Genomic DNA, 144,179 nt, shown 5'->3' with positions numbered 1-144,179 from the left:
AAGGTTCTTCAACACACTGAAACACTGCTAAGATCTTAAGTCTACAAATCATAATCTTTCCAAACAGATCCTTTGTTCTGAGGCTTTGCATTGGTAATCAGTGGTATCAGTGCCTGTTATACATCAGCTTGCTCATTTAGGGTGGTGCTTCTCTCCTGCAAATAAAAATACACTTAGATATAATAAATGTATAATATATATAGTATAGTATATAATATATAATATATATTTTATATATTTAAATATTTTAATCTAATTTTATGTTTATATATCTCTATATATTATATATGCTTATATATTTATATAATATGTTTATATATATATAATATATATATTTTATATCTATTATAGATGCCTGAGTGCATCACAGCAGATTGTATATAATAAATATACAACATATAATATATATTATATAGGATATACTATATAGTATATAGTATATATTATCATAAACATATAACGCATTATATATATCAATATATTATATATCAATATAATATACATTATATTATATAGTTAATATACATTTAGATATATAATATAATATAATGTAATGTAATATAATATAATGTAATATAATATAATGCAATGTAATGCAATATAATGTAATATAGTATAATATAGTATAATATAGCATATTGGAAAATAGATTATGTATAATTAATATTTATTTTATTGACATTATATATAGTTATATTATTAATATTTAATATTTTATATTAAGCAGATAAAATAGATAATATAATTATATAATAATATAATGTATAATATATACATAGATATATATACCTAATATATAGATAATATATATAATGTAGTTATATAATTATATAAATGTGTTTGAGTAGCTATCAGAAGGTTTTAAGAAATTTAGCAATAGAAGCAGATGTGGTGAAATGGAGAAGGTTCCTGAGGCAGAAAAAAAAAAAAAAAGTGAATCCTTACCAACTGTAAAAGTTTCCCAAGAGAGCAGAGGTTTATTACTGCAATAATTTCATTATTAACTCTTTGATAGATACTTTACATATGATTATAACAGAAGATAACCTGGATTCAAACTATTCACAGAGCATGGAAACATTATTTCAGGTTCCTGACTGCATCTGTCAGAATATCCTTTGATCCTGATTTGTAACATGTCTTCTGTTTCAGTTCGTGGTTTCTGGGTCTTTCCTCTGCAGAGTCTTTGGACTCCAACTTTGTACTTCAAAATACATGGTAGCTTTGTGATGTGAACAAATATCCACTGAGAACCGATTCTATAAGTTTTATATGAATAGTAAATTAGGTAGAAGGAACTCTTGTATGCTGCACATCCCTCAGCAGGGGAGTTTTCTCTACATTAGAAAGCAAATCACAATCAAAGAGCCTTGCATGGATTTTAGATTTTGACCTTGGGCAAGTTGCTGAGGCCCTCTGTGTTTTAGTTTAAAGCTCAGATTCTTGCATGTGCAAAATGGTAATAATATTCTGTGCATCAAGGTGTACATATTTTCCTCTGTGTAGGAACAAGAATCCTAGAGGTGACTAGTGACTATTTTAATTTTTTAAACTTTTTTTCTTTTTTTTTTTTTTCCTTTCTCTTGGCCAGTGCTACACACACACACTCCATATGTATTTCTAATCCCTGTCTGGATGTTTTGCTCCTATCTGCTAGTTTAGTAGAAGAAGTCACTCAGTTTGCAGAACAGAGGTCCTGAGTTTTGCCTCTCTGTTTAAGCAGAATTTTTCTTTAGTTTAAATCTTGGCTGCTGCAGCTTTTGCAGCCCCAGAGCTCACAGCCTGCCTCTCCTTTGGCTGTGAACGTGTCTCTTTCTCCCATGGGAGGAACAGTACACTTTCTTTTCCCCCTGGAAAATTACAGTATGACCTGAGAGGCTCTTTTTTTATAGCAACTTTCTCACTCCTAAACCTATAGCTGAGGATTTCTTGCACAGTTTTGCACCTCTTGTGATATTATGAGGACATTCATCCACTGAACTACTGCCCATTTCATGGTCCCCCAGAGTCTCCCACTCCAGGCCCCTGTAGGATTTGTTGACTTTACAAAGTGCTCTTCTTTATCTTTCCTTCAGTCTTCCCTCCCCCTGCTCACCCTGCCAAGCGTTTCTAATAGCAGTTTTTTATTCTTTTTTTTTTTTTTCAAATATGATTTTAGGTATAACAAAATTCTTTCTCTGCTGAAAGGATAAAGGCAGAGTTGTTTTCAGGCTCTGCTCGTCTGGCACCACCAGTCTGAGAGCCTGGCCAGCCTTCTGCCAATGACCCCAAGACTTGAAGGAGCTCAAAGAGAAGCACCCAAAAGGAGAACAGAAATCTGCTATTCTTGACATCTCTGTCAGCAAGCAGCAGAAGCACATGGCTGTTTCTCACCAGGATGTGGAGGAGAAGGCAAATAGTTTGGGCATGACAAAACGATGAGATCGCAAAGCTGCTCAGCAGCTCCTGAGGAGAGCCATGTGGCTGATGAAAGACCTTATCCTTTTCAGATTTTGCCTCAGAGCATTCACAGGAATAAGAATGTTTCATCCCTCCCCCAAGAGATGATGCTGGTTGCCTAAAGAGCCCACTGGTTATGAATTCCAAGTTTGGCAGAGGTCAGAAGTTGTCTCTGAATATCCTCTTTCCACCATTGAAGGAGGAAAGGTAACTGCTGTTTATTTGGTTTCTTTTGCTACAGTTCTTACCTTTTCCTAAATTTAAAGCAACCTGGGAGAAGAGAGATGTTTTTTTTATTTATTTATAAAGTTATGTATAGGGTTAATGACGAATCCTTGTTAAAGAAGTGCATCCTTTTCCTTCCTTGTCTGGACAGGCTTCCTGGAATTTCTGGGTTTGCATCTTGAGCTTCTGCCGTGGATTTTAATCTTTCCAAATATTATTCTATGGTTTGGGGACAGTTTTTAACATTTGTCATGGACTTGTCTCAGCTGTGTCCATGCATGAGGGAGCTAATCCTCAGTTTTTCTGGAGAGCCTATCCCAGCTAAGAAGATAAGTTGTGTCTGGGATCAAGAGTTCAGACTACAGCTGTCCAGAGGAGCTGATTGGTGGCATCATGTCTTCTCTCAAAGCTTGTTTTATGTAGTCATGTCTTTCCTTATCAGCTCCTTTTAATTCCTCTGATTCTCAGCACTGTTGCCTTTATGTTGACTTTTCAGATAGTTCTTTTAGGTTGTTTCTGAATCCAGGGATGGATTCTAATTTGAGCAAGACAGCTTCTTTTTTCTTTTCGTATTTGCTCTAGGTCTCTGAAACACAATTTTTATTGAAGGAAAAAAGTAAGGGAAAAAATAAATTATATGACATTGTGCTCTCCTTTGATGTCCTAAAACCAGTGGGTGATGAACAGATACATTTGCTTGTATTGTATTTTATTTATATTGTATTTATTTTATATTTATTTATATTACATTTGTTATATTGTATTTTTATCGTGTTTTATTTCTTTCTATTCTTTCAGTAGGCAGTGCATACTGATATGATTTAAAAAGCAGAAAAATACACATTATCCCATGAAATAATACTGTTTTGCATCTAGGAGAAGTTGGCTTAGCTGTTTGTAGTTTCCTGAGTAAATACAGGTCTTTCTTATGCTTTTTGTATTGAATGGAAAATTTATTTTAATTATTCTACCTTCGCTTGGGTTGTCAGTTTAAATTGACCTGCTGGGTACTATCAACTGGTGTTGGCATCTGTATTCATGCTTGAAGATGTCCATATTCATTACTGGACTTTTTTTAGCTTAACAAAGCTTGGAATTAAATGCAGCCCACAAAGTGAGCATTTATCATTCTGTGATGCACTGAGAGCTGGTGCTGCTAAAGGAAAGGATTGTTTCAGGCATTAAGTGTCCAGTCTGATTATGAAACTCCAACCAATCCTGGTGGAACCACTGCAAGAACAACACCATTGCCATCTGTGTCCTCGTCAGAGGCTTCAGAGCTGGGTGTTTAGCATTTCAAAAATCCTACAGATGTTGATGCTGCATTATTCATTTAGTTAGAAACTGCCACAGCTGTGTGCTTTCCTGTGAATTCTTTCAAGCAATCTGGCAGCAGACCCTAGTTTGAGCAGGGCAGGGCACAGACTCCACTTTTGATGGGCATGACTCTGGTACACGTGATTTTTGTGCCTAGCCGGCAAACTTGCAACCTCTGAAGAAGCAAAATGGAATAATGTGAAATTACTAGTGAAACTATTGTGAAATTCTTCACAATGATTATGAAATTATTGAATTTTGTGCTAGTGAAATCATTCAGCAGTTTCAGTTTCCCAATGTCAATGTAATGGCTTGGAAATGAACATGCCTTGTGTACACCTGAATGTTCCCGTGGTACTGAAATTATTTTAGTATCAAATCAAGACATCAACCTGTCCATTGAAAGATTGATGGGGGGGAAAGAGTGAAGGATCAGCTCCAAGAGAAATAGTGGTGGGAAAGGATTGGAGGAAAACAATAGGACAAAAAAGAAGCAAAGAAGATGGAAGAAATGTAAAAGGATGTGAAATGCACCATATGTTGAAAAGAAGGAAGCAAAATGAGGCACATTAAAGAACAAAAAGGAAGAAATATTAAGTTATAAGGAAGAAATGAAAAACACAAAAAGGTTCATGACAAATAGTTTGTGAGATGTGAGACATCTGCATTGTAAAGGAATCAGATTAAAAATCATAATTTCTAAAATGTTTCTAGTGAGTAACTGGTAAAAAATACTCTGCTTTTCCTGTGAGAGCAAAGCAGGAAAAAAAGGAGATTGGAATCCCAACTGCCAAATATCCACTGAATAAGATTCTTCCCCAGGAATCAGTACAAAGCTCTGTTTGTTTATTTCTACTCTGAGAATCTGATATTAGAATTCATTCAATTGCTTGAAAGCAAATTTTTTTATAACTTGTGACTGGAAAGCTAAATCCCAAGAAGCTCTGCAAACTTTACCGAAAATAGTTTAAATATATTATAATCATAACAAAAGTGAAAGGTGAACTTAACTCAATGATGTCTCCCAGAAAGGGGGTTGGTGCTTTGTGAATTTTTAGGGAGCCTGCTTATGGTGGTTTTCTTATGGGTTTGTTTTTTTTTTTTTTTTTTCACTAGTTAATCTCAGTTATGGAAAATAACAAATGCACACATGAACAGTGTATGATTCTCTATTCCAAGAAAAAAGGTAATGGGAAAGACCTATCATTCCTTCTGTCTTCTGTGTTCTTCCCTTTCCTTTCCTTTCCTTTCCTTTCCTTTCCTTTCCTTTCCTTTCCTTTCCTTTCCTTTCCTTTCCTTTCCTTTCCTTTCCTTTTCCTTTTCCTTTTCCTTTTCCTTTTTCCTTTCCTTTCCTTTTCCTTTTCCTTTTTCCTTTCCTTTTCCTTTTTCTTTCCTTTCCTTTCCTTTCCTTTCCTTTCCTTTCCTTTCCTTTCCTTTCCTTTCCTTTCCTTTCCTTTCCTTTCCTTTCCTTTCCTTTCCTTTCCTTTCCTTTCCTTTCCTTTCCTTTCCTTTCCTTTCCTTTCCTTTCCTTTCCTTTCCTTTCCTTTCCTTTCCTTTCCTTTCCTTTCCTTTCCTTTCCTTTCCTTTCCTTTCCTTTCCTTTCCTTTCCTTTCCTTTCCTTTCCTTTCCTTTCCTTTCCTTTCCTTTCCTTTCCTTTCCTTTCCTTTCCTTTCCTTTCCTTTCCTTTCCTTTCCTTTCCTTTCCCCTTCCCCCTTTCTTTCTTCCTCTCTCTCTTTCTTTCTCTCTTTCTCCTTCCTTCCTTCCTTCCACCACTTCCTTCCTTTCATCATTTATGAGTTTAATTGGGTTACAGCAATTGAAATCTATGTGCAAAATGCAGTCAAAGACTAAAAATAGCCACCTGTCCCACTGCCCATCTAAACCAACTGTCTCAATTTAGAAAACACTTAACAGTGTCAACATGGCAAAGTAGTAGGTAGTGGCATTTCCTCACATCTCCTTTGCTCTTATTCTCCTTTTCTTAGGGAAAGACTGGTTTTCTGGAATATTCCAGACTCTGACCTTTTTCCTAGGTCAGAAGAAATGAATTTTTCACTGGACAAGGCATATTTTTTGTTCAGCTCCCACACAGCAGCTGGAGCCGTTTGAGAGGCAAGGGTGAGGTTGTGTGTGGGTTTAAATTTCCCTCACTCCGGGTGAATGCCTCTGCCTTTCTCATTCCTCTTCTGAAGAGGTGAAGCCCCCTGGGCACTCAGTGCCCCTGAATCCTGGTCCCAGTGCTCTGCAGGGGAAGCTCAGTGCCATCACCCTACACTGGTGTGCAAATCCTCTAATCTGACTGCACTGGACAATTTAAATAACACTCTGTGATCACACTGTTCTTCGTCTCTCTCATTTTCCTGTGGGGCTGGTTTAATAAAGCTCCCACCTGTCAGGTAAAATCTATTTCACTTTTCAGTGTCTTGCTTACCAAGAGAAAAAATTGCCATCTTTTGGGAGAAGTGTAATGAAACACCTGTTCAGGTGCCCAGTAACAGCCAGGCCAGGTAAGGTTTGGTTTGCATGAAGGACTGGAGGGAGCACAGTCAGTCAATAGTGAAATAGGACAACTTTATAAAATCAGCAGGGTTTTCACCTTGAACTCCCTGTCCTATTTGGATTACTCGTATGGAGGAGTGACTGGAAGTATTTGTAGCATTCTCTATTATTGCAGAGGCAGATAGAAGTTTTTGATTATATTTCTCTAAATAATTTGTAAGGAAAAACATGGAAGAGTAACCCAAGTACTCATCTACACACTCAAATTAAGGATGGCTGTTCAAACATGTAGGAGAAACCTTACACAACCAAGTTTTCTAAATAAAATGCAAAGAAAGTATTTTAAATAAAAATTTATAGCTAAAGTTCTTGTCCTGGAAAAGGAGACTGTAGTTTTTCTGTATTTTATGAGTAATTTAACTATGTAGTAAAATAGTACTACTACTAACTATGTAGTCTTATGACATCAAATTTAAATATTCTCCATTCATTCAGAAGATATGCTCATAAGTCACTGCCAATATTATTAATCTACAGAATTTAAGATCTGCTTTCTGATACTTTATCTGAAAACCAATGTAAAAATGAAAGTATGAAATTTGATAATGATGTGTAACATCTTTCCCTGCTGCCTTGCTAAAACCAAATTTTTCTTCCTTCCTCTGTTTTTTAAGCAATATTTCTACCCTGATTTTTAATGTTTCCCCTCAATCCTCCACCATCCATGATTCTTTGATGAAGTCTAATTTTGCCAGCATTTTGAGCAGTAATTTTTGCTGAGTTTTATTAACCAGAAGTGTTCTTTGATCTTTTCTTTACATGTCCATACTTCTCAACATCAAACAGCAAAAAAATCCTGGAAGCACTAGCGGTTAAAAGAAAAAAAATTAGTTTTAAACAATCATTAAAATTCATGGGACAAGTTCAGTTTTTGCTCGTGACATTATGAGAAATCAGAAGTTTCAGAGCCTAAAGACAGCTGAGGTAGGGTAGGAGGGAGTATCAGTGATACCTATTGTGGTTATTGGGAGACAGGGAAAAGCATCAGATGCTACATAAACAAGAATCCCCTGGAAAAAAATGGTGAAACAAAACTGAAGAGAGGTCTGTAGGAAATTAGAGCATCTCCACCCATTCTGATCCTTACTCTACCAAAGTCTGTTTTTTAATAAAGATAATGAGAAAGGACACAGCTGAATAAAAGGTTTGCGTGGGGATCTAGCCACATAAATGCAAATAATAAATAAAAAGTTGCGTTCAAGTTGTCCCATCTCACTCAGTTTTATCTATTTTCAAACTATTACTTTGTCAAAACCTCCGTTGCTTCTCTGTGAATTATACTAACTGGAAAGTTGAAGGTGGCAACTGTGAGGGGAAAAAAGGCATTTTTAACTTTCTGGGAGCATTATTAATTTAACATTGGTGACTAGATGGCATGAGCACTGTGCTGAATTTTCTGCAGAAGGCTGGTTCCTTCTCTAAAATAATTTGTCTCACTCATATTTCTGCCTCTGTTAGGAGTGCTCTGTGCACAACTTCTCATCTCTGCATGACTAGCAGCATCAAAAGCAGCTTTGAGGGAAGCAAAAGAGGTCTTCATTTCCCTCCCTGCCCCTTGTTTAGAAAGAGATCACTTTTACACTTAAATTCTGCCCTGTTTTGAGATTTTATGTGTAAAAGTGGGCTGATTCCTCTATGGAGGCCATGCAGCATCTGTCTATATACAACATTTTTAGGAGCAGCTATGAATTCTTCAGCTTACTCAGGTAAGTTCGTCCCTCCTTCTTTTAGTGTTCCCTAAGCCTGTGGAGAAATTTCCATGCATTAAGAAAAGTGAGGAGGTCACAGAATCATGGAATGGTTTGGGTTGAAAGAGACATTTACAGGTTTTCTGGTCCAAAATATTCTACCATGGGCAGGGGCACCTTCCATTGGACCTGGTTTCTCTAAGCTCCATCCAACCTGGCCTTGGATGTTTCCAGGGAAGGGACACCCACCACCACTTTGAGCAGCCTGCTCCAGTGTTTCACCACCCTTATCATAACAAAATATCTTTCCTATACCTTTGGGACTTCATATGATGGTCTTGAAAATAAATTTTGGGTTTGTGTATAGCTTTTGGGGCTTCTGCCTGCCTTAATACCTTTCCTCATTCTCTCTCTATTGCTGAAAGTGGGAGATATTCCCTTTCAGTTTTCATTTTCCTCGAGCATATTTGCTGTTATAGATGACCGAAACATTCTGGGAATGAAAAAAATATTACAAAACATTCTGGGAATGTTTTGGTCATCTGTAATTTTTTTGGAAATTTTTTTCCCAGTGTATTAAAAAGTAAATCTACGAGTACTAAGTGAAATTTCTTGAGCTCTGTAATGTTTAGTTTACAAAATTCAAATTATGCAAATGATTTCCTTTTTTTAGGATTATGAAGTAAAGAAAAATTATAAAGAAATGCATTATTATATTAAAAGAAAAAAGTTGCCATAGGTGAGAAAAACTTCATGCTAATAACACTGGTCGCCATGTCAGACAACACGTGGTTGTTCCTACAGTCAGTGCTTCAGAATCTTTGTGGCTCCACATCCCCAGCATCCCATTAGGTTTTTTCATGCATTATGGATTCTTTACTTGTAGAAAACATCCCTGCTTTGATGTGTCAGATGTTATTTTCTTCCCCAATTGTTTTTAAAATTGTCGTATCTTCTTGGCTCAAATACTGACTTTAAACATTTTTTTCCTTAACTTCATGAAAGTTGCAGTAGAGAGAAGAATTTTCTGTTAATGGACCAGACCTATGACCTCTAAGGCATGAGAAGTAAATTAAAATGCAGCTAATGACTTCGTTATCATGTGTGTGAGCAGGTCAACGTGAAAAATAGCAAGGATGGTAAAATAGATGGCAAGGTAGGGAGAGGAATATTTATACAGCTTTTTCTCAAACTCTGAAAGATGTTTTCTTAATTCTAGACTCTGACAAAGAACCTGTGTGGAAGTTTACCTCAGAAAAAGTCATCATTTTCTATTTGAAGTATGTGGGCACAGAGACCTTGCCTTCACTAAATTTCTCCAAGATTTTTGTTTTAAAATTAAAATTTAAAAAAATTACATCAGTGAAATATTCAACCCAGAATCTCCTTGCTGTAGTTTCACTACATAATAAATGTGGCTTTAATAAAGATAGTAAAGCTTTTGTAGGTCCATAAAAGTTCAACTATAAATTAGTGTTAAATGGAATGCTGAAGTTTGAGCAGGTTATATCCTTTGAACTTAATGGCCCAGATCCTTGGCTGCTGGTAAGAAACACACAAGGCAACTCAGGTGAAGGGCATCCAAGGGTGTATTTCAGCATTTCTTACCAAACTGCTTCTCCATCTAGGACAGGGAGCTTAGAAAAATCTAAATTCTGGCTGCTGCTAATTGCAGTTGCAACCATTGCAGCTGAAAGGTGGATGGTAGACTTCATGGGTTTTTCTGCCTTTATTTTAACATGATTGCACCTCTTTTTGGGAGTAACTTCAAAAATTACTGCTAGGAGATACCCATGATCTCCAGAAATCATGAAGCTATTTAACACCCATGCTATTCTGGCTATTTCGTGCTATTGAGTGATTTTTTTTAATTTTATGCTGCTTCTAAAACTGTCTTGCATGAGTTTTCACAGGTAGTCAGCTTCAGATCATCTTTATGGCAGCACGAGGTTGTGAATGATTGGGTCACACAGCTTTTTAGAGGAGCAGCACATCATGAGACCCTGATCATTACCAGAATTACATAAAAGGAAATCAATATTTAGCTTCCCCACTTATTTTCATTTATTTTCTCATATATCCTATGTTTAATGCGCCAATGGTAGGCTTTGTTACTAACTTAAAAAAAAAAAAAAGTTAATTAGAACACTACTGCTGTGTTATACCACATCAAAAAATGTATCCCCTAACTCCCACTTCTTCCCACTTTTCCATCTCCTGAGTGGTTTGGTAGTTGATTTGTTCAAAAGGGAGCTCACAGGAGCCAGCAAAATTGCATGCATGTGGTATTTCACAGGTGGATGCCCTAAAGTCAGAACTATTTCCATTCCTCTTAATGCAATTTGCTGTAAGCCTGCAGTTATCAGCATTTGTAAAATTCACCTTTTCCAGACCAAAAAAATCCCATCTACCTATGCTGGTAAATGTATATTTAGTTGCTAATGACAACTCAATTCTCACCTTTTGCTTTCAAAATCTGGGAGAGCAAATGGCTCTGTTAAACCCTCAGTCTGGACTATTTCTTTGAACATTTTGCCTGGATATCCTTGTGGTGGGCAGGAGGTGGATGGGGCCAGAGGGCTGGAAACCTGTGTAGTATTTTTCTTGTAAAAAACACATGTTTTATGAAGGGACTTTTCCACCTGGAAATATCCATGTGCCCTTGCATTCCACCTGAAGTATAGGTTGATTGCATCAATATTACCAAATACTTGGTTCTTACAATGCTGAAAACAGGTACTCCCCCTGAAATTTTTACCAATGCTTCTCTGAGGGCTCAATCCCCTCACTCTGCACAAGCCTTATTATTTTCCTAGCCTTGATGCTAAATTAGACTGCAAAAGAACTGCAGCACTTGGGAGAGTCCAGTTCAATGAAGCTGAAACTCTTTTTCCTGTAAATGTTACAAACATGGGGTGCTTGCTCCACTTGCTTTGAGGTCTGTGTTCAGGCTCCTCCTAGCCCTATCTCCTGTGTGTGACTACTGGCTAGGTTGGGAAAAGAGAGCAACAGTTGCTTTTTCAGGGTTTTAATACATCAGTCTTTATGTGAAATCCAAATTTCAGCAGGTAAAACTCAGTGCAGCGAAGCCTTGGTGTCCTGGGACAGGCGTAAAGGCTTCAGGAAATAACTCCTTGTGCACTTGAGTGACAAAGCATAACCAGTGCCTCAAGACTTGTGGGCTGAAATGAGACCTCTGGGTAGATGTTAGACCTTCCCCAACAACTAATTATTGCCATTAATCAAATTATTGCCAGTAGTCACATTCACAATCTCTGGAAGAATCCCTTCGCCCAGGATTTTTCTCCTGGGAAGCTGAGAAGCCTCAGAGAAAAAAGAAAACAATGATTATCTCATTTGCTTCTGCTGTGTTGTGCTGTTGTGCTCATGTGGAATGTGTTTGGAGATTGTTTACCCACAGGTGATTGTTCTATTGCATTCTGCTGTGGGTTGTTTTCACTCTTTGGCCAATTGGGGCCAAGCTGTGCTGGGACTCTGGAGAGAGTCAGGAGTTTTCATTATTATCTTTTTAGCCTTCTGTAAGTATCCTTTCTGTATTCTTTAGTATAGTATAATATTCTTTAATGTAATATAGTATCATAAAACAATAAATAAGACTTCTGAGAACATGGAGTCAGATTCGTCATTCTTTCCTTTCATGGGGCACCTGGCAAATACAATAGCCAACCAAGCAATCAAATTATTATCAATATGACTGCTTGAAACATGGCATTTTTAAAGCAGTACGTGGAAATTTGAAGTGTGTTCCCCAAAGGAGAGATACTGCCATCTGTGTAGGTTCAAACACCTTGCTGAATCCCAGAGTCAGAAGCAGATTTTAAGGAGATAGATTTCACACTCTCTCTTTTCATTCACAATCAAAGTTCCCATTCAGCATCATATCCTCTGGCTATTGATTTTCTTTTTTGATCTGCTTAGCTGATGGAATTAGGGCTGTGTCACGTAAATAGGACAAACAACAAGCTTTAACCTTCTGGAACTTGGCTGCACCTTTTTCATAGATAAATAAAAAGAGAGGTTTTGATAAGGCTGAAATAACACCTAAATAAAAGCAGTGGTTTATTTACTAACAGAGCATGTAGTGCTACAGGCATCATTGAATGTTTTACATGGAGAGTGATTCTGGTGGTTATGTGAATTTTAATATCCTTCATAGACTGTTGAAAACTGCTAAATGTTTTTCAAGTTGGAGATCAAATTGTTTTATGCAGATTATAACAATCATTTGAATATTCTTGCAGGCAAAGTTATACATACTGTCATCTTCCAAATATTTGCATTTTAATTTTTATTTTGATTGATGGAACAATGAGAGATTAGAGAATTGTTTTTGCTCAATGACAGTCTTTCAAAGCTAATATCTGGATATTAAATGGCTTATAACTCATTTTTGTATTCTTAGTATCCTAAACAGTTACTGAAGCTTTCTAGAACCACTGCATGCATCATAGACATATTTAGCATTTTAAAGCTAGTGGCTCTGTAAATGAATGATGTTATAATTTGCAACTTTCCCTATTCAGTTTTAAAATACTTTCAGAATTTCTTTAAAGGCTAGCTCACCCAGCTTGATAAAACTTTTCTGTTGAGACCAGTGGATGTAGGATCCAGCCATTAAATGTCTATCTACTAGAGGTAATTCAAATACAGTATCCCATTATTATTAGTTATTGATGAGCCAAAAATATTTTTCCTCTTACTTTCTCCCTCATGCCTCTCAATCCATGTGTGTCATTAAACCAAAGAGTCTTATATACAAGGAAAAATCAAACATATAATAAATGGGGGTAGGGCGCAGGGGGATGTGTTATATGTATTATTAAATTTTGTATCCCGTCTTTTACCTTAAAAAATAATAATTTTGCTCTTGCCCTAATTCAAATTTTCTGTGGCTTATGAAAATAGTTATAAATACTGAGTCTTTTGAATCATTAGTAAGTTTGGGTTTAGTGCTTGTCAATCTAGTTAAAAGACTAATGTCAAATTGTCTTCTTTTTTTGTGCTATGCTTGTTTTCCATAAATTGACACAAAACAATTTATTCAGTCTTTCTTCCAGTAATTGATTATGCAGATATTATTTATCGTGCTCTGCAAGCACATCTTTGCATAAATTGGATGTGCTTTATCACTCTGAGTTACATTGTATTTACAAATGCCCTATTTTCTGCTCATCATTGACGACTTTATTCCATGGTAAACTCATCTTCATTAGAAGGGCTTAAGCACTACTGTTCATTTATTAGCAAGGGAATTTGCTGAAAATCCCCACCATGTTTTCTATCTTTAGCAAATAATTTTCCCAACAAATACGCTTTCAAATCCTACATCTGTTTTTCTCCATGAAAATACAGTAAATAGGAAGAATGATTTTCTCTTAGCACCTCACCCTCAAGGTATTTTTTTTTTAGCTGCTATTAAAGTTTACAACTGATTTCAGTTTTACTGTTTAACTAAAGGAGACAATGAAACTAAAGAGGTGCAGCATCCCTGGTATTTTCTAGAGTGTTAATGGGTGTGTTGAGGTCATCCCAGTTAAGAATGATAAGTTTCCAGACTAGCAATTTACTTGGTTAAAGAAAGGGTTGTCTGGGTCTCTTTCCTAGTCATGGATATTGCCCACACATGTTTCAGAATTTGACTGAGTCCAGGGAATTTATTCACAAGTATGATTCATTTTCAGGTACAGAAAAACCTTTTCTCTTCATAGCTTTTTTCCTTCCTAGTTAAGAAAGTATTTTGTCATTGCTCCAGTGAGATGTAATTACAGTAATTCATCTGCAGTCGAAAAAATTTCTGGCTTGAAAATCTCCTCTGTGATTGCACAGGCATAAATGTTATGTTAAAACATGAAAACTAACATTAGTGTAAATAAAAGCTCAGTGTCCTGTGGTGTACGAGGCATTGCCCACTTCCACGTGAATTAGCAGTACTCTCACAGGTTAGCAAAAAGAGAAATAAAAGGAAGGTTTACTGCCTTATAATTTTTTTATTTTCTTTATTATTTTCTATGATTTTTCTTTGAGAATAAGAATCAGTGTCTGATGAGTGTCTAAAGGAAATAGGCATTACTCTGCAGCAAGTGCTTATGTGTCTTATCTACCTTGGAATAATGAGGTTGGAGCTATGGTGTCTCCTCTGAAATTTTCTGCATTCAGTTGAGTCACCCCTTTGTTTGCTGGTTTGTGAAGTTACCTTTGGGGGTTTAATTCCACATCTGCATTGAACAGAGAATTATTTAAACATCTTTACAGGCCCCTATACTCACCTGGACAATCTTGCTTGCGTATGTGTACAACTGCTGGTTAATACTGGCTTTAAATTGAAGCAGGTTTCAAAAACCCACCATCATTTTGAAATCCTCTTTTTAAGGAGAAAAAGCCTCCAGAAACCAAACAAGCAAACAGTTATAGGTCACCTTTAAAATTGCAGGGAGAATTTCAGAAAGTATCTGTTATTTATACAGCTTTTTTGGTTTCCTCAATGTCACATAGGATGGTTACACCCATGCTTCTCTCACACATGAATAATAGAATGGTGGGTGCTCAGCTTCTCCTCTTGCAGGGCCCTGATAAGGTTTTACTGGCACATTCCCCCTCCTACCCCTTGCCATTTAAATTAGCTTCCCACTCCATAGAAAAAATATACCTTGTGTGATATGAATATGGAACCTGTGTAGTTAAATTTTTATTTCTACAAGCAATGACTGCTTGCTTCAGCGTTCACAGAAAGAGGTTCTAAAAGAGGCCCAAGCGTAGCTGGAATGAATTAAGATTTGAATTTCAACAGGCATTCATTGAAAGGCTTTTTCTTTAAAGCCATTGAGTTCTTCTGATGGCAAAGCATTCACCTAGCTCCTGATTTTAAAGGACTGTCTGGACTTTATTGCTAATTGTAAGTCACTGTGCAGGCTCACCAGTACAAGGAAAAATCAAGTCCCTACCCATAGATCTTCTCTTTGTATCCCCTTCCTCGGGGCTTGCTTTATGTCCAAACCCACAAACTCTAAACCAGAACAAATCAGCTCAAATTGCTCAGTAATAATCACCTGAGGCCCTGCCAGTCTCAGCCAGCTGGGAGGTGACAGCAAACAACCTCATCTCATGAAATTTTCTTTTGTCCCAGCCTTGTCAGTGCTTTCATGACTCCATCAGAAACACCATCACCAGCCCAAAAACCTCTAAGGTGCCAAACTGGATTTGGCCAATGACTGTCTCCTCTGCTCTTTTGTGGGGGTTTCTAATTGATGCTGATTTACCACATCTTCATACAGGTAACTCACATTCCCCACAAAAATGAGATTACTTTAAAAAGAATCAATGCTTCAAAGACAGAGCCTTTCGTAACTTGAAACTGTGAGGACTAATGCTGAAGGGAATTCAGGGAATTTCTGGGAAATAAGGACACCTGCATTAATTTGGAGTAGTTTTGCCTTGATTAATTTACAGAGATAGTGGTTTTTAATGGCAAGAAGTTTTTGGTTTTGAATTGCCAGAAGTTTTTGCTTTTGTTGTTAAGGCTCTCCAGTATTTAATATCATCTGTGTGCATCTTATGAAGCTAAAATTTTCTAGGAGGAAAATTAACTTAAGACAAGATACAAGAGAAGATGATGTAAATAAATGTGTTTACATATATAAATACATTTATTTATAGATGTGAAACTTTCAGGATACGCAGAATATTCACATACAAGCACATGTGTAGACATGTGAATCATTAATGGTGCATTTTTCACTGATCCACAGGGGAGCTTTTTCTTTTCCTGAAGCTCTCCTTTTTTTCCTAGAAAGGTAAATGTTCTGCAGTGTTTTAAGAACACTTGAAGGATCGCATGAGTTGTTCTGGAAAAGAGAGCTATCGTGTCTGTCAGATGGCAATTTATAGCCTTCACAAACCAAATTGATTTGGCTTTTATTTGCCTCTGTAGCAGCTGAGCAAATATTCCTTGTACTTCTATAGCTGGTAGTCTAATTTCTTCCAGCAGACCAGATCCAGCAGGTCAGTGCAAAGCATTGTTTGTGACAGTGTGCTATGAGTATATTGCAAGTAAAAGCCAATAGTTTTTCCTTAAAATAGCTGTGAAGGATTTGGGGATGCTCTACTGCCAGTACAGCTTGTAAAACCTGACACCATTCTGCTTAGCAGCAGTTTAATTGTTACCTGTAAGGTAATTTTAAGAGGTAACAAAATACAGACTAAAAAGCTCCTCTTAAATAAAAACCCTCTGAAAAATGAAACTCTAAGGAAAGATTAATGTCAGACAGAAAATTTAAAGCTGAATAAAAACCATTAAGGCAATGAATAAAATTAAGCTGTACTTGAAAATTGATTAAGTCTTGCTAAGTAGCCAAAAGGGAGCTACCAAACGATCCCTACTGGCATAAACTATTAACTCTTACACTCAGGGTCCAAATCCTACTCTCTGAATTGGGTTTTTCTTTTCAGTCTGGAAGCTGGAAGGTGTTCAGTCCTCTTGCCTTCTCACTCTGCTCACCTTCTTTGTCTTCATCTGTAAGGGTGATTGTTGGCTGCTGCTGGGAATTGCTTTCTGCAGTGTTTAACAGCAGAGGAGCTGGGGATGATGCATGTTGTCCTGTGCCTCCCAAAGTGAAGGTGAGAGCAAAGAGAAGAAATGCAGTTGGCACCACTCACTGCAACCTTCCATCTCCTTGATTGCTCAGGAAAAAAAAAATAAAAATATGGCCCTGCCCCTCTTTCCACCACTTTGCTTGGGGGAAGGAAAAGGGTTGTGTGCCATGGGACAGGAGACAGAATTTGGAGCAGGAGTAATGCCACATGTTATATAACTGCATGATGGTGCTAATCCTAGCTGCAACATTTCCTATAACCAGGTTTCCAAGGGTACCAGGCTAATTTTATAAGCATAATATCTTTTCATGGCGTTCCATATAAAGTAGCAGAAGAAATAGAGTTAATGGCTGATATTGTGCCTTAGCGGGAGCTTAGAGGCCAGTATGGTCATTGTCACTAAATTTAACCTCTTTTGGAGATCTTGTGAAAGCAAAGCAATTGGAATTAAGTGTTTTGAGCACTGAATGTGATCACTTAAGTGTAGGTGCCCCTTTGATTTAAACAGGAACATCTTTAGGTACTGATGGCAGATTAAGGATGTATTTCGACAAGGCAAGAAGAAAGGAAGGTAAGAAAAAGAGAAAAACGTAGTAAAATAAGTCATAAAACAGATTTTTATCCATTGTACTATTTCACTAAGAGCATTTTCCCCATGTTCCTTGTGGCAAAATGAGTGTAATTAAAAGCACAGGTTTTAAAATCAAGAGAGGGGTGAGTACAGGGTACAGGACAGCAGGACCTTGCGCTGCCCCTTTGCAGGGTCTGTGGCAGATGTTGGAAGTCAGCAGAGCCAGGAGGAGCAGTTTTTCCAAATTTCTGAACAGCAAGGAGTGCTCACATGGGTTTGCATGGCAGAGACTGTCTCACTGCTGAACAACTTGCTGAAGTTAAAATTTTAATGAAAATTGAAAGTTTAAGTGCCACCATTTTCCATATCATTTTTTCCCTAACATGATTTATTGACCACTTATACATGATACATTCTCCTGTCATGAGTAGCACTCTATATATTTATTTTCATGAATAATGGCTATCATTTTAATTGATAGTTTCAAACAGAGGAGCAGATTTATTTCTACCATGAATGAAACTGCCCTCAATATAGAGCCTGTATAAATTATTTTACGTATTTCAGTTTTCCTCTTGCAACACAGTATGCTCCTAATCCTAACAGAAATAAATCAAATAAGATCTAATACATCACTGAACACTAGCTTCTCTAAAATATACTAGGACATTTTTCTATAATGCTTGTAAAATTTGTCTTAAGCAGTATTGCCAGAAGCTTTTGACTTGGCTGTAAGATGTCTGTTTCATTCCCTGGTACCTTATTTGTCAGCCTTTTTGGCACTCTACCTATATTCTTATAACATAATTACTTTACTGAAACACATCTCAATTATGCTATCCCTTTTCACTAAAAAATTTAAATTCAATGTTGTTAATAATTAAATATTGATTCCAGCAGTGCAGGAGCTCATGTGGGCAGATGATGTATTATGCATTCACTTCTGAGTGTGACACCTAGAAGTCAAGTCTACAAAGGATTCTTACCTAAAGAGATCACAGTTCATGACTGAAACCCACATTACTTGCAAATGATCTCATTCTGATGTAGAAGTCCAAGCCAGCAAATTCTCTGTGCTCAAAAGTGCTCAAATCATATGCTGCTGAACTATTGAAGGAACAAGGCTGCATACATTCCGGTGTCTAGTGTACAACACTGCTGTGAATCATCTCAAAATAGAATTAAAATGTTACAGAGCATGCACTGGCTGCCTTCTTTAAAAACAAGCAAACAAAGCCCCAAACAAACAGAAGTTCCTGAACAAATTGCATTGCAAAGCATTGACCCAAATATCTTTCTAATATACCCAGTAACTAGTAATTTTAGAGAGCTATCATTTATTCTTCAAAGTCAGGATCATTCCTGGAGTTCTATCTTCCTCTTTAATAAGGATTTCCTTCTTGTAGCCTGACTAGAGTTTTCTAAGGCATTACTCCAATCCCTCTGTAAACATTTGCATAAGGGATTTTACCTCCATTCAGAAATCCCACATCCATGCACCAGTACTGGAAAGTTTTGACAGTGGCATTTTAATATTTGTCAGTATTTTAAGAGATTGGGGATGGGAACACTGTCAGATATGATGAGTAAAGGGCAGAGGACAGAGTTAGTGAATGTACTATATATGAAGTGACCCAAATGTGAGCATCCAAAAGTGAATTTCAAAAGGTAACAATAGGTTTTGGCAAAGGCAGAGAGGTAGAATCCACAGAAGAGAAAAATATGTTTGGGCAGGTGCCTTGCCTTCAGTAAGACACTTTACCACCTGCTACTTTAGTTAACTGTGATCTAAATGGCAACACTTGGAGCCAGGTTCCACTCCTATTTCTGTTCATAAAGCACTCTGTATTTATTTTTTTAGTTGAGAGATGATGTTCTGTGGTAAAATGTTAGTAACATAATGTATCAAGATGTTTTAATCATAAGAGGTATTGCTTACAGATCTGGCATTCATGCCAGATGTGCTGTATAATGGATGCACAGCAATTTAGCATTTGCTGTACCTCGTGTGTAATGTTGTCTTTGCTTTCACACGTATTGCCCTAGCTACAGCTATGGTGTTTGAAAGAAAATGTAACTACAGGACTGTAGAGGAATTTGAATAGCTTTAATCTACATCTGCATTAACATGCAATTCCTTTTCTCCCTCTAAAGCAAGCCATTTTCTTGAGAAAACAGAGGCATGATTGCTGGAAACCGTAGTTTTGTATTCTGTTATTTGAGCTATGGAATCAAAATAAGTTTTAATAAATTGCTGCATCAATACATTCAGCTGTTAAGCTAAAGCAAAGACATAAAAGTCGATCAAAAGACGCCGCTCACTGCAGGGAGGCAAGTGAAGCAGTAAAGAATTAAACCTAAAGCTACATAGCTCTTTTCCTTTGGTAGCAGCAAAGTAATTTGCATTATTCATTTCACCCTGGGAAGACAAAAAACCCCCCGCAAAACCCCCCAAATCCAACAACATGAATGGATTGAAAGGACCAGATGGAATCTAGCTGGCAAACAAAGCAGAGGTAAAGCAAGAGAAGCAAAGAAAGCTAAATCAAACGTAACAAGGCTGCAAAAGGGTTCTGGAAATATCTAGAGAGAATAGAAGGAGACCACTGAAAAGTAACAAAGGGACCATGTAATTGAAGGCCTACAAGATGGATGGAAAAATGTTCAAAAGTACCTTTTCTTGGTTTTCAGTATAAAGGAAAATGATGAAAGTGGAGAATATTATGTAGGAAGACAGAAAACTATTACAAGCAGTGGGCCAGAATTGAGCTTAACTCGAACACAAGTTTTCTGCCTTCTTTCTTTTCTTTTCTTTTCTTTTCTTTTCTTTTCTTTTCTTTTCTTTTCTTTTCTTTTCTTTTCTTTTCTTTTCTTTTCTTTTCTTTTCTTTTCTTTTCTTTTCTTTTCTTTTCTTTTCTTTTCTTTTCTTTTCTTTTCTTTTCTTTTCTTTTCTGCCTTCTCATTTTCTGTGTCCTTTCCAAATCAACACACTCTGTGATTCTGTGATATGTTGAATAATGCTTATATTGCAAGCAGCCCCCTCTTGAAAAGAAGGGAAAAAAGGGAAGTGCTGGGTGGTATAAAGATGAAATACTGAGTTACAAAGTGTAATGCAAGTGCACTGCTCTGAGAGCATTCTACTTTCTCTCTCACTAAAATCTCTCACTAAAACAGTGTGAAAAATGTACCAGAAATGAGTAGGTGTTCAAAATAAATTGTGTTTTTTCTCAGTTCAGGGGTGTTGTGATTGAAGTGGGAAGCCATGGTAGTGTACTGTATTTGCTGGGTGCCCTGATGAAGGAAGGAATGATGCATCTGACTCCATGTTCTCACAAGGCTAATTTATTACTTTATGATACTATATTATATTAAAGAACAATATACTAAACTATACTAAAGAATACAGAAAGGATACTTACAGAAGGCTAAAAGGATAATAATCAAAACTGATGATTCTTCCATAGTCTCGACACAGCTTGGCCCTGATTGGCCAATGAGTGAAAATAACCCACACCAGAAACCAATGAAACAATCACCTGTGGGTAAACAATCTCCATACACATTCCACATGAACACAACACAGGAGAAGCAAATGAGATAATTATTGCTTTCCTTTTTCTCTGAGGCTTCTCAGCTTCCCAGGAGAAAAATCCTTGACGAAGGGATTTTATCAGAGAATTTGAATGCCACAGTAGTGTGTGATGTCTTCAACATATGAGCTGTGTCCCGGAAGGTTTAGGTTAGAAAATAGGAAAAATTCTTCACCAAGAGGGTGGTTGGGCACTGACACAGGCTCCCCAGGACAGTGGTCACAGCACCAGCCTGACAGAGTTCAAGGAGCATTTGGACAATGCCCTCAGGAACATTGTGGGAATGCTGCAAGAGTTGGACTCCGTGATCCTTGTAGGTCCCTTTCCAACTCTGGATATTCTGTGATTCCAACACCTTAACACCATTAAAAAAAACCACAGAGGGCATGCTTCAGGATATTAATGAGAGCCAAACAAGGCACAGTCCATGCATTCATTTAGATCCTAGTCTGAAAACACTTAAAATTCATTTTTATTGAACAGCCTAAGCATATTGTGGAAGAGTATCTTAGGATAGTTATGTGGATGCAAATATCTTCACTGCCATGCTCTCACTTCTGTAAAATTTCCCCCTACCCCACCTTGTTATTTTGCTTTTAAATACTTAGTGTGGTCTTATGTACCCAGATACATGTGGTATTATGAAATCCAGATAGAACCTGTTGCTAAAAAGTTTCATTGGGAAATGCTATTACTGTCTAATTGATACAAAGAGTATGTAAAATCTGCTAAATAAAGACTTTTTACAGCGTGATAACACTCCATTTTGGCATTTTTGACTCCATGGCATGTACCATTTTTAAATGACTTCTGAAAATTGATTTATTTCCAATACAAGTAAACAGCATACAAAACTTAAATTCCAAACAAAATGTTCCTATTTTATTTAAAAAGAATGTTTGATTGACTCAAAACATTCTTTTTCTAATATAATTTAATGGACATTTTGTGTTCTCATTTTAAGTTTGTAATGGGAAAAGAAAATCCATGTAATGCCATGAAATAAAACATGCATTGATTTTTATGTGTTTATGCATAAAAATTGTAGGAAAATATGCAGATAGTTTTAAAAATTTGTCATGGATTTTTAAAAAAGGCAAAAAAAAATCTAGTTGGATTGATTTAGGTTCTTGTTAATTGAGAATGCCTGTGCTCTTTTAGCCAATATTTCCAAGGCTTTCTTGCCTTCCCTGGTAAAAAAAAAAAAAAAACAAAAAAAAAAAAAAAAAAAAAACCAAAAAAAAACACCCTAAAACACATAAGCTTTTTAATGTCAAGCTCATGGTCATTAAAATTTTTATACTATAGAGCCTGCTACTATGAAAAATTTTATCCTTATTTACATTCCTGCAGACCAGGAGCAATTTATCTTGTATCCTTCTCTGTGTTAACCAAAATAATTCAGTCTAAAATAGATATTCTAGATCTTGGATAATACTTGCAACTTTTTTTTTCCAGAACTTTTTCCAATATGTAAACAGTGCTTCTAAGGAGAGGATAAAGACTTTAAATGTGAGAAATGTAATTGGTTTCCAAAGGTAACAGTCTAAGGGATTAGCACCAGTCAATAAATGAGGAAATGTTTATTTTAGAGGTGCCAGACACATGGCTTTCAGAGGCCTGGTTGCAGTTATATACTGTCAGAGTGAAAAAGGAAATGTGGTATAATCTGCATTCTGATGTCCCCACAGAGAGTCTGATATGTAGCCCATGGTACCAAGTGGGACTCTTCCAACTGATTAGAAGAGTTTTGGAGCAGGAGGTTTTATGTAAAGTTAGGGGATCAGCAAAGGACTTTGCCAAAACAGAATTATGCATTCTGTTTTCCACTGCTTGTGAAAGCTCTGCAAGCAGGCAACAAAGAGCCCTGAAAGGATTAAAAGACATGGATGTAAGGTCCCCCAAACCTGCTTCACAAGCCTCTTGAAAGGGTTTATAAGTCTTAACCTAGGAAACAGAGAAGAAAAGAAGGAAGAGGAAAGTATCCAAGAAGTCAAATAGCAGACAGTTGCTATTTCAATAAATATGTCTAGTTACAATAAAATTTGTAACTAGACAAATCTATTGAAAAATTTATTGTAAAAATTTCACTCTGTGCAAGTCATCACTCCCCACCCTGTGAGTCTCTAAAACTGCAGGCAAGGTGTGATGCAAAAGAGGATTGGAGGAAGAATTCATTAAATCAGTCTTTCAGCTGCAGTGATTGGAGTCCAAGAAATTGTCTTGTGATTTCCTTCTTGTTTCCTGATACAGTATTATTCTTGGGTGAGGTCTTGCCTTTTACATTCTCCTTACTCATTTATTAATAGCATATCAAACATTAGACAGTTTGATAAAACCGTTTTTGATACTTGCTGGACTTGTCACATGAGCTCCAAAATAGCATGGCGAGTTCAATGTAGGTTCTTCATTACTTATTGATATTGCAAATGCATTGCACTTCTTGTCAAAAAATACAAACTCCAAAGATGGGATAATTTTCTGTAGTTAAGTTTCCTTGCCTTTTGGAGTCCATAATCTTACAGGTCCAGGTATTGTTAAAGCCCAAACAAATGTACATGCCCCAAATTAACGTCTTTATCTCTCCCACTAACCAGGTTTCAGGGGAACCCCCAGGATCCATCCCCAGGGAAAGAGGAAAAAGTCAGCCCACAACTCCATGTTTGGGGCTGGATAAACTTTATCAGCTTTTAACAATTCCATCAGTGGAGAACAGTTCATATCAATTTCTGCCTGGGTTTCCAGGGCCTTTCTGCTGGAGGCTATCAGTTTAGACCATAAATTAATTTTTCCTTTATTTCCCAGCTAGCAGTTACCACCATATAAAATAAGTCACCTCAAGAGCACCCTTCTCACCGTGCAAATTAAAATGTAAGGCATCAAAAACTCTCTCCTAAAAGGGCTTATGGATTTTTTTTATATACTCTGAGGCTGATGCACAGAGAAATACTGACAAGATAGTCTCAAGAGGTCAAAACAACAAAAAAAATTGCTGGTAACTTCAGAAGATCAGAGAGCTTTGGCAAAAGTTCAGAGCAGCATTCAATCAACATAAAACACTTCACAAAGCTTTAACTTAGCCCATCCAACTCAGCAAACTCCAAGCCCATCTGGTTTTGAGTTATTCAAAACTACAAGAAGGTGGAATTAGAAGAAGGAGATGAAAGGGAAACAGAGAAAGAATACAGAAAATAATGAATATAGCTACCACTCTTGAGTTCCATCAGTGTTTAGGTGATATAAAATCTAATGGAAGGCAGGGTCAGGGCCTTTGCTTGTCTTGTGTCCTGGGTTAAGTGCCTTTTGGCATTCCTGGTGGGAAAACTAAAGGGAACTCACCTTCCCCTGGGTGGGATTTTGGGTTATCTGGCCACTGTGGGGCTGGGTTGGGCTCCAGAGAGGGGTGTGGAGCATTGCCTCTGCTGTGCCAGGGATGGACAGCCCCTGCAGGGCTGGGGTGCAGGCTCTGGGGCGTGTGGAGCGTGGCACTGCCTCACCAGAACAAGATCTGAACTGCTCTTGTCCCCACACACACACCTGAAATATTTAGAGCAAGAAATCCTTCCAGTCTCTCACAGCAGGGCACCTCAAGGAGCCAAATGCACACTGTTTAAAAAAGAGGAAAGCTTCAGAGATGCACAGCTGCTCTGTAAATCCCTTCCAGAAACTAATGTATCATCCCACAGTTTCCCTGTGAATTACCTCTGTGCATCTTGTTAAAATACGAGGTGTACACAAAGGAGATAACGTGATGTGCGCTCTAATGCACAACTGCTGTCCTTCCTTTATGAGAAAATTCCTCCCGTTCCTTCTTGTAATCTATTTCTCAGCTGGGTCACTTTCAACTCAGCTCAGAGCTTTGCAATCGAGTTCAGTAGGAGAGAAGTGTATTTGCAAGTTATAAGGATTAGTTTCTTTGAACTCAGGGTACCAGTATTCCTGCAGCACAGAAGAAAAAGAAGAATTTGAATTGGAGGATAATAAAACATCTTTACTCTTCTTTGTACCTTCCCATGTTAAAAAATAGAGCTGAAATGAAGAGTATTACAGAATTCCCCTTAAATTCAGTAGCGTCTATTATTGAATTTTTCATTAACATTTATCATTTTTCCCCCTCAGCAATTCAACAATGGCAAAACAGTCTGTGTAATTAATTGCACATACAAAATATTTATATAGAACACTTGGTAGAACAAGCTCTTGCATAAGATAAAAGGCACATAATTCATTCCTATAATGCAGTCAGGGATGGGCAGCATATGTGCATAAATGCATATATACATACATACGGACACCCCTTGTGGGTATCCAAAGCTACAGGATGTCCTGGGGAGGGGACAGAGCCTAAAGCTAGAAATTTACTAACTCATGCATTATTAGTTGTTTCCATGACATGTGTATATATTCTCAAAAGTTCAGTATTTTTATTCATGATAAAATATGCATTCTTTTTTCTGCTATGTATTTTTCTTGACCTTCCCATTAAAAGAGTAGATTGTTTAAGTGAGTAGAAATTATAAAAATTACAGCCAGCTGTTCAGCTCAGGTACCAGGCACACCTACCTATGTACATATAAATACATAATATTTTGATATATTAGTAGTATTTGATAATCCTGGTATTCTGTGACTGCTTTGAATTTTCTGTATACAGTCACAGGGAAAGAGTCCCTGGATTGTAGGTTTGGCATGTCTTAGACCTGATACTGAGGGCTTCAATCTGTTTGTAAAAATATTGTGCATGCTCTTTTATTTTCCAGGCAGGATAACCAGCTATGGTTCTTTGGGAACCCAGAGAATACCACTGTCAAAATAATGTCCCTCTGTGTTTTTCTCTATTTTCTCCCAAGCAGGTATGCAAAGTCTTGTTAGCCTTCTCTAGTCTTTTGTCCTCACAAGTATAAAAAGATAAAATATATCTCCACAAAAATAAAAATATCTACTTAATTGCAAAGTCTAATATATTTATCTTTGCTTTATTTCTCCTGACAGAAATCACTGAAGTCTTGATGAAGACAGCCAAATCTTTGTTGATAACAGTTATGCTTTGTAAGTAAAGCAAACCCGATAGCAACTCTAAGTACTACTTCAAAAAATTGCTCTTTATCTTTTATTTCCTGAATGATTTCTAGCTTGTGTTTGAACATTTATTAATTAAATCAGTCAACTGCAGGAAAGATATTTTACATCCTTTAGAATAATACCTAAAAATAGTCAAGTCAGATGTTCATTACTAAACTTGTCCATGACGTGAGTTTCAGAGCAGTCATTAGGGCCTTTTATAACCATTGTGAGTCATTCTAAGTATTTCTTATACTTTCCAAGATGCAATTTGTTAGTTAATTTCTGTTTGCAATAATTCTCTTGAGAAAACACTGGAATTTTCCTTCAAAAAAATTGGACAATGGTCTAGTAGGAGTAGCTATTCCATTTGTGCTTGCCCAAAATTTTTCAATGACTTTGAGCAAGATGCTTAAATCTTCTCACTTGTGAAGAAATGGTAGCCCACAAATGGTTTTGTTAGAAATCAGAAGAGGTAAGTAGCCTTAATATCAGCTCTGGGGGTGTTTCAAATCTTCCATTATACCAAGAAAGCGAGACTTCATCAAGGAGAGCATCACTAAGAAGCGCATCAGAAACACCAGAGGGGGGCTGTGAGAATAGTGAGGCACTCATCTTCAAATTTTAAATAAGCTGTACAAAAATCTGAGCTGATATCCATGCAGAAAATTTATTAGCCAGCCTCTTTTTACCCACCTAGAGGCACAAATGCCAAGAGTAGCTCAGACCGCTGGATATGTTGATCCCAATGTAGCTGCCATGCCCAATAAAGAATTTCAGAAAGAACTAAATAGGCATCTGTAGATTGATTCCCCTTTAAGGTTTCTCCACTTGCCCACACTGGTAAACATTTCATAATAATTACCTCCCAACTAAACAGCTGATGAAGGCTGACTCATGGTGAATGTTCTGAACTCTTCAAATGGCACCACTGAAGCTCAAAGCAGAAAATATGCAGCGTGATAAAAATATGAAGAATAGAGCTGTATGCGTATTTCCTTAAGTAATCGCTCCACTAAAAGACTAACACTTCTTTTGGAAAATGAAATACCTAGATAAGATTTAGATTCATGAGTAAAGTGAAATGTACCAGAGTGTTTATGACCTCCTTTAACGGCAAGTTGAGTAGCAAGATGTGGGGGGCAGCAGCATTTTTCTTTCTTGCTAATAAGCATTATACCCTGCCCTGAAATGTATCTTTATAGCTCCTTTGAACTGTAAGGTGTGGGGAAAATTTCTTCACTGAAAGGGTGGTCAGGCATTTGAGCAGGATGCCCAGGGAAGTGGTGGAATCATCACAGCTGGCAGCGTTTAAAAAACCAGGTTCATGTGTCACTGGGGGATATTCTTTAGTGGTGAGCACAGTGGTGCTGGTTTGACAGATTCCATCATCTTGGAGATCTTTTCCAACCTTAACACTTCTATCATCCGTATCTTGTAAGCCTGCCAGGAGCCATCAGTAGAATTCAAATATAATAATTGGGAAATTAGTTGCAAAGGTGTGTACAACACCACACTTATTGATTTCTAGCAGCACTTCCAACCTAATAAAAGCTTACATTTTCATTGCATGCTTACATTTCTCTTAACATGAAAAGCCTTTGGGAGTTTTAAGTTCTGAGCTTGTCAGAGGATGAACCAAGCCTGGAAATTGAGGTATTTTAATGGCTGTGTCTCAAAAAACTCTTTCTGCCAGCAGCATCTTGTGGGTTACCATCCTTACTCCCTGTCTTTCCAGCTTGCCCATCTGAGAGTAATATGTGCTCAGCAGAAAGTGGCATGCCAGAGGATAAATAACCTGCTGCACTTCTTCTACAGAAGTAAAGGAAAAGTTTTTAAACCCTTCTGTTATCCTTCCTTAATGAACAAATCTCACACCGTGTCATTTTTGCAGATTCTGCAAGGGATTTAGCATAGCTCTCTCCTGGATAAATGGAAAACTCTTTTTCTGAACTTATTAAAAGCAGGGCTAAATATTTTTTTCTCCGATGAAAAAGAAAATGGTGGCTTTACAAAAAAGGAAGGGATGCAGCACAGAAATATACAGGATATTTTACTGAATGTGTAAAATTAAATATTGATTTCCCTTAATGTGCCTCACAAGAAAGGGAATTCCGTTGTATGTATGAAACTCAATGCCAGCACAAAACTTGCCCTAATATGAAAACAATCTTCAAGTGACTGCAGGACTCTTCTGAGACACAGGTTTGCTTAAAACTCAGGCAAAACTTGAGGTAACTTCAGAGGGAATTTCAAGCAGTAGAACTTGCCTCTATTTTTTATGATTCCCTGGTACCTCTGAAATGTTATAGCTACATTTTACTGGAAACTAAAGTTCACATCAAAACGCTAATTTCATTGTAAAATCGAGACAGTGAAATTGCAAAGTGCCATCTGCATAATCATATTATCATATCATCACATTTCCTTTTTTTCCTTTTTTTACCTATTAATCATCAGCCCAAGGTACAGAACCTGTGTTAGTCCAAATGAGTCAAGTTTGAATGAAAGGGCAGTAAAACTGGTTATGTGATAAAAGAAATATGAATACACTGATGACACAGAAAGTAGATGGTGAAAAATGCTACTGTTTCAGTGATTTGCAGTGGTATGCCATGAGCAGCAGAAATTACAAAAGAGAAAGGTGTTAAATTATTATTTCCATTCATGGTCCATAACTAAATATTATTTTCACATGGCATAGAATTTTTGTTTTACTTCTTTCTTTTCTTCCAAAAAAACTGTGATGATAAGAGTAGAGGCAAACAGAATAAATACTAAAATAAAATAATTTTAAAACAAATAAACCAAACCCTTTCTTGTGACAAAAATACTGTCAGGCATGGCAAAATGTGCAAATATAATTTACTCCATAGGAGCCACTACTGTGTGAGTGTTTCAATAACTGACCCAGTGCATCCTGACTAAATTGCTGTTTGAAGATACAAGTAGCTAGATGGAATCAGTTGTCCTCAAGGTAGCCTAAATATCTCATGCTGTGTTCATTAAGAACATCACTCAGAGTGCTGTGTTAGGATTCATGGGGTTCTTTGCTCAATTTGATCATCTTTAGAAGTGCACAAGATCACAGGCCAGATTCATCAAAGCAGGGGATAAAAGAGATTTTCCTTTGTACAGCTTGGATGTGGAGCTATTTTAAATTAAACTATTTTAATAAATTTAGTTTTCACTTCATTAACGGTTTTGCATTTTGTAGTGGATGACTGCTGAAGCATGAATGATATGAAAAGTCTGTACTTGTTTATATGCAATTTTCAGTTGTATACTGGAATTTTTTGTGCTATTATCTGGTAAAAAGCATTGCTAATTTGCGACTGTCTCAATGCAATAATAAAAGGGCCTCTGTAGAGATCCAATTATTAAAATTATTAGAGAGGTGCCACTGCCCAAATTGAAGCACAAATGAGACCGTATACCAAAGTCAATAGAATGGATTTTTATTTAGCACTAAGCGTGAGGTAGACAGATAGGGAGAAGAGTGGGGAGAGAAAGAAAGAGGCAGGGAAGCAAAGAAAAATACCAACACTGTAAATTCCACAAATATCCTCTCAGCCCTCCTGGTCTCCTGAGTGATTTTTTGCAGTCTTCTGGAGGTGGTGGGTGCATGAAGTGCTGCTGGAACCAATCCAAAGAGCACAAACCCCACTGAGTTTATAGTCACTCAGGTTCAGGTGGGAATGCCCAGGGAAGGGGTGTTTCACACTTGGAAATGTAATACAAATCAAAAAGTCAATAAAAAATACAAATACACCTGATTGATGTAGTGTTGGGGATCCCAGGACACTTCAAAGGTGGTGACACATCAACACAGCCCATCACCCAAGAGGAATCCCTTCATCCCACAGGTGAATGTCCCATACCTTGGATTGGACTTTTCACAGCTGGAGCCATTAGATAAGGGAGGACAATGGCATGATAAAAGGAACTTGCCCATCTCAAAGAGAATTTGCCTCTTTCCAGCCTTATCTGGGGACCCAATTTGTAGCTCCAGGTGTGCAGGCCCAATCTCAGGTGCATCCCCAGCAAATTGAGCCATTAGCACCAAAATTCCAGTTTTTTACAGCACCTGGGTGGCTACAGCAAATGGCCAGATATTTGATTAATTAATCACTAGCAGTCACTATCACAGCCTCTTAATGCCAATTTTATTTTTTCCATACTTTTCCATACATGATGTAATTTGCATAAGATGATAGACTGCAGTTTGGGCTTTTAAATTAGTAAAAGGAAAAGATTACTCAAATTAGAGCTCATTTTAGGATTCTGTCATCTCAGTTTATGAGGACCTATAATTGTTTAGACCCAGGGAACTAAAGATGTGGATGAAAATTATGACTGTCAAAGTTTTGAAGGGAATATAGTACAAAGAATAAGATTTGGAGTGGGAGTACTTGAAAATGTCAGGGCCCAATAAAACTTGGGAGTGTCTGCACTGAAAACCACTTTTCTTTTGGAACCCATTTACCTGGCTGACATCTAGAGTTTGTTATAAAAGATGATTTACTCACACAAGAGACAGCCAATCTGTTTTTTCTGCATACTTATTCTTCCTTGGACTACAGCATGTTTTGGGATCCCCTAAGAACAGGACATTATCAACAATATTGGGTTGGAGGGAGTGGTTGGGGCAGTGTGGCCAAGTTGAACTCTGCAGTGTCTGTTTTGTAGAATATTTTTATTAATATTTTTTCTTCTACTGTTTGTTTTCTTATCTCATTGCTGTTTCTAGTAAGTTGCTCTTATCCCAACCTGTGATATTTGTCTTTTGTTCCTCCAATTAATTGCTGCATTGGGGAGGAGGAAAAGGTGGGAAAGAGAGAGCGAGGAGTGTGTGGTTTTTTGTTCCATTTGGAACACAAAATTGTGGGGTACCTTTCCTAGAGCATGACAACAACACAGTCCATGAGGGAAACTGGAAAAGAACACTTTTTATATGCTTTATACTCTGGAAATATCTTGATTTTTCACAATTCCAAACACTGAAAATTCTACAGAAAGATGTCTTATCCTCTTCCTCCAAAAGTGGCGTTAAAAACTTATCAGAAATTCATCAGAAAAACCAAAAGGTAATTCTATCAATTTTCTTGAAAACTCTAAAGGTAATGTCAGGACTAAGACTTCTAAATTTGGGATGGAGAATCAAGTTAGAGTATTCCTTCTAGAGGCACAGAAGATTAAGAATAAAAAGTAATAAGGAAATAATTTACAATTTTCTTCAACCTGCTTCTCACCACTGTATGATTAGCCATATACTCACTAATTGCTGACTATTCCCAAATTTACTGATGCTTAAATGCCAATCTGATATGTCATATGTTTATGTCACATTAAAGTCCCCTCTGCTTTAATTAACAGACATCTAATCTGGGATATTTTCAGGCAAGTGCAGCAAGTACCACAGAGCAGCAATTAATTTTAAATGCTTTCAGACAAATCAAAGGAAGCCATTGAAGATATTTGTCTATCAGCTGGCATGAACTTGGAGAGGAATGCTCACCCACATGCTTCACTGCCTCTGAACTCATGTAAATTATTCTCTTACAACTACCAGTTAAGTACATTTGTGCACAGAGAAATCTCTAAGAATAAATGGCTTTGGCATTTTAAAGAGATAATGTCAGGATTCCTGTCCAACAGAGGAGAACAATCCTGTTTGTTTATCTAACTGAAACAGTGCAGTAATGTGGAAAAAAGATGAGAGAGAAAGATACAGTTTTGCTTTAGCCATCTCAGTACTATGTCCAATTCTTTCCAGAAGCAAGGCTTAACCCATGCACATAATGGCATTAGCACCTTCATTCAATGCTTGCACATTCAAAATGTGCAAAATTCAAAATACAAATGGCCAAACTGGGATAAACCAATCTCTTATGATAGCCTTTCTCTAGCAGAGGTCATAGATGAGTGTCTGTGGAAAAGTACATGAAAAAAACATATTTAAGCATCCAGAAACAAGACAAGAAAGTAAACACATACTAAATGTCATCATCTCTTTTGATAAACTAAAAGCAAGTGGTGGTTTTTCTTCTCTGGTAAAAATGATAGTTATGGCAATCATGCCCAGACAACTGATAATCTGAAATCAAAACCTGGATGGGGGGATGCTACTTTGAAGGTTGGAAACAGTGAAAAGATTAACTTTACAACAAAATGTCTTTAATACAAAATCTCTTTTCCCAGTCAAACTATTTTCCTCAGTCTTTAGCAGATACCACTGGTACTGAATAAGTCTAGGAACAATATTCAGTCTCATGAACCTCTGAGTTTAGTACTGAAAAATAATTATTTCTGGCCTATCCTAGTAATTTTCTTGCTTTTGAGTCCCTAAATCATACCTTGAACATTAGTTTAACCATAAGGCTTTTTGATTAATATGTATATACAAGGCACACAGTTCACTGCACTCTTAAAGTTCATCAATTTACTGCCAAAAATTTTTATTTTAATATGCAGCTTACTGCTCTTGGGGCCTTGGTTTTGAATTAAGCATTGGTTTTATGGCTGCATCCTTTTAAAAGGGTAAATGTACACTCATACTCCTCACAGTCCCTTCCTCACAATTTCTTTCATTTTTCTCTTGCATCAAGAACAAGTTGCCTTCTATAAAGAGTTTTCCTAGCACAAAACTTGTTTTGCTAGCATAAAACTGGTTTTGCTGCCTTAGTTTCTGCAGCATTGCACAGCACGACAAGGCCTCGTTTACACAGAGAGAAATAAATTTCCCTTCTTTATTTGCTTTTGAATCCAGTGGGAGCTATGTCCATACACCCAATGACATTATCTAGTTATTAGATATTAAAGCAAAGAGTTGTGGGAAAAGCAAAAAGCTTTCTATGAAATTCTGAAGCTTCTTAGAGAATTCACAGCAGACATTCTCAGCAATTGAGACATAACAGAGAGATTATTCTTCTGATTTATTTCTGATTTTCTGAGACCCCTGATTTATAGCTGGAGCACAGAGGGAGCAGGTGAAAAGGATTCTGTTCATCTCAGTCTCTGCCCAGCCATGGTTTTCTTTGAATACCTGTGTAGTTCATCTGCACACTTTGCAGGTCACTCCAAACCATGGCAGAGCAGAAGGAGGCAGTTTTGTGGCAACTCTAATCAGCAAATATTTTCTGGCTGTCAGCTGATGACAATGCACAGAGTTATCTGGGAGAATTTGCTGAATACATTTCACAACTTCCTGAGGTATCACACTGAGGTAAATTCCTCACACAGGGGAGGACAGAAGAATCATAGGATATCCTGAGTTGGAAGGGTGTCACAAGGATCATCAGATCCAGGTCCTGGCTCTGCACATATAATGACAGCAGGATGGAATACAGACTTTTTTCTAAAGGGAGCAAAGATTCAGTCTCATATTTTGCAAATATACCAAATTCACTACAAATCTGCTGGCTCCAATCACCCTTTTAATGGTGAATTAGTTAGAATGTTTTGTGACTTTATTCCTAATCTTATGAATTATAATTTTCTATTGGTCTGTTATTATTATAAATTCTACATATTAACTCAACCCTTCTCTCATAGAGTGAACTGGTTTGTGCTTTCTTTTTTGATTCTCCCTTACTTAGATGATTGACTGATGTTTTTTGACTTGCCTTCTGTTTTTTTTTCCACAGCCTGAAGTCTTTAGATTATTGTATTATATAGTATTATATATAGTATATAGTATATATACTACATATAAGGTAGTGTATATATATGCTATATTATATATAGTATATATATTATATATACTCTATATATAGTGTATATATATAGAATGCATATATAGTATGTGTATATATATATAATACTATATATAATAGTATAGTAAAATATAGTATATAGTGTATATATTACTATATAACATATAGTAATATATAGTATAAAAATACTATATATAATTATATATATATATATATATGGTATTATATATAGTATTATTACACTTGGTAGCTCTGGAAATTGCAATTGCTTTTGCTTATGTCATGATACTGTTTAATTCCTGTCTCCTGAGACTGCTTTTATTGTCTGATAGGTCATCATGGTCATGAAAACACGTTGTATAATGACTTGACAAGTAGCTTATATTTGCTCTGGCTGGACTGAAGTAGGCAGAATGCCAAAGCGTGTTGAGCCTCATCAATTTGCTTCATAAAATATTCAAGGGCACAATAGATTCTCTCCAAAAGCAACTCATTTCTTTTCCTAAGGGGTCCTCCTTGGAGTTTTTATAAAGGCTGTGGATAGACTTTGATTGAACTCCGTGGGTCAGGGGTCTGTAAAAGGTAATGCAGTAGTGGGACGAGCACTTAACTCTCCTCAATGCATCTTGAAAGAGACATGTTTCAAAATATAAAGAACAGAAAAAGGGACAGGGTAAACACATAGTCCTTAATGTCTTGATTAGCAGAGGATTATGACCAGAGAAAATACAGTTAGGTAAACATGAAGTGAGGAAATAATGAGAGAAAAAGCCCATGATAAAATAGGTCTATTGAAATGAGACTTTATGGACTTTTGCTGAGTGCACTTATGGCACTATATCAGTAAAATAATGACATAGCAGGAGCTGTATACCATTTGCAAGAAATATAGAAGCAGTGCTCTAAAGAGACTTGTGTGTGTAATAGGAGATAATCTGTGATGGTACACAATATGCTGACCAGAAAGGCTGGTAATAAATCCCAACACCATCATTTTGCTTTCCAGCATTTGTCTGCACATTTATGAATATTATTAAAATTATATATCCAATTTTATTTATTTCACTACAACTCAGCTGGAGTAGTAAGGAAATTCATGTCCACTCCTACAAATGGCATGAGAAGGAAATGTGGATATGTCTGATGTGCATTGAAGCACAGTGCTCTGACTGAGCCTCCTGGGTCTCTGCAAGGACACACATCATAAAAATAGGAAAGCTCAGCAGATGTCCAGAAGTAGAATCTCTTTTCTTCTTCCTGGTGATGTGTCCTGCTGGTCAAGGCACTGCTGGTAGGGCCGTGACTCTTCTTTACATCTCTCTTTTCAGGGCAGGATTTGTGCATGAGGTTCTGCATGCAGCTACTTTTCTCTCTTGATTTTATTATTTTGAGGTTAAAACTCTCATCTGTCATTTCCATGTTGAGTAGGAACTGCTGAAAACTCCCAGTCTGTATCATACATCAAGAAGGAGAGATTTCCAGGGAAATCTTGAAAGCAGAATCATCTTCCACATCATGGGGAGCTTCTAAGTTCTCAGTGAGGTTGGCATTTTTACATTACATACACTGCCAGGATCTCTGAGAGGCTGATTGTTTCCTAAAATTTGGTCCTTCTTATCTCTGTATAAGAGATCATCTTATCATCTATGTCTGGATGTAGCAGCTGTGTGATGCAGCATAGCATTGGCTTCACTGCAATGAATATAGACTTACAAAAGCATTAATGATTTTATTACCAGCTTTCCATGTTAAAAAGTTTCTAGGCATCTACCCAGTTCTATAAAAGGATCTTTTTCTGAGCTATCATGTGACAGTTGACAAAAAGAAACTCTAAAAAGAAGTAGAATCCAGGTTATGAAGAGGTGATTTCAAAAAATACATCTGTCAAATCAGGAACAGCTGAGACCCACAGTCATCTGTCCTGTCCCGTGAGAAATTCTGACTTTCTTTGGCTTGAATTTGCTGTATTTACTGCATATGGCATTGGGAATTCAATGGCTCATCTACAAAAATAATTTTCTGGTGTGGATTTCTATTATGCTGGACACAGGGAGCCAAGTTACACACCAAATTCAGAAGGGAAAAAACCCAAACAACTTAAAATGGAAAGCATCCTACTGCATGTTGGATTAATGTGCTGTCAGCAACATGATGTGTTATTGCATCAGAAATGGAGAAAATAGAAACACAGTTTTAAAATACCAGCCTGTGGAATTTTCCTTTTTCTGACTCTATTGCAGACCCTTCAGTCATAGAGAGCTGATCACTCTGTCTCCATTCTCAGCAGAATGATCAGCACATCTGGACCTTCCTTCAGTGCTAGAAACCTAAAATGGGCTTTCAGCAAAGCACAATATTGCTCTGACTTGACTGTGCAGGGAGTCGCTGATAGAAACATAAAAAATTCTCTGAAAATCACTGCTGTTTGTTATACCAGATAGATCTGTCCAAAAACACTAAAAGTGATGACACAAATATAGGAAAATTCCACCACTTTCTGGGGGCAATACTAGATAGATCTGTCCAGAATACTAAAAGTGATGACACAAATATAGGAAAATTCCACCACTTTCTGGAGGCATAAACCAAGTGTCTGGATGTGCAGATACCATGACAGCTCTAATTTTGAGGTTTGGCAAATTCCTTGTCTCCATTGCCTTCAATGTAAGCAGAATGGCAAAACAAAGAGGCAAATTCCTGAGGCATCCAGCTGTCTATGGGAAGAATTCAAGAGACCATTCTTAAAGGTGTGGAAGAAGCTCCTAGTGTGGGGATGATATCTGGTTGAATACCACTTGGTAGGTCTTCAAAAACCTAAAAATATGCTTCCCAAACCTATATGTTTTTCTGGAATAATTATGCTGGTCTGGTTTACCTGCTGTTTTCCATGCCTAACTTCTACAAATAAGATTATTTTTCAGCTCAGTTACAAAGTCCCAACATTCAGGGACGTTTTCTGTTTGCTTTTTTTTTTGGTTGGTTGGTTTTAATCTGATTTGAAAATAAGATTAAATTTTGCTGTTAAGGGATGGATTCCACTTAACCTCAAAGAAGACAATTTTTTTTCTCAAACAAACAGTAATAATTAATAACACATTTCTTCAGGCAGAAAACACGCATGGAAAATCTTTGTGATGAATATTTAGGTTATTAGCATAGTAAAACAGGGGAATATGACTGAAATATTGTCAGCCCTTACATAATTAATGCTATTGAATGCATCCTACTACTGTATCTGTCTTTGTATTTATTCATACCCCCAGGCTTATAAGACATAATTCTTTAGCTCTATAAGTATGTATGTTTAGTATATATAGATTTTGTACATTCTGCATTTTAAATATTAAAAACTCTTTAATGAGATAAGGTACCTCGCTGCACACCACAATATCTCTTTTTGCCATACTTTTTCACCAGTGCACAATTTTGTAAGTGAAGTTCATGGAAATATAGAATAACTGCTCAAGAAATCTCTTTTTTATCACTGACAAAGCAGAGGATTTCAGCTTCACCCTAGAACGACACATCAACATTATTATTTACCAAAAATACCCCAAAGAGAAGTAGCAGAAAAACCTCTCTGATGCCAATCAATTATATGGCAGGTAGTTTAACAAGAGAATAATAATCTGGAATGGGGAAGTTTATTAGTAGGCATAAAAATGTTGATTCCCTACTAAGGCTGCTGTTAAAGTATCTAAAGCACAACAAAAAGAAAATTCCTAAATAAATAACAGTAGCTTTTTCAGCATGCATGGAAAAATAACTTGTAGTTACCTCTATCAACAAATGCTGCCAGTTCAAAATTAATTCATTGTTCTTCTACCTCTAGCAAATAATTCATGCATTTTGCACTCCCAAAATTTGTTTTGTCTCTCAGGCTTGGCATGGGAAGGTTTTTCCTGTGACTCTTAGTGAAGAAATTTTAAATAATTTTAAATATTAGAAGAGAGAAGGAGTCAAACCTATGCTTATTTTTAATAATGCAGAGCTGCAGTGCTTTACATACCAGCAGTACCAGTGAAATAAAAAGGAGAAAAAAATGGGAGAAGATCAAGCAAATTATTTTTTGGAAGAACAGGAATCCTCATTTAACTGCATGTTTTTCAGTTGTCATTATTATTTTCCTGCTAATCACCTTCAGAGTGTTGTCTGCTGATTCTGCCATTACTTTTGACCTCATCTTATCCAGTTAAAGTATTTTTGACTTTTCAACACTAGAGATGCTAGTTCAGGACATTGCTCATATCCTGAAACCCCACTGAAATCCCACACGTGAATTTATTGAGAATTTACTGTGAATTTATCTTCATTGAGAATCAGAGACGGGTCAGAGAGGATGAACACCTGGGTTTCAGTCTTCCCAAAGTGCAGAGCAGATTTTCCTGTACAAAAATTCAGGCTACCATCCACCTTGCTGCTTTGTGAGAGGTGTAACTCCAATCATTACTGAGATTTGGGCATGCAACATGTTAATTACAAGATTAGGAATTACTTTTGAAAGTTACTCTCATACAGGATGAAGAAATGCTCTGTTTCAGCAGACATTGCAGTCAGACAAACATCTGATTTTGCAAGCACCAGTTTTGAAGTACAGTACTGGCAGTTACAAAAATCTTGTTTTGACTTCTAAAAATGAGAGACTTGCTGTGGAGATCATTAAGAGAGAAGAAATAAAGTAAATCAAGATATTTCTATAGTGTCACTTCTCTGACCATAGCCTAAGATTAGAAATGAGATTTCGGAATAAAGAATATCCAAAATATTACACCAAGTGAAACATCTACAAATGATTACAAGGAAAAATTTACTTTATTAGAAAGATGGGTGCTTTGATCAGTGGTAATGAACTGAACATGAAAGGTATGGGTTTCAAAGAAATGATGGAAACTACAATGTTGGAGGAATGTAATAATGTTTCAGGTTTTTTTACCTCACACTCCTTGCTTAGTAGAAAATTAATGACTCACACGACTGAAAACTGTTATTTCAAGATTATTATTTTTGAAGAACTGCTAATTATTCCTAATGAAATTGCTTTACTGTGGATACAAGCATGCAAACTGCTTCATTCACTTTGTGATTATACAGCTCTGAAACATGCAATCTAGCTGCTGTACAGCACTCCCACAGTGCCAGGTTAAATGAGTCTTCCCATAAATATGTACCAATCAATTAATCAGTTTTCCTAATAATCACTTGCTTTCAGTATGACCACAATGTTTGAAAACAAATTAAAATGATCACTTGCTTTTAGTATGACCACAATGTTTGAAAGCAAATTAAATCCACTGAGGACAGTGGATTTAATTTGCCTTTCTGAGGGCATGGCAGTAATGGCTTATCTTGCTGAGAAAGCATTAGCCATAGGAAAAAAAAATGAATGGATGAGTGGATGCTGGTCCTGGTCTGTCCTTCCTTATGTGTTTTCTACTAAATGCAAAGTTTAAATATATTGCAGCTCCAGGCACGCAAAAAGTATTTTTGCACCTCAAGAAACCCTACCTTTTCTGTTCACGTATCATAATCACCAATTAATATGTACATCATTTTTATTCAAAACCCTTGACATGGCTGGTTTCTGTCAGAAGCTGCTGGAAGCTTCCTCCACATCCAGGGGAGCCAATCCCTGGCAGGTCCAGGGATGGATGTGCCACTGGTTGAGGCTGGGCCAATTAGAAATGGTGAAAATGCCCTTGTGATAACAGATTTAAAAAGAAGTTAAAAAAAAACCAAAACCAAACCCAAAAATGTTATTGTGTCACTGTGTCACCAGTCGGGGTCTGTGTACATATCACAAACGGGACGGGGCTGCTGTGGAACTGCCTTGAGCTGTTTCATTTTCCAGCATCACTCTCATTACATGGTTATGACAATGGGAAGATGCCACCAGCTCACATCCCAGGCAGCAGACCAAGAACTTAATGTTACAACTTACTTTATAAGTTTTCTGACCAATCACACAAAGCAAAAGCACATTGACAGCAGTTCCATCCAACCACTATAAGCACAGGTACCTTTGGTTAAAACAATGCTTGCTTATTTCAAATACAATACCTGCTTGTAAGCCTTAAACACAATGCACAGAGCTCCATTATTAAGCTTCAAACTTCCTAATATCTTGCTAGATAAACTTTTCTGTAGCTTAGAGAGTTATTCTAGACAAGCGTTAATACACAGACCATTGTTCTATTTGTCCTTGCTTTTCTTCAGTTTAAATAATTTTTCTGCTGACCAATCTCATGGCTGCTGCTTAGGTCTGATCACAGTTCTGCTGTCTCTGGGGCCTGCCTTTTGCAGCTCTCCCAAAACCCTCTGATTTTGTGGATTTCCACATCACTGACATATTTTATGAAAATCTCTTTGCCAGGATTTTTCTCCTGAGAACCTGAGAGACCCCAGAAATGAAATGTAAACAATAATTATCTGATGGCTGTGGAATGTGGTTTGGAGGTTGCTTACCAACTGGTGCATCTTTCATTGGTTCCATGTGATTTGTTTTTACTTAATGACCAATCCTAGTCCAGCTGTGTCAGACTCTCTGGTCAGTCACAAGAAGGTCTTTCCAATGTCTTATTTTACTTCTCATTATCCTGCTCAGATTTTGTTAGTAATAAATTCAATTAATATTCATAATTCAAGTCTCTTTTGCCCATGGTGCTATTTGGTGAATGATCTCTTTCCCAGTCCTTAACTCATGAACATTTTATTGTATTTTTTCAAATACAGAGAAGCGATAGAGGCTTTGGAGGGTGCCTGACATCCAGACAGGACAAATCCACCACTGTACATGAAGTTACTGACCTCAAGATGTGCCTCTGAAGCTTTGTAGAGCAGAAGCAGAAACATTGCCGGGGATGATGCCCTAAATTCCAGAGTTCAGCACCTCTGCTGTGAGCAAATAAAACCTGTGGTAAATTCACTGCAAAAATGTTTCTAAACTCCTGGCAAGCCTTATGGCAAAAAAGGATTTTTAACACTGAAATGCAGAGCTTAAGGAAACAGCTGTTGTCTCTGAAGATAGAGGCTGACAAATGGATTGGTGAGACACAGAGTTATCTTCCATTTGGCTTCAAGGTGAGTTCCTCATGCCTTTCGGGTAACACATTTTTAAAATTTTTGTTCTGCATAAAAGCTGATCTAATTTAACAGCCCTTCCAGTAAAAGGCAAAATCCTATTGTCACCCTTCCTTTCCTCAATTTTTCTTTCCTGTTTTTGGCACTGGTATTCTGCCTTTTTCTCTCCTACTGGCTGGGCTACACAGCTGAGCCTGAGTCAGCTCACCTAAGTTATCAGCAGAAGTGAATCACTTCCATGTGAAGCTGATAAGGGAAGCAAAAGTCTTTGCTCTATCAGCACAAGATATTTGCTCTAATTCTTCACACTTTTATTTATTTTCATATAAATATATATGTGTGTATATATAATGTTAAAGTAATTCCCTTATCATATTTACTTATCATTGATCAGTCAGCTTTATCATCACAGAAAAGCTTGTTCCAACACCAAAAGGTTTCTCTGTGTTATTCTTGTCTTCTGCCTTCTGGAGATTGCCATAGTATCAGATAATGTAGCTGAATATCAACATTCCTGCTATTACACACATATTATAAAAGGCCCTTAATTCATCATTCATTAATTTCATTTTTAGTGAAACAGTAGCTGAAACAAAGCTACTTAAGTTAGCTTGCCCCATTAGCCTGGTTTAGTTGGAAATGGGAATTTTATATCACAATTTTTGAATAGTGGGTGGTGATAACAAATACCAGCAGACATGAAATAGAGGAGCAGCCTTTTGTATGAGTTAACACAGAAGTATGAATTCCTGATGATTGGATTTAATTTTGTGTGCCATTAATTGGCACATTATTTTCACAGTGGGCATCACAGAGCACTGAAAATTCAGGCTCAGATGGTCAGACTCCTTTATTCTGTAATACACAGTGTCATTCATCAGCTGTCACATTTAATTGCTGGGTGTTGGTCACTCAGACACACAGTGAACCATAAGAAAGAAACCTGTCAACAAAATCCATCAGGAATGTTATTTTGGGAGAAGAGTTTAAGTGTTGCTGTTATCTGTTAAGTACAACAAGAAATCTTCAGACATAAAGGAGAAGGAAAACATGCAGTTACATACAATGGCCGATTACTGTCACTATTTTAAAATATATGCTTTTATCTCTGTTTTCTTCTCATAAACACTTGTGTAAAACGAACAAAAACACAGGGCTCAACTGGCAAGAAGAGATTTAAAAACTCCACAGACCAGTTTTGCAAATCATTCCATAACGTAGTCAGGGATACTCACGGCTTCTTCAAGAAAATATTGTTCAATATTCTGTGGGCATCAAACCTTCTTTTTTTCAGGGTTTTCAGTGGGAGACACTTGACCATTTAATCTCTATTCCCTACGCATAAAAGGAGTACCAGAAATGCTCAGAGCAGAGAACTGGAATTTCTGGGATAGCAGGACATGAACTGGAGCATGCTTGGTGCTTCCAGGCCAGAAGCATCTATAAACACCAGGTAAATTGTAGAACTGCAAAATTTAAAAATCACATCTTATGCACAAACATTTCACCTCCTTTTTGCTGAAAAAAAAAGTTAGATGTCACAAAGTTATTACCGACATGTAAAAACAAAGTTAGAAAGTGATAATTTTATAAATGACACTTCTTTTCCCCCAGCTGACAAGACTGTTGAGAAGTAGAACTTTCAGGTAGGATGTAAGTAGGCTGTAAATCAGCTCAATTCGTTGTTGAAGGAGCAAATCTGCACAGCAAAATAGTTGAAACCACTGGTTGAAAGTCCTGTAATTTAGTAAACATCATCAGATTTTGTTATTTCCAAAGGGACACATCACACACAGAGACAGAGATGTATTCCTCTCCTCTTATCTCTGTTAAATTATGTGAGCAAGTATCAGTGACATGGCCTCTGTGTCCTCTCTCATTAAAATACAAAAAGGCTGTAGCATAATGGGAAAAAGAGGGGAAAAAAATCTCAGAACCCAAGGAAAATAAGAGACTAAATAACACAGAAGTCTTGCATTGGGATAGTGTCCTAAAATCTCAGTTTACAGAAAGAAATGCAAATTGATTGTTGAGTAATTTTAACAAATTCTAATTGTAAAATAATGTGGAAAAATCATGTGCTGGTCATTCTGAATAGGAAAAATTTCCTCAGTCACCTCTCCACTCCTAGATGGATGCTGATGGAAGTTGGTTGGTGTTAATTTCACATTACTTTGCTGCTCATTGATTAATTTAGGCAATTAATCTAAGGTAGTCATCTAGATTTTCTCTGCAGGCAGTGAAGAGGGAGCAGAGCCCTTAATACACAATGTATCCTATCCTAAAATTTATAACTACAGGAATAACAGAGGCAAACAATAATTATTTTCAGATGGTCACACCTTGGAAAGAGATGCCCAAAAAGGTTTTCTTACCTGTATGACTAAATAAGGGTTTCAAGTTTATACTTAGTAGTATCTTTTACAATTTTTCCAGCTTTGGTGTTTCAACATTCCTCAGAATTATTAGGTATTTACTCAATCCTTTAGGGATGATAAATAGGATGATAAATAGTTCAATGTGCGCATTTTGCTTTTCATACAGGATGGATAGTAAAAGCAGAAAAGAGGAGCTTAGTAAATAAAAAACAAGAATGTTCTGAAAGCTATTACCTGTGCTCCCTTTAAGCCACAGGCAAATCTCTGGAGACTGATTTTCCCCACTAGAATTTAGCCATCAACCATTTAAAACATAAATAGTAAATAGAATGTAATTGTCCCTTGATTTCTGGCCTTCTGACTGGTTTTAATGTTTCCCAATGGTTCAGCCTGAAGATATTTGCATTTTCTATTTTGTTTGTTTTCAAATAAAACCAATTTGTGAAGTCTAAACTTTAGGAAAAGACAGACTTAAGAATATCTTTGCCCATTTTGAATTATCTACATACAGATTTTCACAGTTTTTTTCTTTATTTTTTTTCACAGCCCAACTTTTATTAGTTTCAGTCGGAGCTGCATTTTTGCAAATGAAAACTTTGCTGTGACAAGATAAGCACGGAGAAAATGAGGAACATCTTTCCTCACAAAAGTCTGGTTTAAGTGACTTCCTTTGAATCATACAGTAATCTTGTGACAGATGATGATACAAAATGCATTTTCTAAGCTGGCATTACATTGCCTTAACTGCAGGAATAAAGCCCACTGAAAAAACAGATTGCTGCTTCAGTGTTGGTATAAAACTGGAATTATAAACTTGCATGATGAATTGCTGAGCGGCTCAGAACAAAAGATTTCAGCTAGATCAGAAAGAAAAGGTACTCCCTGAATTTATTATCCAGGTGTTCCACAAAGGTAATGATCTTACAAGAAATATGTTTTGTCAAATAAACAATTTTTGTGCAAAGCACAAATAATTTTAACTACCCAATAATTTTAACTAGCTTAGTCTTTTAAATGCCTCGAGTCCCACATTTTTTTATTTTGTAACTTGAAAAAGTAAGAGGGAATTCTTAATCATATTATGACTAAGCTGACATACATACAACTATTTTCTGGGCATCTTGTTCACTGTCTGAACATAAAAATGCAGGTTAGGATCATATAATTAATGACTTTATTATAGAAAAGAGCCCTGAGATAATATCAGTCAGCTTTATGGTAATTCCCATTTTTAAATAATGCTTTTTCAAAAATAATATCAAAATTTTTTTGTCCCTCTGAAAATGTAAAATACGCAACTAATTAAATCTTCTTTTTCTACTTAAACATAGTCATTAACACCCTGATGATGGGGGCCTGCTCTCTCTCCTATTTCATAAAGAACTGATGACTAATGAGGAATTATTAGTAATATGGTAATATGAATAATTCTGTAATACAAAGAAATTATAGGCTTTTACAATTGCACTTCAATGTTGTACAAATCATCACAATAACACAATAACTTTTTAAAAGCATTATAAACTTAATAAGCTCGCTGACACACAGCAATGTCTTAAAAATATGTTAGAAGGAATGTAAGACAATTATGCTGTTTCTGATTGATATATTAATATATCATTATATTAATGTATCATTACAAACATTCCCCCCAGTTCTCATTTGGAGTGGATAATGAGCATTGTGGAAGACAGAAAAAAACCTTTAATTAGCTAAGCAATGTTGAGAACAATTGACTGGCTTGAACTTAGTGGCTTACACAGTTGGTGCTGTACTCATACAAAGTAAGTATTGCATGGAAGAGTAAATTATTATATATACATATAAAATAGCAGCTCAAGGGTAAATTTGAGCTAAAATTTGGACTAAAAGATATTACTAGGGCAATAATATTGATCTGAACCTGGGGTTTTCACAAGGAATTTGTTTACTGTTAATGTAAATAGATACACTCCAGTTTTATCTCCAGGACTCCACAGATCAAACACAACAAAAGATAATGTGAATAATCTGGACCTCTCATATCCAGTCTTGTTTATGGCAACTACATATTTAACAGATGTAGAGATACAAAAAAGAGATAATTATTTAGGCCACAAGGAGATGTGGCTAAGCTGGTTTGTTGCATAAATTATTAATTAATAATTAAGAAATACTTATAAGAGGAATACGGAAACATGAGTGTTGCTATTCTGTTTGGTGTCTCAAGGCTTCAATAATTTTGCCTGTTTGCAGAGATCAGCATGTTTCTTCCTATTTGTGACTTCCAGCAAACTAAAGTTCTTTAAAAACATTCTTAAAGGAAATCTTACAGTTCTCCTTTGGTCCCCTGACCTACAAGAAATGTTTCAGAAGCCTTGTTACCTGCATTTCTGTGATTAATTTCATAATGTATCTCAGCATTTTCAGGGAAAGACAAGCAAAGTGTTTGCTGCTTTGGACGCAGGGCTGTTTCAACTGTGCATTTCCTCCTCATACGGTTTCTAAAAGTTATAATTAAGATTTTGGTTTCAACTTCAAAACATTACACCTTCCAAAAGAAAGGGATGATGGCTAGCAACTGGCTTTAATGTGGCTTAAGCATGTTTGAAAGGCTTTATTGAGTAAGCTCCGGGACCTGACTTGCTGCTTGAAAGATCCACAGGGCTTAATTCTTGTAGCCTTTCATTGTCACCTTATTTCTGCTATAAATCCCAGCACTTCTTTGTAATTAGCTGTGCAAATGAATAATATCAGTGCAGAGATAGTGGTCTGGGGCCAAAAGCAGCTGCTGTATTTCATGCACTCCTGAGAAGTGGCTATCCACCACCGCAAGAACAAAGAAAATGAGGTCAACGAAAATCCCTCATTTCCACTTCAAATGAGAGCGAGCTATAAAGAACAACTTTAGCCCACAGTTTCATTTCTACTTTTAAAATTCATCAAAGAGAGTTCTGTTAAAATACTGTGCAATGATATTAGCAGTATTAATAGGAAATAATTATGAAGAGAAATAATATCTTTTCTTGAACTGGCCCTGATATGAAGTACCAATGCTGCTAATGCAAAAGCTTAGCCCTCTTGGTATTCAGTGCTTTATTAAAAGAATTTTTATTAGCTAATTCATGAAAGAAATATGATGAATGTCTCCTTCCAAGTTCCATCCCTATCTTTCATTACAGGAGTATCTGGTAATAGAAAGTGCTTCTGGCAATACTTATCTGCACATAATGCATAAAATTTTTAAGATATAAAAGGGTCTGTGTGGAGGATGGCTACTTGATACACACCACGAATATCATAATATTTGCTACCTCAATTTACAATTAAACTTAATAGTTCTTCTAGTTCTTTTGATCTTATAATCATGAACTTGTATGGGACAAGTTCTCAGCAGAGGAAGTTGTCATAGCTCTATCAATGACAATTTATAACTCATCTGCCAATCTGACCCTGTACTTTAATCCATTATGGTCTCAGAAATTTGCTTTTCAGAGTTCTTTTTATCACCTTTGTCTGCTTTTTGAAATTAAATGTCAAAATAAAGAATTTCACATAGTTGGCATCATTTATGTAACTAACCCCTGCAAACTTGTCTAGTTCCTGGGTGCTCATGATTCCTTGGTATATTGTCAGCACACAAGCCATGATGTCACTGACATATTTTCTGAAAAATCCCTTTGCCAGGATTTTTCTCCTGAGGACCTGAGAGGCCTCAGAAAAGAAATATAAATAATAATTATCTGATGGATGTGGAATGTGGTCTGGAGACGGTTTACCAACAGCTGCATCTTTGATTGATCTCATGGGGCTGTTTTTAATTAATGACCAATCACAGGTTCAGCTGTGTCGAGGCTGTGAGCAGTCGCAGGATTTTATTATTCATTCCCTTCCTTTCTAGCTTTCTGATGTTTCCTTCCTCTTTCTTTTAGTATAGTTTTATTAATATAATAAAAGACATTATTATTCTTGTATTATTATTTTATTCTATATAATATATATAGAATAGTATTATATAGATAGTATATAATATATACTATCATGTACCATTATATAATAGTATATAATAGTATATAATATTATAATATTATATAGTATATTATAAAGTAGTATATACTATATTATATACTAGTATATACTATTATATAATAGTATATGATATAGAATAATATATTATTTTATATAATATATATTCTATATATTATAATATTCTATATATAATAGTATTATATATTACTTATATATTATTATTTTATTATTATATAATAGTTGTTTTTAATTAATGACCAACCACAGGTTCAGCTGTATCAAGGCTGTGAGCCGTCACAAGATTTTATTATTCATTTCTTTCCTTTCTAGCTTTCTGACGTCTCCTTTCTCTTTCTTTTAGTATAGTTTTATTAATATAATACAAGATTTTATTATTGTATTATTATATTATTCTATCTTATATATATTATATTATCTATAAATAAATAGTAAATAGATATAATAATATACATATTAATATATTTATATACTAATATTATTATATAATATATATATTTTATAGTACTTATAATGTATAAAATATAATATATATATTAAAATTATAATTATTCCAATAATTATATTCTATATTATTTAATTTAGTATATATATATTTTATTATATATATAATATGTTTATTAAAGATCCCACAGTTCAGCTGTGTCGAGGCTGTGAGCAGTCACAAGATTTATTATCATTTCTTTCCTTCTAGCTTCTGAGTCTCTTTCATATATATATAAAATAAATATATATGTAATAATAAATAATAATATTAATATAATTAGCCTCGAAACTGAGTCAAGATCCATCTCCACCTCATCCTGTGCCTCAACCACACACCATGATAACCTGCTAGTAGATCCAATGTCTATTTCCCTATTACTATTTCCCTTTCAGCCTATAGGATTTTATTTTCCCAACCCCAAACAGGAACAAAGCTTTCTCAGCCTGGGTTCAAATCACACACAGTTTAAGAGATGCAATGGGCAGGATGTTGCTCATATGAATTACAAATTGCAGCATTATCCATCCGCATCCTGGCGACAAGTGACTCCAGAAAACAAGTCCTGGCATAGACTTACATTTCCTATGTTAAATAGAAAATCTGGGAGCTAAAGCAGGTTGAGGCAGCATCGAAGAACAGATGCTTTCTGATAGCTAGCTATGATTTTGATACAGGAGCATATTTAAACACAGATATGTTTAAAAGTTTTGCTGCACAGGGCTAAATGTAAAGCTGTGCTTGGAGCTAAACTGTGTTTCTATGAACAGGGCCTCTCTGCAATCACATTTTTTAGGGCTGCTGTAGGAACTGGTGCTGGGGTATCTTCTGTTTGACTTATCTGGCCATTATCTGTCAGGATGGGAAGGTCCATCAGATAGGAAATGAAAATATTTTGATTTTGCTGTACTGTGACTGTGCTAAAGGTAGACAATCACTGATTCTGGCAGTAAACTAAGACAGAAATCACCCTAGACATAAGGCTAGCAAGGGGATTCTCTTTTCAAACTACTCTGTATCTGTGAAACAATTATGCCAACTGAACCAGCTTTCAAAAATTCAAAATTGTGCTGCACGTTTGTATGCCTGAAAAGAGCACATTATTATAGTGTTTTACCTTCTTTAGGATGTGCCAAGAGCATTTAGCTTGGAATTACAATTATTGGTCAATATAATGAAGATTTTAAATGGTTTAGTGTGTTCATTCTCTTGAACACAGCCTACAGCTATCTCACATGCTTTTGCTAACCCTTTCAGACCTCTGCTCTGAGAGCATGTGAAGGGATTTGCTATTGCAGAAGTGTTCACTGATATTCATCCAGGATTTCATGGATTTGAACAGCACATATCAGTTACTATTTTCATTTTCTCATCGGTTCCTCTTCCTGGCATGAGAAGAATCATATTCCAGAAGATTCAATTATCAGCTTGCCATGATATATTTCAGTACAATTATATTTCATTGTCAACTACAAATTATTTGAGGTGCTTTTCTCATATACTTTTGGAATGATAATCTTATACCACCCAGAGACAGTAGTAAAATAGCAGAATAAGCACAAAACCGCAGAAATGTTAAAACCCAAAAACCTTTCAAAAATTTTTTTTTGATACCTGCTAGAGTGATTTTTATGCAAGCCCTTTGTCATTCAAAACATATATAAATGAGAGAAAAGTTCACAGAGAAGCATATGAGAGGATATACTTGATGACATGGCATTTCTATGTGTGCCTGAAAATCCTAGGAATCTACCTAGCCTCTACCCCTTGTAGGTACTGTTTGTGGTAATTGGGAACATCATCTCTAATTGGTTACAGCTGTGCAGAACAGGTGAATGCTATTGAAGGTAATGAGAGCCCAGGGCACTGCCCAACCACCAAAGGGAGCAGAGGGCACACAGGTGCAGGGCATCAGCAGGAGGGGATAAAAGGCTGGGCTGAGGGACAGGAAGGGCAGATGCCTGCAGCTTTCTGAGGTGCTGTGGTGTTACTCTGTGTGGGTTAGAAGCCTTCTGATGAGGTGAGGTGGGATTCTGTATGGATAAAAGCTTTAAGTTTTCTGATATTTGGGGCGACACTCTGGGTATCGTGGCCATCTTGAGTGCAGAAAATGCTGAGATATTCGCTGTAACAACCCCTAGTCATAACTTAAATTATCACTGGCCAGAATCTCTGTACAAATCACAAACGGGACGGGGCTGCTGTGGAACTGCCTTGAACTGTTTGATTTTCCAGCATCACTCTCATTACACGGTTATGACAATGGGAAGATGCCACCAGCTCACATCCCAGGCAGCAGACCAAGAACTTAATGTTACAACTCACTTAATAAGTTTTTTGACCAATCACACAAAGCAAAAGCACATTGACAGTAGTTCTATCCAATTACTATAAGCACAGGTACCTTTGGTTAAAACAATGCTGGCTTATTTCAAATACAATACCTGCTTGTAAGCCTTAAACACAATGCACAGAGCTCCATTATTAAGCTTCAACCTTCCTAATATCTTGCTAGATAAACTCTTCTGTAGCTCAGACAGTTATTCTAGACAAGCGTTAATACACAGACTATTGTTCTATTTGTCCTTGCTTTTCTACAGTTTAAATAATATTTCTGCTGACCAATCTCATGGCTGCTGCTTAGCTCTGATCACAGTTCTGCTGTCTCTGAGGCCTGCCTTTTGCAGCTCTCCCAAAACCCTCTGATTTTGTGGATTTCCACATTAAGTGTTAATTCAAATTTCACATAACCTTTGTAAACAGCTCAGCTCCATGCTTGAGTATTTCTGTTATCATCAACTCTAGCAACTCTGATTTAAAAGTTTAATTTCTTCTTCGTAATGGGATGAGAAACATTTGTTTCCAACCTTTGAGCCTGGGGCTGGAGTGGCCTGCAGGCATCAAATCCCTTTCCAGGGCTCTTGACAAATTTAAGTTGCCAGGTAGAAAAGAGTTAATTGTTAGAGCAAGAAAGATAACTGGAGCCCATCAAGCAGTCAGGTTCTTCCTATACAGGAAAGAAAAGGGGACTAGTGAGTAGTGAAGGGAAGAAGTTGCCTTCATCTCAGGAAATGCAGCTGTCATGTAAACTCTGAGTGTGCAGTGCCATCTGCTTAATACTTGAAGCTGCTTTTGAGTCACAGAATGAAGAATCTCCATTTGAGAGTTTTGATAACTTCTCTAAAGAAATAAAGTAGGAGGAACAGCCTTTATTCTTGTACTCTGGTGTGTGCTGTACCACTTCGTTTTTAAGTTCCAAAGGAAGAGGAGAAAATAAGATGTATGGATTCTGTGTAAAATATGGAGACTTGGAAGAACAATGTAGGGAAGATGAAAAATGACCCAGGGGAGAGGAGAACTAGTGGCAATTCCCTGCGCTCAGCAGTGGTTTCCAAAGCTACATAGAAAACCTCCAGGAGGAATGAGGCTGGCCAAGCCTGAAGTCTGAGATGAGCAGAGGTTACAGCCTGTGAGTGAAAGGCAGCACTGTGGGCACTTAATGCAGGAGCTGCATTTGAATACAGACTGCCTTTGCCCTCTTGTCACAAGTGATTTCCCACCAGGTTTCAAGCCCCAGACTGCAATAACCGAACTGCAAGCCTTGTTCTGCAAGCTGCATCAGGATTTTCCCTTTGTGGGAAGGACTAATGCATCATTTCTTGTTAGTGCAGTCAGCCATGGGGCAGATTTAAAATTCACCAGCTACTCTAAACTAGCTTTCTGTGGTGTTCAGTCTGCACTCCTTAAAGCCCTGCCCCAGCTCTGTGCCAGCTTTCTGGAGTGAGAGAGCCTGAAGAAGTGATTGCTCATGTCACACGCTGGAGAATTCAATATCTTTTACAGCCACATTAGGGGGAATGGTAAATCATCTCTGAAAAATAAAGAAAAAGTAGAGGTAAACATGTGTACTGCTGTATATTAAAGCATAGTAGCATTTTAATTTTGTGTTGGAACCCAATTTAGAAAAACACAGTCTCTTCCTTTTTCTTCGAATATATGTGGAAATCCCAGTAAATTTATTACCTTATTTGAAAGCAAATTAAGAAAAATTCCAAAGGCTCTATTAAATCTTTATTGATAAAAATTGTATGGTATTGTCTCTGAAATTCACTGGGAAGCATTACTAATCCCTGCATTCAAGATATTACATGTGACAGCCATGAAATTTAAAGCTGGGCAGTAATTTTTGAAGGGATAATACTCTGTCTTGTGCCTTAACAGAGAATTGAGCTGATGTGGTGGGGGTGGTTATAATTGAGTTATGTGGATATAGCATCCAAAAGCAGGAATAGGAACTGCCAGTAGCTAAAGTGTGACACTAAAATGTTTCTTTATTGGAAATGGTAGCTTGGGAAGCCTTCTTGAAGACTCATTAAGTATTCCTGCAGTATGAAATTTCTTTTTTCTTCTAGAGGAGTGATAGGATAGAAGCAGGTATGTACTGAAAATGTTGGGGTTTTTTTACTCCAAACATGCATAACAACAGCAAAACTTTTTCAAAAGCTGTTTTCCTTTTTAAGGCCAGTTCTGTGAAATGTACATCATTTTAGCCAACTGCTGCTAAATGGTGGATGTAGCTTGGTCTTAAACCTAATGTAGTGGTAGAGCTCTAGGCTGTGTTCTATGATGTTGTCACATTCATCTTACTTTTTAGGTCCTTTTTAACACTCTCTTTCTCTAATATGTATTTGTTTATAATATTCTCAGGGTTTTAAGGATTAGCTATGGCATGCTTACCTCACTTAAGGCAGAAGCTCCATGAGTGCTGTTAATTGTGGTTATTTAACCACTAACCTGTGAGTAGTGGCTGACCTTGGAAGTTATTCTAACTTGCCTTGATGTCCTGTAGTTGCAAGCATCTCCTGCAGGATGGGGAAGAAAAACAAGAATAGCAAATCCTCATCAGTATTTCTGAGTTTGGGAATGTTTTATGACAGTCCCTGATGTTGTTGGTATTAGATTAACCATGTTCTTTACTCTCATGTGGCAAACCTTGCCCAAATGTGGGAATAAATGTTTTTTCAGCAAGTATGCACACCCAAATACCATTAAACTAGCTGGTGTAGATGCTCATTGAATTTTGTAGTTACAGTAGAGAAGTTCTTTATGTTCACCTGAAGGAGAACAATCATGTCATTATTAGGGACAGAGGTTTTGAGGTTAGCCTTCTTCTGTTGTAGGCAATGGCACTGCAACAGCAAACAAAATCAACAAGCTCCAGCTGGAAGCCAGCAATGTTTTCTGATCCTTCTATTTGTAGTTAGAAAGGCTGACACAGAAACTCCATGCTCTGGTATTTGGGAAGTATCTAGTTACCAGCATTTATATATCTATTTATATATATAATTTTTTTTTAAAACACTTCATTCATCTGCCAGTGCTGCTCTTCATGCAGTTTGGTTCCTGTTGTGACAGCTTCACTTGTGTTATACATATAGAGAGCAACAATATTAACATTTAGATTATAAAGCCAAGTACATGGGGTTTTCTCAGTCTCCTCTCAAAGCTTAGGAGACCTACTCTTGCTATGGTAGTATTTCTTCAACACTGCACTTTGTACTTTAAAACTGATCCAGGGAATTTCATCTGCTTTTTGTGGGGGTGACAGTCAGCCTTGCTGTGCATTGGTGACTTTAAAGAATCCAGTCATTTTCATTGGCATGCTGAGGATCTTTGTGCTTGAGTTACCAATGAAAATTTTACATTGGATTGGTTCACGAGACTGAGCCTCGAGAAACTCCACAATTGATCTGTTCTGCCCAAACCCACTATCATCCTTCTCTCTCAAGAAACCATACTTTGATAACTGGTCTTTCAGTCAGTTTATATTATTTCTTTTTTTTTCTTTCACTTCTTTTAACTAAAAATAATTACCTATCAGTAACTGCTTGACTAAGTTAAGTAACATGTCCAACTTGCCATAATACAATGTTTAGTGAAGCACAGACATATCAACTACACTGACATGGTTCTTAAGATTAACAAAGTTTGTTTCTTAGTACTAAAAATCTCTTTATTGAGAGAAAATAAAGATCAGCTGGATAAATGGCCTATACTTACAGGATACATGTGAAGGTGACTAATAATCAGAGTGAGAGAAGAATTTGCTTCTCAGTTATTTTCTGTCTATTTTTTCTCCTCCCCCAATAGATTAAAACCATCTGCATTCTCAGGTAGAGACACCTGACTAGAAACTTTACTCTGCCCTACACTTCAATGAATGTGATTAATTTTTCTGAGTGGATTCTAATTAATAATTACTCTTGTCTGTTGGTCTGTAGCCAGCCTCCTGGCAAACACAGCTGCCTCTTCATGAGAGAGATGCCAAATTCATGAGTTTAAGCAGTAAAATGAAAGATGGTTATGAAAGAGAAAGTGCAGGAGGGAGAATGAGTAACATCAAGACTGGTGTGTTGTATCTGCTTTGGAGTTATTTATTTCATGGGAATGTAAATCTACTTTCAGAGAACATCTTTTTAAAGATGGTGTAACTTCTGAACCTCTGCATATTTGCTGTAACTTTGCCATTGTAACCATGTTTATTCCATAACTTTTGTTTCAAAAAACCTGTTGCTAAAAAATATTTTTTTTCCTGAGTTCTGGTTAGAATTCTGGTATCAGCAACCTTGGTGATTTTTTCATAAAGCTGCTTAATGATTTTCCTTTGAAGGCTTGCGAGCCCTTATTTTCAAGTAACTAAATTTATATTTTATTAGAGAACTTGGTTTGTTGGCAGATTTAGTAATATTTTCTGAGCATATGTTTGATGGGTTGAACAGGATAAAAGAGTTTCGTAGATGCCTTTGTAGAGGATAAAGGGCAGAGGCTCAGCATCATTTTTATGCATGAATTTTCACTGACAAGAAATGAGGTTCTAATCCTGCAACAGGAGTGAGCACAGGGAATCATTTTACTTGTGGAGTTTCTCGCTGAAATCTGTGACCAGCTCAGAGCAATGACAAGAAAATATTTTCTTTTTCCCCCAGCTTCACAACTTTCATTCTTTTGCTATTACAGGCAAGCCCCTAATGCTTCCCATAACATATAAGTGCTGACTTGGAGGTAGGAAGGGAATATTTTTAAAATACAGACTAAACATTGTTGAATAATAAAACCTGAAAAAAATTCAAGGAATGTACAGACATGGAAAGAAAAAGTTTATCTGACTTAGGCCTGTGCAGTTAGATTCCCTTGAAAAATGTTCCCTAATGAAGGTTAAGCAAGTGCACACAGTTCAAGCGCTGTGCAGCTGAGTTACCCCTGGAGAAAGAATTGCTCTGCACTGGAAGTCTGAAAAATGGCAGAATTGGGTGGGAACAGCTTTTGTTTTGTGTTCTCATCCCAGTATTTCCCACCAGAAATGGGGAAGTGGGATGGCCACCTGTGCATTCTTAGGCAGGGCAGAGCGTGATGGTCCAGAAGGCTTGATTTATTATTTTGTGATATATATTACATTAAAACTATACTAAAAGAATAGAAGAAAACATTTCCTCAGAAAGCTAGCTATAAATAGAAAAAAAAAGAATGATAACAAAAGCTTGTGTCTCGGACTCTTTGCCTGAGGTTCGAGCAGCTGGGCTGTGATTGGCCATTTATTACAAACATCCAACATGGGCCAATCACAGACGCACCTGTTGCATTCCACAGCAGCAGATAATCAATGTTTGCATTTTGTTCTTGAGGCCTCCCAGCTTCTCAGGAGGAAAAATCCTAAAGAAAGGATTTTTCATAAAAGTTGTCTGCAACAGCAGAGTACAAATATGTTTATTGTGTACATTGGTTCGGGGCTCAAGAAAAAGTCAGGTAGGTGCCATCATTTTTTAATGGATTCCTGCATTAATTTAGATGCTAACTCAGGAAAGATAGTCTTACCCCGTTGAGTATTTTCTAAAACTCCTGAATGCAAAGCCCTGTGGATTTCCCTGCTTCCCCATTTGCTAAATTTATATTAGCCTGCACCATTTGCATTAGACTCACATTTTTCTGGAAAAACCTTGCTCAAAATGACGTTTTAGCAAGAAACATCATTATCTTCATTGGGTTTATGGGGTCAAGCTGTTTTTTAAGGGGGAAGGCAAAGGGGTGGTGGGCTTGGCCTCTGTGGGTTCCAGCCAACCCTAAAGGGGACCCACCTAAGGACACAGCTGAACTCGCTAGCAAAGGTGATGGTCTCACTGTGAAAATACTTTTAAGGGTAGAAAACACCAGAGGGAGGGGCAAAACCTCCTGAAGTCGGAGGTTAGATATAAATTCTCTTAAGCATTTGGATCTTGTCCGAAAATTTCTAAGTATTTCCAGCAAAGACAGAAAGTGAGCATCCGGATGTTTGTCTAGCCATCTTCTGGTTTCTGAGAGGACAAGGGAAAAAGCAATGACAAGGTAATCTCTGCTCTCTGGAGCAACTTCAGGCAGTGGGTATACTCACCTAAGAGTATGTTATCTCCCCAAAAGAACAGGAGCCTCTGAATGAGCCTGCCCTAGAGCCTGTGCACCCCTGGCTTGAAGCTGATCTTTGAAAATGGGGTGTGAAGGTCTTTTTCTGGAGCTTGTAAATGTTTTTTTCCTTTTTTTGCATTGATTTGCCACCACCCATATCAGGAACTAAATATTTATTGCAATTTGGAATAACTTAATTTCTCATAGTCCGTTTTGTTAAGCCTGGGTTGTTAAGTGGTTTTCCTGCCTTTGTAAAGCTCTCGGCTTCCTCACTCTTGTTCCTATTTTTTAACTCCTGTCTCACAAAAGAACTAAATTGACTGACCAAATGTAGCTTTGAGTTTTTCCTTAGTTGTGACTGAGGCCAGTTCATTTCTTGGTCCTGCTGGGTGGGAGTGGATGTGTGCTTTTCATTATCCATCTCTACAGAGTAGCAGCAGAGCAACAATATCTTAATAGCACAGTATGATTCTTCTAACTTGCTTTAGAACAATATTCAGAGTCACCCTGAAGTCACAAAAAAATATATCCTGGAAACGAGAAGCTACTCCCCATCTGTGAGAAAATTAACATTTATAGGGGGAAACATCAAAATGACTACATTTTTAGTAGCAGTGAATAATTACTCATTTCAAATTAACTTCAAAATTATTTCAAAATGAAGCAACAGACCAAGACTTTGTGATGACCAGCAGAGCTGGGGTTGTGACTAGCTGACATGCAGCCTATGTGATGCTAACTTCATCCAGGTTTGGATTTACAACAGAGATGATGATTTACTTTGTAACACACTTTTTCTTTGACTCCTGATGCTGCCCCTCTGCCAGTTGTTTTGTTATACTTCCCTAGGGTGACTTCATTTTATTACTTGAAAGAACATTAATTAGGAAAGGTTAATAAATGGCAGATGAATTCAGTTAATTAGTTCACTGAATAGTTTGAACACTTCTACTTGCTGGAGAGTTCAGTATTGCTGGAGATATTCATGCAGCATTTGCACAGTGAATACTTCTCTGCCCTTTGGTCAATAAACTCTTCTCCAAAGCAAACCTGGGCATGGGGAATGTCAGTGCTCAGCTGTTAACTTTGGGCAGCCTCAGTTTGTCCTTTCAGCTATGGATGCAAGGCAGAGAGGTGAGCCCCCAAATGGAAAGAAGCTTGGACCATCCTGATGCTTCCTCACCCTACAAAAACTTATGGTCAGAAATGTTCTGTAGTTTGTTGTGCTTTTGAGAACTGTAAGTTGCTTAGATGCTGAAATTTGTGGTTTTCTAGGTATTGTTTCTCTTTCTGGCTTCTGTGATGATCAGAGAATTTTGCCTACCATCCAGATCTTTCTAGACAAACTTAAACTCTACTTGTTTAGCAAATTTCAGCTCATTTTTGGTGTTCTCTGTCTAGCTATGACAAGTTCTGTCTGAAAACAAGTTATCCTCTTTGTGTTTCCTACCTCCCTCAAAACACAGTTGGTTTGGCTTCGACTTCTCTGTTTCTGTGCTCCTTTTTAATGTCTGGCATGGGCAAATATATTTATGTAGTTTAATTTTTGCATGGAGTACTGCATTCTCTATTCTACAGTAATTTCAAAATTAGCTTCCTCTGCCTGAGTTGAGAGCTATTAAGCACATAAAGCGCTACAGAACTAGAAACTATCCAAAAATAATACTGCTGGATGGTTGTAGTCCCTGTTGCTAATAACTTTTTTCCCTCATGAAGACAAGAAATAAAGGAAAGCCTTTGGTTTATTCTGTTTTCTGAAGAGGTCATAACGATGAGGATTTTAATATTGGACTGCATTTTCTCCTTGAGGCTTTTTTGTTTACTATATATTTATGACACCAGATTCTGTTCAGAAAATAGCTCAGAGGCAAGAGAGAATGTTTCATTGATTGTCTAGTCCTGACAGATAAATGTTGTTACCTGATCCCTTTGTGAAGACAATCACTTCCAATCTGGTTTGGCTTTTGTAGGGACTTGGTGAATACTTATTTATTGCATTTTTAAGATAAAATACTTGGGAACTCCAAAGAGTAAGGACTCTTCTCCAAGGAGAGAACCTTTGCTACTTGGCTGAATTTCCTCAAAGTGGCTGTAGCAGAATGAATAAGCTCTTCTAGAAAGAAAGAGATTTAGAGCTGACCCTCCTTAGCTTGAGGGGCAAATTGGCTAATACATTAATTCAGTGTTTGGCAGGCCCAGGTTCAAAGAACATACTTCTACATCTTTAGACAGTCTGCAGGAATGACTGAAACATTTTATTTTGGTTTTGAGTAGGAGAGAAAAAAAGTGTTTGGATACAAGTAAATTGCTTTCAGCACAGAACTGAAATAGCTTTCTTTTTAATTTCTTTCCCTCTGCCCTCTTCTGTTTCTGTTTTTTACCCAGCATCAGTCGCTAATTGACATTTTGCCCTTACTGCTTGTATGGGACCAGTTGGGAGGATGATGTGAATACAATTATGGGCTCTACCTGTGTAAGAAACATTTGTGGAATGGCAAGGTAACAGTGGGATGACACATGGAAAAAATTGGGAAGCTGACACTTGTGCCATAGAGAAACTAAGCACTTGATACAGGGTTGTGGAGCCTGAAAGTTGGGAATAGTAATTTATCATCTGTTCCTAAAATATTGAAGTTTCTACAGAAATATTTAGGATAGCAGGGAATTGGATTTTTTTCCCCATGGTGGTTAATCCCTTATGGTACAAGGTTTGATTTTTTTTTTTTAATATTGATATTTTTCCCCCCCAATGGATCATTTGCACTCCATTTCTTTTCATCCCAAAAGCTAAAATTTCTCTTCTGTCCTGTATAGTGTCAAGTACTGCTTGAAAAATGTGGTAAATACCTCACGCTGTCAGGGTTGATGACAACATAATGATGATGTTAAACATTTATTTGGGCACATCGTGATTAAGAATTTCACAGGAGAAGGTTAATCTGACTCTAAGCCAATCCTGTAAATCAGAATGAGCATCTTGTAAATTCTTACAGCAGTGGTCATATGGCATTTGCATCTCTACTGGCACTTGAGGGGAAAAAAGTTTAATCTTGTGATATCTGAAATATTCTCAATTTGAGTTCAATTTTCCAAAATTCTTCAGAAGTGTTGTTTCTGTAAGAGGGTCATACTACCATACTCATTGGATAAATAAAATTAAGTCTTCTTCAAGCAGAGAAAAAGGCATGGTGTTACTATTTGGCCCGAAAGCCAATGATTCCTTAAAAATGCCTATTTTAAAAAATAAAACAGAAAGTCAAATACTCCGAGTTGGAGGAAAAAATAAATTGTCTATGCAAAATTGCATTTGGAAAAAAGATTTGTTGGGAACTTCTTAGTTCTTAAGAAGGATGTGCCTGGTAATTTTCTTTCAAGAAGAAAGTTCCCCTTTCCTGGAATTAAGCAAATCCTTCCTGCAGCTTTTCTTCATCAACTAAAACCTCTCTGAGTTGACCTCCTATCTTGCCATAAATAACAGAGAAGAGGGTTCAGAGAGAGTCAGAGAATGACTTTATGAATGTGCGTTTCTGTTTGATCATCCTGCTTTATCAGCCTGCTGTTAAAAACACAACAATAAAGAAGCCTGTCAGCCTGGCTGTCTCCATGGCTGTCTGCATGCCTTTCCCAGCAGCGCTGCCTGTCAAGCTCATTATTCTTCCCCTGAGCTGGTTTGACCCACTCTTGTGCACTTTTGCTAGGCTGATAAAGTTAGTGGGATCTTGTCTCTTGGGAAATGCATTTAGAAGGATAAGTTAATTCTGCTTCTCTCCAGTAAGCACTTCTGCCTGCCTTCTCCAGGGCCAGTCTGTCTGAGTAGCCTAAATTGCTTATCCTGGAGGTAATGAGGTTTGCAAGGCCACAGCTGAAACCTTCCCTTTTCTCTACTTATCCTGCTTTCTACTGTAAGAGATGAGAGAATATTTTGCTGAAGCCAAAAGTGTTGTTAAGATAAAGAGTGAAGGTTTTTGGCTCTGTGTGGTGTTGTTTGTGGCTTGGATTTCTTCTGGTTGATCTGTTGGGTGTTGCTGTGAGCTGGGAGAGGGGCAAAGTTGAAGAAAGGACCAAAAAGGAAGAAGGATGAGAGGGGAAGGGACGGAAGAGTAGGTGGTCAAGAAAGAATAAAAGTTCCTGAATATCCATCCAATGGGAAAGGGGACAGGGACCATCCCTGGACAGAAAAGAGTAGAGAAGTTATTTTGTTGGACAGTGTGCATTGAGGACATCTTTTATGGAAAATCCTTTCCTTAGGATTTTTCCTCCTGAGAAGCTGGGAGGCCCCAGGAACAAAATGCAAACATTGATTATCTGCTGCTGTGGAATGCAACAGGTGCATCTGTGATTGGCCCATGTTGGATGTTTGTAATTAATGGCCAATCACAGCCCAGCTGGCTCGGACAGAGAGCCTGAGCCACAAACCTTTGTTATCATTCTTTGCTATTCTATTCATAGCTAGCCTTCTGATGAAATCCTTTCTTCTATTCTTTTAGTGTAGTTTTAATGTAATATATATCATAAAATAATAAATCAAGCCTTGTGAAACATGGAGTCAGATCCTCGTCTCTTCCCTCAACCCAAGAACCCCTGTGAACACCATCACATGTGTGTGTTTGGCTCTTGGGGGAGAGTGAAACATAAGCTGAATATTATTTTTCTAATAAACAGGTTACTTTTGCTTCAATGACTTTGTCCCCATTTAATTGTATCTAAAAGTTAGTTCATTTCTGTGACAGTGTTCACAGGGGTTATTGGATGAGGGAAGAGACGAGGATCTGACTCCTTGTTTCAGAAGGCTTGATTTATTATTTTATTGTATATATTACATTAAAACTATACTAGAAGAACAGAAGAAAGTATTTCATCAGAAGGCTAGCTAAGAATTGAATAGCTAAGAATGATAACAAAGGTTTATGGCTCGGTTCTCTGTCCGAGCCAGCTGGGCTGTGATTGGCCGTTAATTACAAACATCCAACATGGGCCAATCACAGAGGCACCTGTTGCATTCCACAGCAGCAGATAATCAATCTTTGCATTTTGTTCCTGGGGCCTCCCAGCTTCTCAGGAGGAAAAATCCTAAGGAAAGGATTTTCCATAAAAGATGTCTGCAATACATTTCTAACACTACCACTGCAATTTGGTTTGAGGGATGGGTACTTAAGAGCCTAGAAAACAGAGAACAGCTAAATCGAGGGAAGTCTGTAGAAAACTTATTGTTTTTGCTGGTTTAAAAAGTAAACCAAGAAGTTTCTATAGCTGTATGTAGTGTTGCAGAGAAGGGTTTGCAGCTCATGAAGGGAAATCCATGTTTGGCAATCAGAACTGAAAACTGGATCAGGCACCAACAAATGGCTCTTACGAATGGTAACTTTTTTCATTACAGTTGTTCAGTCCCATAAACAAAAATAAATTTCCATTTCACTGAGCTTCAAGTGTTTAATTACTTTTTTTCATAAACTTTTATGAAAGTCTCTGTAATATAGATCTTGAAAACATTCCTCTGGAAGAAAAAAGTTCTGTTTTCATGAGGACTGACATGTTAATTGCCTGCAGACAGCTTGTTGGACTAATGAGTAAAATAACCTAATAACTAATTGAAACTCCATTGAAATGAAGTCATTAAGAAAGAAGTATCATATCTAAGTAAATTAACTCCATTTTCTATCCTGAATTATCTAGCTGTTGTGCTTTGATCACAGCTGAATTGGATCATTAACTAACTAAAAGTGAAACCTATTAATAATTGCAAGCTCTTTTATAAAGATTTTTTCCCCTTTTTTTCCCCCTTTGTGAGACATTTCAATAAGAGGTCCTGGCTCTTTGAAAAATTTCCTCTACAAGTGTTTAAGGATAGGGGAATGACAAAAATGATGACATTATTCAGGAACAGATCCTTTAAATTACAGCTAGTTGGAAACTGCGCAGCAAAACAAGACTTTGGATGTGAAATATTTTTGTATTACTTCAAGTGCCTTGCAGAAAACAAAATAAAGCAAATCCTACTGGCTTTTTAACCATTCTCATGTTTGATCTATTGGAAATCTGAGCTTTTAAGGCTTTAGGCAGCCTTTTCAGAAGGAGGTTGGGGTCATTTTTCAGCCCTCTGGTGTCTGCTGTGTCCCGTGTTCCATTCCATGGGAATGCAATTGACTTGAACCAAGAGCTGAACCTCTCAGGTTCCTGTCACAGGACTGATGATCTTGGCTGGGTCATAACGGGTCAGATTCCAAGATATTCCCTAGGGGACTTGAAATCTCTTTATTTCCAGGTCCCCTGCGGGGAACTGGGAACTCTTAAAGCTTCAATTTTTGCTTTTTAAGATTTAGGGATAGGGAGGGAGCTGAGCACCTAGAAATCTTGTGAGAGAAAAATAAAGGCTTAAAGGTGATTGAGACATCTGTGAGCTGTGAATTTCAAACCTATTCAGGTCTTCTCTCTAAATACTTACTTCACGCTTTCAGATTAGTGAAGTTTTTTTTTTTTTTTCAGGTATCTAATAATCTGGAAATCAGTAAATTCAAAAATTCAGTCCAGCTTCCTAACTCTCTAGCTATTGATGGAATGCCATGCTTTTCAGGTAGTCTCAGGTGGTGATTCTATGTTTGGAGTAAGCTCCTGTAGACTGAAATGCCCAAAAGTCTGCGTGCTCAGGTGAGATCTACCTAGACCTCACAAAAGAAAATTATGCAAGAACAGATAAATCAGATTCTGTTCTTCTAGTCTAGAGGGAACCATGTCCTTCATGGAAGAGTTTAGGTTGGATCCTGTCTGAAAACTCTGTGGCTGGACAAATGGTTTCTCGTGAGAGACTGAATCCTTTCAGTGCTCTTAGGATAACAGAGGCAGGACATTAAGAACTCGAGCAATATCTGTCTCAACTTTGTTATTTTTGTTCAGGAAGAAGCTAATTATTGGGTTTAGAGTACTGGAGTCTTTCTGTTGTGTGTTAAAACAGCTGAGTTTTTGCATGAGATAAATATTGTTTGGTCAGAGAACATGCTTCCATATTTGAGGTTACAGAAATTACCATTTTATAATCATTCAGTCAAAACTTTTAAAACTGAAGTCCCATATTTTTAGTCACATGGTCTGTTCATGTGTTTTCACTTAAGCTACAGGAAAAGAAACACTGAAAGAAAGGAGGGAAAAGAATCCTGATGGAATCCTTATGACAGCACCATGTCTCATTCTCCTTCATGAAATGTGTAAAACTTCAAAGTGCCTACACTTAGAGCTACCTTTGCAAAGATATGAGCATGTCTTTAGGTGATCTGCAAGAATATGGAAGCCTTAATTATTTCATTGTCATTAACATCTTTTGCTCAAATGTCATGTGGATTTCCCACATTTCACCTTCTCTTCCCTGATAGAATAACTTTTGTGGTAAACCCAAGAGTAAGCAATCTTCCAGTAAATCCAGCTTTGTCTCTGTAAAATTTTCTTGCTATCTTCCCTCCCTACAAATCTGAATTAAGCACCTTGCCTATTTACAGGGAACTGCAAATTGCTGAAAATTCTCTTTCTACATTTAATGACGGACTTTGACTGAGTTCATAAAACATATTCTGGTCCTGTAGCTCTGAAACTAATGCCAAAATAAAAAAAAAAATTATTGAATGTGGGGTACTGAAAGATAAGACACAAATTGAATCTTTGGGTAAAATGAAAACATCCATTAATGACATACTTAGCTGCAATTCATTCTCAAGATGAGTCAAAACCAGCACCGAAGTGGTAGGTGAGATTTGTGCTGGCCCATTGCCCAGAGGTGAATTCTGATTGATTTGCTAGTGTTGCTTAATTGGTAGGTCAACAAATGTGGGGCTGGTTCAATTTATAAATGCTGTCAAAATGACAGAAACAGATGACTTGGCAATGAGGTATGGGGAAAATTAAAGGAATCCCTTGAAATAAGCACTTATCCTGTGAAATTCCTTCCTTGTTAAAAAAAAAGAAAAAAAAAAAAAGAAAACTAACCACAAATCTCTGCATGGTTTTTTTTGTTTGGTTGCCTTTTTTTTCCTCCTCTTTAGAATTGCTTTGAGGTGTTCCTTTAAAATATATAAACCTACATTATCACCTATGTAAAAAATGCAGTTTTTAAATAGAGCTGTTAGAAAATAGGTAGGCAGTTAGGATTTAACGTATGTCAGGAGTAATCCACACATAGCAGAAGAAAAAAAGTAATTTATTAAGAAAACACTCTCATATGCCCAGTAAGACTTCTTTAGTACAAAATGCTTTACAAGAACAAACTACAACTTAAACTGGCACATATTTTGTCCATAACTCCCAAATCATTTCCCAAGGCAGCAATTTATGTTGATTGTTTAAAATGGTGCATTAATGATTATGGGGTGACAAAGACTAACAAGACTTTATTGCTGCTCAGTTGGGACTTATAAGATTATGTATTTTGTGAAAGACTATTTAAAGGAAATTCTATTCAAGAAAACTGGAAAAAAATCAACGTGGTAAAGCTCATTAATTTTAAATCTGAATTAGCTATTAATTCACATGGTTCTGTTTTCAAAGTCGTGAAAGTAAAATATTGTTATCTTGTTAATAAAACTGTAGGAATGATAAAATGTAATATTGAATTTTTTTTTTTTGCAGGAAATCATTATTTGTTCTTCTATTTACTGCTGAGTAGCAGTTTCCACAGCAGAGAAACTTAGTATAATTATAGGCACTTATTTTGTGCCTGCCATTTCTTCTTAAAAGTATTCCATGATTCTGGAAACCCAGAAAATATTTTTTCTCCATAGATACTCTATGTGATTATATACTTATGTTTATACTTATCTCGGTTTAGGAGTTGTAATTTTACTAATGGTACGTAAAAATTTGAACAATTAGCATTTTAAAAAGTTTTTTCCCATAAAAAGATGTTTCCCACAGATTTTTTTTCAGCTAAGCTTCCTACTTATGCAGTACTAATTATGTCTTTAATAAGAAAATATGTAGCCTAACTTTCTCACAGAAGAAGCAATTCTAGAACGTAATATGGAGAAATTGTGTACAAATTTGTAAAAATCTGTACAAATACAGCTCTAAGAAAAACAGTTTTCAAAGATTTTGGTGTATCTGAACAGCTCTTGAAGTGTGCATGGAACCTTCTGGCATTTTGCAATCACTCCATATACTGCATTTGCTTCTTATGACAATTTTAAATTTGAAGAGCATTGAATGAGAGGAGAAAATATAAAGTATGTACTGCATTTAAAAATAGTTGGTGAGATCTGAATGTTGTCTGGAAACAGAACTATTTAGCTCCAACAAAGATTGGCACAGCTAGTAGTGCTTGAGCATTCTGTTTTCTGCCTAGGTCAGTCTTAGAATATTCTCTGTTAAGTCACTACTAAATGTAGCACATAAAACTTAATGCAGGGATACCAAATCCAGGTCTGTAGACATACATTGGTAAACTATCTCCTACACTGTCTTAATTGTATTGATTGGAGGACTTTTCACTGGTTTCTGCAATTAAGATTATAAAAGGTATTGGAAGGATCAGCTGCTGTAGACAATTAAGTGTACTTCAAATCGCTTAGAAGAAAATAACTTCCACTCTACAGGAATTCTATCTCTTCTTTATCTCTTTGTTGTTGTGTTTTGTTTCAGTCCTTTAATAAAAAGAGATCTGCTTTGCCATGTATCATTCCTAAAAGTTATTGCATTGTCATTGAACATTGGAACAATTTTGGAAGTCGTTAGTATTTACAATTATCTGTTATTCTCATGAGTTGTCTCTGAATGAGTTCTGACCAAAGGCAGAGAGATTCTCTCAGTGCTCTGCTTTTGTGGGTCAGTTTGAAATAGATAACCCAGTTCCTGGTCCCATTTCATGGGATAACAAAGCTTGGTGAGAGAAGGCCCCAGTTTCCTGATTTGACTTGGGACTCCCAACATATCAACTAATTTCACACTCCCATTGTCTTGCAAGTTGAGTCATTACTTTGCAAAGAGGAGGAATCTCTGGGTAAGACTACTGGATTTTGTAGGTTTGGTTTTTGCTCCCTGCTGAAATGTGTTATGCCAGAGGCACTGCCACTGCTGCTGGGATCAGCTTTGGCCAGCAGCAGGTCCTTCTTGGAGCTGTCTGGAATTTTTTCCATGGGACACAGAGGTGGTGGCTCCCAGCAGGTTCTGGAAAAATCATCCCTGTAGCCACCCTGTTGCTAAAACCTTGCCACACAAACCCAATGTGGTGCCAAAGAACCACAGTTAACCTCCCTCTCCAAAGGAGTAGAGATTCATGTCTTTTGTTTTTCAGTAGAGAATATTAGCTGGCAATTATAGGTTGTTTCAGTTAGAGAAATACTTCTTTTTTGGTCAGTCTTTCTATGTGCAGCAAATAATTAAATTATAATGCAAAAACACTACCTTCCATTCAGCAAAGGGGAAGAGGGTCAATGCATCCTTATGTGTTATTTTTTTAAAACCTGTTTCTAAAGAAACTGTATTAGAATAAAACAAAATTGCGTCAAGAAGGAAAAAGTTACAGTACTTGTTAAATATAATTATGGGAGTAAAAGCTGCAGAAAGTACTCCTGTAAGCAGTGGTTCTAATTATGGAACCTAGAACTAGAAAACTTTGTTCCACAAGAGGTGGGTGTAAAAAGTAATGCATTCATCAGGTGTCTGAGAAAGGGTGGAAATAGATTTGTGTCTTTGTCAGAGCACTTGGAGGCTTTTGACTAGCTAAAGTTAGAAAAGCAAGAACAAAAAGGCATTAAACTAAGTAGCTAGCATTGCTAGTAGGCAGTTAACTGTGGTTTTTTTATCACAAATTTTATAAAAAATATTCATTTTCCAAGTAACTGTGCAGGTATTTAATTCTTACCAGTGTACAGCTATCCATCCATCCATCCTAAATGCTCACTGGTGATTTTCCACTCCAACTGTGAGGATGGTGTTTAAATTTATGTAGCTCCAAATGAGATGGGAAACTGTAAGATTTCTTGAAAAACGCAGGCCCTTAGAATGTACAGTATGAGTGGCACCATTTTCTACAAAGATGTTGTTCTTCTGATGCTGCTTCAACTGTTAACTCCCCAGACATGTTATGTTTAAAATCTGTGGCTAAGTTGTGTGTGCTTTAAGTGAAACGTTTTCCATTAGGGAAATTTCAGTACCTACTGTGGTGCCTGTGCAACTGGTTGTGACTATTTTTTCAGATAAAATCACCCATTGCACACTAACAAAAATGTGGTGTTCTCCATTGGGAGAGGCCCTTGGGAACATTCAGGCTGAACAGCTTCACATAATTTCATGATTTTCCCCTTTATGGGGAACTGGTATCTACTAAAAGCATATATTTGTGTAAGTACTTAATTGTTGGGCTTTTTTTGGCTGTCATTTAGGAATCTGAATATGATTATTAAATTCCATGTTATAAGTTCCATACTAATTAAAACTTTCTAAGCAAAAGAATGTGTTCCTAAACACTTTGGCTTTGGGGGGGAAAAAAATTAAATGAAAACAAATGAATGATTATATGATGTAATGATTTTATGATTTGCCTGTTCTGATGATAAAAAACAACCTAAGAGTAGTTTTGTGATACTTCAGTAACCTTTAGGTATTGTAATGTCTTTTACACATTGGACTATGTGTACAAGGCTAATTAACATTATCATCCATGTCATAATTTCAAATTAGACACATCATTATCTTTAGTTATTACAGAAGATTTTTGTTAATCTCTGATGGATATTAAACACTAGTTTATGAAACTGCAATCACAGTTGTTTGGCATATTAGTAGCACTTTGTTTTAATAGCATTGATTGTAATGAACTCATTTGGGATTCCTGTAGAACTAACATTTATTTCCATAAAGCATTTCACAGTAATTGAACATTAGTTCAGTTATGAATGCTGGATTGCTGCCAGAATATTTCTTTCTTTCTATTTTTCTTCCATCTCCTCACTGTGGATTTTGTAAACCTATCTTTCTGCTTCATTGCCAATTAGATCATTAAATCTAAGGCTGGATTCTTAGTTAGCATAAATTTTACCTCGATGGAAGTATCCTGATTAACAGTGGTTGATGAACTAGATGTTAGTTTTTGGTGTATTTTAGTAAATCATGGACTTTTTAATCCAAGAGTCTTTTGTGACTAAGTTGGCTTTTTATATTATTTTTGTAGACATGCAATTGAAGCATCCTTCTATATATAAATCAAAAAAAGAAAACAAAGAGGTGCTTGTGCTGTGTAGGGGCTGTGTTTCATGTTATATTTGATTTTACTGTAAAGTAAGTTTCAGATCCGAGTAAGAGGATCTGAAACCATTCCTGATACTGCTTTCACTCTTAAATCACTTTGCATGATGAGAATTATTTCTGTTCTACAGTAATTTATTGAACAGTTATTGAGATCTCCTTTGTCCCTTTGCTTAGAAGAAAAATGGGTTATTCAGAAGACAAGTATAAATAAAGTCTAACTTAGATTCTACAGTAAGATGGAAGTTACAGTCCAAAGGAAGAACCTATACACTGTTTGATAGACAAACTCTTCACATGCTACACAGGATATTTATAACATTGGATAATATCTCTTGCAAATAGCTTTTGGGATATCTCAAACATTTTTAAGAATGTTTTATGCAACTGTGATAAAAGCACACAGATGGAAAAATGGATGCCATTTTAACAACACTGGTTATTTTCAGTGTAAATTATCTTCTTGCATCTGTGTCATACAGTAAGTGGATAATTGATTGTTACACAGAAGGCATTAAAAAAGATGGGTTTGTTCTATAAAAGCAGTTATTCAGAGTTATGTTTGGAGTTTTTGAAAAAAGACTCCTCATTTCTCAAATATAAAATTAAGTACAGCTTTCATGATGGATTATACAATAGCAATTTCTGTAAAAATTGAGTATCTATTTCCCATTTTTAAAAAAGAAAAATACCCAGAAAAACAAACAAGAGAGGGGGAGATGAAAGCCTTGGATATCTGCATAAACTATGAAAACACCAAACAATGAAATGAAGACAGGATATCAATGTAATAGACTCTGACATGAGCGAAGACTTGCAATTTACCACGTGTAGTAAATTCCAAATACTTGCAGGTTTTGAAATGAGCATTTAGCAAACATTAAGTCACTAGAATTAGACTTGATAAATTGCAGGTTTGCACTAGCTGTCTGTACAAAACCAACTTCCATGGTACATCTGCAAAAAAATAAAAATGTTATTTTAAATATTCCATGAGTCTATTTTGACAGTTTCACAAAAGACCTTGAACCAGCAGTGATAGATTCTCCAGATGAACCAAGGAAAGCCTTGGTTTACTGATGTTTCCCAATTACAGAAGAGCAGAAAACTTAGCTCAGTCTTAGGTATCAGTTAGGTGCCTCTAACAAAAATAAGTTTCATCTCATATAGCATTTAGTATTATGGCAAAATAACAACATTAGACACTTTATGTTGTTGTTGATTTTTCCTCCTTTCTTAAGCTAGTAATGAGAGATTTGAACAATTGGATTAATCAAATCTTGGACTAAAAAAAAAGCTGCAATCTTTTCATTGTGTCTTCATAAAAATCTGGGTGTTTTTGTTACCCTGTCATTCAGTAAATAGAGCAATAAAATAATAATTTTCAATCAAAAAGGGAAAAAACCCAACTTGCTCTTCAAAATGCAATTGTGGTTTGAGCCCGGAGGAGGTCTGGTGTTTTTATGAGGGTTTTCTTTCCCTGGATTTTCTTTTTTTCTTCCTCCCATTTTTAATAACTGTAAAAATCTAGTCAAATACTGTAAATAAGAGAAAAACCAATGAAGTAAAATTTTGGACAGGTTAACAGACTTGAACAAACACAGCTCAAAACTTGTGTAATAGAGTCATTACTGAAATCTTGAAATGGCAAGCAAGAAAAGGCATTTACTAGTACTGAGGGGTTTTTTGACTGACTGAACTAAAAGATCATAATGGAGGTTAGAAAGTAAGACCTTATTGCCTCAAGTTAAATGTCCAAAACCAAAATCCATGTAAAAGCTAATTTGTGATAATAGTACATCTATCTCTTTGCTAAGATTGTGGTGTTAGTAGTCTTGGAGATTTTTTCTTTCCTTTCATTGCTACCATGTGATAATTGGCCTGCTCGTTAGTGTTAGTATTTCAGTTTGGTGTAACTGGTTTTTTAAAAGGATTATCTCCTGTCAGGTGTTGATGTACACTGAGCATACAAACTGGAAGATATTTTTTTGCAGAATATCAGACTGGTAACTCACCTACTGCTCTTCCTTAACAGAAGTTTGAGGGTTCAAATCCACTGCTCCTTTGGGCAGCCTTGAACTGTGTGTTTGGAATGTTTGGTCTAGAAGACACATAGTCTTAAGTCTAACTCTGAAACTTTCAAAGCAGGGTTGGCAATGGAGCATGCTCAGCACCATCTTCTTTGATCTACTTTGATCTACTGATCTCCTGTTCTGCTGAATTGTTAATGTCAGCCCAGCCTTTGTTAATAAAAAGGTTGAAAGTAGAATGGCAAAAGTGATTAGTACTACTGGAGCAAAAAGCTTGTGGAGCCTTTTATTAAGATTGAATACTAGAACCATACTGAGTACTAATGGGAGAGCAGAACTCACAAATAATGGAGTAAATGCTTTAGAGGGTAGAAGAAAATCTTTCCAGGCAAGTAAAAGGTCATGGTTATGATCTGGTTATTAAAATTGTTAGAGCGATGCCTTTGCCTGAATGAAGGTGCAAACGAGAGCATTCCCCAAGGTAATAGCAAGGATTCTGTGTAACAGGGAATGAGAGTGAGAGAGAGAAGTGGCTGAAGGGGAGAGAAAGAAAGGGATGGAGACACATTAAGAAGAAAAACCTCACTGCTCTGCAGATGCCAACAGCATCCTGTGGATGCTCTCCATCAGACCTTGGTGCTAAGGGTTCCCCAGAAACATGGAGCTCAGTTGTTGATACACTTGGGCCAGGTGGGAATGCCCAGGTGCCTCTCCTGGAGGGGATAAGTTTGGCCCAGTGTCTGGCAGCAGCCTCTGGATGTGTTGCATCCCTTTGCATCAGGAGCAGAGCTCTGTGCAAGCCTCAGCAATGAGTCTGGGCGGGCTCTGGGGGTGTTGGGTGGATCATGGCACCTCCTCAGCTGCCATCACGGGAATGTCCATGGATGTGGCCCTTCCTGGGTGGGGGTTTCACAGCTGAGCCAGTTTGTGTGAGGGAGGATGGGTGTTCACTGCCCGTGACCAGAGGTTCCACGGAACCCCCAGAACTCTCCTCGTCCCTCCCTGGCTGTGGGGCAGGCTGTGCAAACGTGGCCCCAGCTGATTTTCAGGACAGCATTCTCCTGCCTTAGCCTTGTTTCCTTGCCCCTAGACCAGAGGTTATTGAACAATAGCATCTCCTTTATCTTATCTCAGGCTCTGTTTGGCAGCTCAAGTCTCAGCCCAAAGCTGCAGTCAGGTGAAGGAGGGGTGGGCTTGGCTGGTCTCAGCCTCTTTATTCATAGTTTAGCCATAATGGGCAAAGCTCCATCCTAGCAATGTTTAAGCCATTACCCATAACATTTCCACCTCAGGCATCGCTGATGTGCCCAGAGCCGCTGTGAGACCCAGCGGCACACGACAGACACCCTGAGCCTCACAGTGCCACACCTGGCTTGGCAGGGTGGGCTGTGGGGGGCAAGAGGAACTGCCCACATGGAGGCAACTAGGGAGTTGTGGTCAGTGGCTCCATGTCCATGTGGAGGTTGGGCCTGAGGAGTGTCCCTCAGGGAGAGCTCTGGCTTGGCCCCTGTGTGCTTGAATGGCTTTGCCAATGATGCAGAGAGGGGATGGAGCTTCCCCTCAGCATGGGATTTGCAGGGGACAGGGAGCTGAGTGGGGCAGGGGCTGAGGAGGAGCACTTGGGGTGCAGATGGAGGAGAAGCTCAGCATGAGCCAGCAATCTTTGCTGCCAGCCCACAAAGCCAGCCATGTGCTGGGCTGTGTTGAAAGGAGAGAAGAGCAGCAGGTCCAGGGAGGTGATTGTGACCCTCTAGTCCGTTTTTGTGAGACCCCACCTGGAGCACTACATCTGTGTCTGCATGAGAAGGACGTGGACCTGCTAAACTGAGTTCAGAGGAGAGCGATGGAGATGCTCAGAAGGCTGGAGCACCTGTGCTTTGAAGGCAGGCTGGGCCGAGAATGGTTTCCAGTCGGTTTAGGGAGAGATGCCTGTGCCCAAATTGAGGCGCAAATGAGACCATATGATGACAACATCATAGTTTTTATTAACATGGATTTTATTCAACAAGAAATGTGAAAAAGAGAAATGGAAATAGATTGGAAAGAGATCTCAGAGGGAGAAAGAGAGCAGAAGAAAATTTGTTGGAACTAGAAAATCTTTGAGGTCCTTTCTAAATGAAACCATTCTGTCATGGTAGAGGATGTGCGTTCTACCTTGATAGTAGATAATTATAATAGTAATTTGCTAATACTACTATTTCATCTTCTTAGTATCTACTTCTACTACTATTTTATCTTCTGCATCAACCTGTTCTTTTTCTTTTTTCTTATTCTCCTTCTTTGTTTTCTTTTTCTTATTCTTCTATTCTTCTCCTTCTTCTTAGTATTTATCTTCTACATCGACTTATTCTTTTTCATATTCCTATTCTCCTTCTCCTTGTTTTCTTTCTTCTTCTTCTTAGTGTTTATTTCTATTACTATTTTATCTTCTAAATCAGCTTATTCTTTTTTTTCTTTTTCTTATTCCTTTTCTTATTCGTATTCTCACTCTTATTCTTTGTTTTCTTTCTCTTATTTTAATTCTTATTTGTTTTCCTATTCTTTTCCTTATTCCTTTTTTTTTTTCTTTTTCTTTTTATTTTCCTTTTTTTCGTATTCTTTTTGTCAGCAGTGTGCCCTAATCCTCAGGCTGTGGTCCCAGGCAGGAGAAGCAGAACAGGCTGCGCAGTGCCCGCAGCGCCTGTGGTGTCCCGGCCTGTGTCACCTGCTCCTGGAAGGCACGAGAGGCCTTGTGTCCTTTGGGGGCTTCCACCTGGGAACATGCGGCACGGAGAGTTCCTCCAAGGCACGGCCCAGATGCCCTGAGCTCAACCCAAGCCTCACGAGGGACATGCATGTAGAACCCAGCTCCCGCCAGACCTGCCGCTCTTTGCTCTCTGTCTTCGTGCAGCTCCAGGACGCTGATCTCATCCCACTCGTCATCTTCTTGCAGCAAGGGCTTGGCCCCAATGCTCGGCTCCCAGCTGTCCTGCATGAGGTCTCGGACACTGTCACTAGCCCAGCTGGACTCCACGGAGGGTCTGTTACCGGTCCTTCTGGACACCCCCTGGCCAATGGAGTCTTCCCAATCTGACACTTCTTGGCAGCTGCCATCATCAGTGTGGCACAGCTCATGCTCGCTGTATTCTTCCCAGTCAGAGAGACTGGGGGAGCTACTGGCTTGGGAAAGGTGTGGCTCTGTGAATTCTTCCCAGTCTGACTCTTCTTGGTAGTTCTCATCATCACCATGGGACAGCCAATGCTCGCTGTATTCTTCCCAGTCAGAGAGATTGTCGGAGCTACCGACTTGTCCTTGAGAAGGGAGTTGCTCTGTGCCTTCTTCCCAGTCTGACACTTCTTGATAGTTCCCCACATCACCATGGGACAGCTCTTCCCCAACACACTCATCCCAATCGGAGAGCTCGTGGTGGCTACCAGTTTCTTCTAGGGAGAGCTCCTGCTCATTGCAGGCTTCCCCTTGAAACCCTTCCTGGTTGCTGCTGGTTTCTGCTGGGGAAAGCTCCTGCTCAATACTGGCTTCCCCTTGAAACCCTTCCTGGTTGCTGCTGGTTTCTGCTGGGGAAAGCTCCTGCTCAATACTGGCTTCCCCTTGAAACCCTTCCTGGTAGCTACCGGATTCTGCCGAGGACAGCTCCCTCTCCGTGCTGGTTTCCCCTTGGGATCCTTCCTGGAAGCTACCAGATTCTGCCGAGGACAGCTCCCTCTCTGTGCTGCCTTCCCCTTGAGATCCTTCCTGGTTGCTGCTGGCTTCTGCTGCTGAGGATAGGTCCTGCTCAGGGCTGGTTTCCCTGTGAGACCCTTCCAGGTTGCTGCTGGCTTCTGCTGAGGATAATTCCTGCTCAGGGCTGGATTCCCCTTGAGACCCTTCCTGGTTGCTGCTGACTTCTGCTGAGGATAACTCCTGCTCAGTGCTGGTTTCCCCTTGGGACCCGACCTGGTTGCTGCTGGCTCCTGCTGCAGACAGGTCCTGCTCAGTGCTGCCTTCCCCTTGGGACCCTTCCTGGTGGCTACCAGATTCTGCCAAGGACAGCTCCTGCTCAGTGCTGGTTTCCTCTTGGGATCCTTCCTGGTTGCTGCTGGCTTCTGCTGCTGAGGATAACTCCTGCTCAGTGCTGGTTTCTCCTTGAGACCCTTCCTGGCTGCTGCTGGCTTCTGCTGCTGAGGACAGCTCCAGCTCAGTGCTGGTTTCCCCTTGGGACACTTCCTGGCTGCTGCTGGCTTCTGCTGCAGACAGTTCCTGCTCAGGGCTGGATTCCTCTTGGGACACTTCCTGGCTGCTGCTGGCTTCTGCTGCAGACAGTTCCTGCTCAGGGCTGGTTTCCTCTTGAGACCCTTCCTGGTGGCTACCAGATTCTGGCAAGGACAGTTCCGGCTCAGTGCTGGTATCCCCTTGGGACACTTCCTGGCTGCTGCTGGCTTCTGCTGAGGATAACTCCTGTTCAGTGCTGGTTTCCCCTTGGGACACTTCCTGGCTGCTGCTGGCTTCTGCTGAGGATAACTCCTGCTCAGTGCTGGTTTCCCCTTGAGACCCTTCCTGGCTGCTGCTGGCTTCTGCTGCAGACAGTTCCTGCTCAGGGCTGGATTCCTCTTGGGACACTTCCTGGTGGCTGCTGGCTTCTGCTGAGGATAACTCCTGCTCAGTGCTGGTTTCCCCTTGGGACCCTTCCTCGTAGTTACCGGCATCTCCAGGGTACAACCTCTGTTCATTGCTGGCTTCTCCTTGGGACCCTTCCTGGTACCTATCGGCTTCTGCTTGAGGCAGCTCCTCCTCACTGAAGCCTTCCCTTTGGGGCTCTTCCTGACTGCTGCTAGCTTCTGCTGCAGAAGATATGTCCTGCTCAGTGCTGGTTTTCCCTTGAGACCCTTCCTGGTGGCTACCAGATTCTTCTAGGGAGACCTCCTGCTCAGTACTGCCTTCTCCTTGAGACCCTTCCTGGTTGCTGCTGGCTTCTGCTGCAGACAGTTCCTGCACAGGGATGGCTTCCTCTTGAGACCCTTCCTGGTTGCTGCTGGCTTCTGCTGCAGACAGCTCCTGCTCAGTTCTGGTTTCCCCTTGGGATCCTTCCTGGTGGCCACCTGATTCTTGTAGGGAGACCTCCTGCTCAGTGCTGCCTTCCCCTCGGGACCCTTCCTGGCTGCTGCTGGCTTCTGTTGAGGACAGCTCCTGCTCAGTGCTGATTTCCCCTTGGGACCCTTCCTTGTAGTTACTGGCATCTCCAGGGTGCAAACTCTGTTCATTGCTGGCTTCACCTTGGAACCTTTCCTGGTACCTATCAGCTTCTGCCTGGGGCAGTTCCTCCTCACTGAACCCTTCCCTTTGGGGCTCTTCCTGGGAGCTACTGGCTTCTGCTTGGGAAAGCTCCTGCTCCGTACAGATTACTCCTTGGAACCCTTCTTGGTATTCATTGATTTCCCCTTGGGACATCTCTGTGTGTTCCTCATCTTTCCACTGCAAAAGCTCAAGCTCCCCAGCCAAGGTCCCCTCCTCGCTTTCTTCCTCTGCCGGGACTGACCCCCTGTCTGCCTCCTCCTCCTCCTGCTGTTCCCTGAGCTCCTGGGCTCCCAGTGGGCTGTGTGGGGCAGAGCTTGAGCTCTCTTTCCGTTGTCCTGGAGCTGCTGCTTCCAGTTCTGCAGCCGTGCTTTGCTCCAGGTCCCCTTGTTCCCCTGGCTGGGAGCTAATGACTTCTGCTTGGGAAAGCTCCTGCTCCGTACAGATTACATCTTGGAACCCTTCTTGGTATTCATTGATTTCCCCTTGGGACATCTCTGTGTGTTCCTCATCTTTCCACTGAGAAATCTCGAGCTCCCCAGCCAAGGCCCCCTCCTCATTCTCTTCCTCTGCCAGGATTGACCCCCTGCCTGCCTCCTCCTCCTCCTGCTGCTCCATGAGCTCCTGGGCTCCCAGTGGGCTGTGCGGGGCAGAGCTCGGGCTCTCTTCTCTTTGTCCTGGAGCTGCTGCTTCCAGTTCTGCAGCCATGCTGTGCTCCAGGTCCCCGTGTTCCCCTGGCTGGGAGCTACTGGCTTCTGCTTGGGAAAGCTCCTGCTCCGTACAGATTACTCCTTGGAACCCTTCTTGGTATTCATTGATTTCCCCTTGGGACATCTCTGTGTGTTCCTCATCTTTCCACTGAGAAAGCTCAAGCTCCCCAGCCAAGGCCCCCTCCTTGTTCTCTTCCTCTGCCAGGATTGACCCTCTGTCTGCCTCCTCCTGCTGTTCCCCGAGTTCCTGGGCTCCCAGTGGGCTGTGTGGGGCAGAGCTTGGGCTCTCTTCCCGTTGTCCTGGAGCTGCTGCTTCCAGTTCTGCAGCCATGCTTTGCTCCAGGTCCCCCTGTTCCCCTGGCTGGGAGCTGCTGGCTTCTGCTTGGGAAAGCTCCTGCTCAGTACAGATTACTCCTTGGAACCCTTCTTGGTATTCACTGATTTCCCCTTGGGACATCTCTGTGTGTTCCTCATCTTTCCACTGAGAAAGCTCAAGCTCCCCAGCCAAGGCCCCCTCCTCGCTCTCTTCCTCTGCCAGGACTGACCCCCTGTCTGCCTCCTCCTCCTCCTGCTGTTCCCTGAGCTCCTGGGCTCCCAGTGGGCTGTGTGGGGCAGAGCTCGGGCTCTCTTCCCTTTGTCCTGGAGCTGCTGCTTCCAGTTCTGCAGCCATGCTTTGCTCCAGATCCCCCTGTTTCTCTGGCTGCTGGCCAGATGCCTGGACCTCAGGCACAGCCTTGAGCACCACCTCAGAGCTGATGTGCCCCGCTAAGTCCAGCAGATCCTGGCTGCTGCCTGGGGGGCTGCTTGGGGAAGGGGTTGGGCTCTCTGTCCCTGCCGATGGAAGCTCCTCACTGCCAGCAGGAGAACCTGGTGCCTCTTCCACCTCGGGAGCCAGAGGCTCTGGGGGCTCCTCCACCTCCTCAGCAGCTTCAGCTGGAGCAGCAGCAGCTGCCAGGTCATCGTCTGTGGGACTCCCCGGGGCAGGAGAGGCACTGGGCAGCTCACAGGCTGCCTCTGCTGCTGCTGGGGTGCCCACGCTGCTGGGAGAGCGGGGCCCCTGAGGGGCACAAGGCTGGGCATCTTTGTCCTCCTCTTGGTCTAAGGGCTTGTCATAGATCTCGTAGCTGACACTTTCTCCCCATTGAGACAGCCCCTGGCTGCTGACACTTTCTTCCATTTGGGACAGATTTTGGTTGCTCCCAACTTTTTCCCATTGAGCCATCTGCTGGACATTATAGTCTTTTTCTTGGGTTAGCTCCTTTTCCCTGTTGTCTCCTTCTTGAGACAACTCTGGCTCTCTCTGTTCTCCTTCCCATTGGTACATGTGTAGATGAGCTCCTACATCTTCCAAAGGATACAGTTCCTGGTATCCCTCCCCTTCCCACAAGGGCAGCTCTTGGTACATCAGATCTTCTAGCTCATTCAGCTCCTGGTATGTCTCATCCTCTTTGTCCCACTGGGAGAGCTCCTGGACTGTCACACTTTCTTCCAGGTGGGACATCTCTGGCTCTTGCTGTGCGCCATCTCCCCACTGGATTGTCTCACCTGCCTCGCACTGATGCCGCTCTTGGGGTCTCGCAACTCCGCATGTGGAAACTTCTTCTTGCTGTTGGTTAAACTCCTGGAATGTCACCTCTTCCAAAAGACAAGGGTCTTTTTTGGTAACCTCTCCTGGTTGGGAAAGCTTTTGATCCATGTCATACTCCTGATTTTCCTCCATGCTGACCAAGGCTCCCCCCTCCTGAGAGTCACACAGGGCAGGCCTGAGCCACTGTCTGCCCCGGCCCTGCCCACTGAGGGCCCGGCCTGCCAGCCCGCCGGGCAGGGCTGGGTGCTGCAGCTGCCTTCACCTTCTCCTCCTCCTCCTCCTCCTCCTCCTCCTGTCTGAGCTCCTGGAGTGCAGAGTGGGATTCCAGGAGCTGCTTCCTCCTGGGCCAGCGGCTCTGCTGGGACTGGCAGTGCCGGGCCCTGCGCCCCTTGTGCAGCCCCTGCAGGGCCTGGCTCTGATGGGTAGGCCTCAAGCCCCTTGTGACGATCCGCTTATTAAAATGATTAGAAAAGCCTCTGCCTGAATTAAAGGGCAAATGAGACCATATGCCAAAGTCAATAATATGGGGTTTATTTCACCAGAAATGAGACAGAGAGAAATAGAAAAGAAGTGAGAGAAGAGAGAGTGAAAGAGACAAGTGTAGTCGGAAACATCACCAATCTGTAGATCCCAATGGATCCACAGATCCCCCAGTCCTGTGGATGCTTTCCATCCATATTTCTTGGTTCTGAAGGTCCTCTGCAAAGATGGAGTTTTGTGGGTTGATACACACTTGGGCTGGGTGGGAATTCCCGGACACCTTCCCTGGAGGGGGCAAGCTTGGCACAGTCTCTTGCAGGAGCCTCTGGATCCCCCAGAACTCTCCTCCTCCCTCCCTGGCTGTGGGGCAGGCTGTGCAAATGTGGCCTCAGCTGATTTTCAGGACAGATGCCGGATTTGGCTTTCTTGTGGATACATTCTCCTGCCTTAGCCTTGTTTCCTTGCCCCTAGACCAGAGGTTATTGAACAATAGCATCACCTTTATCTTGTCTCAGGCTCTGTTTGGCAGCTCAAGTCTCAGCCCAAAGCTGGAGTCAGGTGAAGGAGGGGTGAGCTTGGGTGGTCTCAGCCTCTTTATTCATAGTTTAGCCATAATGGGCAAAACTCCATGCTAGCAATGTTTAAGCCATTTCCCATAACATTTCCGCCTCTCACAGCCATTTAATATGGATACGAAGGAAACAATCTGCATTAACTAGTATGTGTAACAGATTTCCTATAGAAATCTGGCTAGACTGGTCTAGACAGTAAGCACGAAAAACAGTAAGTATGAAGCAAATCTTTACTCTCATAAGACAAGATGTGGTTTGTCACATTTTTGTGTAGTTTCATAAAGAGGAAAAATGTTGGACTGACAGAACTGATGCATTGCAAAGACTTCATGTGTCTTCAAATTAGTTACACTGATTTAATTTGACCACAGTTCTCAGCCCTTTCATATCAAGTTCTCAGAAAAATTAAAATGTTTTAAAGGTTTAGGATCATAAAGCTCCTTTTCTTTAAAGATGACAACATAAAAAGCAATTAGAATACTGTCAAATGAATATATGTCTTCTAAAGCTCTGATGCACTTAAAAGAGCTAATTGCAAAGAAAACTTCCGTGCTGAATATAATTATTAGCAATATGCAAATTGCAGAGAAATTCAGGCAAAGGTCTACAGAGACCAGCTGTTTGCCAAATTACTTACAAATGTAGCCCCTGATGGTTTAATATGCTTTGTGGCTGTTTTCCTGGAGCTAATGCTGATAGTGGACATCATGAAAAGGGCAATGGGAAATGCTAATGTTCTCTTGCTTCAGCCATTCCATGCTCAGCCGCATCTAAGAGCCTCTTAAAGATAAGATACCATTTCTACCAACAGCTAGGTAACTAGGGTTTACAAAAATATCATTAATTTTTTTTATTTTGAGTTTCTCATCTGCCTATGCCTTCCCTAAATAAATACAAAATGAAATGAAACAAAGGAAATTCTCCATATCAAAAAAACAGAACTGAAGTTTAGAAGTTTTCTGATGCAACTGAACAGAGTAATAGTACTCAAACATTTCAGCACTAAGGTGGAACCCAAATGTTGTTCCATTGTTTTGAGTAAAAAGGTGAAACAGGATGTATTTTGGGGATCAGGGTAAGTGGACACTCTCACAAAGTAGTGAGTTTTGATGTGCTATACTGAGAACTACCCATCTAGAGAGCCTGTGATAATTCTCTCTAAACTGATGTCTACTAAACTATAGTGTACAAGGAAATAAAGCTTATTCTTGAGTCATTTCATACTGATATACTCCCAAAATGGCTTGCTCACCTTCTTTCAGGCTCAGAGAGCTCTATAACCATCGTGTTCTGTTATATTTTAGAAACTTTGGTCCTTAGAAATGTAGCTGATACCACAATACAAGCAGTGGAAAAATACTTGGCAGTACCTGGTATGTTGTTGTTTGAAGTAAACATTTTGTAAATGTAGGAATAGCTCTTATCAATGTAAGTCTTGCTTTGTGTTTTTTAAAGAAAGCGTACAACTGATTTTCTGTGCTTGCAGGAGGGGTAATTCACTCCCCTTGTTCCTTGAGATAAATAAGCTTTTGTCAATGACAAGGGAATAAAGGTTATGTGTAGAAATAGCTGGCACATACCTTTTAAATGATAAGCAAATTTTCACTTTTCTTTTATTAATTTTGCAGTGAGAAGGGAGGTAGGACCTAGTTTTCTAATGGAAAATCTAACCGGAAAAATGTAGATATTGCATTTTGTTGCAGTTGTTCTTAGGCAAACTAGCTCCTACACACAATGCAAAGCTCTTTCCAGTAACCTGTCGTGAGCTGACAGTTCTTCTGTGAAACTGAAAAAATTCTCTTCTGCTTCCCAGTGAGATTTCCCAGAGGAAGGAAATCAAGGAATACTTGAATTTTTGCCTATGTTTCTGAGGCACACATTGAAATTAAAAGTGAAAATTTTTACTAGCTGAATTAGGTCTCTGTTATTCTCTCCTGATATATTTAGCTCTGCATCAGTGAAGAAGTAGCATTAAAGTTTATAAATTTTCATCAGTCATTAAAGCAAAAGATTAAAAGTATGGGTCACTTGTTATCTTAATTAATACCTACTTGGTGTTTTCCAAATGAAGTGTCAAGAAGTAAAGGGCACATTTGTGTTCCAATAATGCATTTGCAATATTTCTCCCATAACGCTTCCTAATCCCCTTTAGAAACTCTGTGTTCATTTGGGGAAGAAATAATTTTGCCTGATACATATTCAATATGATGATTTTTTTTGCATATTGTACTGATTTAGGGTTCTGTTCTGTATCCTTTCTGAAGTCTAAACATTCTCAATTTATATAAAATAGGTCACACTACATGTGAGAGAGGAAAGCATATTTTACATTCTGAATAAATTTAACCTGGTCAAATACATTCTGCAGGTTGTATTGTGTTTTTCTAATATGAATTATCACTGTTGACCAAATTGAATAACGTGTCTGTCTAGAAAATGTTTCATATAATTAATAGAACAAGATCCATCATTTAATGAACAAAACATAGTTCAGCATAGCTATTGCTCAGTGCTGTTCTTTTCAACATAAAAATACATTACTGACATGGCTATTTGCAATATGCCTTAGTGATTTAATAGCATCTTAGCTCTTTGGTTGCTTTTCTTTATAACAAGTGAAAATTACATGCTTTCCTAAGTGTATAACTATGGTACAAATTTAGCACATTGAGCTTCTCTTGTCAGATTCTTTGGTGAACTACAATCAGCAGCATGATAAAGCTGAAATATTTTTGATGGGTAATAATTGGATATAAACAGAGAAATTATCAGATGGCCTCTGCTTTGGCAGCTCTTGAAGGAAAAATCTCCACTGAAAATGATGGTTTTATCTATGGGTGTATGAGACACCTGCACAAAGATCATGATGCTTTTATGCCTTTCATCCCTTTTGTCTTCATTAGATCAAGAATTCCTGCTCCTGCATTCACAATACTACTAGTTTTGCACCTCTTTCTCTCTCCTAATATTCCTTCAAACCTGAAATAATGTTTTTTGAAATCAGCTGTTAGACACTTATACTGAACATATCAAGTATAGGCCTAAAATATACTTTATTTTAAAGTGTGTATGGTCCCATAGCATCTTGTCCTATTCCAGCTTCTCCTTCCCCACCCAGACATTGTTGCATTAATCAATAATGAAAAATTGTACTTAACTTAAACTTATTAACTTGTGCTTGACATGAGTTGAAAGATAGAAAGTCTTCCTCACAAATAATGTCCTTATATTTAATTTTTTAAAGAGACACTTCCTCTTGAAGCTGCTGAAAAGGTGTGGATACTTTGAACTTTCAAGAAAAAGTCAGCCAGTGGACATTTGGAAGTCAAGATGGGCAGACTGAGTAAGTCAATGGTAGAGATAAGCAAATTGTCAAGCCTGATGTGATTGAAATAGAGCTTGATGATCTTAAAGATATTTACCAACTTAAAGGTTCTACAGTTCGTTAATTTTTAAACAGTTATCTGCACAATATTGTTCAAGATTACATTCTGTATTTCAGTCACTTCTAATATCCACGTGCAGGGCTGCAGTGCAGTTGCCACAGAGATTTTGTTGAAGGTGGGATGCTGAATCCTGACCTGTGGTGTTGTTCAAATAACTGGCATGATGTAGAAAGCAAGGATTTATACCTGACCTGATTATGTTGCAGTATTAGAACAGGTTTTGATAAATCTGACTGTCCTTATCTGTCATGAAATTTGACATGGGGATTCAGGAGCAGAATGTTGTGCAGTACTCCAGTATTATTCCATGTGACTTGGCTAGTTGTTAATTTGATTTATCTGAAAAGAATTGCTTTGTTTTGAGAGAATTCTTAAAGAAATGTGTTCTCCTCCTCTGTGCTAATTTTCAGGTTATTTCCCCTGACTATATGAACCTATTGAGAATTTTTTTGCATGTTATCTGAACTAGCAATAAAATGGAACTGATCAGCATCAGCATCTCCCTCCCTCCTCTTAGGAGTGCAGCTGAGTGGACCTAAATCACTGCCATACACCTGATTTGTTTTGATTTGCATTTTGATATGTTTTGGAATATGAAAAAGGAGAATGAGTTCCTGCATGGTGTCATAGCAGTTAGATCCTCATATGCAACCCCCTGTCTAATTAAACTGAGCCTTTAATTGGAATTTAGCTGACACATTTGCTTTTGACAGGCAAGTTAAGAAACTTACTTTCCATTCATCCTTTACCCGCACAGCAGTGTATTGAGGTTAATTACTAACATTAAGCAGGTTATGTGTAAATCTGTGTATAGGAAATAATTATCACTTGTCTGAGTATTGCAAAGCACAGAATAGCTTTGGGAGAAAAAAACTGAAATGCAAAAAGAAGGGGAAACTGCCAAAAAATCTTCTAAAGCTTTAAGGCAAAACAGGCAAATAATTATAAGCAATAAATACTGATTTTTAAATTTTGTAACAGCCAGCAAGGTCTAAAACTATCAAGGCAGGCTTAAAGCAGAAGGGCTTGGTATCAGGGGTTTCCTACACTTGATCATGGTTTTCAAATGGGATTTACCTTTGTTTGATATATAATAACAGTGCTGGGCTGGATGAGTGCCTGCTGTTTGCTGACTTGGAAGATGCTGGTGTGAAGTTATCTAGATTAACTTTGCAGTGACTTTGGACATATTTTAGGACTGGAAAATCTCATCTTAGTATTGACAGACTACACTTTACTGGGGTTGCCTGATTACTTGGAATTTAGCTGAGGCATATGAAAGACATATACTGAAAAAGGTCTCCATTGCAAATGTAAAATTTCTGTCCCTGAATCAAGAATAATATAAATGTTAATGAGAGTACAACTACTGTGTAGCTCAATATGAATGTTACCTTAAATATTATTATTTTTTTTAAATTTATATATCAAAACAGTACTGGTAATGAAACTAAATACTCAAAGAGTGATAGAGAAAAGATGAGGATTCTTCAAAACTATGTCAAGTTGTCACTATTTCTATGTATGAGAACTGTGAGGGATACTTCAGTCCAGCAGGAGAAGAACATGAAGATCAGGAAAGTGGAAAATGACATGATGGCAGATCTAACTTGGTTCATTTGGTTTTAAGTAAAACCATTTATAAAAAATTCTGTTGCTGTTTATTTTACCTTTTCCATTCTTGGCAAGGTATGTATCTTTTTAGGCCAAGTGTCAGTGGGGTTTCTTCAGTAATTGCTTCTTTTTTTTCATTTTGTCATTGAATAATAGCTTAATTACCGTAGTAAATCTCCATCCTAACTCCTCTGTAAGCAAATTAGACCTCTCCTGAGGCACTTTTTCCTCTCTAGTTTTCTCTCTTTCATCCAAATTCCTTAATATATATGTATAATATATATAATACACTTCTGTGTTATGAACAGATCAGTCCCTTTTTCATTTGACATTACCCCTTTTTGTTCTTCCTCATTTCTCCAGGGCATAATGAAGTATTTGTCACTTGTGCACAGGGGAGAGGGCTTTAATGAATTGCACAGGGTGTGCTCTAATTGACAGTAATGCATTCTGTACATTTTTGTAATTAAGTCTGTAGAACTCCTTCACCTGAGGTGGATAATTGTTCCCTGAATTATGCCCTTCTATTTTTATCAGTTTGCCTTATCTTAAAATTTAAAGTCATTGTCGCACAATTGTACTCTTTAATCAGCATATGCTAATCGGTGTCATCTACTGCTTCAGAAATAACTGAGTGATGTAAAAAAAAAAAATAAAAATTAGAAATCATTTACAAGTACATAGACCATAATATAGATCAAGGAAAGCTTTCAGAAAAAAACTTCCAAATCTTACAGATGCAATTTTTCTGTGTGGTTCAGATTGAAAAAGCTATTAAAAATATATTCTTGCCCTATCTAATTAGTAATTTTAAGACAGGTTAAATTCATCACTGAGCAGAGGATTAGTAAAGTCCAGGGATAAATTAGATCCAATTTAAAACCTTTGGGCCTGATTCAAAGCTCTTTGAAACCACTGGAACATTTTTCTTTTGAGTTCAGCACAAATAATAGGAATTAATAGTCTCACTCTGAGTAGGTCCTGAGTGAAAAAAATAATGGAATATTTTGAAAAACTTCAACTTGGCTTAGATATTTAAATGGTGGAACAGCACTGGCCAAAAGCTGAGGAGATCAGAACAGCAGTTTTTGGAGGAGCTGGGGTGTGTAGGGCACACAGAAATGACATCAGAAGCTCATTAGCATGGTTCTTGATGGAAGGTGAGCTGTCTGCTCTGATTTTTGCTGTTTGAAAGGCTTTTGTCACCTGTGAAAACCATTATGGGTATTTAGGCTGGAGCAAGCTTTTAAGAGCCTTTTTTTTCAGTGTTGTAGTAATTACTTGAAGCAGAGCTAGCTAAGGTGGTACTCAGTACAATTCCTATTTAAACCAGATATAGCACAATATGGAAGCCAATTAATTGTGAATTTTTATAATCCTGAAAGACAAGGCAGTCTACAAACGTATGAAAATTTCTTTGTGGGGTGTATGTACATTTCATATTTATCTGTTAAAAAAAAATAAATCTTATTTATTAACCAGGGAAGGAATTGGTGAAAAATTAATTGTAAAGTCTCAGCCTGGTCTTCCTTTAATTTATATAAAGCACTGAAAGAAAATTTAGACATTGTAGTGTTAGTAGCTTTAACCCAGTGCTGTTCTTTTTACCAACACAAGACAATTTATTGTAGTAAATTGATCCAGCAGCTTTAAATTAATACAAATTACTAGAATGATGAATCACCTGGAGTTTTATTGTGAAACAAATCTTTACATTTAAAGCCTTTCACTGGAAGAGCAATTCAATAAAATACGTAACTCAGTGATAGTATTAGATGGGATTAAGCATGCTTAAAACTTTGCTATTTGTTTCTTTATTACCAACCTATAACATTTCACTATTTAAATCACATATTGAATCTAGGCAAGGTATGAATTGTAGCCCACACTTGAATTTTCACATTTTGTTACTCTACCAATTCAAACTATTTAGTCAAATTTTATTTTTTTTTTTATTCTATGCTAGTGAATTCAACTCAGGTTTGCATGTACAACTGTTTCTATAGTAACTGATTCACTGCAAAGGAGGCAACAGAAGTTTGAATAACAATGAAAAAAGAAAACCAAAATAGGTGGTATAATAAAATAGAGGATAGTGTAGAAGTGTTGTGAAACTTTATTGATATTAATTTCAGAATGCAGTAAAGAATGTATGGATGCAACACATGTTTCCAGCAAATATTTATATCATCAGTTTAGAGAGTAAATAGAGATTGAATTAACCAAGAGTTAATATAGTAGTTAGAATAATGTTGAAGCATAACCATTCCATTGAACCTCTGTGTTTGATAGAAAATTGCAAGGTTATTTTGTTTCTAGGATGAGTGTTTGTCACATGAGAGATGGAGTTTTTGATGGGAGAATGAACAGTTACATGCATTTATCAGGTTGGCTTAGCCACCTTTCTCAGAGTAGAGGATGCTTGGAGGCTAAATTACTAAGGAAAGTCTAAAAGATTTTTTTTAGTGTTTTTTTAAGGCATTCATTATAATTTTTGGTTCCCATGTTCTAACCACTAACTTATTGGATTCCCAGGGCTAGTTCTTGTATTTTTTAATTTTTTTTCTTTAATTTTAATTTATAAATTTGAAAACTCTAATGTTCATTCCAGTATATAACAACAACAAAGATTTAACCCCATGATGATGGGGTGAAGCAAGAGTTGTCTCTTTTATGAGAAGACATAAAAAATTTTAAACATTGAGTTATGCCTTAAAAAAGAAATACCAAAGTAGAAAACAAATTGTATTTTGTGGTGCTTTTATTGAGCTTATTATTGTATTTTAGTGTACACTCTTACTGTTCCTTTGTGTGAATTCTTCTTCTTGTGGAGAGGTGGCATCTAGAATTTTCTGCCATTAACTTCTTAGGGAAAAGTAGCAGTGAATTCAGCTATAAACTTTATAGAAGGCTTTAGTTAGCTTTCCCAGTGTATCTGAGTGCTAATCACTTCCTTTCTGATGAATTTTCAGGATATCAGTTTCAATGTCTTCAAACGATTTTCTGAGAAATTCTCCACACAGAGAGTAATGCCCACTAAGAGAGGAAGTGTTGAAGGCTTGGCCTTTGGCAGGGAGGTTATTGTTTGTTACATCAGGTCACAATACACACTGGATTAGGTTAAAAAATAATTGAGACTTCTGGATTAAAGTCTAGTTGAATCATGCTGACAGTACCAAAGAAATACTATTTATCTTACACATTAATGGCATAATGCCTTGCCCTCCATATACCTTTATCGAGAACATTATTGTGATATGAATGGAATTTAATGAATGCAACCACTGTTGACTTAAATAATACTGCTGCAAAACTGGAAGTACTTCAGATGTGTTACATTCAGTATATCTTTAATTATGAAGATCTCTGTTTAATATTGTCAGTATTTAGAGAGTTCATTTCCATGTTCACATCAGGAGAAGACATTTTATTTAGATAAAAGGATGAGGAAGGTTCTCCATTGATGGACCTGATAAAAATGCTGGAAGATACAGAATAAGGCCTACTAACATAACTTTAGTCAAAAATATTAAAAAAAAAAAAAATCACACCCCCATGTGCTGGTTCTGTTGCTAATTTTTTCTCTCTTCACAAAAAAACCCCAATTATTGCAAAAGCAGCACACCCCCAAAATCATAAAACAAATGCATGAATGGGTAAGCTTTGAATTGTTCTGGATTGGAACACCCATACATGCCAGCAGTTTGGGGTTTTTGTTTTATTTTAATTCCTGTCACTGTTTGCATGTCTAGGAAGAAAGCCACAAAGCACATCTTAATTGACAAATTTTGAAAAATGCTGAGTTATATGTAATTTTGTTGTTTGTTTGTTTTTTAAATGAAACTTAGGCAATTTTAAGAACATATTTGCATTTTACTCATAAACTAACTGTCTCCAGAAAGCCTCCAATTGTCTGGTTTAGGCCAGTGTTTTCTCACTCTTTCTCTTCCACTCCTATTTCTTTGTCTCTCTATCTCATATTTAATGTGAAATTTAATGAAGTGTACTAAGATTGGACAGATTTGTTTCTAAGGATGGGCAAACATACCAAACTCGAATCTTAATTATTATTATTTACCTGCCTCCACAGTAATAAGCGGGGAAGATAAAAAGCCAGCTTCAGCTTTAGACCTCCTTCATATTTCTTCATACCTGGTGATCTTGCACTGGTAAAATAAAATATTGTTCCTTGCAAACCTTCCCTTACAACTTATTCTTTAAACACAAAACAGTGTTTTGAAGTGATTTATATGCAGTCTTCTGCCTCAAGCAATGTAGAATTTCCCTGTACATATTTATCTGGGTTTATTCATATGATCTTTAGCAATAAAGTTTTAAAATATAGGAGAGAATAAAACCATCCTTAAGCATTTTTGGGCAGATGTGGTATAGTGTGTAAAGTAAGGACTCCTCAAAATTTTTCAAATTAAAAACTAGTTTTCAAGACAAGTACAGATGGTGAATAACTTCCAGTTAATGCACTGTTCCCTAGTAACAGAATTTTTTCTCTCCCACTGTTCTGTTCTGGTAAAGTAACAAATCCCTCACAGCACTGTCTAACTACTTTATACTAAATATACACCTGGAGATGTGCATGAGTTTTGTGGGTTATTTTTGGTTTAGTGTGTGGAGGTTTTTTTGTTTGTTTGACTTTTTGGTTTTTATTGGTTTTTTTTTTGAGGCCTTGTAATTCAGTGAAGATGTGTTTATGGGAGGATTGAAAAGAGTCACTGACTAGAGGAATACAGCAACAGAATTATGAATGAAAAGGTTTAGACAAAGGAACTCCATTGTTTGATGCAACTTGGATAAGACCACCTGTACAACCAACACCTGGCTTTGTTCTCTGTACTTTTGGAAGCCTCTGAGTTCTCTAATTTACTGGAATTAATGTTGCAATACAGACAGCATGCTTCAATGCTAAAAGTTGTCAATTCTGGATTCAAAATTCACTGTGTTTTGACAGCTCTAAGTAAATTTCTATTTATTTAAAAAGTTGACTCCACTTCTTAAGAGCACCACCATGGATAATAAAAGGTTTACTGGTTTACTTTCAGCAGCATAGGGATTTTAAAATTTCAGAGGTGTGTCAACAGTGAAGCATTAAAATTCCAAAATGCATCTTGGAATTTCCTCCTTGACACCAGAGTGAGAATGGTTCTAGTAAATGTCTCAGTCCCTTTATTTCTTCCATCTGCCACTAATGAAATAGGATATCTTTTGAAATTCTAAAAATATTGTATTATTGTTAATTACTTATTAGCTCATCCTAATCTTATGAGGATGCCAAACTCTTAAAATATTGCCTTACTTCTTGTCATTCAGTCACCAGAATTGCTCTGTGATTATTAATGAGTACAAGGAAGAGCACTTAAAGGGAATTTTTAATGTTTTACTATTAAGAATTGAATCAAAGCCTTGATTCTCTGAAATGTATGAAGGGCAAACAACTTGAGGAATGAGTGTCAGACAGCTTGGCAAAGAAACACTGTATGTATTTCATTTTCAGTTGCAAACTTAGCACATAGGAGTTAGAGAAGGATGAGCAAGTGGGAGTAGATGTGTTAGGTAATGATTGCTAGAGATTCTAGCAAACCATTTTTAAAAGCTTTCTAACCTGTTCCATAGATACTGTGATTTTGATAATGGGAACCGAGGTGAAAAATCCTATGCAGCAGGGTAAATAGCATATGAAAAGAGTTTTTTTGGATTTTACATCTCATTGAAGATTGTTGGGGCTGTATAAGCATTTTACCCCTTCCCAAAATAATTGTTTATTCCTGCAAGGTGTTAGGCAGATAGCAGAGAAAGTTCAGAGAAAGAAAAAAGCAGACTGGAATATAAACAAACTTCTTATGTGCTCTGTGGTCTTAACTCATCTTAACAGGGATGTGTTATCTTATTCTTCTGGAAGCCAAAGAAATTGCTGTGTGGTTATGTGGTACCAGCTATTCCACAGTCATACTAGTAGAAAACTAGAAAAATCTTCACAAATTTATCAATATGTGTGTTTTCCTCAGCAGACCACAGAACAAGCTACCTGTTGGTCACAGCAGTCATCTAGAAATAGCTGGGAGTGTTTCCAAACATTTGACACTCAACCAGAAGGAGCAGGATGGGAACTGTTCTCTAAAGTGAAAATTTCTGAGACTGGGGAGGGGAAAAACTCTTGGTAGTATCATGTTTCTGCTTTGCCCAAAATAAATTTTAAAAAAGGCAGTGATGTGAAAACTATTTTTTACCTCCTAAAGCATTCAAAACAGAACTCACAATTTCCCGTAGTTTGCTGCATTCACTCACTGGATGCCATAGGATCTTGTCCTAGGTGACCCAAAAATTATGCATTTCATCATTTCTTTACATCACTCTCTGCTGTCTGTTTTACTGTCTCTGAGATATGGCAACATGGGGAGTGAAACTTGTGTGTTTCACTCTGGATTCATGGAAGGGAGGGTGATGCCCTGTGAAGGCTGACCAAGAACAGAAGATAGATGGAGTTGAAGAATAAAGTAGGGATTTATTTGGAGGCCTCAGTGGATCCACCTTGGGCAGTGCAAGAGCCCAGCCAGGGCTACACCCCAGATGAACCAAAATGGGCACAAATGGACAACCGGTCATGGGGTCTCACACTTTTATAAGTTCTGCTCCATTAGCATATTGGAGTTAATTGTCCAATTACAGCTTTAGGTTATGAAGTTCCATGCTTGTTTTTTTTTTCTCTTCAGTCCACATGATTGATGTTCTTGAGCCTGAAATTTGGATCATTTGTTCTTGGTCCCCAGCTAGAGAAGGAATTGTTTTGTCTCCCTGCTCTGTGAAGAGAACTCACCATCCCCTCATGTGAAGCTGAAAGCTGCATACTAAAGCAGTCCAGAATCAGAAAAATATAAGACCTAAAACCTGAGGCATCAAGGGTGTGCTGGGTCTCTTTACAAACAGAAATGGACACACACCAAACTCTTTTTCCGACATATCAGTAGCACTGGAGCTGCTCCACAAATTTCCAGCCATTGCCCCAAGCTCCAGCCGTACCGGTAGTCATGTAGGCTCAGCCCTGCAATTGCCAGGAAGTTTTTCCCTGCAGCATTGGAGCCTTCTGCACACAACAGCTTTTCCCCAGAATTTGGTTTTCCCCACTCCCCTGCTGTTATGTGGGGGAAGAGAGTTTCTGGAACAGCAGAGGCTTGGTGGCTGTGATTTTTTTCCTTCGTTTTCTCTCTCATCTGTGTGGAGCCACAAGCCCCAGCAGCTTTGGTGGTTACTGACTTTTTTTCTTTGTTAGTAAACTGTTATTTTTTCACTTGCATTCTTTTTGCATTTAGCTCTCTCTATTGATAAAGGGGAAAGGTTGAAATCGGAGGGGGGTGACTTATTTTAGAGTCTCTGCCCCCTAAAATTGTTTTAAACAAACATATTCTTAAACTAAAATCAAGAATGGTGCCAGAAGGTTAGGAAAGGCTATTCTAAGCTCAAAATACATCTCTTTCATTGTGTCTACACTTCAGAAGCAAATTAATTTTCCTCTGGAATTTCTCTTTTTGGAAATTAATTTTTAAAACTTCATCTATTCCTTTATTACTTTTTTGGCTTCTGGATTTTTGAAATTCTGTGTATCTCCTGTATCTGTGTAAGTAAAAGTTTTGACTGGATGACATATTTTGTCTTTTTTGCATACAGGAGTATTTTTAACATTTTCTCATGTCCAGTTGGGTTTTTTTGGGGGGAAAAAAAAGTTACCTGCAATGACTTTTTATGTTTAGTCTCAGTAGTTGTCACAGGTGGGGGATAACAATAAAACTGTTGCATCTTACATCACTTTGCACTGAGCTAGGGCTCTACTGAGACTTCATCTACATGCAACATCTCTCTAGCATAAAAAAGGCTTTAATAATAAGGGAAAGTCAATGAGCCTCATGTACCTTTTATAAAACATGACACAAGGCAATATAATTAAAACTAAACTTATTTCCTGTGGTGAAATTAACTTACAAAAATGAAGGTGTTTATTTATTAAATAGGATCTCTGGAGTTCTTGCCGTACTCTTACCCCTCCTGGGAAGGTTTTGATTGTTTGCTTCCTTTCTTTTGCCTTCTTGCTGTGTAATTTAAAACTGATATCTTCCTTGGGGAAACAAAATTTGATTGGAGAACAGCCTGCATCACTAGCTAAACAAATTACCAATGTTTTACTCACTTTTCTTTCCTTTTTCTTTCCCCCCCACCCCTTCCCCCCTAACTACCAGGGAAAGGAAAGAAAATGTGTGCAGAGGTTTTAGAAACATTGTAGTACAGAGAAAATTGGGTTTGCTTGTGTTTTTTATTTTCAGTAGCAAGGAAGGCCTTTTCTTTCAGGGTAGGTAAAGATCTTTTTTTAGTAATAGCAATAGAAGTTAGCAGGTTGTTGCTTTTTTCGTTAATTTCCAAATCTTTTGGTGTTAAATGTTGGTCTCCCAGTACATGAACTGAAAGGGTGCAGCTGCTTTATGTTACATAATGTTTAATTTTGGAAGGATTAAAGAGATATGTGAAATCAGTGTTGATAGCTACTAAAATTAAAATGGTTGGCAGTGTCCTTAGGATGATGTGTTAAAATAGAAGGTAAAACAGCAGAGTTATGCTTGCTTGATTAAGCAAACAAGTATCATTAGGTGTGTAAAAGAAATGATCAATGCCAAAATCAAGACAGGACAGCGGTTTCATTGTGAGCCATGGCTTCTGTTAAAAAGAATATTGATAATGGAACTTTTGTTTTGGTGTGAAACTAAGTTGTGATATGGGCAAAATCAAGCTCATAAAATTCAGTTGAAAGAATTGAAACCTGGATCCTATATGGATCTGATCTTTATGAATTGGATTTCAGCAGTAGCATGGGTGGAAGTCTAGGTGTCCTTTTCCATATTTTCATAATCCTTTCTTTAGAGGCAAAAAATTAAATAATTCAGATCTTGTACTCCTTACTAAGTAGTAGTGAATTTTTACTAACGTGATTTTTTTTAAATGTATTTGAATGCTTATACACTGTCTATAGGGAATAATTAATCATTACATTCTTTCTTTGCAAAATCATGATGGTTTTCCTGTATGTTGTAGAACTGAGAATCATTCAGAATATTCACTGGAAACTGTGACCCGCTAAAGGTTCATATCCAAGCAGATGAGAGATTTTTTTCCCCCCTAGCAGTAATTATTGAAATTGTTCTGGGAAATTCACAAAATAAAAATCAAAAACCAGCACCTCATCATGCAATGAGTGGAGGTGTTTCTACTTACAGTGTTCAGAAATAGGTTGATACTGCACTATGTGTTCTGGTTTGAGTGAAGTCCTTTATCATAGTGAAATATTAAAATATTTTAATATTTCAATGATAATCTGGAGGTGTTATCAAACTTTAGTTATAGTTTTCGTCAGTGATACCTGTGTTTTGGGTTCACTTTTAGTGTTGTGTGGAACATATGTTGTTTTTCTGACATACGAAAAATGGACAAACAATCCATGTTTTGATTTTTCTATTCCTCAGACTTTTAGATTGGCATTTCTTGATTTTTTTATACTATTAGTATAGTGTGAATAGCTCTTGAAACACTGGAGTTAAATAAATATGAAAAAAATGAAATTTTTCTAAAGATTTCAGTGAGTTAGTGAGGTGACCTGGAAGATCTTAATTCACAACCTTGAACTTCCTGAAGTGGGCCACACTTCAGATGGAAGAGAGGGGATATTGGTTTGCTTCATTGAGAGGGAAGAAAGCTAATTTTTATTTTACAGTAAAAGGTGGGGAAACTTCCTGTTAATTCATTGGCCTGTTTATTCCTCTGGCTTGAGGAAATAGATAACTCTTGATTAGCAGAGTGAAGTGGAGCTCTGGCTTTTCTCTGTAATTCATCTGCCTAATATCTTGAGTTAGTAATATGTTATGCCTCTTACAAGTGTAATGAGTTCCAACTAATATTAGGTGTTTGATTACATCAGGTTATTAATATGAAAATTAAATTTGAAATTCTATCACTCCTAATATCTCACTGCATATTGTAGGCAGAGGGTGGAAATTAATACAAAATAAAAACCTTTTAATTTTAGTTCAATTAAGCTACAATGTATGCCAAATTATTTGCTAACATAAAATTTCCTGAGATTAAAAGTTGTGTAGTTCGGAAATATGGACATAAATGCTGTTTCAATCAATGATGTGGCACAGCCTAGGAATCACTAAACACAGTCTAACTGCTCTGTAAAATACATTCTACTTTTCTAAAAAGATAATGTGCGTTTCCATGAGCATGGGTTGATCAAGAAGCACTTTGTCTTGACCTTTTTAGGAACTATCAAGAGAAGCCAAAGTGACACTGGAAGTTGACCCAATGAAATTAAAATTATCCTTAACCTTTAAAAAGCATATAAAATACTGCACCTTTTTTCTATGGTTCTGAGTACTTTATTGCTTTGTGAGTTTTGCCATGTTTGGAGGCTTTTTTGCCAATTTTGCAGAGTGGTAAGTGAAATGAGCATTAAAAGGATTTTTAAACTTAAAGTCCTTCTGCAAGAGTGCTGAAAAATAAATTTATTTTTTCATTCCAGTATGCTTATAAAGTTTCTCATCTTACAACTTGTAATATCTTCATTTGCAGTCATCATGTCTCTCTTACATCCTGGAATAATACAAGTTTTCCATGGGCTTATAACTGCTTTACTGTGCACTTTTCATATTCTGTGGATATTTAATTGCTAGAGAAGTTAATTTTTCTCCTTATGGAATGTGCCATTGATAGTTTTATAAAGTGTGTCCTCTCATTTTAAAACAATTAGTCCTTAGAAATGTAATTGAATGAAATTAAATTCTTGAGGGAGGTAAACACCAGGGAAGGAGAAGAGCTGTTTAAGCTAAAGGACAATATTGGCACAAGAACTAATGGGTGTAAGCTAGCTATGAATAAATTCAAGCTGGGAATTAAAAGAAGGTTCCTAATTGTTAGAGCAGCGAGGCTCTGCAATGGTTTTTCAATCAGAGCAAAATCATAAGCACTCTTAGGAAGGAGTTTGATTGCTTTACAAAAGACATTAAGTTATGCACTTCTCATGGCTGGGGACTGCACTGGAATTTGCTGGGCCCTTCCTGTCCTGTAATCCTAAAAAGCATATGCTTCTGAGAGATTTGTTTACAGCTCAGAAATTTATCTTTATACGTCCTAGTGGATGCATAAATTTAATTCCTGTTGATTTTAGGCTTAAGATCAGCCCTTGGAACATTTAGTTTGAAGTTCTCAATCTGAGAGGTCAACTTGGAGCCTCAGATCAAGTTGCAGAGGTTCACAGTTGTTTGAATGTGATAATGGGAATTTAGATATTGAGGCAGAAACTGGAGGCTTTTTGCATTTCAATTCTCCAAGTTTACATGAAGAAATGTTTATTATCTTTTCACTGATAGTGTAAGTGGAGTTAAAAGAATTGCTTTTTTTCTTATTGCTACAGCTCATTTTTAGTACAAACCTAAATAGCCTGCTAAAAAGTGCAGTAGAGCAGCCTACTTGGGTAGCTTAAGTGTTGGTTACTATAAATTACAATGAAACTGAATGTGTTCTGTTTCTGCATTTTGCTGGTTTGTTTCCTCTGTATCCACCTGAAGTGTTTAAGTACTGAGAAATACCATAGCAGGACAGTGTAGAGTTTTTTCATTTTGAAAGTGTGCCTAGCCTTGCTTGTGGAGTTCCCCACTCCAGTGACTTGTACTGTCTCTAGTGCTGGCTGGGGTAAACGTGATTTCCTATTCATTCAGCTACATGAAGTTCACAGACGATATTTCTGAGCTGGTTTGCTCTGGAACTTAATTTCTCTTCCTGCTTTAGTTTGGGGTTTTTTGGGGGTTTTCTTTGTGGATTTGTTTGTTTTTAGTTTTTTGCTGTGCTGAAAAGAGTCCAGCTTCTGAGTTGCTGTCAAGCAGCAGACTTCAAGGAGACTGAGCTGACTTGCAGCTGCTTGAGCACTGTAGCAATCTTTTTACAGTGTTTTCTCCCTTCTTATGCAATTCTGGCATTTTATTTTCTCTGTTGGGTTGGTTCAGGGTTTTGGGTTTTGGTTTTTTTTTGGTTTTTTTTGGTTTTTTTTTGTGACCTTTTATTCTAGCACCAAAGCATGAACTGAACTCATTTGTTAACCTGTGTCAGCTGAGCTTTTGATGTAGTGAGCTTAATCAGAAAGGTTTTCTTGATGCTTATCCATGTTGAGCAGCTGCTTGATTGTAGTGCATTTGGGGAATGGCAGAAGGCCTGGTATCACTTTAACATGTTAAAAAGAGCACCCAAACTTTGTGAAAATATGTTTTTATTGTGTTAGCCTATGTTAAGATGTGCCTGTGTGTTAAGGATGCACTCCATTAACCTTTCACTTGCAGAGTTGGATTAGAATCTGGGATGGAGCAGCAGAGGGCATTTCAAGACAAAGTTGAAAGAATCCCTTAGGCAGCATATGAAAGGCTGGCCTTATGCCATCTGACAATTCCTTTGATCACATTTCTTTTCTGGGAAGGTGGTTTCTATAATGCTGCACCCTCACAGGTATTTTCAGTAAGTTATTATGAATGAAGCAGATAAGCACAGTGACAGACTTTGAAGTCCATTTGATTTGTCAATGGTTATTGGAGGAGTTTCTTTCTGAAGTAATTTTGTTTACCAAAACAACTGTCTAATTAAATCAACTAACTGAATAACATAGTAAAAAAAAACCTCAACCATTCCCTTTCCCTTCTGGAACAATTGAGTTTGGGATTAGGTTTCATATTCATGTCTTATTTACAATTGTAAATGCACATTTTTCATCAATATTTTCTGACAGGTTTGTATTGGATTTAGGCCCAGAAGGCTTTCTGCAGATGCAAGTTTTCCAAAAACTATTGTTTTAGTGATTTTTTTTCAGCTTTTTCACAGTGTATTATAAATGTCTTATTTTCTTTACTGATTTATCTTCATTTCATTCTATCTAATCATGCTCTGCAGATTAAAGTAAATAAATAGTTGTAGCCCCAGTTATTTTAGCCCTTTGTGAACTGTTCTTGCTTTTGATGTAGCTGGGGACTGTGGCTGTGAGTGCTGCATATTTGGATTTTAATATTTATAATCTGTACTGCCATCATTCATGAATCTGGCACAAGCACCTTTCTCCTCTCCTGCTGATTTATAACCTTTAGGATAAGGCACATGTTTTAGTAGTTTATAGTCTTAAAGAGACACATTTGAAGATGGATTTTGTAACTTTTGACTGATATTTGATTTCATTTGTGAACTGAGTTATAATGACTGACATCATTACACAGTAAAATCATTTTTAGAAAAAATGTCTCTAGTAAAAGAAGAGTGTGGGAATGCCTCTTTCTGTGCTGTGACTTCTTAGTTGAGGTTTTTAGTAAAATGACATTTATTAGTGCCACTGACAAAACATAACCTACAGTTAAAGAAAAAACCAGGAAAATAGTACAAAGGGACAGATGGAAAGGAGTACCTGTGCTAAGGACAGGAAAACACTCCTAATTGACATTGGAGGAAACCATTTGATCCTTAAATGCTATTTAGAGATTTTTTTTCATACATTTTTGTCTTTTGAAACAGTGTCAGTGATAGCTTTGGTTGCTGGTAATGTAACCAGCTAGCAGGCATAAAATTTAACATTAAAATTTTGTAGGAAATGTTTTTCCACAAAAAATTACCAAAGCATGGCAAACCCTCTTGCTTCTCTTAACAGTTTGTGATCACAACTTCAACTTCTGCAGGAAAGCAAACTAACTAGTGACAGTTTGTGGCTATTGGATTGTTTTTCAGTGACTCTACAGCTGATTTTTTAATGAGCATTAAAAACCTGGACAGTGGTAAAGAAGAGGATGTGGATAGTTGGAAGAGATAGATGTACACAATGTTTTAATATTTGAAATTCACCGTGCATGTTAATTTCTTTTTAAAAAAAGTTTTGTTAGAAAAATTCTCAGACAGTTTTATAATTATAGTCTAAGTGGCTCTGGTTCTGGTTTTCTTAAATTAGCTATTTTAAATATGTATGTCTGGTAATATATCATTGTGGAATACGAGAGAAAATTGGATTTGGAGGCCAGATTCAGTGCTTCTGAGTGCTTCTTTTCTCGCTGAGAACAAAACCATAAGTTTAGAAGATTCTTAAAATATAAATCAAAAGGTAAAGTGCTTGCTCAACAAAGGTAAGACAGAATTTAATTTGTTAGTTTTTTTAAAAATAATCTGGTTTTGTTTTAACATAAGCTGTCTGTGAGATCTTAATTCCTATGGTGTTTTAATGTAATTTAAAGTGTCTGTAACCCTTTGTCCTTAACAAAACAATCCCTTTTATCAAAGTAGAAAAGACCAAGTTGATAGTCAGTTTACCATTTTTCACCATAAGTAATGTTTATAATGTATTATTGCCTTTGAATACATGAAGATATTTACCAATGTTTTACTCCCCAAATGCCTGAGTAGGTCAAATGCTAATAATAAAATGCATCCACAAGGCAGAATGTTTTGCATGAGTAGTGCTTGTTCCAGACACACAGCAGTACCATAGATTTTCTGGGTCATGGCATGCAGTCCTGTCCTGTCACAAGCAACATTTATCTAATGCTTTTGCACTATGATCAAGTTTCAAACTCTATTTCTGATTTTGTACATGATCTCAGAGCCTGCCTTTTCGAGAGGCTGTACTGTACAGTTCAGCCATTGAGTATATTCTGTAAACAAGTGGAAAAAATGAGCATTGACAATGTATTCTAGAAAAAAGTGCTCCCTTCTGCATTTTTATTTCTATTCCCTCCCTAAGCAAACATTTTGGTTTTTTGATAAAATATGTTTGCTGAATAAAAAAGCTTTTCTATAAACTGAAGATTTTTTTTTTAAAGAACTGAGAGGTCAAAGGCCTGCTTACTTCTCTGTGCAATCCTTCAAATAATGTGTCATGTTCTGCTTAGGAAGAAAACCTCTAGTTCATTTCACAGTTATGCTGACACTTGCTCTGTTCCATTTTACTCAGGAATTGTTTGGTGCTTTGTTCATGACAAGTGTTTCCATTTCTCTAATTTTGAGTGATACAAAAATTTTCTCTAGATAGGAAAAGTTAATATGTGAATAATAAAATGAATTTTGATGCAGTATGGAAGCAGTGTATTAGTATAAAATGATTTTTCTGATACTGCTAAGAGCTGCTTTGTTTCAGTCTAATAAGAAACATTATACTGAGATGAACTTTGACTGCTCCTGCAAGTCCTTGAAGTTTTGTTTTCACCCTAATGGTAATGTGGGAAGGATTTGTTTGGGGATGTAGTTGTTGGCTAGTTACTTTAAAAATACATCTTCCCAAATTAGTCATCTAAATTTCTACTGTTTACAAGTGTAAATATATGCCTTGTTCAAGGACAAGTGATTTAATTGTCCCTTGGGTGAACGAAATAACAGCTTCAATGTCCCCTCTAGGTCCTGTAAGTCTCAGCTGTCTCCTTGTCAGCAGCCACAACTTCCAGTTCTCTTTTGGCAGCTTAGGTAATGTGTGTTGTCTTCAATATGAGCAACTTAGTGCAAAAACTGGCCTTTACCATGGACTAGATGCCATCAGTAGCATTGGATAAAGAGGAGAGCTTGGAGGATGGTGGTGCTGCCTAATTTGGTCTCTGCCACAGAACAGAAGGTAGCATTTCTACTATGTCATTATTTATTTATTTCAGTTTTGCTCTTGGCCATTTGAAAAGGCAGAGAAGAGTATCAATTTGTACAAAGTGAAATTAGCAGTTCTGAGAGTGGCTGGCTTGTATGGAAATATCCTTGCTGGTTCTCCTGTGGAGCAGCTTCAGTAGCCTGCCTTCCTAACTGCTCTGAGCAGCATGAAACCTGACTTTGCCATGCGGAAGCAGACTTTGGCACAGCAGGGGCAAGGCAATGTGCCTGTGGGGCTGCAAGGAAGCTGAAGGAGTCCCAGCTCGCTGCAGTCTCTGCAGGCTCCACCTTTATGCTTCAGTAATTTTTCTATCACTTAAGATAACTGCATCTGCATAATGGGTTTCTTACATAGTGGTTTGGAGAGAAAAGTCTAAGGTTAGGAGAGAAAAATGAACTGTGTGGTGAAGAAGTGAAAACCAAGGAAATGCATAAATCTGAGGACTTAGCTATGTGGACTTCATGTTGTGGATATTGTAATATGCAATGTTGTTATACACACTGTTACACAAAATAATACCTATAGATTTTGTTACTACAGGGAATTTCAGAAAAGCAAGGCTCCACAAATTTTGATCAACTACATTCTGAGTTTAGGTTAATTTAGGTTAATACCAGATAATCAAAAACTGCGAGTCAAGTTTAAAAATAGTGTGAGAAGGAATTTATTTCCCCATAGTTCTAATTATGGTTTTCCTGAAAGCAGTAGGTGAGAGCAACAGGATGCTATTTTTGTTTTAAAATGTGTAACCAGGTTTTATTAACAATTCCTATGTGCTTCCAGAAAGACTATTAATAAAATTACTAAATGGACAAATATTTGCGTTTTATCAAAAATGAAGCTAAAAAGGAAGTGACACAAGGTACTGTAATTTTTATTACTATAAAATATACTTAAATAATAGGCAATAGTGAGCAGGTGTATGTTGGTTGTTTAATTTTCTTCTTCTGTTTGCTACTTTAATAAATAGTTTCTGTGAATAGAAGTGCAGTTCTGCAAGAACAAAGGGAGGTGAAGAAGTGAATGCTTTGTATAGTAGGCAAGAAATCCACACGTTGGAATCTTGTACAAATATTATCTCCAAGAATGAGTCTGAACTCTGTTTTTATGGGACATTTTGATATACAAATGCATGTTTTTCAAGTCCTGTTTGTCCCCCTCTCTCTTTTCTTTAGGTTCTCTGCCAAGATTCATAAATTTTGACTGTAGTGGGTCTGTTAGAAAACTATTTTCAGGTTTTGATTAATATCCAGACATTTGGTGTTCATCTGTACTGCAAAGGAAACTTGATTTCAAGTAGCTAAGTAAATTCTTTTCTTCTGCAGAGCTACATTGACTTTATAAAGTACTGACACAATGTTATATTTCTGAATGCATTCTCTTGAGTGTTTTCAGTTGAACAAAACATCAGGCAATTGGTTTTTGTGTTTTCTAAGTGTAATAGCCAAACTGATGAAATAAGGCTTTCTGTTTGGTTCTATGCTGAAAGGGGCAATGCAGTCAAACACTGCAAGTGTCACTATCTATGATACTCCAGTGGCATCATAGCAAATTTCACATCCTTTCAGTTTACTTAAATTCACAATGCAACAAGCAACTTTGAAGGTGTAAGAAAATAGAATATTGTCAATGGAAATAAAGCAAGTGGAAATAAAGCTCCACCTTGAAATGGGAAATCATATTTATGGGCCTGTTTTGGTACAAATAAGGCTGCTGCTATAAGGGCAGGAGAATGTTTTTCAGCATCAATATGTTTGTAAGCAGTGGGGAGAGGCTCTTATGTGGAGCAGACAACCTCAGACACCAGTATTTACTGTTGTTGGTTCTAAAACATTATAGCACATCTTTATCTGAAATAAAGGCAGTGTTTCTTTCCTACTGCTATGTGGCAACTGTGGATTTTTCAAATGCTTGCCTTCTAGCTCACATTTAAAGACAAGTAAATAGTCCTGGAGAGTAGAAAATTAGTAGGGTGTTACCTAAATAATTCAGCCGTGCTAACTGTAAAATTCCTAGAGCTTAAATCAGTGTAGGGATAATATGACTGATGATATATTCTAATCATCATATCAGAATATATCCATATTATAACACAGTGCTGTTACTAACAGTGATTACATGAGCACAAGAGAAAAACTGTAAATCTTAGTGAGTAGCTGGGACTGAGGGAAAAGATGGGGATCAGATTTTGTTTTGGTTTTTTGTGTAAATTGCATCTTCAAATCAGCAGCTGAAAAGAAGCATAATGTTCACATCAACTGGTCAAACTCACTGTTTCACAGCACAATGGAAAGTTTAATATTATTCCACCATAAGCAGGGATAATTTTCTGCAGGTCTTTCTTGAAATATGGTCATCAGTAGGCTCTGAAGAATGGGACCTTCTGTGCAGTGTTAGAAATGCTAAAGAAAATTAGTCTGATGAATAAAAAGTTCATGCATGCATTGCTTTTAAAATTGGAATAACAGTCAATTATTTGCTCAGCACAGAAGACTGAATATATATTTTGTATTTCTGTAACTGGAAGGTTTAGTGCAACGTTCCAATCACCTTATTTCATCAGTGAGCCCTGTTATTGACCTCATTTACTTACCTTTTTTTTTTAATAAAAATCCTTGTTTATGTCAGGGAGTTTGAGGATAATAGCATGGAACACACAAGCATTTTCCCACTGCACCAGCAAGCGCTGTGAAAAGTGGTGGTAGCTGGATATTTTTGGCTCAGTAAGGCAATGGGCATAGAGAAAATCATAAAACACCAGGGAGAAGCAAATAGCATTTTGTAATGGTAAAATAATCCTGATTTGAATATGAACACAGCTCAGTGTGTTCAGAAGAAATATAGGCAGTTGTGATAGTTGTTAAAGCAAACTCTCTACTCAAGTGTTAATCATTGTAAGTGGTCAGTTTGATTAACAATGAGCTACCTTAGAATTGTTACTAATTCCTCATAGCTAGACAAGTAGTGGTGGCCAAGACAGCCTCAGCAGGTTTGTGTTTTAGTAGGTGTGATCTTTGCCCATTTCAAACTCCTGTGCAGTTTGCAATCAGCCATGTGGATTCGCTTCAGTAAATTGCTGTTTCTGGATTTGAAGCAGAAGCTCTGCAGGGGTAACTGCAACATCATGAGGTCTGGAATATTCTCATGTTTTGTGAGTAGTTGGTTTCTGAGTATTATATTATTTGTATGTTTAGTTTATATTTTAATGAGTACCCGTTATCTTAAAAAATATTTTTGATGCCATCAGCTAGCTAAATATCATCACATTTTAAAAATCCCCCCCAAAAAGCAAGCCTTTCTTACCTCTGTGCTCTCACACATTCTCAGTTGAGAATCTTCGATTTCCACAAGTAAACCAGTATTTCATTCTGCCTTCTATTTCATTGTCTGATTACTCATGTCTGTTGGTGCAGAGTATTTAACAAGATCAATGACACAACTAACACCTTTGTGCAACTCTCATTACCAGTATTTATCTTAAAATTCACTTCTAAGAGGTAGTATGGGTCCTTGAACATGAAAGCTACTGAATATCTTTGAAACTACTAAGCAGAAGGGTGGAAGCATGGGAAGCATACAGCCTTAATTGAATACATCTCTCTTGTTAAATGTAGAAAATATTGCATATTGTGATATTCAAGAGGGCTGGAAAAAACCCTACATAATGTCTGAGTAATCGCTCTCTGTATACTTCAACTAATAATTCATTGATTTACTGAGTTCTTATAAATGCACCAGTCTCAGCAAGGAGAATGTACTTCACTGAAATAACACTGTTTATATGTTATAGGAAATGTAGTCAACATAATTATTGTTTGTATCCTTGGTTATTCAGTAGTTTGTGGTTTTGCATTTATTTTTCTACTCTTTGCTTCCTTTTTCCTGAAAATGATGATGTTATAGTAGGTATGGGTGAGTGCAGAAGGGAGAGAGCTTTTCCTGTCAAAACTGAATTTTGATAAGTGGCAAAGTCTAATGCTGATGTCCAGGCTTATGGGTAGAATGTGTAAATCTGAAATAGATCTGATTTTGCTGTGTTTTTTGGTGGAGCCACATCTCCTGGGTGCCTGCTCAGTCCTGTGAATTGAAAGGTCAGTGAACCACAGTGATGGGCTGTAAACACTCTGCATTAACTACTTACCTATAGGAATACAAAAAAGGAGTGAAAGTCAAAGGAAAAAGGGCACTAAGTGCTCCTTCTCAGCTTGTCCCTTTCCTTTTCAGGAGCATTATCCTTCATCAGTCTCCAATAACCTGCTGTTGTCCTTTCCATAGGAAGAAATTGTTGCATTTTTGTGCAAGTTTTTCTAAGTCAGCGTTGGTTTTATTCCTGAGGGTGCTGTTAGCTAAGATTCTCATGTAACCTTTTGAACTGAGTGAAAAACAGTCTCAAAATTCTTAGAAGCAAGGAAATCTTAGCTCTAGTGCTGGCCCTGGTAGAGTGTAAATCACAACTTTTCCCACAGATCTTTGGTGTTTGATACTTTGCAAGTCACAGCAATTGTGCAATTCAGGTAATTTCTGAAGAATTCTTCTCCTCATTCATGTGGAAGCATCAGTTGCATGTGTTCTTAGGGAAATAAAGGTGGCAGGTTAATCCTTTTCCTTCAAGATATGTAATCTACCTTTTATCTAAAAGTCTTTATTGAAGCTGACATCCTCGTATGCTACGCAAGGTACACAGGCAATGGACAGGAGAGTTTTCTTGAAAACCTGAATTTTCACCATTACCTCTGCCTGATGTGAGTTACAAGCAATCTCAGGTCCCTCCTGAGCTCAGGATTCAGCATTGAGGGAATCTCTGTGTCCACTGTGCATTGTCAGATTCCTTGCAGGGAGTTCTGCCATGCTCCTAGAATGATTCTGTTTCTAGCACACACGTGTGTCTGCAAATACAAAAGTTTTGATACATTAACAAATGAAACCTAATTTGAACTCTAGATGCCTGACCTTGATAATCTAAGGTGAGGAAATCTTTAGCCATGAATAAGGCACTCCACAAGAGAAACTAAAGGAGTCTCTTTTTATCTTTGTAGCAGTAAGTTAGAAAAACCATAAAGAAAATCTTTATAAAATCAAGCCTGCTCTCCTAGAATCAGTGGCTGGCCTTGCCAAAGCCATCTTTTTGCAAGTTCCCGTGTGAAAGCAATCCTGTTGTGAGCAATTCATTAACATACCAATCTATTCCTTGGTAAAAAACAACTTGCACCTGTATAAATATAGAATTCTATCTAATGGTGCTGGTTTTGCACCATTAGATAGTTTCCATTTTTCTCTCTCCCATGAGCAACTGTCCCTGCACGTAGACACTGAGATTTTGAGTGACCAATCAAGACAGAATAAGAATTTGTTACTAACCAGTAAAAGTAACTGGCAAGAAACTACTAGCCAATTGGAATCTCACAGAAGATCTGTAAAACTGTATAAAAAGGAGTTAGGTGAATAAAAAGGGTCTTTTTCACCATGAAGAAAATGGAGTCCAGTGTGATTTATTCCCATAGCTCTGGCCATGCACTGAGCAGAGCACCCACATGTGAGTATGACAATACTCATTGTTGTGACTTTGGTTCTTATCCCTTTATTCCTTAAACTCAGATTCTATGAGGGTCCTGTATGAGGGCAGCACCCCTTAGGCAACTGGAGAATAGCTTTTCACTGTGAAGCTGCAATATTTTAAAGTGAAGAGTAATTAAATAAACCTACTGAAAAGTTTTTGACTTGTCAGGTGACTGCCAGCCTCCTTTTAAGCCAGCTCCAAATTTTATACTTCTGTAGCAGATCATCTAGTGTTAATTGATACAATATTACTTGTTGACTTAAATATTCCAATAACTTGTTAACAATAACTTGTTAGCTTAAATATTACCATATTTAGGTTAATGGTATAATATTACTTGTTATTTATCTGTAATTAGAACATTTTGTCTAATGTTTAATCAGCAGTGAGTGAATTGGATCTGATGCTTTTATGACAGATTTATCACATGTGCATGGTGTAACCTGAGGAGAGCATGTTTATCTTGTGTCACATACCAAAGTATTTAGGCCTGTAAATAATGTGGAAAAGTGCAGATTCTGAGAAGCAGATGACTTTATTTTCTTTTTGGGGATATCCGATATGGGCTTTGTCCCCTGGAATAATAAAAAAGGCTTCATATCATAAAAAATGTGTTTGTGCAAATGTGAATGAATGTCAGTTGTCAATCCACTGCTCTTTTTCTGCAAATGTTGCTCTTCACTCACCTCTGTCTGGTCATGTCTTTGATGGAGATGCTGATTAGTGGACAACCAAAAGGAAAAGGAATAGTGATTTGGCAGATATGAAAAGCTAAAATACAGTTTCCCAATTTTTTTGGACTTGACACTGATTTCCTTTCATCTTAACCAAATATATTTTGGTGCTTGCCTGAGTTAAACAATGGTTTAGGGTAAGAGAAATTATTTGGATTTTAAGCATTTGTAACTGAAGGTCTCTCAAGCAGATTTGCTTCAGCTGATAGTGGTCCATTTATGGAACAAAAGTGAGAGAAAATGCAATAGCTGACTGTTTTAAAGGTGAAAATTATTTTTCTTCCAAAATTTATTTATACTATTATTGACAATTTTTTTTTCAGACAGAGAGGTAGAAAAAGTTGGGGTATGTATAAAATAAATCTTCATCATAATATAAAATGTCTAATTATTAAATCTGTATCTTTAAGCATTTTGTGTGTTTTGTTGCTGGATTTTTAAAATTCTTTTATCACAAGCATGTTACAGGGACCAACTTGCAGAAAGCACCAAAATCCTGCTAGGATGGCAGGTATTTAGAAAGTTTAGAAGGCTGCACTGTAGGAGTTTTGGACAGCTTTCACAAACAGTTTTAAAATCTTTCAGAACAGATGCATGCAAATATGGAATAAATATTTAAAAATTGCATTTAACTGTATGTCTTCATAATTTGTGAAGATAAGAGTCTATTTTTACTGGGAAAGAGCTCTAATTTAAGTGTTTTATGTATGAATGTTAACAAGTTGTGAATGCATTAAGATGTAATTTACAAGTGAGTGTATAAATCAGGTTTTGGACTCTTTTAATCTAATGCAGTATGGACAAATATCCAGAAATAATTAAAATGATGGACATGTTGGTGTTGCATGCAGCCTCCTACATTGTTATTTTGCATAAAAAGGGCAAGTAAGGGGAAGATATCCATACATTATGATCTTAATTGGCAGTTTCTTGTTATTAGAATAGAGGGTTATTGTCATTCCTAATGTACTTAATGTGAATCTAGTATTTGAGAAATGTTGATAGGTGAAAGATTAGGTGAAGAGTTGACTTGTGAAAGGTTTAGGACTTGTGGATTGACAGCTCTGAGAATCTGCCAACAGCTGTACAAAGCCCCAAAACAGCACAGACAGTGCTGCTGCCACCTTGGGCTCACTGCTCCATCCCTTACCAGCTTGCAGCTGCTTTTATCCAGAGCTCACCTGTATCTCTGAGACATAGATTCCTCCCAATCCCATTATTTTTGCTAAAGTTACTTGCAAGAGGACTAAACCCAAGGATACAATGACAGCTGAGTCCCTCTTCAAGATCCTAACCTACTAAAACTGGCTCACGAGTGTGGTGGTGCTCACAGGGGTCCCGGGATGAGGGAGGAGATGAGAATCTTCACTCCATGTTTCAGAAGGCTGATTTATTATTTTATGATACATATATTATATTAAAAGAAAATTATATACTAAAAGAAGAGAAGACAAGATTTCATCAGAAGGCTAGCAAAGGAAGGAATGGAATAATAATAAAATCTTGTGACTGACCAAAGTCCCAAAACAGCTGGACCTGTGATTGGTCATCAAGTAGAAACTAGCATGGACCAATAAAAGATGCACCTATTGCATTCCACAGCAGCAGATAATCAATGTTTTTCTTTTCCTCTGAGGCTTCTCAGGAGCAAAACTCTTAGCAAAACTCTTTTTCAGAGAATATGTCTGTAACACATGAGCCCATACGCACCACGCTATTGCAACCACCTGATCCTTACTTTTTCTATGAGACGTCTGAAAGCACTTAACCTTCAACAAAATGACTTTTTTTTTTTCTCTGAAGTGGTAAAAACTTTTTACAGATATCAAAGTGAATATTCTGATTCAGACTTCAGCTTTTTTTTTTTCTTCAGAAGAAGTCTGATTCAGACTTCAGCTAATTTTTTTCTTCTGATACCTCAGATATGATCTATATCCACATCTCCCTGTTAAGCATGGAAAAATTTTTTGCTTGAAAAAATCCAAGGGAGCTAACAAATATAAGTTGGCAGCTAATTGTCCAAAGATGTACCTTTTAGTCATATGTATGTTTCTTTTCCAGAGATGCTTTTCAGAAGGAAATTATCATCTTTGATCCTATTTATGATAATTTTGCTCTTAATAACTTGACCTTTAAATAGTATATCCTGCAGCCTATATTCATGGTATGTGCAAGTATAATGCAGTAGCTAAAGTTTCTGGTATTTATTTTTCATAAAATCTGCATCTCCAGAAATAAGATGTTTCTTTGTGGACTTAAATAGCCAGAAGAAAAAAAATTCTATTTTGCCTCCCCTCCCCCCTCCCCACCTTTGGATTGGAATATTTCAAAATTAAAAAATTTGGGGAGTTATATAATTTTATCATAATAATTTTTTCCACACTTTAAGGCCCCACTTTTTCACAAGTAGATGATTGTGTTGCATTTGAAATTGAGAGTGCACTCACAAAAAGCAAAAGCCGGAGCTTTTAAAGACACTTGGAGATATTCAGAGCCTTCCATTACAAATTTCATTAATAACTTGATGAAATATGATAATGAAATATGATGTTTTTCTCTCTACTGATATAGCTGTCTACTATGCAACTGTGGCTGGTGTCCTCAAGCTGTAAGAAGGATATTTGTAGATAATAGAAAATTTGGTCTCTAAAGTTTGATCACAACTTGTTATGTAGACTTGCTTGCATCATTTTCTTTATGTCAGGTTGCTAGGTTTATCATGGCAGTGAGCCTTTTAATATTTAATATGATGACAAAATTTCATAAATTCAGCTATTCCTCTTATTTTGTCCATTAAAGGACAGTTTTTGCTAAGATCTGAGGCAAGCTGCAAGTGTTTTCACTCTTTTCCACCTGGAATTTGATGATTCTCTTGGCTTTGCTACCTCATGGGAGTAGCAAAATGTGGTAAAACTCAGCAGGATTAAAATATTGCAGGCATATGGGAAAGTAGCACTGTGTAGAAAGTCTGGAAGCATAAACTTCCAATAAAAATTCTAACTATTGTAAACAGGGTTCTGTGGTGTTTGTGAGGGTGAGAGGACGAGGTGAGAGATGAGAATTTGACTCCGTGTTCTCAAAAGGCTGATTTATTATTTTGATATAATATTTAAAGAATGCTATATTAAAACTATACTAAAGAAAGAGAAAGAAGACATCAGAAATCTTCACAAGAGTCAATAATAAAACCTGTGACTCTTCAGAGGGTCACTCACAGCTGGCTTTGATTGGTCATTAAGGAAAAAAGACAATTCACATGGAACCAATCAAAGATGCACCTGTTGGTAAACAACCCCCAGACCACATTGCAAAGCAGCAAACACAGGAGAAGAGAATCAGATAATTATTGTTTTCATTCCTCTCTGAGGCTTCTCACCTTCCCAGGAGAAAATCCTGGGCAAAGAGGATTTTTCAGAAAATATCATGGTGACAGCATTCCTTTAAACTTTTTGAAGATTCCACTGTAAAACATGGGTGACAAACTGGGAAAAGCTGGTTAAATGAGGAAACCATAAGAATATGTATTTACAATTCTCCATGATCTTTGAAGCAGAACATATTTCAAGGCCAAGCTGGCTCAGGAAACATTGAGAAAGGGCATAAAGGGGAAAAGGTACTTGCACATCAACATTTCTGAAGCAGACTGTACCAAAGATGGATTTGAGTGTAATACCAGCATGCCGGAGATTAGAGGAGGGATTGCTCACAGGGCTGTTCACGTCATGTACTGGTAGTTCTGCTAAGACTGCAGGTTTAAACAAACACCCTGTAAGTCTTTCTTGGTCCCACTGTCTTTGATCCTCTGAATTTGAGTCATTTGTTTAGTAATTCCCAAATGTTATTCAAGTAATGTACATTAACAGGATATTGACTTCTCTTGAGGCAAACATCAATGTTTATCGAACAGAGAAATAAATATTGACTGAAGTAAAGCCAAAGTCAATTTTTTCCTCAGAACTATAAACCTTAATGTTCACTGAAATGCCAAGTAAATATATAGTAGTTGCCATTTAAATCTTGCTAATTCTCTGGAATTATATATAAGACAACCATCGCTGTTTATATGCAAAGCATGACTGTCAGAATAAATATGTTAAAAGAATTTACAAAGATTTACTTTGTTCAATAATGGAAGCATAGCTATTACAATATGATTTGATCACTTTTAAAATTATGGTGAATTTTTCAGTAGTGTAGCTTGTAGCAAAAAGTATTTTATTTGCATTTTAAATTAGTGGTGTTTCTTGTGTGCTGGATTTTTAAAAATTATTTTATTATTATTCCCAAGAGAGTAATGCAAATGTACTTACAGCAAATATGAACTTACACTAAAGAATTGTCATTTATTTATAAGCCAGCTAAACATGTACATAGTAAATGTGACTATGTACACTAATCCTTTTAAAGTGTCTTGTCTGAAAGAATATCTTTATGTCTCTTTTATATATTTGCAATATTATGATCTGTAAGCATGGTCTAAGTAATTATTTATTAGAAAAAGTGTTGCAGACAAGTTTATTGCTGTATTGTAATTACTTAAAAAGTGGTTTTAAGGATGAAGTTGCATCTAGATTAAGTTCTCAATTAGGCAGAAATTTCTGCCTAGAAGTAAAAGCAGCAGGACATGTAGCTCGAGGTGCAGCTTTTTGAAGACACCAGCAAATCTGACTTAGTCAAGGCTGTTCTCAACCTCCTCAAAGTTTACATATTGATACGGGATCCTATTTTCTTGAATGATCCACTTGTGAGTGACTCTTGTCAAGAATAAATGAGCAGTGACCAGTGAGGGTCAAGGTAAAAATGGCATGTGAGCAAGCCAGGTGATAAGTTCCTTCAAAATCTCTTATAAGTACATGAATTGATTTTGTGAATGACCACTATTACTGCATGCCAGTACTATTTGTAAAAACTTCATTAGACTGATAAAGTCACACTCTGCATGTCTGCTCTGCCCTGTAGGTTTTGTCTTGACCTTAAATGCTGTTCTTTGTGTTTTCTTTATATTTCTGCTTTCCAAGAGGAATAAAGTCTCCATGGTCTTCATTTTTCATAGAGGAGGTTTTCAGTCCTTTATAATTTTCCAAGCAATACCTCTCATGTAAGGGAAGTACAATTTTAGCTGTGCTTAAGAGATTTCATGTTCACTGCAGTGATCAATGCACAGAAAGGTCACTCTGAGTAAGATCTTCCTTTGATTCAAGCAGCAGTGGTGTAATGTCTTTGTGACATTATACATGATGTCCAGAAAGGGAGTGTTTTCTGTGTTTGTGTGATTTCTCTGGTATGGTCTTTGCTTCTCAGTGGCTGTCTGCAGCACAGAGTGGGACAGATACAGTCTGTATGCTGCATTTTTGACTGTGTTTTAGCACTGCAAAGCATAAGCAGACATCAGACACTGGGAATGAAAAGCCATGATCCCATGCAGGAGGTGAACTCCACATTTTGAATTAGCAGCCTGTGTCATTTTCATATACATAACCTTCAGGTAGCACTGTGCTTTTCAGAGTGCCATTGCTTGGGAATGAAACAGTGAGGTGTTTCAGGCAGAATTAGACATGGGAGGAGAGAAAGCTGATGGGACTTCCAAAGTAAAGGAATGAAATTACTGAGCTATCTGATATAGCCAACACTTCTGCAGAATTATAGGGTTCCTTCCAGATAACTTGCAGGTTCTATAAGTAAAAATAATGCAATTGTTGAATTTTCAGTTCTACCTTACAAACTGATGGAACAGAAAATCCCACACTCTCCCCTTTATAAAGCTCAAATCAGTAATGTTTGCTGCCTCATAGAGAATGCTGTCATTGCATAACAGTCTGCTGCCAGGAGAATGCTGAAGCAAACTGTCTCATATTTTCAAAGCAGACACTGCTGCCTTTGAAATAATCTTGTAGCTGTTATATGACAGAATACTAAATAGAAGACCAATTCCAGATCTTTTGACAATGTTCTGTTATAATGACTTTACTCCTATTATATCAAGTGATTGATGTAGATGTAATCATTGTGGTTGATGGATGTTAGTGTGGCAGGGTGACATTTGATATCTGTTCTGTTTGAATTCTGATTAGCTTAAAGAATAAATCTGTGCCGTGTGGTTAGGAAAAGTTTACTGTACCTGTGTGACTGCGCTGGTGTCTGACTGACATTTATTTATTTTTATCAGTGTGGAAGGGTCAGCAATCCTTATTATTCAGTCTTTAAAGTGAATTTTAATGCTTGTGAAAGGAACCAGATTGACAGCTAGAGGAGAATTGAAGTCCTTTCTCAGACTGCAAAGGGGACATAGCAGAGGCAAGAAGGATGTTGCTGTCTGGTCTAGGGAGTCTTTATTCTTATTTATGGGAGAATAATTTTAATGGTTGCAGATCTGATGAACAGCAGCAACATATTTTGGCCATATGGATTTATATTAAGACCTGCCATATGTGTTTGCAGGAGTTTGGGGGAAAGTTAAATTTCATGGTCTGTTTCATCTGGGAGAAAGTCAGGAGTTGCTGATAGAGTGGCTGGGTGTAGATATGACAGAGATGAAAAATGTATGGAATTTCAGTTACTTTTATCTTCTGCACCTTTTTTCAAATCAAAGCTATTGCAGAGAAAGAGTGACTGATTTGTTATTGGGAAGGTCAAGAAAAAGATTTTCTTCTGAGTACCTAACTAATTCCTGTTATTATTTTATTTTATAACTTTTATTTCTTTTCTGGGCTATTTCTTTTTTTCAGTTGAGTTCAGCTGTGCCTCTTGGTGAGCTCTTAGGAGCAGGAGTGGTGATTTCCAGCTCTTGCCTGCTGAAGACTAAATGCACCTGTCAGAAATGGAGTTAATTTTCTTTATACCAGTCCCATGTGGTGCCACATTTCAGGTTTGTGACTAAACCTGCGTTCTGGCTGTTTCTCATTAGTAACTGCAGAGCAGCAAGGTTTGCTCTTGCTCTGCCACACCTGGGGTGGGCAAAAAGAAACTGGGCACCACACAACTGGTGCAGCTGGCCCAGACTGACCAGTGGAGTATTTCATGCCATGTGATGTCATGCTCAGCAATAAAATTGAAGGGGATTTTTTTGGGTATGATCATGCAGACATGCACACACCCCTGGGGCTCTCTTGTGGTGCTTTGATAGATCATGGGGAATGCAAAGAGGGAAAGTGGTGTGTTAATTGGCTGTGCTCACATCAGTTTAATGGCATAAAAAGGACTTACAGTCCAGCAAAAGTATCTCTTATGATTTATTGTTCTGGTTTTTGATCTCATTGACATGCATTCTGAAAACAAGCTTTCCAACACTGTTGTTAATTGTAAAATGTGGAAATGCTGTGCTTTTCTATTTTCATTTCCCCTGATCCTCTTTGTTGCCTAACTCCATGTCATTTCCAGTGAATTTTACAAAGGTGAGCCAACCCTTGTGCTGGCATGAACTCCAGAGTTGGCTTGTGTAATAAAATGTCTATTTAATGTTTTGCTTGAATGAATGGGGTTAGGTTTCAGGTACAACTGCCTGTGTACGTTGTTCTGGCACGTGCACAGAGGCTTTCATAGAGTTCTCCAGCAGGATTAGAAAATTGGGCTTTATTTTGACAATGAAATAAAATATTTTAAAATGAACGCGTTGCATTAGAGGCTGTTTGGAGCTCTTAGCAGGAATACCAGTATGTTTTGCCAACTATAAGGCAAGCAAGTTCAGTTTGTCCCCTCTTATTTCATAGATTTCACCCAGATGTCTTCACTTGGAGACCAGTGACTTGTCTGATGGCAATATATTTTCTAAATGCCACCAGGTTTAAACCCAGGATTAAACTTTTTGAACTACTGAGAAAAGGGCAATGGCTTCAGTAGTACCAGGGGCTAGTCACTGTCACTGTTAAATATTTATAACTCATTCTTCATTTGAATTTGTCCAGATTTAATGTGAAGGCTTTTTTTTTTTTTTATTACTGGATCTTTCTCTGCTATATTTGAAGTGCACTTTAGTACCCACTTCTTTCTACCCATGGATGTTCTTAGACACTCTAATCAAGTTACTGCACAGGCTATTTATTGATAAGCCAAACAGGTTGAGCTATTTCACTCTCTCACATTAAGATGTTTTGTTAAATCCTAGAGTATTTTTTGATGCTCCTTCTTCCCTCTAACACCCCTTTCTATTTTTTATTACACTTTTGAAAGTGCCAAGAGAAGTTTTATTACAGCATTGGCCCAAATGATGCTGTATTTAGAGATAAAATGACTTTTCCACTCCTTAGTTGTATGTGAGCCTCTTTGCTAAAGAACAGTCTGCATTTTTTTAACTTGCATGTGCAACTTTGACTGTTCATTATTTGAACATGTATTTGACATGTTCAATTTAGAGGACCTGCTTTACTATGCTGTTTACCTGATGTACAGGTAAAAATACAATATTTAAAACTAAATACAAATTACTGTTTATTATTATATATCTTCATGTTGACAGGATTCTGAAAGTTTATTTTGTAAAACATTTCCATGAATGAAATGAGCTTCAGAACTTATTTATAATTTTTTCTATTATATTTAATATATTTTGGATGTAGCTATAGAAATACATAATTATGGTCTGGAAATTAGACAAATATTGTTTCGTGTTTATGGAGATGTATTAAATGGACTCTTTATATTTGATCTGCAGTCAAGTATTTATCTATTATTTCACTCTATTATTATTATGACTTAAATTTAAAAAGAAATGCCTCCAGAACATAACTGATAGTACAGAAATAGTTTTGGTCTCATGCAGTAGTTCTTTATTTTTATTTTAATTCTCCATACCCCATGGCTTTTCAATTCTAAATTTTTGTCTGTATATTTGTGAACTGATGCTGATTTGTGAATTCCTCCTATTGGAACTAATATTTATTTTAGTGAAAAATTATGTAAAAAAAACCCAAAACTTTTGAGTTAAACAAGCATTTGCTTTTCAGATTCATATGCAAAATAATTCTTTGTTCCTCTCTCCTGGAAGTTTAAATATTCTGAGGTATTTGAGATGATACATGACATTATATTTCCTGTGAAGTTTTCTATGAAAAGACTAGAACTTCAAAAATATTTAAACTAATTTAATGTTGAAATTACTTTTCTGTTGTTCAGTTCCCTGAGAAGATCAAATGATGCTTTTGAGTTGATCAAGCACCAATTTTAAGAATGAATTATTTACACAACTTTAATCTAGATGTCACCTAACATTTTTTCTTGTTTCTCAGTATCTGACTGATGCATGGTAATTGAGAAAATAAACATGCTCTAAATATGTAAATAGTTTTAAACACATAGAAATTAAAGTGTGATTTGTGGATCAAATTAGACCTATAATAAGGCTTGAAGTTTTTATTTTGTGAAGTCTGATTCCTCACTCTTTTTAAAGGAACTTCCAGAAATTTAAGTTCTCAGATACAGTGAGTGTTCTTACATGCTATCACTCTGATGATACAATATGGCATCATTTTAAGGTAAAGGAGGGGGAGAAAGGAAGGACTAATTATTCTAAAAAGGAGAGAAGATCCAGAGTCAGAAAAGCAGACAGTTTGTGTTCATGCTGTCTACAGATGGATAAAGCCTATCAGTTTGGGTCTTTGGCATTATTCCAAAAAAGAATTGTTGCTGAATATTAATTAGAAGACATCAGTGGTTTCCTCAGAAATTGTTCCATGTTCTCAGTCTGGGGCCTACCAATTGTAGGATGCTTCAAAAGTGTTTCTGTATCAAAATGCTGTATAAAAGTGTGTATTCCTAGCGCATTGAGAGGAACAGGGGAAAGGAAAAGTGAACACCAGGTGCAGGTTCCACTTTACCTGTGAAGGGAACAGCAGATCTTAATGGAGAAGGTGGAGGAATCTGAAACTGTCAGTGGATATGCTCAGAATAAAGCAAAAATGATGCTTTGTTTAGTCATAGCCTTTTAGGAGAAAGATTAAGGACTGAGCAGCCCAGAGATTGTTCTTGCCAGTTAAAATATGATCCTGTCAGCTGAGGTGCTGACACAGCAGTGCTCTGACACGCTGTCCAGAGTTTTAAAACAGAAAGCACTGGTATGGTAAAGTGAAAACCCCTGTGGATGGAGCATGAGTACTTAATTACAGCATGATAGATCACAGCAGGCAATCCCCCTCTCTCCACCCACCAGCCTTTGAGAAAGCCGCCAGTGCTAAGTGTCAAGTGTGTTTGGCCCAAGTGAGGTGAAATAGTCACTTTATTCAGCCACTCTTTTTAGTGCAAAATAAATTGAAGCACTTTAAGAACCCTTGCTTTTGAGATAATGTAATTACAATAAAGCATTAATTGCACAACATGACCATAATGTGCTTTGCCTGTTGCAGGAGGAGGAAAAAAATGCACCGAGTAACCTTGTTGTGCAGCTTAGCCTATAGAAAATGTGGTATGGAGCATTAGAATTAAAACTCCTGTGAAAGATTCAGTTTACCCATCTCTTTATGGGTACTGAAATGTTCAGATTGGATGTTCACCAAAGGTTTATGCAAAGCCCCATTTTGAACTGAAACTATTTTGATTTAAAAGCCTTTTGAAATGGAGGTTGGTGCTTGAATTAAATTCTCCCTGCTCCAGCTCCTTCATCCTTTCACCTTGGTTTCTGCTGTGAGGAAAAGTAATTTTTTGAAGAGCAGAGGGAGACATTGCCTCTCCCAAAATACTCAGGAAGGGAAGGAACTTTCTGCACTGGGAGGTCACTGTCCAGGATGCTGCATGCCTGGCCTTTCTGTCCTGTAGCTTTGAAGCAACCTTCAAACCTAACATATTTTTACATAACAAGATTTACTGAGGTTCTAATTCTGATGCTTTTGTGTTTGGCCATGATAAATAACCCTAGAAATAACTTTTTAAAGTTTAAGAAAATGGCTTGAATCAACAATCCATATGAGATGTATAGACAGCAAGAGAAACTTAAACTAAAAGCCTGTTCCTCGTGAGGCAGCCAAATAACCTGAAAGATTACGAGTAGTGGGAATTTTGCTACTTGCTTTATGAAGCTTCCAAAATACAATTGAGACTTTTTCTTTTTACCACAGTGGGAAAAAATAAAATCTCTGCTGCGTTCCTTTGTTGTAATGGTGTTCAGTGCTAACAACTTGCCAGCTGAAGCCACCCTGCAGAGTGTGTGGAAGTCACTAGAGATAAACTAGTTTTGAAATATCTGACCTTCTCAGGAGGGTTTCGTTTTGGCTCCAGCTACTTGGACCCACCCTGTCTGAAACAAGAACCTGGAAATGCTTTCAAATACTGTACAGCATGGCTGCCAGTGGGCAGATTAAACAGAAAAAGAAAAGAGGCAACATGGACACGAGTAACTCCAAATTGGTTTAGGGGAGAAAAATGTACAGCAAGAGAATCCAGATAAAGGCGGGGTTGGAACAACAGGGAGAGGAGGAAGGCTCAGACATGAAAAAGAAGAAAATAAAATCATTGTATCAGAAATAGAATCTGTAAGTTAGGAACGTTTTCAAAGCTCCGTGGTCTCCCTTAATCCTCCACATATATTGCTTTGAAAATATGTCCATTTGATCTGTTCTTTTAAAAGCTTTTTTGGAAATAAAGCGTCCCTTGACCTGGCTAAAAAAGAAGCACGCCTACATCAGTAGCAGTGACCATCCTTTCTTCTTCCATGGATTGGAACATGTGTCTTGGCCTTCTAAACTCTTCTTATTTTGGTGATTTCTGTGTGTTACATGCCTCCTTCTTGTTTCTGTGGCCAGGGTTTGCCAATTTTTTAGCTGCAGGAAAATATTTGTCTTTAAAAAACCCTAAAGAGTATTAATGATGGAGGACTAATAGTGTTTTCTAGAATGAGACAAAAAATAAAAAGTAATTATTTATATTTCTCAGGTGCTGCTATAGCTATATCTTTCTGTTCCAATTCGCTGTAAATTAAGTCACTACTTTTTTTTTTTCAGATGAGGATTTTTGAGAAAACGATGTTATACTATGCCAAATGCTGTGGTACTATCAATTATTATCTCATAAAGCCTAAGAATAGAAAACTCATTGAAGAAAGTACTTAAATGGGATTAGAAACTCACTATGAAGAGATCAATTTTATTTAAGCAAAGATCACTTTAATGTTAATAACAAAGGATTTAATATCTTAAATGTGTTTAAAAATAGTGAGATTGTTATCATGTATATTAAAAGAAAAGAAGTATGCTTCTTGGACATAATTTTGGCAAAGGTCTTAGATAATTGTGTAGCTTTGCATAATTCTTGTGCAGCAATTTCTGGACATAGGAGTCAGTGGTAGTTTTGCATGAGTGAAAACTGCTGGTTTCATCCCCAATGATTCATTGATAAGAGTATTGTTTCTGACATTAGATTCAGCTAGGGTCACAGACAATAACATGGCTGATTACTAAGTAGAAGATGTAAATTCTTTCACATTTCTATGCATTAAAAAGGCTTAGAGTTCCTGAATTTTAATATAAAGCACAATGAAGTGTATCAAATAAGATTCCCCTGTCTGTTGCTTTGCAATAATAACTTGCAGTGTGTATGTTCAAAGGGTGAAAAATGGCTTTAAAGAACCTTTGCCTCCCAAGGTTGAGAAAATACGCTACCAAAATTTCATTAAGCACCCTTACATTTTGTGTGTTTGATTGTGTGTACCTCTCTCTTTAAGTGATTATATGCAGACTTTCATGATCTTACTGAAATCAGTTGGGCACGCAGTAGATGAGCAGGTCTGCATCAGTGAAATAATGTGTACATCTTATGTACAACATTGGTTATCAGTAAGGAGAGCAGAAACAAATATTATCTTCTGACATGGAGATCCTGGGCTGCATTTTACAGCATCTTTCTTGTTTTGATGTTGGCTTCACCACCTCCTTTCCTTCCAGGCTTCCCCTCCATTCTTTATTGAGGTGTGCTGGTAGCTCAGCCTTTCAAAGCTGAACTATTGAAATATGAATCCCAATATTATCAGTTAGATTGTGCCTGGGCCAGTCTGACCCTCGCTGCTGAGCCAAAGGCGGCTTCTGTGGTGTATCACCCCAGAGACACCTTTAGCTTGCTAATGGTTTCAGCTGGGCACTAAACAAGTCCAGGCTTGTTAGGGACTCTGTTTACCTTAGGAAGAAGGCTTCAGGAGAAGGTGAAGAGAAAAAAGGAGGGATTCTGCCGGAGGGTTATATGCAGTGGTTTATTCCATGGTTACAGAGGTCTGAATCTTGGGAAGCCCTCCAACAGAATCCAGAGCACATGGCGTGCTTCACCTTTTAAGCTCAGGGGGAAGGGAGGGGACAGGTGAGCCACCAACCAGGTGGGGGGGGCGGGGTCTCAAGGGATGAGGGACACCTAGACAGGCCAATGACCTCTGGGCCTGAGGGGCGTCCTTTGAGCTCGACCAACCACACAACGCCTTTGCTGGAATGTTAAGCCTGATTGACAGGACTCACTCAGCAAGGGGCGAGGGGGAAGGGGAATGGGTATTGCCACACCTGGGAGGTGACCTGGAAATCTAAAACAGGACATTACAACACACCGCAACACTGAACCTTCCATTGTGGGATTTCAGTTCAGGTTCTGTTAATGGACATGAGTACCCATCAACATTTGTGTGAAAGAGGCACATTGGTTTTTGTTTTCAAACTTTCACTACTCCTCTTAGAATCTTTGCATTCTAGAGGGAGAGTAGATAGTGGTCAGAATTAAGAGGAAAAGAACAGATGCACCCTTTGGGTGGGTGGCAGCAGAGTTCATCCCCACCAGAACTTCAAAAATCTTCAAAGTTACCATTTTTTAGGCTCACCATTGCAGACCAGGACCAGAGCATTCCACAATGTGAAGTACAGTGTGTTTAGTCAGTGGTGAGTTAGTAGAGGACAATTGCCACCAATTAAAAAGCACTTGAGCCTCCAGTGCTTCCAGAATTAAGTTCTTGCAGTACATGTCACAAATAAGAAAAGAAAATACAAGAAAATACAAAAATTTTGCTCCTATTGGAAAGGTAGCTAAAATAGAATGAAACAACCTTGTAAAGTCAAGTTTGGAATTCAAATTCTAATTATCCTGAACAATGCATAATGGTTTTGGTCCCAACAAATGACATTACTGAAACAAAACAAAAAATGTTTTAGGTTGGAAATACTTTCCAATGTTTTCTTTAGCAAAGATAACTGCAAGTAATCAGGCATCTTAGTTGCTCAGGAATAATGCAAAATGTTTATTTTGTGTCCTAATATTAGATTTTAAGACGATACTGGTTCTAGAAAAGAAAATAATTGATCTTGTAACTTCCGTGTTTCCTGGGTGCTCTGGGGTCCCTGCTGCCAGCTGCTGGTCTTGGTCCCTTTAAATGCATCTGATCTAATTTAAAAAAAAAAAAAAAAGCCAGAACAGACCAAGGCAAGACCATGGCAGATGGATTGCTATACCAATAGAAGAAATGAAAATAAAAGAAATAACATTTATTTTTTAAAGCTGTTCCTGATTTCAAATAACTTGCTGAATCTTTATCCATTAGATAATTGTTAACATGAAGAATATAGCAGCCAGTATCAGGAGTTTCCTGAAAGAGAATTTAGAAGTGTTGATGAACATGTAGGCACCATAGGGTTATCATGGAAGGGTGAATTAGATAGGAGTTCCCTGGCTGCACACTCTTACTTGCGAGATGTTAACTGCTGAAATAACTTATATTGATGCCTCATTTTTATTAAACACTTATTCTTATGTGCATGTATTTATTTGACTGATTGCTGTGATTATTCACCTATTTCACAATGACCTTTTCATTGCACCTTAGTACTGAATGTATCTGGACATGATCACATCCAAAAAAAAAAAAAAGTGCCTTGGCTGTGTGCATGTAAATCGAGACAAGCTGAGTGAGAAAATCTTCATGCAAGTGTTAAATGTTGTGACACTTTCATTGTTGATATATTGTACAAACGAATCTATCCAAATTACTTGTGTACTTATCCACAAAGAGAAAGGGGAGGAGAGTTATTGCCTTGAATGATACATTTATGGAGGAAAGCTGGTTTTAAATAGAACAGTAGTTTTCTGAGGTTCTTGAACTGCTGAAGTGTAATTTTGAGACCAAAAGATGGCAGCATAGCTCTGCAGGAGACTGACATAAGGTACTTAGCCATTCAGGGTTAATGTAAATTACCTTAGCAGAAAATTATTATCGAGTAAATGTTGTTCTGCTGTGGTTTTTCAAGTTCACTACCTATTTCTGCTTTAAACTAGCAAGGAGGAAGCCATGGAAGGGACAGATGTTAAGACTATTTTATTACTAAATATATACTAGAAAAAAAATAAAGGAAAAAATATGTACACAGACATATTTCTCAATCCCATTATATAATTTCAGGTAAAAATCTTAAATATGTCATCTTTTATTTGACAGAACTTTCTGTTTTTAGAGAATCAAGAACATAAATCAAGTCTAGCACTTTGATGGGGAGAGTAACAGAACCTGGGTCAAGCAAATCTGAAGATAAAGCTGAATAATTCAGTATTGTAAACCCTAAAGGTTATTCTGGGAATGGTAAATTCCCAAAATATTTAGATGGACGGATTTTTCTTTAACCTGCTTTTGAAAAGTGCATTCTTACTGTACTGTTTGCATCTTAATTTTAGCCTGAGGAGTCTTGGTGATTGTGTAAGATCCTATGTGATCTTGTTGAAGAATAAATTACTTTTGCTAGCTCGACCCTGCGATTAACTTTGACAAATGTGTTGGGGAGGTGCAGGGTGACGGGAGACAGGAACCAACCTCACAAAGCTTTTTATAGTGCCATTGCTGAGCTTTAGCTTGTCAGAGCCACCTCTCACAGCGAGGAAGCGCGTGTGTGACACACAAGTCTTGCAGGGAGAGGAAAGAAGGGCTCAGGAATGGCACTTAAGGGCTGGCAAGAGCCGGGAGCTCTCTGCTGTGTTAGACAAGGAGGCAATCAGATCAGGGCAAGCACAGCTCCTTGAGAGCTAATGAGTTCTTCCAGCCTTGATTTTCCGTGCTTTGTGGCATGGAGCAGCATTTTCTTAGCTGGAAAAGGAGATCAGCTGTTCTACCTTCTGTCTAGGTTCATGGCGCACACTAATTGGCGCTGTGCGCACATTCCTCACTTTCCAGCTGTGCCTGACTTTGTGTTTATTGATATTGTTATTATTTATGGTTTTAGTGTGAGAGAAGTTGTCAAATTCCTGTTATTTGAATTGTATTGATAAGTGAAGTGGAGCAAATCTCTCTACTCCAGATCTCACAACTCCTTGCCGTTCTTTTTCACTTACCATACAAGGAATCTGTTTACTCTGCAGCACCAGTGCATTTTCTTTATTACTCTTAATTGAAATACTTAAATATTACAGCATGATTGCTCACTTCAAGTGAAAAAATATTGCCTAGCTGTAAACTTACCTCAAAGGCTGAAATATAGACTAGTAAATTGGAGAGAAAACCTTTTCTCTAAAACTTTCAGCAAATGGATTTACCAGTCTTTTCAAAAAGCAAGCACCCATTCTTTACCCCTCTCCAGTTGCCTATAACCAGTCAGCCAAAGTAAATCTTTTTTGGTGGAAATGTTGTTGATATCAGTGTGTCCTTGAGAGGCTTCCCTTGACTGACCAACATATTTAACTAGGATTTTTTTTTCTTATGTTAGAAAATAGACTCACTATAATTTGTTTTTAAAGAAAGACATGGATTATCCTTTTTCCTTTCTTCTAGTTTATCAGATTACATGGTTTTTCCTATATTTAAAATATATTTATTCAAAATATTAATTTTTTAATATTAAATTTTATTTTGCAGTAGCTGTGGGAAGCTCCAGAGCCAGAACCATGCTCTGTGTTTCTACTATAACAATTGTATAAAAGGTGTTTCATCCATTAATACACTTGATATTTCTGAGGGGGAAGATGGCTAATTTTGAGAGGTACTGGAGGAGAGGAATCAAAATAGTAAGAAGATTTGGTTTTGTATTTCATTAATCACTGTATTATCCAGGTAGCTTTCATTTGTGCATCACTGTATGTGATTATCTATTATTTATTTTCTTCCACAGCAAAAGAACAAGTGTATGCATCATATTATTTTATTGAACAGGTTTTTGGTTGCATGATGGTTTTAGTTCAGTAGCATGTGCTAGAGAGGGAAACATCAGCAAGATGTGCCTTTTTTGAAGCAAGGATTTGTTGTGCTTAAAATATTTCTGATCAGTCCACTTGGGGACTGCCTGAGAATGTTAAAATTTACCAGTAAGTGCTGTTCCTTTCAGTCCTTCAGAAATGAGCGAGCCAGTAATGAACACACATTTTCCCATCAATATTTGCTTGTTAGAGGTCTGACCGAGAGCTCGGGCTTTTCTGATGAAAACCTCAGCTCTCATCACCTCTCAGATAAGACACTTCTTCTGCCTTATATATATGATAGTATCAGATTTTATCAGCAGGTGTTAAAGGATGGAAATGGGTTCACTCAGTATTAGCTGATGTTAGGTCAGGAGTTCATCCCAGTTCCTTACGATTCTCCACAGCAAGCCGAGGAAGATTTCTACGTGGTGCATTGCTAAGGAACCTGCATATTGTTAGGCAGTAAAATCCTTAACTGATCAGCGCTGACTGCAGCTCATGCTGCCTTCTGATGTTTTCTGTAGCTTTCATTTGGCTGAGACCTCAATTCTCTATTTGTGGGTTGAATTCATTTAAGAATTTAATAGTAGATAGCAGTGTTGCGTGGGTAGGGATGGACAAAGTGGTTTCATGTAACCTTACATCCTGGGAAGTGTCTGTTTTACAATATAGCCCTACCATTTATGACAAGATCAATTTTTAAAAGTGAGGCTTTTTTTTTAGTGTTTTGCATTCCATAAGTGTCTTCCCAAAAGCTCTAGTAATTGCTATGGTTACAAACAAACAAGTAAAAAATCCAAGGAAAACTCTCATGTGAGTTTTCAATTCAAACTGAGTTTATGACAGGAATTCAAAGTGTCTCTGTACTTATCCCACCCATCTAGTTAAGATTATATTTTTTCAGCTCTTGAAGTCCCTGAAGAATAACAGTCATATCCAAGAAACACAATAGATGGCCTTCTAGGCTAATTTATCTGAATTTTCCACCCTCTAAATGTAAGGTTAAATGTAGATTTCAGAATGTGAAAAATTCACACACTTTCCCCCCTGCCCTCACCCACAGATTTTTAAAGTGATTTCTGATGGATAATAATCACAGGGAATAAGGAGAGTCATGAAACTTAAAGAATATAATCAGAATATATATCAGAATGTATACTACAATTACTTGAAACTGCCTGATAACGTGATGAAGAAAACCTTTGTAATGCTTTCATAGTTATTCTGAAAGTTCCCTATAGGATAAATTCTTGGGAACTGAGCAGTTGATATATGTAGGATCAAGGCTAGACAACACTCTAATGAATAATACACTGTGGAGAACTTGTCTTTAATGGTACTGGATTAATTATATAAGTACTTTATGTAAGCCTTTTTCTTCCCCAAAGTATTTCCATTGTGAATGTGGCGAGTTACACAAAGAGGAATCATAACTCACATTATTCTAATTTGCTCTTGAACTGTTTTTACTAGGCACTGCAAAAGCTGTGTACACTTGAAACTAAATAAATGTACTATTTAATGTCTCACTAATCTCAGATATCTTAAACTGTGTTCTCCACAATACTTCAGGTAACCTTAAAGAAAAACTAAGCTTTGGACTGGAAAAGAAATGTTCTGAAACTTATTCTTTCTCACCCCCCTAACCAACTTCAGCACACCCCAAGTCTTAACCTATGGTTGGTTGCAGGTAGTTTTTTATTTCACGAATAATTATCTTGAATAAAATATATAAGCATTGCAATCTTGTGCTTTGGGATGATTGTCCTAGTTTGATTTGTTTTCCTATGCACAAGCATGTATTTTATAGAGAATAATCATCTACTCTTCATTTCTAGTATAAACCTACATAATTTTCTTTAGGTGCCTAATAATGTACGTGCTTTGAAACCATTAAGGTGCTTTAAAAAAAAAAAAAAAATCTGACCTTTGAAAAACTTAACCTTCAGAGCCTTGTATAGATATCCAGTTTGGAAATGATTCTATAATAATCAGCATAAAATGAAAATGTGTTTTAAGAGCAGATTAACTGATTTTTCTCTCAGTGCTATCCAAGTCCAGCCTAGACTTCTGACTGCTACTCCTGTTAGAAGTCTGCAGTATGAGGGGAAAAAAGCTCAGTAGTTCTCAGTTCTTGAGTGGACATGACCTGGCAATTAGGTCTTGGTTTGAATTCCTGGGATGATTGTAATACTGATCATATTATCCCAAAAAACCCTTTGGCTAGACCAGGACAGAATAATTTCCAATATTTAATCCTACTGTAAATTCCTCATGGTCATGGGTATTGGGAGAAAATTGCTGGGTAGTTCTCTGTCACATCTATGTCACATTGTACTGGTGTTGCAAAGAATGCAAAATCTTCCTTGATATCTACCTCCAAAATGCATTGATGAAGCCCTATAATTAATTATATTGGTAAGTTGTAAAGTCATAGAGGGACCCCCTGGTTAATTTAATTCCGATCTCATGCATTGCTGGCATCTGCTATCTTGGTCAGGAATCTCTGTGTCAGTTTCTTCCTGTCCAGAAACCTCTGCATTAGAATATATTGGGAAATCTTATCAGTTCATAGGTATGTGACATCTTTTATTTCATGTTCAGTTCATATCTTGTTCCTCTTATTGCAAAGAAATTTTTTTGTGCATTTAGCATTGCTTCACCATAGGAAAAGAAAAAAAGTTGTCTTTCCAATACACACTGAAATTATACTATTGTATTTTTAGAAGATGAAAAATTCCTTGCATGAAATAAACACTTATGAATTAAGTTGCTATTGTAATTCTGCATTGCTTCATTATCTCCGTGCATTTGCATTAATACTCTTAATCCTTTTAAGCTCTTGACCTCAGTTATACCTTGTGAAAAAGATTTCCAAAAGCAATTTGCACTCATGTTGATAAGCTCTTTTTTTTTTTTTTTAATATTATTCTTTTTCAGTTGCACTGAAACCACCTTCTAGTGATCTGAAATTCTGAATTGGCTCATTTAGAGCAGTTTGCTAATTCCTCATCTTCTGCATGCCTTCTGCCATGTATGGACAGCCATATAGAAACTATCCCTTACAGAGTGCTTCTTTTCCTGCCTGGTTAATTCTAAGCAGGTTTTCAGCATTCATTAGGAATCCTTTTTGATTTTGCTGAATCCAGATTAGTTTATCCATCTTGAAGGTTCCCAAGCAGTCACAGCTGACATAATTTCTTGAAACACTGGGGTTTTTTTCAGCAAGATGCTCTCCATTCTTTGTTCTGAAATAAAACTTTCTGTATAATATAGGGCACTGTAGAAAAGCAGCCTTTTGTGCTTCTGTAGTAATGAGCAGATGCCAGGGTTGTTTAAATGTAAGAAACTTAGAAAATGCTTAAAATCTGTTGGTTTGGTGCATATGTTATTCCTTAATAACATCTTTTAAATATATAATTATCTTTCTTTTTAGCATTTCCAAATATATCATTATCTTTCTTGTAGCATTTCTAAATACCAATCACTAAGAATTAAAATATTTTCTGTCTCTGGCAACTCTCTCCCAAAACAAAGATAGTAAATTTTGCAGTATGCTTTAAAATCATGTTTGTATCTCATTTTGAAGGGTACATTTGCAAGTAACTCAAATAAAATTCCAGGAAATGTGGTTTAATTTTTACAGTACTGGATGCTACATGTTATATATATGTGTGTGTGTGTGTGTATACATATAGATCTGTAACTTTTTATCCAAATTGATATTTTCTCATTCCATGTCATAACAGCGTTTGCTGCTTTTCATGTTTTACAGGTCAGATTCTATCATGTAATATAAAATCACTTGAAAATAAAATTATTTATATTTTTAAACCTGTGGTGAGATTTGAACCGCAGATGATTTGTGATATAGACAATACAGGTCTGTGATAGACAACTTCTGTCCTCTTTTTCTTGTATTTGAGTCTCTTTAAGCTAGTCTAGTTCTTGGATTATTTTTATTCCCTATCAAACTTGTGATCATTTTAAATATTATTCAAAGATGCTTGGCACATTGAAGTGCACAATTAACTAACCAGTCTAATTTGCAAAATTAGCCTGCCATTCTAGGCTGTGAGAACTACCATTATATTTTATTATGTAAAGTCTGCTGATTTTCATTCCTTTACAATCTTCTTTCCCCTTGATCATTTTCTACTTTTAGCAGTCTGAATCTCTGAAGATATTTCCAACAAATGCTGTTCAGTGGTCATGGCAAATCTTCAATTAACAGATTTGATGCAGCATGTATGATTATCCCATTATTAAGCCATCCTTTACTTCATTGTTTCTTAAGGTTAGTTATTTTTTGTTGAGAAATATTCTTTTCTGTATTAGTATTCTTTAAGGTGTCTTTTCAGTGTTATGAGTTAGCATCACCTGTCATATTTCAGAAGTACAGAAGGCTCTCTTTAATAAAAACCAAAACAGGTTTAAATAAAGGAAACAACCCAAACCAATGTAAAAGAACCTCTCTAAAAGCTGATTTCCCTTTTATTGTCTTTATACAATTTCCATACAAAATGATTTAAGATACAAGATCAATTGTGAAACAAAATGAAGTGTGGCAAGATACTTTATTGGTATTTTAAAATATTAAGTAGTTGCACTTAATAGTGAAATATTTTTATTTTAAAAAGACGGCATTTGGTAGTCTGCTTTGCTATCCCTTTCAAGCAGACAGCCCATCCTACTTTGTGGGCAAACTTTACAGTTAAAAATAATGTGTTTTTCCATATATTAGTTATCAAGAGCCATCACTCAGCTTTGAAGGTGTCTTGCAGATAAGGCATGAAAAGATGGATCTGGAGAAGAGGAATAGACAGGCTATGGAGTGGCTATTTGCCACAAAGTGAGGGCTATGACACCAGCTTGTCACAGCTTCCTCCATCTGGTTTTAGCAAGTCATGATATTTTAAGTTGTCAGAAATTAGCTTAGTACAATTGGGTTTGTCTTCCTCAAGATTTGCTCTTCTGTTCACACATTCCTGTGATGCAGCTGCTTTTTTAAATGGCTCTTATGCATGTTTAAGCTGGTGTTGTTTTTTTGGAGTGGTTTAGGTTTGTTTGCTTTGTTTTGTTTTTTCTTCTTGGTGTTATTCAAAAAGTCCAAACAATCCATGATAAAAGGTAAATTTGAAGATTCTGGCAAAAGACTACATTGGCATTATTCCTTGTGTCCTAGGGCATCTAGTAGCATGTTTCTTTGTGTTCTTCATAAACTTATGGGATGGGTAATTCTTTGTTTCTCAAAATGATGTTATATTTTTTTCCCCCATGTTTCGTGTAGGATAGATACTTTTCCACTTGAGAATTTGTTTACATCATTAGAGGTAATAGGGGAGAAACTGTATAGGCTAAATCCATTTATAAATGAAAGTACATTGAAAGTAACCCTCCATTATAATATTAGTTATTGCCAAGAGTATAATTTTAGCTGTTAAGACTGAATGGCAGCTTTCAGGCAAGCTTTTGCTCTTTTTCCTTTCTCTCTACTGAAGAAAAGACAAGTGGGAGAGCAAAATACACTACAAGATTTTTAAAGTGCTTGTTCACATAATTGTGCCACCTCTCTCTTTCTAATGGCTTGCTTTTTCCTAATAGCTTGCTCAGTTAGTTACCAGAGGCTAAACAAAATAGCAGTGAAGCACCTTGCAGATGTCACTTATGCTTAAAAATATCAGCATTTTTTAATTTAGCACCTTTTTGCACACATATGACTTAAATTGGAGAGCCATGAGAGTTCCTCAAGTTTTGTGGTATAACTGATGAAAATTTAAGTTTTTACAAAGCAGATTGAAAATGTGTGTAGTCTCTAAGTGGAGATTTCAATATAATATAGTTTCAAAATTAAGTACTTATCTCTGTTGTTTTTATTGTGTGCTAATAGGCACTTTCTCCTTAAGTAATTTGACTTTGTCAATGAAAACAATTACAGATTTAAATAAAAATTGATATTTTATTTAAAATCAGTCAAGAAATGCACAGTTAAATTTCCCACTACAACCTTATCTTCATCCCCCGGAGTGTATTCACTACAGTGAAGGACTTTATTTTAAAATTGCATCACATAAATACATAATTTTTTTTTTTAGAAAAAGCTGTATCTACAAGATTATTTACAGAGTAACTCTGCTGGTTGCCTTAACATAAGGCACAATGATAAAAAACAGCTGAAAATTAACTATTAATCACTTGATAAAGTATGAGCAATGAATATTCCTGTGTCAATAGGATGCTGAGTTTGCTTTTCCTATTGATGTAACTATTGTTTTAGAGAGACTACTCTTACTTGTGTTGAAAACTATGAATGGTAACACATATTGCTTTTCAGGAGCTCCTGAATCAGTGGACTTCATGCAAAGTATGGAGGAATTGCCATTGCGGTGATGTTTAGAAATCATGGATATTGCTACCTGTGTGTAATTAGAAGTTATTCAAAGTATCCTTCTATGGCGGGTAAATAGTTAGCCTTGCCATTTTAACTTTTTAAAAAGTGTAACTTATCAATAGCTATGTAAGGCTCCAAAAACTCACTCAGCGAGACTTTTAAAAGTTGTTCTTAGGGTTGTTCTTGTACTCAGAGTTAGACACACAGAGAAATACCAACAAGATATTCTCAAGAGGCCAAAACAACAACAAAAAAAACTTTACAGCAACCCCAGAAAGTCAGAGAATTTCAGCAAAAGGTTTAGAGCAGCATTCAATCAACATTAAACACTTTTCAAAATGTTAATTTAGCCCATTCAACTTAGCAAACTCTACGCCTGTTGGATTTTGAGTGACTCAAAAATTCTGAGAAGTGGGAATTGAAAAGAAAAAAAGGACAGAAAAGATACAGAAAAGAGGGAGTACAATGCTTTCCAAAGTTTGGGTTTGCTCATCAAAATAAGGTAAAAGCCCAATGTCATATTAGAAATGAAAGTCACTATCTAATTTTGAAATTAAAAGTCTGGATTCTGCTCAGAGAATCATAGTAGGATTAATGATGAGGGTAGAATATAACCAACAATGGATTTTACCTCACCTAGACTTAAAATTTCTGGGAATATTAGCCCTAAGGATAAAAACTGCATTTGAAACCTCTTGTTTTCATTTAATTTTTCCTTTTTACCCTTCTCCCCTTCCAAATTCTCCCTTTTCTTTCAAATAAACAGAAATCTGTAAATAAAAAATAGCTGGGAGTAGATCAAGCATAAGAAGTTTTGGTCTAAATGTTGTTTTCAGACGACATCACAAAACAATGGAAGCTTCAGCTCCACTTCACACCCAACTTGATTGTTGCCACAACTGTGACACTAAAAATTCCCAGTTTTTAAGTTCACTTTTGTCTGTGGGAACAGCATACCTAAAACTTTTGTGAATGAGACAGATGGTTTCTTCCCATTTTGCTTGCTGGGAACCATTTGCAGTTCTGGCAACTCAGTGGCTACAGAAATCTGGAGGGAAAAAAAAATCAGCTTTGCATTAAAAAGTGTTTACTTTTGGTGTCTTTGTGTGTTAGATAGGTATATTTGTATTTAAGCATTTGAATTTTCTAGATTCTCCTTTTGGGGGTAGTACTTTTAGAACCTCCCATGGGATACACTTAAGTGAAGTATAATCTTGACTTTAAAAAGAAAAAATAATATAAAATTTTTTGTCTGTCAAATACTTTGATAGGTGTTCCTTTCTATAAGAACACTCATATCAAGATAGTCACATGTCACTATTAAAAAAGTATATTCTGGATCCTTCTTTAAATATTTTCCTTTAATATGGAGTGTATAATAGCAGGTTAGAGACAGAGCTGCCATGTGGAAGTATACTACAGTGAAAATGGAACATTGTGGCAGAACAAAATCTCACCCCTGAGAACAAGTCTTAGAGAGTTTGGTGTGTCCATGCAACTCTAAATTTAAAATGAGCTCATTTAATGCACGCTTAGGGCTTCTGTCCTTGTCCTCCAGTCCCTGCAGTAATATGTGTCAGTGTGCAAAGGGAAAATGAGCACAGAAAGGGTAGAAAGAGAGCTGTGAGAAGGCTCTTCAGAATATGAGAACTCAGGGCTGAAGGATGGCATCTGAAGTAAGCTCAGTTAATCAAGCTGCTGGGGTGTGAAGCAGGAAGCATCAATGTGCTCCATTCGTGCACAAGATCTTCACATGCATCCTTTCCAGAATGTGCAATGCTCTCCTGATGAGCAGCAGGGAGGGAGGTGTAATTTATGTAATCTAAATAGGTATTTGACAATCTGGCATTGTTTCACCTCATTGAGAGCATTTATCTCTGAAACATGGGATAATAAACTCTGCCCAATGCATTGGATGAGGACAGAGATGCATTCAGTCAAGAAATGTCATGTTTTTAGAGTGAAATTATACAAATTCTGGTGCTGGCTAATGCTCCTTGCTGATTTTTTAACTATTTCGTTTCTTTTTATATATCTGTACCTTCCTTCTATAAAAAGAAGTGTCAAAACAGAATGGATGCTTTTATATAATTGTCCCACTAGACTACTTTATGCAGAAAGGCTGCTGAATTATAAGGAAATTTTGGTTTAAATGCAAATGATTTGCCAGCATTAAAGATTCAGTGCTTTCTGCAAGGCTGCTGTAGGAAACCCTCAGAGACAGAGAATGCCACTAAGCCAATCTTTTGGATTTTGTCGCTTCTTTAAGAAGCAAACATCTTTTTGCTGGTTTTGTTTGTCTGTTTCGGGGTTTTTGGCAGGTTTTCAATGCTCTGTGGGACCACTTCTTCCTCCCTGTGATGCAGCAGGGACGTGGAACCGCAGTGCCAACACCAGGCGGGTCCTGAAGAAGCAGAGAAATTGACCCCAGAGGTCCAGAGCTGCCCCAGGCAAGGCCAGCGCCCCACATCTGCCACCACAAGTGCTTCGTAAGCTCCTCTCTTCCTGGGTTTTTGTTTCAGGGAGAAGGTGGAGCCAAGCAGGTCTCCACCACATGTGCAGCCACCAGCTTGGGTGAGAGGTTCTCCTTCATCTCATTTTCTTTGTTTCTGGGGAGCCCACAGGATTCAGCTCTTTCACACCTAGAGGTTATTGCTGTTATCTTGGTTCTTGCTGTTTTGTTTTTTAATGAACTAGCCATTTTTCACTGGCATCTTATATTCATTTCTCCTTGTTGATGGAAGGAATGTGGTTCAAACTAGGTCATTCTGCAGTCTCCAACCCATATGATTGTGATTAATTGTGACAGTGATTAAAGAAAGGTATTTGCTGATGAAGAGGCAAATATGAAGTAGTGGGCTCAACTCCTTTTTGACAAGAAATCTACTGTGGAACATGATTGAAAAGTCTGAGTGGATACAGAGGTGATGAGTGCCCAAAACATACTGAGTCTTGTCCCAGGTACATACTTTAAATGTACTAGGATATTTTTATTATTTCTTTTTCGTATTAATTGCAACAATATTGAGTGTTGGATACCAGCTGCTGTGTAATTATATCCAGCCTTTATCTCATTATATTTTCTTTTGTTTTTTTCTTCTAAGCCTGCTTTTTTTTTTTTAATCTTGAAGCAATTCTGCGTCTTTCCTCCTCCCAAAGTTGAGTTTTGCTCTTTTATAACAACCTGCTGTTCCTTATTACTTTCTACAACTATCTTATGATTGTAAATAGCTATTAAATTATTGAAGAAGAAAGTGGGGTTTTTTTTAGAATAGTTTTCTCCTCCCCCTGTTGATTAGTCTCTGGCAGGGTCTGCATGTCTTAATAAAATGATATACTGGGTTGTTTAGACCACATAAAAACCCATAGTAAATTATGAAACTTTGTATGTGCCGCTAATTTCCATTTTAAATGCAACATTTTCATAGTCATGGAAATTAGAATTGGAAAAATATGTATTATGCCATTCAGTTCACTCTAATCCACTGCAAGATTGCCTTGGTATATTTATGATGTGCATGTCCCAGTGCATTATTTTAACTAATCAAATGATGAGGCTTTCAGAATTTATCTTGGGAAAGTAATCCAGAGCCCACTGGGTCCCACTATTAAGACATTTTTATTTTGTGCCAAAATTTCTCTTTTTCTCTCTCTCTCTCTTTTTTTTGATTTTTTTTCTGCAAAATTTCCTTTAAGCAACGTATTCTTAAAATCCATAAACTGCATAGGGCTGCACCTCATTGTTTTAAATTGGGTTTTGAATTTTTCAGTAATAGGATGGTGAAAATATTGCCACACTTGCAGGATGGATGGATGACTGAGGACTGTTCAGAAGTTTACAATTCAGCCTAGTTGTTTATACATAACTTAGACTTGCATGCCTTGCTAGCTTGATCTGAACTTCAGTTTTGGCTTACATTTTTTCTGTGTATATGTATTTTGAATTTTTACTTTTTTTTTACATATTGTTTTTCTATAATGGCTTTATTTTTACATTTTCTGTAGAAATAAGTCCTTAATGAAGATTGCTACTAGGTTTCTAGTTTCTACACTGGAGTAATTTTTATCTCTTAGTGAAAGGTTCTGTACTTTCCACATCTGTAGTATTAAGTAAGAATGGGAAGAGATCACTGCTACTTTTATCAATTGCCTAAATAGTCACTTCTGCATTTGGTTTAGTTATTTCTACCTATCCTTGGAAAGACTGTGTAATGCAGTAGAAATTCTTTGTGTACTTGTGAGGTTCTGTTCAGGAATGTTGGAGAAAAAAAAAGTAAATTTAATTGTTCTCCTTAAACAGCACTTACTGGAGTTGTGTTCTTCATAGGCACAAATAATAAACTTGAGATAGTCATTCAGTAAACAATTGATTTGTGTGAAAATAATTAGGGTGATGGTAGACAAGTCTTTGTAATAAAAATTACCAGCTGCTCTTCTGTTTTGAGTACATTTAATTGCAACAATCAATGCTGTCTTTGTCAAGCAGGGCCCTTTCTAGGAACAAATGCAGTTGGTTTTGTTCATCCTATTCCATTTTATTTAATTCCTGCTCATGGGATCCAGTAAAGAGGACACCTCTAAAGTGATTTTGCTGCCAAGAAACCAAGTTTGCATCCGTTCTGTATTAATATAACTGAATAATTTTCCATTCCTCTGAATACTCAGGATATTAATTTACTGAAAAATTTTAAATAAATTCATTTTTGTGCGCTTTTTCCAAGTTGGTCCCAGCCTTCCTGTATGATCCTCTTTTCTGAACACTGCAAGCAGGCATATAAAATTGAAAATGGTGACATTATTACCCTGTTGTTGAAAAGTCTCTTGACAAATTCTACCACCAGTTAAACTGTCATACTACAGAAAAGGGGAGCAAGTAATGGAAGAAGAAATACAGATGCTTGAGGTATCTTTCATAGGCTGAAATTTGTCACTGGGCCTGTCCTTGTTTGAAGGTTTGTAATTTGTTTAAAGCAGTTCCTGTACTGCTGGCAAGAAGCACTGACTGTAGGATTTCAGGCACTAGTCTCAAAAATAGAGGCTGGAATCCCACTTTGAAACTTCTGAGAGAAGTTTTAATTTAAAACACGAAGATGAAAGACAACCTTTTTAGTTCTAGAATCATACTTATGAGATGAAACTGTCTAATAATAAATTATCATATCTAACTTCTTTATAAAAATTAAAACAAAGTTATCATGACTTAGCATTCAAGCTTCTTTTGTTCCTTCTTTTTCTTGTCCTTTCTATTGCTCTTCTGCTTAAAATTCTTTATACAACAATATAGACTTGATTACAGCAGAGTAGATTATGATTTTCTGTTTGAAAGGATATTTATGTTCATTATGCAAGGATCTTTCTGTGCTTCTGATTGTCTCCAGTGGTTAGGCATTTGAACCTCTTGGATAGCAGCTAGTATAATCCAGTTCTAATAAAAATGTAGTTTATGCATATCACAGGAAGGTTTTAGGCAACTGTGAGCTATTCATACTCTCTCCTCAGGAGAGATCTAAAAATTTTCTGTTTTGAATAAAGTGCCTTCCTCCAGTTAACTCTAACTGGGGAAAAGTGTTAAAAAAATTCCTGACAGCTGTATATACCTTTCCCCCACTCCCCATGCCTAATTGACTCTGGCCCATGACAAGGCCATCACTTCAGCACACTAATTCAGTTCTACCTTTTGTTGAGCAGTGTCCCAGAACTGAAGGAACCTGGATTGGGAAAATCCTGTGGGGTATAGCCAACTTTCTTGATTTGGTTCTGTTTCAAAGTTAGGGAATTATGATGGATGGGGTATTTTTTGTTGTTATTTTGGTTTGGGTGTTTTTTTTTTTGTTTATTTGTTTAGTTTTGGGATTTGGTCTTTTTTGTTTGGTTTGGTTGGTTTTGGGTTTTCGTTGTTTTTGTTTGGTTTGGTTTTGTTTCCTTCCTAGTTATCATTCTTGATATATAGTTTAATAAACACATATAAACTACTGGCATGGCCACTTGTGCTCCTTTATAGAATCAAATTTTAAAAAGAGGGATGTTACAGGTGCATGTGCAGCCACGTTGGTGGCTAAGTCCAATGTTCAGATCCAACCTTTGTGTGTAGAAATTCAGGGAGGGCAGGCTATTGAATGTGGGAACATTAGAAAGGGAAGAATCCCTCTATATTTTTGTGGCCTGTACTCCTTCCTAACACCTGTGTTACACCTAACACCATTGGAGGTGTGATGGTGAACGTGGCAGAGTCTTGTTTTGATCCAGAACATTCTTACACAAGCAAATTGACATCTCAACAACGCAGATGTAGGTAATATGTAGCACAGTTTGGTTTGGTTTGGGGTTGTTTTCCTTTTATGTGTCTTAAGGATTAAAAAACCCCTATATTTTAGCCATTTCCTAAAGGTGATATTACTGTTTGTGTTGGGTGAGTTGAGTTCTGGTGATGACAGAGCTGCAGGCTGCTGTTGAGGGTAGCTGAAGCATATCCAAAGGCAGCTGTCCTCCCAAAATAAGGCCAGCTCCCTGCAGTGCCTCACACCTGCCAGTGAGCCTGCACTTTGTACAGAAATACACGAGCTTAGGGTTCAGATTAGGTTTTGAAGAAGTACACCTTTGCTAGGAGATTTTGTGCCTGGGTTGAGAAATCCAGTTCACTGTATTTATAGCTGTGTGTCACTTCTGGGACCAAGCTGGCAACTTTGGGTGGCACCAGAGAGTGCTGCGCCATGCAGTATGAGTAAATTATCATCTATTACTGCTTCAGGGACATTTGCACCTGGAAAGCATTCTCTTACTTTCCCTTCCTGCACTCAGCCTTTTTTTTCCCCTGAGACTGACAGCAGAAGTGCTGGCTGTGATCATGTTCTATTACAAAAAGGGCTGTTGAGCTCAACAACTCCTATTATGCATCTTCATGAAACAAGCATCAGATAAAGCTGACTCAAGGCCATGGTGGACATGATTTGGTATTGAAACCACAGCCTGTCAACAAAAGGCTGCCTAGCCATTAGGAATCCCTTGAGCTATTCAGTGGCTTATAAACTAAGCAAGATAATCTGACACATTTAAGGATTTGTCTTGCTTAGATGACAGAATACTTGCAAATTCAAGCTAGAGACTTGTGAGGAAGGAAAATAAACCAGGGGCTGAAGTGGGTTATGCATCTAGCTGTATGAATTGCTGGGGTGAGGGGAGGTGGAAGGAAGGGGGTGAGAGAGGAGGGGAGAGCAGGGGCTGTCAGCTCTGTAGGGAAATGCTGGGGCTGGCCCTGCAGAGAACAGTGCTGGGGGAAGGAGGGCATTGAAGCAGTGATCATAGAAAATGGGGAAAAAAAAGGTATAACTCACAGTGGAAAGAGTAGCAAAGTGTGCGATAATTTTCATAAACACCTTAGTGTTGAGATTATTATCTGTAGGTAAATTCTGAAGGTTCTCTGATCACTGTTATAAATCCAGCAAGACTTAAAGGAATGCCAGTGCACTGTGAAGAAGTTCCAGGAATGCTTCAATAGCTATGCACGAAGTGATAGGAATAATTTTGCCAATCTATATTTTTTCAACCAAGAATCTGCAGCTTCCCACCTCATATATGCATCAGTTGGTATCCTGTGCAGAGTTCTGACACCCTCTTGCTTTTTTTCAATCCACCTTCTCAAAGATAATTATGAACTCTTTCAGAGCTTGTCACATATACTCTTTTCAGGTAGAAAGAATCAGAAAATCACTCCTGCCTGCAGGTGTACAGAGCATGCTGGAAAGATCACATTTGTAGTCTCTGCAAAATCTAGAATCTAAGTCAAAATTTTGGATATGAATTACAAAGTGAGGATTCATGTGCTGTTTATCTGAGGATTTCTGTTTCTACAGTCTTAATCCTTGACTCTGATAAACTAACCAGCTTGCCTGGGTGGTTTTTATTTCTTTAGAGAAATGTGTTTATAAGATATGCCTTCAAAAGTAGGAAGTAAACCCACAGACACCTGAGCTAATATTTTCTTCTGTGCTACTCAGAGATTTCTTTATGCATATGTGAGACATGGCTGTGCATCCTAAATACAATTCAGGTACTTACCAAGCACAGCCTCTCTTGCCTTGGGGCTTTTGCTCTAAGGCAGAGAATCTGTTTTATTGTGTTTTTTTTGTTTGTTTCTTTTTCTTGTTTTTCTTATGTTCTTGTTGTAGGGTTTTTTTTCTCTCTCTTGCCTTTCTCTGTCACTGTCACCAGGAGAACTGAGGCAGCACAGGTGGAGGCCTTAGATTTACTTATATCACTTACATCTACTCCTATGGGTTTCTCCTTATTGGTGGAAAGGGTTAAACTATAGGAGGAGATAACTCTTTTCAGTGTCCACCTCTTATTATGTTTTAAACCAAGACACAGGGTTTTAATGCCATTTTGCAGTCAAGGAGTGGAAATTCAGATTAAGCAATCTGCTCATGATAAAGTTTTGTATCCAAAGTGGAAATTGCATACCACTTTTTTTTTTTTTTTTTTTTTTTTCAGACTTGAACTGGAAATCAGTGAAAAGAAAATAGGCTGTGTTAAGAAGTCATATTTGGATAAATTCAAACAGATTCCAAGACTGAGCAGAAGGTCCTTATCTGCTGTCCCATGCTGACAACAAACAATATTTTGGTGATACTTCTACCCAAATCTCCCTGAGATAATGGACACAGCAATGGCAAGAAGTTAATGGAATAGCTACTCTAATTATGGTGTTATATTAACTGGGCTGCAGAGGTTTTTTTGTGCAGGTCTGAGAAAGAACAGCAACAGAGTGAACTAAAATATTTCCAAGGGGGAGATACAGGTGATATCAAGACAAAAAAGTTCTTTATTATTTCTATTATAATAGAAATGATATTATTCTTTCTCTTTGGAGATCATGGGTGGAGCAAAAAAAAAAATGTCTGAAAAACTTGGTAGGTACCATTCAGTGTTTCTCTACAAAGCCTCTGACTTAATTACTCTTGGGGTTTTTCCTGTGCTTGGCAGTTAAGGTAGGTTCTGTATAAGGCTATATATTACGGTAATTAAACTAATAATAGCTATTTTTAATGATTTAATTAAGGCTTTATTTACTACAATGAATTATTTACTTCATATATATGGTATTGGATGTTCATGGGTTTTTCAGTGAAGAAAAAAATAAAAAACAAAAAAATCCATTGTTTCAAAGTGTAAGAACTGTTACATTGAAAATATTTCCAAATTGTGATTTTCTTTAGGTGTAGATTGTTTGCTGAGTATTTTCCTTGTCTTAGAGTTGAATATGACAAGGAAGGAGAAAGCCCAGCCAAAGCTGCATGTGTTTTTTCATGTCAGTAATTAACATTGGTCTAATCTGGGTCTGTGTGAACCCAGAAGGAGCACAGACAATGAATTTATGGTTTGGAACTTAGGAACTGCCAGAATAGAAGTAGGATCCTGCTTGTTTGGTTACATGGCAAGTAAAGAGCAGAGTGATTGTACTGATGAGATATAAAGCATTCCTAACTCGCTGTTTTGTTTCTAGCACTTGGTTAGAAGGTATGATTTGGAATATAATACAGAAAAAGAAGCAATTATGGAATGATCTTTCCTCTAAAATATTCTTCACTTTCTATAGTAAGCAGTTTAAAGAAAGTAGTTAAAAGAAAGCAGTTTGAGCCAGCTTTCATGCAAAATGTATTTAATAAAAGTTTTTCTTAGATAATGATTCCAATAATTTATGTAATTACTTTCTAGTAAAAGTATGGTGCCAGTGCTTCCACAAACAGCTCTGGAATATGGGGGAAAACTGTTTCTTTATTTAGGCCCATTTCATCAAGGGCCAGCTAATTCTTACTTCCTTTGTAAATCAATTATCCACTTTCAAACATCTTTGGTTTTCAAACATTCTTTTGCTGGTTCTGGGGCCTTTTTGTCTATACATTGTTCACAGTTCGCAACTCATTTCTCATGCCTCAATCTCTGAATTTTGAGTACACAGGGAGAAATCTCCCTGAGATAATGGACAATAGCAAGAGATTAATGGAATAGCTACTCTAATTATGGTGTTATATTAACTGGGCTACAGAGGTATTTCTGTGTAGGTCTGAGAAAGAACAGCAGCAGAGTGAACTAAAATATTTCCAATGGGGGAGATACAGGTGATATCAAGACAAAAAATTTCTTTATTATTTCTTATTTGGTGTACATTTAAGTTGACCTTTCTAATGAGTTAGGCATTTTTAAGTTTTGTTGTTGCTGCTTTATTTTATAATCCTGTGCTTTGCAGTAAAGCATTACTGTAACAGACAGTTTTACTTAGAAAATATTTGGAAAAGGGCATTCAGTTTGCTGCTGCTTTTTGTAATAAATTAATTTTAAATTTTGTTTAAATTAATAATGTTTAAATTATGGATCAGTCCTGATTTTTCTGGTTGGCGTTGGTTTGGGAAAGACAAGGAGTTCTTCAGCTTTGAGTGTATTAAAGTAGGGACTCTAGAATTAGAATTTATGTGACAGCACAATGACATGAGATGAAAAATCAAACTAAGTATTTCAGCTGCAATTCAATTGGGTTTTAAGTTATGTGTGAAGTTAATAGAATTTGCAAGATTTGCAGAAACTAATTCAACTCATGCTGAACTAAATGAGGGTTTGTCTCCTTGGTGTTTATTGTTTATGGAGAACATATGATTCTAGTGCAAAAAAAAATCCCAAAAACTTTTACAGTGAAATGCCTCCTTTTAACCAGATTTTAAGATATGGTTCTTGAGTGAAAACCTAAATCCTCATGTACTTTATTCATTCTTTTGACTAAAACTCCTGAAGGAGAGAATGTAATTGGTGAAGCAGAAGCTTTTAAAGGGGTGAAAATATATTCCATACTATTGAAGGGAATTGCCCCAGCAACATGTCCAGTAGCACCATTACATTTTTGTAATATGTTTTGTATATGTTAATATATTTTAGACCTTACCTGACTTCTCTTTAGATTTTTAGACATATATGAGTAGGAATCCAGCCTGTGATTTATTTTTAAATGTTGCTGGGAAGCAAGGGGAGAAGTGTTTGCTAACAAAGGCTGCCCTGAGGCACTGAAGGTGTCAAAAGCTTTGTCATTGGTTCCTCCAGTCACTGTAAGGTGAATGGTTTCACAATACACTTTGGAGTAACTTTGGGGAGTTAATTGCACACAAGGTTACTGTTTGGCTATTTTAACTTAAAATTCATACTATGAGAAATATTTCTGGCTATTTTTTTCCTTCTTTAATCAGAAAAATATTTTGGTGTGTGAACCATCTCACAAGAAATGTTCAGTCAAAGTATCAAAACAGCAAAGACTATAAATGGCAAAATATTAAATGCATCGCATTCCCATTTTTAAATGCTAGAGAGTTATCTCTTGTCCTTAATAGATTCTCTTTTTTTCCACCATATTTTCTTTAGAACATTTTCATCTGGAATATCATGCTGAATACCCTTCAACTCTGTGTGAGGATGGACATAATTCCCCTGTCAGAGAGGGAAAGAATACTTTACCTGGGGAAGTTTTTTAAGGTTTGAATGTGATTCTTAAGTATAGGGAAATAACTTTGTTGCTGGTTTAAGTCAGAGCATCTAAAGAGAGGTATGGTCAGCCCTGTGAAGCTTTCTGTACCTACTTTAAAAATTCAAAATCTTTTTCACATAGGAAAGAATCTGGGAAAAGCCCATGGTGTCTTACTACTCTGATGGTCAAAAATGATGAAAAAATTCACAACCACCTTTTCTGCATTAATAGTGTGCAAAACCAGTACTTAAAAATTCCTCAAGATCTTCTGTTTCAGAGGGATTTCGCTTGGATGAGGGTTTTTTTTTTTTCATGTCTATCACAAAATATATATTTCATCTTTTAGAAGAGCAATATTTTACCATTTCTAGCAATAGCAAAAAAATAGAAATTATGAACCTGAGATAAAATTTAAATATTTCAAAAGTGGTCAGCCCTGAATAAAATTTGAGGCAGAGGCTCTGGAGGCACAGCAAATATTTAGAGACTGTAAATTGAGTGTGAGAACAAAGTACTCTCTGTATGTTGAGGGGGGCTGTAAACTCTGTTCACTATCTAGAATCCTTCAAAGGCAAGAGTAAGTAGATGTGACTATCTTTTATATTCCATGATGGTAGAAAACCAAGGATTTTTTGTGTGTGTTATTGTAGTTACTGAAACTGAAGGTTCAGTTTTCTGACAAGTGCTTACAGTGAAGCCTTGTCTGTGTGTGTATGTTTATTTTTGTGATTTAATGGCATATTTATTCAAGATCTAAAAATAAGAAAACCCTTTTTCACGGGAAAAGCATAAAATTTAGTGAGATTGAATATTTTCCCTTCCAATTTTAGGGTTTGGCTGCTGAACCCACAGACACATCCTGCAGTCTCACTTTTGCCTTCCTAAGTGATAACACACAGGTACATTTCTCAGAACATTTCATATTGTTGTTAAACTCTCTGGGTCTCTCAGTTCTTTTTAAAGTCTTTTTGAGACAGAAACTCAAAAATGCACAAACCCCCATGTACTTGATTGAAAGTTGGTATGTAAAAGTACAGAGCATCAGAAACACTTAATGAAAGCACTGGGATAGCTGAGAGAATTGCTACAATCTTTGAACATGCAAAAATAGTAACTGAAAAGTACACTTCTGATAAATCTATATGGCATATGGAATGATCAAAATACACCTAACCTTTACAAATGCACAATCAAATCAGGTGGGACTCAATTTCACTCTGTTGCACGAAAACCATTTGGCCTTGAGTGAGTATTCACACTCCTGCCAAATGCAATGTTATTCTGCCAGAGGTAACCCACAATCAAAATGGATTTCTTTTTTTAAGTGCGCTTGAAAAGGTTGCAGAAGGAAGTGGGATATCAGAGAGCATATGTTATTGTGTAATAAACCATGCAGCAGATATCAGAAATTAATGAGGCGAAGAAAGCAAATGCAGCAAGCAGCAGCAACTAAATTTGGGGAAAGCTTGAGAGTTTTGGGAGACAGGAACATTAAGTGTTCTCTCCTTTCTATGAAAAACCTGAAAATGAAGACTTGAGTAAAAGTTTTAATGTGATTCTATGCATGAAGGCAGCCATCAGGCTTCAAAACAAAGCCCTGAGTTGCTGGTGGTGTATGCCAAGATAAAATGAGCAATTGAAGAAATAAAAGACAAATGGATCTGTAAATGGTACAGTTTCAGAAAACAAATTTTCCACATTGAGAAAATCTCCTAATGTTTCCCAAAGCATCATCAGAATGCCAATCACAGATGGGATGTTGGTTCATTGTGAAATTTTAAGCAGTTTTAGACATCTGTCTTCAGAGTCTTCCCACAGAAACGTTTATCTTCCATCAAATGGAAGCAAACCTTAATTTTTATTCTTTGCCCATGGGATAGAATGAATTTGTTGATATTTTGTCACCAGCAACAGAAAGATACCTTCAGACCTGTTTCATGGGTGGAGGAACAGGCAGCCTCTCAGTTTGTTGAGTGACATGCTGGGTGCCAGGACAGAAAAGTCCAACAGTAATGAATGCTGGAATTCTGATATACACTCTCCTTGTCCTTCACAGCTTGCTAGGGCTCAGCACTACATGTTGGTTGACAAAATTCTAAATTTCATTACTGTGTAATAAACCAGCTCATCTTCAAAATCGGTCAGTTTATTGATTTTAAGTGGCAGGGGATTTGTAGGCATTCACTTTTGTAGGCTTTGTTACTGTTTGACTTTCAGAAACCAATCTGCTGTTCTGAGCAGTGGATTAAGCATGCAGATATTATGATGATCAGAGCAAATGAAATGTTCATATTACAGATGTATCTCTGAAAAATTGTGTGGAATATCTTTTCTGCCACCTTTGTGACTGAGAATAGAATTTCAGCCTGGATAGTACCACAGCTTTGTGTTTCTTTTCCATGTTTAACTTATGGAAAAATTATGAGGAAAATGTAGATGTTATAATTTTTTGTTAATTTTTCATCTATGGGGCATTTATAAAGAGAGAGCCAAGTTTTTTATGCAGTTATTCCAATTGCCATAACACCTTCTAATTATTTCTTGGCTAAAAATCCTAGAATATATTCTATTTATATGAATCAAAAAGGGAAGGAAACAATTAATTTCCTACAGCAAAATTGTCAATTTTGTGCTGCCACTAGATCAGGTTTTGGTTCTGACTGTACTTCTCAGGCTGAGAACTAAAAGGGATAAGAAAAGTTTTTCTTTGTGTGAAAGAAGTGGGATCAGTGTGTTTGTTCATAGCTGGCTGACTGTCACCTTCCTCACAGAGGAGGCTTAATTTACTTAAACTTATTGAAGATAAGGGACTGGGAAAACAGGGATCAAATTTGCTGTGAGCCACAGCTCAGCTCTGCTGGTCTTTGGCACCCCATGCCACTCTCTCCCCCACTCAGGAAATACACAAAAAACCCTCACATAGTCCTGTATGTGGTGAAGTTGAACTATTTGAATAAGTGCTGGTTTATTCTGATTATCTAAAACTTTTGATATGCTAAAAATTTTTATGGGTGCTGTCTTTAGAGATAATTTTCCATAAAATTAAATTACAGCAGTTGAAGAAATAAAATCTTATTAGACTATCTA

General features: G+C 37.3%; 2 long non-coding RNA genes across 2 annotated transcripts; both read left to right on the top strand.

Moving 5' to 3' along the window:
* The first annotated feature begins 40,450 nt into the window (after positions 1-40,450).
* LOC135447445 (uncharacterized) lies at positions 40,451-43,880 on the top strand. Its single transcript, XR_010440132.1, has 3 exons — positions 40,451-40,852; positions 42,147-42,305; positions 43,777-43,880. It is a non-coding gene; the product is annotated as an uncharacterized LOC135447445 (long non-coding RNA).
* Positions 43,881-49,706: 5,826 nt separating this feature from the next.
* Positions 49,707-113,138, top strand: LOC135447441 (uncharacterized). The gene is made up of 3 exons (XR_010440122.1): positions 49,707-49,760; positions 82,292-82,390; positions 112,821-113,138. It is a non-coding gene; the product is annotated as an uncharacterized LOC135447441 (long non-coding RNA).
* The last annotated feature ends 31,041 nt before the right edge of the window (positions 113,139-144,179 follow it).

This window comes from Zonotrichia leucophrys, chromosome 4, assembly GCF_028769735.1.
Source record: "Zonotrichia leucophrys gambelii isolate GWCS_2022_RI chromosome 4, RI_Zleu_2.0, whole genome shotgun sequence".
NCBI classification, from domain to species: domain Eukaryota; kingdom Metazoa; phylum Chordata; class Aves; order Passeriformes; family Passerellidae; genus Zonotrichia; species Zonotrichia leucophrys.
The sequence above is the reverse complement of the archived record's forward strand: the minus strand, read 5'-3'. Positions and strand labels throughout refer to the sequence as shown.